The 144,179-nt window shown below is 39.0% G+C and overlaps 2 protein-coding genes across 3 annotated transcripts in view; one reads left to right on the plus strand and one right to left on the minus strand.

Moving 5' to 3' along the window:
- Positions 1 to 11,646: 11,646 nt before the first annotated feature.
- On the plus strand, positions 11,647 to 104,766 carry ca14 (carbonic anhydrase XIV). Its single transcript, XM_039741916.1, has 11 exons — positions 11,647 to 11,824; positions 26,513 to 26,533; positions 37,471 to 37,635; positions 38,031 to 38,173; positions 49,315 to 49,410; positions 76,843 to 76,909; positions 84,023 to 84,180; positions 91,605 to 91,731; positions 94,588 to 94,611; positions 101,811 to 101,895; positions 103,408 to 104,766. The coding sequence occupies exons 1-11, from the start codon at positions 11,731 to 11,733 to the stop codon at positions 103,487 to 103,489; spliced, it is 1,062 nt and encodes a 353-aa protein (XP_039597850.1). The 5' UTR covers positions 11,647 to 11,730; the 3' UTR covers positions 103,490 to 104,766.
- A 10,443-nt stretch (positions 104,767 to 115,209) lies between these two features.
- Positions 115,210 to 144,179, minus strand: part of LOC120538167 (GON-4-like protein) — a 141,189-nt gene continuing 112,219 nt past the window's right edge. For both annotated transcript variants that reach the window (XM_039767611.1, XM_039767606.1), the window contains exons 19-31: positions 143,720 to 143,870; positions 142,031 to 142,147; positions 139,077 to 141,440; positions 137,581 to 137,818; positions 127,882 to 128,063; positions 126,502 to 126,699; positions 125,455 to 125,598; positions 125,090 to 125,350; positions 122,767 to 122,874; positions 122,373 to 122,484; positions 121,778 to 122,267; positions 118,419 to 118,521; positions 115,210 to 116,011 (exon numbers count right to left, since the gene is read on the minus strand). In XM_039767611.1, the coding sequence (XP_039623545.1) occupies positions 115,883 to 116,011; positions 118,419 to 118,521; positions 121,778 to 122,267; positions 122,373 to 122,484; positions 122,767 to 122,874; positions 125,090 to 125,350; positions 125,455 to 125,598; positions 126,502 to 126,699; positions 127,882 to 128,063; positions 137,581 to 137,818; positions 139,077 to 141,440; positions 142,031 to 142,147; positions 143,720 to 143,870 (4,597 nt within the window). In that variant the 3' untranslated portion in view covers positions 115,210 to 115,882. The remainder of the gene's footprint in view (positions 116,012 to 118,418; positions 118,522 to 121,777; positions 122,268 to 122,372; positions 122,485 to 122,766; positions 122,875 to 125,089; positions 125,351 to 125,454; positions 125,599 to 126,501; positions 126,700 to 127,881; positions 128,064 to 137,580; positions 137,819 to 139,076; positions 141,441 to 142,030; positions 142,148 to 143,719; positions 143,871 to 144,179) is intronic.

Here is a 144,179-nt window from a genome sequence, read left to right on the forward strand (position 1 = left end):
TGCATTCACTACACTGTTGGCACGCAGACTTATTCTGATAAACTGGAAGAACCCAAACTCTCCTCTTTTAAGTCAGTGGGAAACTGATGTGTTATATTATTTAAAATTGGAAAAAATCAAATACTCAGTTAGAGGATCTGTGCAGACTTTTTTCAAAACATGGCAGGATCTAATCAGAAATATTTTGAAATGATTTTATAAAGCACAGAGAATTTGTTGATTTAGGTATTTTTAAAAGCCTTAAATTTTACACCGTTTGGCTTGCTCTCTCTCTCAAGGGTGGGGATCGATCTGTTCTTAGCATAATTCTTTTTTTTGTAAAAACTTGATTGCTATGTATTGATTGTAATAAAATTAATAAATAAATAAAAATAAATAAATAAAAAAAAGCAAATAAACTGTCATTAATATTCAAATGAACAGTTTTACTGTAAACGTATCTGCAGTTGAGAAAGAATAAAAAGTGTTTACGGGTCTCTGATGCAGTGGCTTTTCAAATGAATTATTATATTAAAAGTAGACTTTTTAGTTAGCCAATAAAATGTGTCATTCTGCCTGACTTCTCATTACATCCATAATGGCTAACACAATACAACACCCTAGTACTCCAAAAGAATTATTTCAAGCATTGAGGTACATGTGGATAGCAGTTTGTAAAGGCAGATGAGTGTTGTTTTCTTTTTTAACCTCCTTGTAGGTTTTGCTGCTTTAAAGACCTCCTTAGGCTATATACCCAATACAGGTGCCTGGGGAAAATGAGTATGTTCAGGAACACGAGAAAGTGGGCAGAAACAGGGAGAAACGGGATGGGACTTTTATGGGAGCAGGACTGAAAAATCAGTACTGTGCAGACAGACCTCTGGTTTTGGGTACCTCAACAATCTAAAATCAGGTCAGAAAGGTTTGCTTTTTACCATTGTTTCATACAGTTGCAAGAAAAATTTTGCATACCTTTCAGAATTACTTGGATTTCTGCATTAAGTACTCTTACAAATATAATGCAATTTTCACTTTAGTCACAATTGTTGATAGCTACAATCTAATGAAAACACAGAAATAAACATACTGCTACTTTTCAACACTGAACACATTGTTTAGTCATTAACAAACAATTCAATAGAAGCTGAAATATTGATGGTGATGGAACATGAAAACTAAGTAGCGCTGCTGCCTTGCAGTTAGGAGACCCGGGTTCACTTCCAGGGTCCTCCCTACGTGGAGTTTGCATGTTCTCCATGTGTCTGTGTGGTTTCCTCTGGGTACTCCGGTTTCCTCCCACAGCCCAAAGACATGCAGGTTAGGTGCATTGGAAATTCTAAATTGTCCCTAGTGTGTGCTTGGTGTGTGTGTGTGTGTGCGTGCCCTGCAGTGGGCTGGCGCCCTGCCCGGGGTTTGTTTCCTGCCTTGCACCCTGTGTTGGCTGGGATTGGCTCCAGCAGACCCCCGTGGCCCTGTAGTTAGGATATAATGGGTTGGATAATGGATGGATGGATGGATGATTTAAGTACAGATTGCTACTCTCATGGCCAGCTTTAAGTTGCTTGCTCACGAGTGAGGTCAAACATGTCTTTGCTTATATACGTCCAGGAAATGCAATTGATTGACATCTGACATTTGTTCTCTCAGATGACTTTTAAATAAATAACAATATATTAATTATTTCATTTTAATTTTAAATTTTCATAAACAATATAGCGAGTTGGATGGTGGCTGACGTGACTGACTAAACAACAGAAGAATATTTATATGCATTATAACAAGGTGGAATATGTATTTATTTATTGAATAAATTAAATTCAATACTGTTTATTCTTCGAAAGTTTTGAAGTTGTAATTTATGGGTAACTTGTTTAAAGTACAAAACTGAAATATGACTGACACAAGTATTGAGACTCATTACTCAGTACTTAGTTGGAGCTTCTTCGGTATCAGTTTGACAGCCTGAAGCCTTCTTGGGTATGACATGACAAGCTTTGCACATTTGGATTTTGGGATTTTATGGAATTCTTCCCAAGCTCTGTCAGATAAGATGGAGACCATCAGTGGAAAGGTATTTCTAGTCTTTTCAGAGATGTTTGAATGGGTTCAACTCTGGCCTCTGGCTGGGCAACACTAAGCCACTGCTGTGTTGTCCTTACATTGTGCTTAGGGTGTTGGAAGTTGAACCTTTGGCCCAGTGTGAGGTACGGAGTGCCCTAGAGCAAGTTTTCATTAAGAATGTCCCTGTACTATGCTCCATTCAACGTTCCCTCCAGCCCCTCTGATCTTACAGTCCATAACACTGAAAAGCAACCCCACAGCATGTTGCTGCCACTACCATGCTTCATTGTTAGAATGGTATATTGCATGTGAAGTGATGCTGGGTTTTCTCCAGACATACAATTGATATATAGTTTATAGTTTGCATATTTCTGTAATTCTTATGTTTACCAATAAATTGTCCTATTGTGCTTGTTAAAACAATTGTGCTTCAGTTACCTTGATGCAAGTTTATATTTGAAGTGTAGCAAGTTTGAACCATATTAATAAACTATCTTCCAACCCCCATTCCTTGCAAAGTCTGCTACAGAAGGGCCAATTCATGCAATCAAAGTCATTTTCTGCATCCAGCTCTGTAGCTCTGGTCCTTCAGAGTGCCATTAAGAATTATGAAGATTGCATAGTATTGTAAGTACTTTACTGATGTTCTGGTTATTGTAAAGTCTTGCTTTGATTTTGCACTCTGAGTTTGGCTTTCGGATTGGACTTGTTAGTCTTGTATTGCTTTTTTAAGGAAATGTTTTGCCTTTTTTCACTTCTTTTCTTATTTAATAGATTCTTTAAATTTGAAGATTTTTTTTTTCCTCAAGCCAGAGGTTTTATAGTTCTCCTCTCCTCTGAAGGGCACTTTTGAGGAACTGAGTATTTTTAAGCTTTAAAAGCCCATGTGACTTTTTCAGCCTGTGCATGCCTTGTGGCCTCCTTTTTGAGTTTAGGGCATGTCTGCCTGGGGTGATGCCTGTTACTGAGGCAGATAAGCAAAGGACTGGTTTGGTTTAATTTATTCTGAAGCCTATTCACCCTTTTTATAAGTTTTGATGCAGATACATGTTTCCTTTGTGGATGATGACAAACTTGTTTCCTTCCAATGTGTCTCTCTTATTGGGATATATCAGGAAGGGAAACGGTTTGGTCCTTTTAGATGAGGTTATTCTTCGGAGATTTCCAGTGGTCTTTCATGGGCATACTCTAGTAATACATTTCTAGTGTTCTTCCAGGGAAGAGGTGAATAGGCCTTGAGGTATCTGCAGCTCTTAAACTCCCCCTTTTTGGTTTGATCCAATGCTCTACATGGCTGTAATATAAAAAGAAGCACAAGCTGTATCACAAAGTTTAAATTAAGCATGAGTGAGTACTGTTGTTAGAGTTGTGAACATTTTGTAAACATTTTCATAAGCAGTAAGTAAATCAGCTAAGAACAGTTGCTTTACATTCAATTCAAATTCATTTTTAAGCCAGGGAGAATCATGACATAAGCTGCATTTAAAATTGTGTTCTTTCTGGCATTGTAGGTACATCAACATAATTAAAACACAATTTGCAATAAATACTACAACCGGGAAGAACAGCAGACGGTTTTTAGTATTTAAAATAATACTTTAGTTGAGAGCATATCATTTTTCTACGACTTGCGAGCCTGCACATCTATTTAAAAAGCTATTTACAATTTTTAGGATCAAATTTTTTTCATAAATGCTGGACATTCAAAGTATTAATTTTATTTATCATAAAATATTTGTGTTTTCATTAAATATCCTTCCTGTGATCTGATTCAGTATAGCTTATTATTAACCAATCATTAGATCTTTGCTACTAATGATAGAATTTGTTTAGATTCTTTGCTTGTCTGGTTTGGTCTATAAGCAAAATATAACATTTACTTCTTCATATTTAAATATGAAATTGTACTCAGATTTGACTATTTAGATAACTTTCTTATACTTTTTAATACTCTCAGTGAAAACGAATTTAATCGTCTGCGCAAAGGTGGAAAACGAGAGGACGACGCGACCCGAGTCCCCCCCACCCCCGGGAGGTCCGCCGATGTGACGGCTTCGGCGTTGGGCGGCCCTCGGCCCCTTAAGGACTTCCAGGCCGAAAGGGTCCCAGAAAGTTTCTAAGTCCCTGCTTTTTGGCTGACCCCATGTCTGAAACAACAAAAATTTTCTAAGTCCCCTGGATGACCCCCTGTCTGAACCTTCGAAAAATTTCTAAGTCCCTTCGAAATATTTCTAAGTCCCCTGGATGACCCCCTGTTTCCGAACCGACTTCTGCCTGGAAGTCCTGAGGGGCCGAGGCTGGGCCTCTGGTGCCTGGGGGCGAACCGTCGACCCTGGGCGAAATCTGCCTCGGGCCGGTGGCCCTCCCGAGAAAGGGGGTCACCCAAAAAGCAGGCATGAACCTTCGAAAATTTTCTAAGTCCCTGCTCCCGGGGGTGGGATTCGGCGCTGGGCTCTTCCCTCTTCACTCGCCGTTACTGAGGGAATCCTGGTTAGTTTCTTTTCCTCCGCTTAGTAATATGCTTAAATTCAGCGGGTCGTCACGTCTGAGCTGATAATATATGAAGAATCTACATCGATGATCACATCCTGGCCTGTGGAATATATAAATTCTCTCTGTGTTGTCTTCCCCATGTACTCCATTATCCTTCCTAGAATAAATATATGCAGAATAGTTTGATTGGCGACTTGAAATTTGTCTGATATGATTGTGTGCATAACTGTGCTGCTGGTTTCCTTGATTGCAGCTTAGTGCCCAATATTGCTAGGACAGACTGCAGTCCTGTATTATGTTCCTGTATTGGAGTTAGTGGGTTTAGCAAACGGATACTTTGAACAAACAGACTTTACTTCTCCAAAGAGGAAATTTTTTAGATACTGTGAGCCCTTACTAATTCTTTGTTATTTTAACTTTCTTTGTTTAAAAGCTGAGGCTCAATCTAAATCCCGTTTTTCATCTAGGTTAGTGTTATTTGTTTACTGATCTAAGTTGGTCTTGTACCGCAACTTAGAGTGATTCATTTTGCAAATTTCATTCATCCATTTTCAAACACTTGATACTGTTCAGGACCATGTGGCTAGAGTGTGTCTTAGGCAGAACTCATTCACACCATGTCAGTTTACAGTTACCATATAGCCTAATACCTGTATATGTATTTGGGAAGTAGGAGTGAACCAGTGGAGGCATGAAGAAAACAAGAAAATGTCACCATCAGTGGACTGGGTTTTAAACCTAGAACTATGGATATGAAAAGCTCAATCACTAACCAATTTCCCTCTTTGCTACCCATATTTTTTAAAAATAATCTTTTTTACATTTGGTTCAAAAAATAGTGATTGTTAAACCACTTAAGAGTTTTGTGAGACATTTTAATTTTGTGAGACATTTTAAAAACCTCAGTATAGAGTATAGAGTCTTTTTGGAGGCTCTAAGAAACAAATTCATAAGTATCTGATGAAGAAGTTAAAGATTATGTAGGTTTTAAGGTAGCATATGAAAAGGCTATTACAGAAATGGAAAAAAAAAAAAAACAATTTTGGTAGGTAGATTGAGTGCAAACCCAGCACTTTCACTTTTATGTTAAGGAGCTTTGTTCCAGTATTAAGCTTAATAGAATAGTCTTAAGATATTTCACAGAATTTCTTTGTATGCATTTAAGGTTATGTGACCTTTTTGTGGCACCACCCTAGAGTTTTTATTTATTAACAATACTTTTTGTTTACAGGTTATATAGACATAAAACAATATCAACAATATTTTGTAGATCTTTTGGGGTTCTTCCAGATGGATTTAAAGTAGAGAAGGACAAACAAACTGATTGCATTCACTACACTTTTGGCACGCAGACTTATTTTGCTAAACTGGAAGAATCCTAACTCTCCTCTTTTAAGTCAGTGGTAAACCGATGTTTTATACTATTTGAAATTAGAAAAAATCAAATACTCAGTTAGAGGATCTGTACAGAATTTTTTCAAAACATGGCAGGATCTAATCAGTAATATTTTAAAATAAGTTCTTAAAGCAAAGAGGAAGCTATTATTTCTGTATTTCTTTTTCTTCTCCATCCATCTCTATTGGCTTATCAAACTTATCAATTTAGGTATGTTTACAAGCCTTAAGTTTTACTCCGTTGGCCTTGCTCTCTCTCTCTCAGGGGTTGGGGTCAACTTGTTCTCAATCCTACTTTTGTAAAAATTGATTGATTTGTATGGAATGATTGCAATAAAATTAATAAAATTAAAAAATATATATATATTTTGTAGATCTGCGTAGATAATGCAACATGTATGACCTGTGCCTGTCATCTGCTGAGCAGAGTGCAGTTCAGAAACACGTCTTGCCAGTATAACCTTTTATAAATGTTCAAGTATTACATTGTATATTAGAATATGAAAGGAATTTGATGTCGTTGTTGCACTGCTAACCTGTTACTGTACAAATACTTCAGATTTCATTAGTTGCAAGGGTGTACAGGATGCCAAAAAGCAGGTTTCACTCTACAATGTGGATTAGAATGCTAATTTTAATTGTTTTTGGACACATAGTGAATAAATGTTTCTATTGCATAGCCAAAATTGATCTTTTGTGTGGATAATTTCCTAGAAATAGCAAAGAACTAAACAATTAACATTTATATTCTGGGTTTGAACCCCATCCTTGGTCATTGCCTGTGCAGAGATTGCACAGTGTCAATATTTGTGTAGACTATTTTCCAGGCACTTTGCTTTTCCTTCAATATCCTCAAAGGTGTGTATGTTAGGTAAGTTGGCAAATCTAAGCCACTCAAATGTGAGTGACCCCTGCAATGTCCAGGGTGAGCGTCTGCCTTACTGCTGATGGGATAAGCAACCTTGAGGAGGTTTTAGATTTTTATGTTAACTTGCTTAAAATGTATAATGTAACTGCTAAACTTTTATAATAAAGCACTTATTTGGACTAAGAGTACCAGATAAAAAAGTTTACCTGATGGTTATTGACAGGGTAATAGTCAATTTATATGACGAATGGGCATATGAGGACATGACGGCAACCATTAAGAAGGATATTAGGAAGGCTAAAAGACAGATGGAGAGGAATACAGCAAATAAGGTGAAAGCTGACCCAAAGGGATTCTTTCAACATTTAAGTAGTAAAAAGAATAGTAAAGGAGAATTAAAAAATTTAGACAGTGAAATAGCAGATGCTTTCAATAAGCATTTTTCTGAGGTCTTCATAAATAAGGAAGTAGATAACTTCCCAGCAGTAAATGGGACTGACTATTAAGGAGGTACTGATTGATTTAGAAATTGCAGAGGGAGAAGTACTGCTCAGATTAAATAGGCTGAAATTAAACAAATCTTCAGTACCAGGTAATATTTACCTGCAAGTTCTTAAAGAGGTTAACAAGTATATATATATAAAACCTTGACGCATATTTTTAGGAAGTCACTGCACACTGGGGAAATTCCAAAGGACTGGAAAGTGGCAAATATTTTCCATTACGGTATATAAAAAGGGTGACTGGACAGATCCAAGCAACTATAGGACAGTAAGCTTAATGTGCATCATTGGAAAATTAATAGAAGGAATTATTAAGGATAAGATTGAGCAATACATGGCAAGTACAGGAGTTTTTCTGAACAGTCAGCATTGGTTCAGAAGAATAAGGTCATGTTTTACTAACATTCTGGAATTCTATGAGAAAGCAACAAAAGGATATGATCAAAGTGGAGCTTATGATATTATTTATCTGAACTTTCAGAAAGTATTTGATAAGGTGCCACACGAGAGGTTCGGCAACAAACTAAAAGAAGTGGAATTACAGGGTGATGTTTTAAGATGGGTGCATAATTGGCTCAGACATAGTAAGCAGTTGGTGATGGTGCGAGGAACCTTAACAGAATTGGCTGATGTTAAAGGTGGTGTTCCACCGGGGACCGTGCTAGGGCCACTGTTATTTTTAACACCTGTATATATAAATGATTTGGATAGGAATATGAGTAACAAGCTGGTTACGTTTGCAGTTGAGACCAACATAGGTTGTTTGGCTGATAATCTGGAATCCATTAAATCATTACAGAGGTCATTTGGGCAGCATACAGGCTTAGGCAGATTTGTGCCACATGAAACTTAATGTCAGTAAATTTAAAGTATTATGCATAGGAAGTAAAAATGTTTGTTTTTGATACACAATGGGAGGTCTGAATATCGAGAGTACATCTTTTGAGAAGGATTTAGGAGTCGTAGTGGACTCTACACTATCAACTTCCAGACAGCGTTCAGAAGCTATTAAGAAGGCTAACAGAATGTTAGGTTATATAGCACGGTGTGTAGAGTACAAGTCTAGGGAGCTCAAGGTTTATAGTGCACTGTTTTTGCAGTTTTGTTCTCCAGGCTACAAAAAGGAGATAACAGTGCTGGAAAAGGTCCAGAGAAGAGCGACTAGGCTGATTCCAGGGCTACAGGGGATGAATTATGAGGAAAGATTAAAAGAGCTGAGCCTTTACAGTTTAAGCAAAAGAAGATTAAGATGTGACATGATTGATGTACTTAAAATTATGAAGGGAATTAGTACAGTGGATCGAGACTGTTATTTTAAAATGAGTTCATCAAGAGCAAAGGGACACAGTTGGAAACTTGTTATGGGTAAATTTTGCACAAATACTAGGAAGTGTTTCTTTACGCAGAGAACCACAAACACTTGGAATAAGCTACCATGTAGAGTGGTAGACAGTCAGACTTTAGGGACTTTCAATACTAGACCTGATGTTTTTTAGAAGAATTAAGTAGATAGGACTGGCAAGCTTTGTTGGGTTGAATGGCCTGTTCACATCTAGATTGTTCTAATGTTCTGAATAGGAATCTGAACAGCTTTGATTAAAGGGTGAAAGTGACAGTACTTTTTTGGTATCTGATTGCAAACCATATCCCTAAAAAATGTGATTGACTCCTAGAAGCAGTAGCTACACTATGCTTCATTAGCCTTCACAGTGTTTCTTTTTGTGAAAAGAACTACATGGGGGGATACATAGGACGCAACATACAGTAAGTATGTTATCAGGGTTCAGCTATGGAGCGTGCTTGCCTTGCTGATTTATTTGCCATATGTCGGATGCAAAACATATACAGCCTAATATGATGTTGTTTAAAAATGTTTGACTAGAATATTAGATTGAGACAATTCAGAAGCCTGCTTTGGGAACATAGTAAAAGTTGGGTCAGCACAGCTTAGCAACTAGTAGTTAAGGGATCTCTGCTTGGGGACAGATGTAAAGTTGAGCACCCCAGAATTACTGTATTATAAATGAGTCATAAGAAAAGTCAAGGACACTCTGAAAATATTATTTTTTTTATTATAGTTAGTATATTTCTACAGCCTTAGGAAGGTTTTAATGGTTTGGAATCACCATATGTTTTCATCTTATTATTGCTACAAAGGGACTGATTTTCTGTTACAAAAAGGACCTATATGGATAATCAGTTTAGAAATTTCATAGTCTTTCCATTCCTTAACAAGGAAAGACATAATTTTGTTGGCTGCTGTCCTTTACAATGTTATGATTTTCTGGTTTGCTTTTATGTGCAAAGCATATATTACAAGATACTGTATTTATAAATATTTGTAAGTTAAGTGCAAAATTAAAAAAATGAAAGAAGCTTAATTAAAAATAGGAATTTTTTAATTAGCAGATGGTATTATTAATTTGGACTAGCCATGTATTTTACTGCCATTTTTGCTGCAAAGAAACTGATTCTCTATTACAATAAGCATCTATATACAGTAGATACTCCCCTTAGAAACGGCACAGCCTTTCGATTCCTTAACTTAACAACTTAGAATTCTGTGTGCTACTGTTCTTTAGCAAAGTTATGATTTTCTGATTTGCTGTGATGTGCCATGCATAGATTGCAAGATAATTATAAATATCTATAATCAAGTAGAAAAAATATAAAACAAAAAAAGTTAAACAAAGAAGCCTAATTAGAAATTATTTTGGAACTGATAACATCAATTACAATGCACATTTTTTTCTGCTCTACCCTTTGTCTGCATTTCTAATAAACCATAATAAATTCAAAGTCCTCCTTAATCAGGTTTCTGTGGCTTTGTTTGGTTCGTCATTTCTTTTAATCTTGAGCTTGCAGATAAAGAAAACTTTCCATTTATTCAAGTTGCTGCTTCTCCTGATTTTCAGGTTTATTTAATTGCTTTTGGTCTTTAATTTTTGAGCATATGTATCTTTTGAAAAAGCGTAATAGAGCTCTATGCAGAAATCACTGATCATTAAACACTGATTAGCTTATTCTTACAAGAGGTTTATCAGCCTTTCTAGTTCTCCCTGAAAGGCTCAAATCAATTGCTGCTTTTTACATCTAAAGTAGTCATTAAGTGGATTTCTTTATTATCCTAGAGACATTGCTATGTCATTTTTAAGTCTAATAATTCTACAGTTGTGCCCTGTGTTGGCTGGGATTGGCTCCAGCCGACCCCTGTGACCCTGTAGTTAGGATATAGCGGGTTGGATAATGGATGGATGGATGGATAATTCTACAGTATTTAATTTATCGCATTTAGGTACTGAGAACTGCTTGATTTGTGGTGCTTTGAGTGTACTGGTTCATTCACCCATCCATTTTCTAACCAACTTATCCAATTCAGGATTGCAGGGAGCTGGTTCAAGTCCCATTGGGTACAAGGCAGGGACCATAAAATGGGCAGCATTCCAGAGCTGAACACACTCTATGAGAAAATTTAGAGTCGCCAATTAACATTTACTTCTGAATGTGTTGATCTTTAATCAACTTATACGCTTATTTTCAGAAAGTTTATTAAATACTTTTATGAACTCTTGCTACTAGAGTGCCATACCCTGTTGAGACTTTGCTATGAGGGCCCTTTACTTGGCTATAGATTTACTTTAAGTTGAGTGTGATTAGGAGCACCACTTCCAACTGAATTCTTATTGTGTTATATAAAAAAACTGTTCTTGATCTATTTGCAAACTAATGTCTTCTGACATTGTACATTATATCAATTTCTAGATGATACAGATATACAGGTAGTATTAATTTTGAAGTTATCTAAGAGGGCAACCTAAGTTGAATGCATAATTGTAACAGGGATGTTCTCAGAAGCCATTCACATTTTTCCCCTTTGTATCTGTTTGTTTGACCACACAAAGAGTGTGAATCGTGTAATATCAAACCTTGCCTTATTTTCTAAATTGTCAGCATCATCACTCGAAAATTCTGAAAGTCACAGCTTTGTTTTTAACTTAAGTGAAGCCAAATAGGATATAAATCAATATTAATATAAGTGGGATTGTGTGAATATGCCAAAATAAAAAATAATTACTTTTAAGGAGACCCAAATCTTGTTACATTAGATTGTGGAATGCATTAAAATGAAAACACTCATGCCACCTTAATGAGCCTCTGGACCATGGCATTTGTGATGCATGAAACAACAATCTGAATGGACATTCTGGCTATTGTAGCAGGACACTCTGCAGCAGGCGTGGAGTGTTTGTCCAGTTTTGCTGTGAGAAAGAGAGGGAGGGAGAGGGAAAGAAGGGGAGGACATAAGCAAACCAACTCATTTAGACACACTCAGAAACTGCTGTGAGAGCAGGCGGCTATGCATTAGTGCAGCTCCTTAATTGCGCCTGGAACTTTTTTGTATTCTTTCAAATTTTAAAACTGAACAGCAATATGAGATCAAGATTTTTCTTTGATGATGTCCCACCTTCACTGATTTTAGTTTTGTTAATGGACAGCATTACTCAAATACAACCAACCAGCAAAGGTAATAGTTTAAATATCCTTTATATTTCTTATTTTATACAATTTATATTTAAACTACAGTTATGACTATTTAAATTTAGATTTTAATTTTCATTTGTATTATTTAATTTATTATGAAGTTATTGCAAAAATAATATTAAAGCTATGTTCATGTTTAGCCTTTTGTATACATTTTAACTGTTTCTTAGGGTAAGTGCTTTTTGACATTTTATCCTTGGTTTGTTTTATGTGTTCCATAATTATTTTTTTTTTACAAATGGTAGTTTTCTTTAGATTTGTTAAGGATCATGACACTAAACCAAGGGCAGGTGGTTGTGGCAATTTCTTAACGTGATTGAGATCACCGTCTCATATGTAGATGACGGCAGCACATCTAAAACAGATTAATTGCCATATGTTAAAACGTTATTTTTCAAGTTTAACAGAAACTTTTATAAAGTATTTAAACAATTCAATAGTTGTACTTCATATTCAAAATGTAAACTAAAAATTGAAAGAACAATGCAACATTTATTAAAAATGTAACTTTTAATTGTCATTAGAGTGTTTACGCAGAGATATTATTTACACATTGTATTATGTGTGAGTCTGTACTGGAGAAAACAGGTTCAGTAGCAGATGGAGGGAACTTCTAACTCTCTATTAGTTTTCCTAGTGAGGTTAAAGGTTCCACTATTTTGATATCTCATAAATTCATTCCATAACAAGGTAGCCAAGATCATATAAAATGCAGCTGCAAGTGTTAATGAAAGGTGATCAAACCCCCAGAGATAAGATGGGCTTTTGGCCATTTCCCCGGAACTTATCTGAAACATCTGGGCTTCACTGGACTGCGATATATATATATATATATATATATATATATATATATATATATATATATATATATATATATATATATATATATATATATATATATATATATATATATAATTTCCCAGACAGACAATATAAAGAAGTAGGTAGTTTTAATAAACATAATGTGACCATAATAATCATCAGCCTGCCACGCATTGGTGGGTAAACATCATACTTTGTTATGCACTGGTACGACTAATTTTTCCATCCTTACATGAATTTTATGAAGTTTCTTATTTCAATTAAGGCACCCAGTAAGCTGAAGTCTACCCTGGTGGCACTATTTGAAAGACAAGAACCCAGAGTGATGAGGCTACTGCAGATCACAATCACTCTCACCCACGTAGGGTCAGCTCAATAAAGTTTAAATACATCAATTTGTTTGCAGTGAAAAGGAAAGACATATGCATAATCATTTCATTTTCTAGCCTGCTTAATCGAGGCCTGTAGGGGGCAGGGGCTGCCCAGCTAGCATATGGAGCAAAGCAGGAACAAACCCTGAACAGGGTGCCAGTCCATCACAGGGTGAACACACCCACGCACACCCCCACACCAAACACACATTAGGACAAATTTAATATCACAAATTCACCTAACCTTCATGTATTTGGGTGGTGGTAGGAAACCCACACAGAAAGGGGGAGAATATGTAGACACCACACTGGGAGGACCTGGGATGTAAACAATACATAGTCACACCTGCATTTCTGATGCCTAGTGTCTACCCTGACAGCACAGGGATCAAAGTAGGAAGCAGTCTGGGACAGGGTGCCAGTCCAGTGCAGGGCATTCAGATGAGCACACTTACAGTCACTCACACTAGTGCCATTTAACCTAAAATACAACTCTTTTTGATAAGAGAAGTAAGCCCATACAGACAAGGTGGAAAACATGCAAATTCCACCTAAACAATCATTGGGTGAAAGAGACAAATCCTGGATGCTGAATTTTGTGAGGCAGCAGTGCTACCCACTTGCACCACCATGCCACATCATCCATACAATAGCTAGATTTCATTTGAAATTGCTACACACCAAAATAGTATGTCTTCACAATATAACATGTGCATAACTATGATATTTTTAGTTTACCTGTGAAACAGAAACACATAGTGGTGTTACATGAAAGACAGTTTCACAGCATTAATGACACAATATACATGATTTTTTTCAGAAATGCTTGATTTTTATGGCGTTTTATGTTTTGCATTAAAAAAAAAGCTACTTATTCTGGTGATATAACAAATAGAAGGACAGCACTGTAGTGCAGTGGTCTTATTATTTTATAATTCTATATTTTTCTATTCTATTCTATTATTCAATTATAATTCTATATTCTACAGGCTCAAAATAAACATTCCAAGGCAATATTCAGAAATATATGTTACACATCAGAGAAGTTGCTGAATGTATACACATATAAAAATAGCCATTATACTGTGTGGACTATCGAGTTGTGCTTCAGCTATAGGTTATTTGTGACCCAAATTTTGAACTGTTTGTACATGCATTTTTTGTAACTGTATACCGTATATTGAAATCAATAGTTTTAAAATGGATGAATGAATGCATTAAGGCAATAAGATGAACCAGCCTATTCAGCTCTGTAGTTTTCCAGAAGTAACAAGTAGTTGCTTAAGCACCTCAATGCATGCATAAAGGTAAAGAAAATAAAGATCACTTATTTTATTTTTTATTTTTTGTAATCATTTATTAATTGTAAGGACAAAATATCTTCCATAATGTACAGTATGTTCAAGTGGTATGTAAACAGCCAAGTTAGCAGAGCTGTGTCTATTCACATGTACAAACACGCATCACTTACACAAAGCTGTTGGTGCTGCAAACAAGCAACATCTATATATTGATAAAAATGTATATTGTGTATATATACATGTGGATATCTTTTACTTCAAAATTATTCTTTTATAGAAGAATGTGTGTATTATGGCTCTGTTGCCTACTCCAAAGCATTTACTTGAGTGGGTTTATACAATAACACAACAGCACCCTTCATAAAGCATAATAGCTCTTAATAATGACTTAGTACAAAAGGCCTCTGAGAGAGAGGAAACAAAACACTTCATAACTTTGTATTTAGAAAAGCTGCTGAAAAAATCTGAAAAAAGGAAAGCTTTGTGTCACGTGTCTGACTAACCTCTAAATATGTTTGTACACAAATTCTCTTTTTTGTAGATCAGATGATATCCATAAATTACTTACTTTAAATAACAAATCATTTGAGAAAATGCATGCACTGACACATGGAGAACAGAACCCTGTTGTCCATGGAGTACTTACTTAAATACTAGAAGGAATTCTTATTGAAGAACATAAGACTGTTTATAAGATTGTGGATAACTCCAATACAACTTACAGTAGATCATGATGGCGCTGCAATAACTAAAGCTTTCTCACACATATGTGCACTCTTAAGTTTGAATGTATTCTGTGGATTCAAATGTTTTATGGGACAACCCTCTTTAGGCCAAATATTACAAACATGGATGTGGGAAAAGAGATAAAGGAAGAAATTCTGTGACCATTGATGTTTGATCAGTATTATTATTAAATGCTAAAAGCAGTAATAGTTAACAGTTATTAATGAGTCACCGGGAGGTGACTTGATTTTAGGAAAGAACGGCTTTTACAGCATTACTATCATTTGATTGTTCAACACATATTAATTAAAAAAGAGGACATATTCAGGCTTTTTTGGCGTGAAATTTCTGGTTCGGCCATACCAGAATTTTCCTTCATGTACTGTATGTCTTCGAATTTTAACTTACCAAACTACTAATATCTATCCCTCTGCCCCTCTAATGACTAGCGAAGCATGCAAGTCTGCACACTTTTCATGTCACACAATATCAATCAGACAATAGGATGCTGGTACCTTGTCTGCTTCTGTCATCGTTATCATCTGAAAATATAAAGCCGTATAGATTTAAATGTTAAGTAAAGTGCCTAAAATGAAGTGGCAAAACCTCAGGTTTAGAACTGATTATTTTTGAGGTAAAAAATGACAACCTACAATAATATGGAAAGAACAGGCAGACAACAACACTGCATAATTAACACATTTAAACTGCCAGTGCATGTCCAGTAGAAGCACTGACCACTGTGGCCAGGTGTTTTCTAGTCCACCCAAGGCCAGCAAACAATTAAAAGAACTTATTCTGCAGCAGGACTTTGTGCTTGTTTGAAACGGTGCTGCTGAAAAGAGCACACTTAAGGGTTCTTTTTGACTTTTTCAAATTTAACTCATCTTAGCAGTGGGTGAAAATCAAGATGCAGCCTCATCTTTAATGTCAGCATTTCGAATATTGATCTTTTTTTCTTCCTTCAAATTACTCTGTTTTTTTTCCAAGGGACAAAATAGTGCTGGATTTTTTTTACCTGTTTGCTGGCATATCCCAACTGGTCTTGATTAGAAAAAGCAAGATAACCACCCTTCAATACCAGAACAAAAAAATGAATCATATTAAAGTGGGTAATGGCTTTCAAGCCCCATTTCTAAACTAGTAAGTTCAGGTTGCACATCTGCACACACACCCAAGGGTATAGAGAACACTGCAGGGCCAATTGGTCCAGCTACTGAGCTGACACAAAGGCAATTTCACATGTTACAAGAAGCAGTATTGTTCTAGGTAAGTAACATTAAGCAACTGAAAGAAAATTTGAAAGCAAGCGTGTAAGAACATATCTGAGGGCTATTACAAACATTTTAATAGCAAGTTAAATTACAGAGAGGAACTTATTATTCCATTGTACAACATCTGGTGGGGTTGTGCCCCAAGGACCCTTCATGCAGAAAAGCCTCTGGGCATGTTAAACGTTACTTTTGTTTAGTACTTTTATTTGTTGAATACAAGTTACCTTTTCAATACATCCAACATGCAACATGTAATGAGTACACCTGATTTCCTAAGGATTTATACAACAGATCAGTTCTTAAAGGTTAAAACCATTGAAAAGTGATGGGTGTTTTACAATGAATAGCTGCACCAAGGAGGTTACTGAGCATATTCAAAACATAATATCTGTTCCTTACATTTTTCTAAATAAAATCGTATCACTTATGAAGATACTAAAATTTAGGCCCATCAAGTCTAACCTTTGACTTAACAAAACATTCACAACTTGTTTTGTAATAAATATATGTTCAGATTGTTTTTCTCAATAAGTATATTCATTCTAGCTTCTCCCTTCATGCACTAGAGCTTTACTTTCCTCTTTTACTGTAACTTCTGTTGAAGCAGGAGGATTATGGCTTTTTACTGAAAATGAAGAGGAGAAAGCAGTCAGTCTGTATATGCATGTAGTGTAATGTGGACGCCTATTGGTTGTGTTGAGGTTTACATTTTGTTTCTTCTTCTGACATCTTAAAAATGTAAAACTGCTGAGGTTCCTAGTCCTGTTTATTTTAAATATTGTTAATTACAGTTAGTAGGAGTCTATTACAGTCATATATAAATCATTTTACTTTGTCAACATAATTGCTACCTAGTACTATCTGAAACTGACATGTTAGCCCGAGGCATGAATTCCTGGTATAATTTCTTTAGCCCTTTAGAAAACTCTGTGTTTTTCGTATTGGCTATATTTTAACGTGTTTTTGCAGAAAACGTTAAGTCTTATTTGAGAAATAAATATATGAATGCAAGATGCCATTGCTGTAATTGATTTGATATACTGTATTCATAAAGAGATGGAAGTTTTATTTTTGGATAATTCAGGAACAGATCAGGGGTCAATTCAATTACGTCTAAGAAATCAGTAACAAAACCCGAATGACTAAATGAGTTTCTAATTAAAAACAAAACTGGATCAAAATAAAAAATTAGAAAGCCATTCAAAGAAATGACCAGAGAAAGTAACTTTATTAATCTAACAAAAAGGCTTTCCTTTGTAGATAAAGGTCAGCTAGTGATTTGAATTATGGAGCCACTGCAAGGAGCTTTAGATTGGTGTTTTTCGATTTGGCAGTTGCCTTGGTGGTATCTCTGTTAGGGGATTTTTTCCTTTGCATTTCTATTACAGAAACTAGGAGAGTGCACAACTGAAAGAAGAGTAGGAACCAGCACTCAACCTCTGGGAGGAGCAGAGGCCAAAGGACAGTGATAAAGAGTAAGGATGTGAGAAGATGCATGTGGTGGTGTATGGACAAGTCCCGTCATCCACAGTTCAGGATTCAGGACTTGCTAATCCAGCTGTAGAAGTGCCACAGGGTTCTTATGTTTGTCTTAAGTATGCTGTATTTTTCTGTTTCTGTTTAGGCTTAAAAGTGTTGAATTAAAATTTAATTCAATGTAGGCAGAACATCTCTTTAGATATTTTGTAAAGAATGAATAGTCTGCAAGGAGAACATAAAAAATCCATCACTACATCCTTTGTACAACTGTGCCTCCATGCCTGTCTTGGTTTCTCAATTTAAGTCTCTGGTCTCCTAAAATCATGAAATGAGGGCGATTGACACAAATATTGGCTAGGAGAACAATTCCTTTATTATATGTAAATTATAAAAAAATCTGAATTAGCATAAGCTGCCCTAATTTGCAGTGTATGTAAGAAATTTAATGATTTACCTCATAAGATAGAAGTACAGTATACAGTATAATACACAAGAATAGTTTAATTGTATGCTTCAGTTTAAATGTTGTAATTGTAATATTCTCAAAGTTTGTTGTTTTTCACCCTCTGACAGAGGTCCGTAAATGGCTAGATCCCTAGTAAATAATCAAAAATAACATATTTGCAATGACTTATACCCCACATGCTTATGTTTGAAATGTATCATTTTTAACCATCTGAGAGTGGTGTTTAGAGGGCTAGGCCTACCAGTATCACATATCAAAAATATTATCATATTCATGATCAGCAACCTCAAAATAGCATACAGCGACACTCCTCATACCTATATTACCAGTCCCCATTTTTTAAAAAGTTTTGTGAAAAGAAGTAACCTTGACCCCTTGTATCCCATTACGGGTTGAGCATCTGGGATCACATGATCACCTGATCATTTTTGGTGAAGACACCTATTGGTTTACTCTTTATCTTAAGGGTGAAATTTCCTGCACAAAATATGGCCCAAAATGACCTAAAAATTTGTTTTTTTTTTTGGGTCTAGAGGGCCAATAAAGTAGGTAACTCCAAAAAGCATAATGCCTTGCATAACTAGACATCTGCAGTTGAAAGATAAATCATAGTGGAGTTCATACCAGTTAATTATTATGAATGCAATAGATAGTAGCCATGAGTTCATCACAAATACGAGGGAGTCCCCAAAAATAACCAGAATTAAAAAAAATAAATTAATAATTTACACTTACTGAAACTCTAGTCTCCTTCAAAGTACTCTCCATGCGAATGAATGCACTTGTCCCAGTGGTTTTGCCACTGGTGGAAACATTTTTTGAATTGCTTAAGAGGAACATTGTCCAATGCCTGCAACGATTTTTCTTTGACTTCCCTTCATGGTACAAAAATGCTTTCCTTTGAGTTCTTCTTTCATATGAAGGAGCAAGAAAAAGTCACACAGACAAAGATCATGAGAGTAGGGAAGGTGGCAAGAACTCCAAGACACACAAGTCAATTCAGAATTTTTTTCAATAGTCTGATGATGATCTTTGTAAATTACATTGTGAACTTTCGTCATTCCTAATTCTGGAGAGTGAAAAAGTGATATTTCTCCTCGTTTGAAACACGAAAACCACTCATAGACCTGTGTTTTTCTTAAAGCCTCCTCTTTAAAAGCTGTTTCAAGCATCACTACAGTTTCAGCTGCTGTTTTCCTAAAAGAAAACTAAATTTAACGCTGTTCTTTATGATCACACATCACAAAAATCACAGAGCACATTTAATAAGCACCTAGAAAACCCAACATTGAATGCTGTACGAACAGAGCAACACCACTTGGCAGACTGCCACAAAATACTGTACGTATGATACACCTAGCGGAGATATTCACAACTAAGTCTAGATTGTGCTCCAGGTACAGATTCTGGTTGTTTCTGGGCACCCCCTTATATACTATACTCTGACTGTAGAATATCATTTGAGTATTTTTTCTTATTTATTACTGTGTAAGTTATTTGAAATTGTTTGTCTCATAGGTTTGTGATTTAATACAATTCATAATAGTACTCCATGTTCAAGCACAGCTGATTTTGTGTTGCTCAGAATATTTATTTTACATTTTATTTTTTCTTTGACATTGCTGCATAGCATAGTGGGTGATACTGCATAGCAAAATCAAAAATCAAAATCTAATTTTATTTGTTTTTGTCATGTAGTGCAAATTGCAGTGAAATGCTTAGTCACAGAAGTTTAAGAAAAATATAAATCTATACTAATAAAAGGCAAAGCCCTCACTCCCTCACTCACTCACTCACTGACTCATCACTAATTCTCCAACTTCCCGTGTGGGTGGAAGGCTGAAATTTGGCAGGTTCATTCCTTACAGCTTCCTTACAAAAGTTGGGCAGGTTTTATATCGAAATTCTACACGTAATGGTCATAACTGGAAGCAGTTTTTCTCCATTTACTGTAATGGAGATGAGCTTCAACGCTTTTGGGGGCGGAGTTTCGTGTGACATCATCACGCCTCCCACGTAATCACGCAGTAAATAGAAAACCAGGAAGACCTCAAAAAAGCGCTGAAGAAAACATGCATTATATAATTGAGAAGGCAGCAAAACAATAAGAAGCGAGCGAGTGACATATACAACCATATTCATGAGTTCTGCTACTTCGGAAACAAAGCACGATGTAAACCTACACTTTAAATTAAGTTCATAGACAGGCTGCTGCTGGCGTTTGTAATTTAGTGCCTGCCCATATAAGGCCGTCCGTCAGTGGAAATCCAATAGAAACACTGCCGCTAAATATTCACGGGTGAAGGACTGTGCTTATGCAGAGGAAGATGAGATGGTCAGGGTGGTGTTTGACACAAACTCAGCGAAACTGCGAGAGAAAGTTTTAAGTGCCAGGACTAAGGTAACATTAAATACAGCCATGGGCATAGCACGAGATGGCACCAGCACAGCTGGGAAACTTCGATGCATGTACACCGAGTGGCTCACGTGAACTGACGCAGTGCACAGATAAAAAGCAACAGTTCCAAAGAGCGATGAACAAAAACTGAATTACACAATTGAAAAGGCAGCAAAAAATATGAAGCGTCTGATACTTACAAGCATATTCATAAATCCAGCTACTGCGGAAACAAAGCACACGTTGGAAAAAGTCAATGTCCCACTAAAGGAAGACAGTGTAAAAAAAACCCGTGAATGCAGTGTGTCAGGTCTCAGATAAAGAAGAAGACAAGCTGTTTATTGATGCAGTAAGAAACGAATCGATGAATGAAACCTGTCATCTTTACAACGATTGACAAACACGGAATGTAACTTGAACACAACACATCCTACAAATACGAACCTGATTGAAAGAAATAATGATAATCAAATCCTTGATGACAGCAACAGTCAGTAACACTCACAAAACAAATACTGTATATTGACAGTCATGTTACGTTATTTTAAAATGTTCCCTTTTCTTTTTCTAGCTTTTTTAACACACTACTTCTCCGCTGCGATACGTGGGTATATATATATGTATATATATATCCCGATCTACATACTCGAATAATGGATACTTTATTCGCCATCAATGATTGTTTTGGTAAAGCCATACTCAGTGTATTCATTAGATGAACGGTAAAAAAGTAAGAGCGAGGGGAGGATGACTTATTGAGGCATGCAGGCTGTAGTGCGCGTCAACTCTATCTGAATTGCGCGATCACATTTGAAAAAATATATCTTTTTGAGTTCTATTTAGTCCATATAAACTCAAGGGCCGCGGGCCACATCCGGCCCGGTAATTATATCCGCCCGAGATCATTTTATATACTGTATTATTGTTATTAATGGCCCGGGTATATGAAGCGCTGGTAACACAATAAACTACAGATCCCATAATGCAGCGCTTCAGCTGCCTTGCCGAACACTTACCGCGTTAATCAAGTCTACCTTATGATGCTGCAAGTTATTGCGAAGCTAGAGTTATTGCGCACTGAGTTTGCACGCGCTTTGGTGACTTTGAAGAACAAAAAAAGTCCATCTACATGCGGCTCGAACCTTGTGCATGTTTGGTAGCACATATCTGTGTGAGAAGCTCTTCTCAGTGATAAAGACTAACAAAACAGCACACAGGAGTCGCCTCACTGATGAGCACCTGCACTCCATCCTGAGAATCTCCACAACACAGAACCTCACAGCAAACAGAAACGAACTTGTGGCCAAAAAAAGATGCCAGGCGTCCATCTCTAAAATGACATATGAGCAAAGACAACTGAATGATTTGATTTGTTATTGCACGTAAGAGCGGGAGTCAGCCGTTTTAACAAACAGCGTATTGCACTGATACGAAATAGCTGTGTGTGTATATATGTAGATATGTATGTATATGTATATATATGTTTATATATGTGTGTGTGTATGTATGTATATATATGTATTTGTGTGTATATATGTGTGTATGTATGTATGTGTGTGTATATATGTGTGTGTATATATGTAGATATATATATGTATGTATATATGTGTATATGTATAGATATGTATATATATATATGTTTATATATATATATATATATATATATATATGACAACAACACTCATCACTCACAACAGTGACAAAACAATTACATTGACAATCAGGTTACGTTATTTTCAAAATGTTTCCTTTTCTTTTTCATTGCTTCTTTAACACACTACTTCTCCGCTGCGAAGCGCGGGTATTTTGCTAGTATTACATAAAAAAGCCAGCACACATAAAACCTATCATGATATTTGCAGATATTGCAGAGTCTTTAAAATACTTAATACTAGGGGGCTCTGCCTCCTGCTAGCTTTGCTCGCCCACCCCCGTGTTTGGTTTACCGAATATACAATTTAAAGAGATTGTTATTTTCATGGGAATTGTTACATATACATTATTTTACTTTTACTTTAAAAGCATTTGTAAAAACAATACTTGTCCTTTATTTCCGGCCCCGTGCGTGGTTAAATCTCTTTCTCGCAGGATGTATAACGCTGCTCACGTTGTGAAGGGGGGGGTCTGAACGCATGCTAAGGAGAAGCCGTCGGATCATCTGCTGTTTTTCTGCTGCAGGCGAACTGCCTGTTCTGCTTGTCGCATGTCGTTGTTTTAAGAGCTGGGAGCACATGATGCGTGTCCGCCAAAAGCAATCCAACAACTGCTTGGTTAGATGTCCGTGGACTTGTTTTAAATGATGGCTCACTGCCTTGTCTTGCGTGACATTGTAAAAACAATACTTGTCTTTTATTTACGGCCCCAGGCATGGTTAAATCTCTTTCTCGCAGGACGCATAATGCTGCTCGCGTTGTGAAGGGGGGGCAGCTGCTGTCGCGCTGCCTGTCAATCATTTTAAAGCCTGTACAGCTGCTGTCCTTTTTGCTACTTCGTGTCTCTGCTGCTCGCGTTGTGAAGAGGGGGAGTTAGGGTGGCTGAATGCACGCAAGGAGAAGTGGTTGGATCATCTGCTGCGAGCTGCGGTTTTGCTTGTCGCTTGTCATTGTTTTAAGAGCTGGGAGCAAGTTAAAGTGTCTTTCGTGGGACTTCAGATTGCCTTCTGAGAAGATCACATCTCATCTCCCCAGTCTGCCTCCCCAAGATTTTTTTTTATAATAGAGAGATATATCTAAATATATAAATTTTTGCTTGTCTAAGGGTAGCATGTAAAAAAAGCCATAAGATGCCAAAAGTCAGCATAGAAATTACTTCCATAAACACAAATAAAGATGTCTGTGAATTATTCTCACAAGTGGGCAAAAGTGGTGTGAGGCCTTCAAAAGCACCCAGAGAAGCAGGCCTGAATTCCACCTGCCTGCCCAGAAAAGGTGCACAGAGCCTAGTTTCCACTTGAGTGGCTAGTGTTGACCTACATCTGGCCAAAATGCATTTCACCCTCAAGGTTCGAAGAATACATATATTCTATAAAGTTTAAAAACATTCTCAAAATGCCCCACAAGGGCGAAGATCACTGTCAGTGCCTGGCTTATATAACGTGAGGCCAAGTTAAATCTTTATAAAAGCTAGATTTATTGACAGAGTAGGAATATACAGTAAAAAGAACACAGGAGAAGGACTTACCTAAAAGAGAACCCACAGCAAACAAGATCCAAATCAAAATCCTAGAGAGTAATTCAAGAACAAAGCAAAAATTCAACAACTAAAGCAAAACAATCAAAGAAAGTCACAATACTCCTTAGAACTATATAAATCCACTAGAGCACATTAGAATGAAACGCCTAGACTTCATTTCCCAGCATTCCTTTATAGGGCTGGGGCGGTCCTTGTACTGTGATAGATGGATGGCCCTGCCTCTTGGGGATCCACCCACAAAATACAAGGAACATAAGGGAATTGCAAGGCAAACACACTGTAAATACTGTATAATAACGAAATAAATAAAATATAACAGAGTATACATGATTAAATAAATAATACATGTGCAGAACATATTAGAAAAAAAAGAATATAAATAGAAACACTTTAAACATGAGCCCAGCTTTGACCATAACACTCAAACTTAGAAAACTGTATTTTTTTAATTAAATATTTACAAAAATAAAGAGAAGAATACCCAATTAACATTTTTAAATTCTGAGCTATTGGTAGAAAAAGTAATTCTACCATTTCTTAAAAGTACAAAGTAAACTACCGTAGACAGATATATAGACGAAAAGCACTAAAAGATTAGACAGATGCAAAATACACTGAACCGATGGTTAGATGGAGAGATTTCTGAATGTATCTCTAACCAGGATTTAAAAGGATGTATAGATAAAATCACAAATATTTACCCAAGAAGGGAGGACTGTCTACATTGCCTTTGAGGGATTACCTCTTGCATGTGACTGACAATATTCCCACTAACACAGAATGCCTTCTTTGAAGTCATACAAATTGCAATGTAGCTTACCCTTGGAAAGTTAACATTATGCACTTTCTACTATGCTGTAGTATCTACCAGCTGTCTGTTACCACTTAGTGCCATTTCATTAAATAGCAGTGGAGACATGTGTGTGCATGTCAACAATATATCCATCATCCATCCATCCATTTTTCAACCTGCTATATCCTAACTACAGGGTCACGGAGGTCAGCTGGAGCCAATCCCAGCCAACACAGGGTGCAAGGCAAGAAACAAACCCTGGGTAGGGTGCCAGCCCACCGCAGTCAACAATATATGAAAAGTAAAAATAAAAATGTGAAAATTACCATATAAAGTCTTAGATACTGACACTAGCTTGGTTAGTAGCTTCTTTAGACAAAATGACAATATCCATGACACATTTAAAAATGTATTTTTCCCCCATGACAGTAGCATATGTTCATATGATATAAAATGAATTTAATTTATTCTGCACTATTTGTTCAGTTTTTTTCTTTATTCTCTGTACTTCTGTTGCACCCTATGTATTCCACTCTCTTATAAGCTGGAATGTGAAGTAATCAGTGATAATCAGATTTCTACTCACAGGATGGTTCAGCCTCAAGTGAGCGTAAAGTTTTTAGATCAATCCCTTGCCAAATTAAAAAGATTTTAATTGGACTGATCCAATTAATCTTGTTATTCTGATCTTGTTATTCTTTTAATTCTTGTAGTATTAGAGTGATATTATAATACTCCTAGTGTGTGGGTTTTATGTTAAAAAAGAAGGTAAAGTATATAAGTTGTTATATATTTATTGTCATTTTTCAGTATTGGTATGCATGTTTAGGGATGTAAGTATATATTTAGCAGACATAAGCAGTGAAGCATTTGATCTGAAAGGACAGAAACAATTTTGCACTATACTGAGATGTCATCCCTATCTGTAAGCCTCTCAAAAAGTGTAAAAAACAATACCTTAAATGCATTAAGGACTGCAGTGCATGACATCCCTGATCAAACAAACATTATTCGTCATTAAATCATTATACAATAAATACCCTCATAAACATCTGAAGTAAATGGATGTTAGCTTCACACATAATTATAAAAATTAATTCTGAATTCAATCATGAAAAAATTCATGCATTCATAACTCTCCATTACAAGAAATACAGGGTGGTCCATATCTAATTATGCAGATCCAGATCGTCTGGATGACTTTGATTTATGCGGGAGCGATTTCAGTTCGGCGTGAAGACGATTCTTCATGTCATCATTTCACACACTTCTCAATGGTCTGGGATTTTTCAGGTGATTTTCTATGTAATAAACTTAATAAGTTATAGCATATTGAAAAATGCATAATTAGATCTGTTCCACCCTATATTGAAATAAAATAATGTTATATTTAACAACAACATTTACTTCTATAGGACATTTTCATACAAAGGATGTAGCTCAAAGTTCTTTACAAGATGTCAAAAAATAGTTACAAGCAAAGAACAAACTAAATTAGATCAAAATAATAATGAATAAAGGGTATACACAAATAAATAATGCACACTTACATGAGATAGATATACAATTAAGAGAAGCAGAGCCCTTTAATAGAGAACTGTTTTTTCAGCTTCTAAATAACAATACAATGATAAAATCAGATGGCCCTGTGGATAGAAAAAATAAAAAACTCCACTTAAGCTGGAAAAAAATAAAATCTGCAAAAAGACCGCCCAGCCCCGACGTTACATTCTGCCTAGCATACATGTTCTTAAGTCTTTCTTCATAGGTTTCAGTTTGTAAAGACACAATTTTGTATGAAATATCTTGTTCCATTTTTGAATGACGTTTTTTCTCCACTTCTCCTCAGGTTCTCAGTGGAATTACACAGGTAAGCTGTTCCTTTACAAGACACTGAAGTCAAGGTATCATTGATGAGGTGTGACTCTTTTTTATATTGCTTTCCGTCCCCATCTTGTTACCTTTTACCCATCTCCAAATTTATGTGACGCTAGCAAAACTTGTTCACTGTAAAAAGAATGTCTTATCGAATTTGAATATTGTTAAAACAGAGTGTACTGATGCACTAGGATAAAAATAAAAAATCTTTTCTCATTTAGGAGAAGAATACTCGTAGAATCTTAGGATTTATGTTGATTTGTGTCCCAGCTACAGTATACAGCATGCCTAACTCCAAGAAAGATTCTTTTTTCGTGTGTTACGAGCTATAGAGATCTTACAGGACTTCATTTGAGAGTCAGCACAAGAATAGTCATAGATTCAGTATTTTATTTTTTTTATTAAATATTCTAAAGATTACAAGGACAAAAACAAAACTAAAGGAAACAAAACACAAGTCAGCACTAGAATTCTTTTCTTTATATTTTTTTGTTTGGCTTGAAGTTTGAGATAGGGCCTCTCATGAAATGCTTCCTTTGATTAGTCAATCATGCTGATATCACAAACTGTACAGGTGCACAAAATCAACCCAGAAGATATGTCTGGCACAAAATGATTACCTCCTTTTAATAAAACAGAAAATGATTAAAAGATCAAAAGATGAAGTAATAAAAATGTTAGAAATTGGAATCAATTCAAAATCTAAACTTGTGTGATGTGGCCACATTTTTAAGTTTTGGCTTTAATTCTTGATGTGACATTTTGGATTAACAGAAAACCAAAAGAGAAGCTCAAATCTTTAATAACAGGTCTACATTGAAGAAATATTTTGATTTTTCCATGTGATTTTTATATAGTTTTGGGTGCTATATTTGAAAATGAAAACCATTTTTCTCCATCACATAACATTTTTTTCGCAAAACACATTTCTTCACCTGTCAGTGATATCTTTTTATTGTTTTTACATTATAATTAATTAAATATAATTTGTTTTAATAATAATTTAAGCTTAATATTTTCTATTATTGAAATCCATGTTTAAAGAAAAAGTTACTTTTGTAACAGTTATTAACTGCAGTGAGCACTGTTTGTTTATATGTGGGGACCTAAAATTTCTGCATATCTTACGGAGTCAGCAGTCAGGGTATACAAAATTCTAAGGGTTTTCTCTGTGAGTGAGATAGCAGAGCCAAGAGTTAACATTGGGTTCAGTAGGAATGGCCAGCTGGAAAAAAGCTACAGCAAGGTGCCCAAAACATCATCAAAACGTATTCGGTGGATTGTCCAGATAAAATGTTGCTCTCACCATGCTTCATATTAAATTTGGTTTAATGAAGCAGTTTGTCAAAGTCCTACCAAAAGATGGAATCTGTTTTATAAGTTTGTGCTGAAAATTCCTGAGATCGTTTAAGGCTGATTTGAAAGAGGGTTTTTGTTGGATTAGATATTAGAATATTGATTTCTCTTGCAGAATTTGATGAGCAACCTGGAACAAGAGTAATTTCTAAGGTTTTAGGTAACAATAAAGATCCAAATTATAAAGAAATTGTGAAAAATGAGTTGGGTTGCAACATGACTCCCAAAATTGGATTCACATTTGGAAGTTTTCCCTGAAAATCTTGGAGCGGCTAGTGAAGAGCTGGATGAAAGGTTCCATCAGGATATCAAAGACATTAAAAGAATGTACCAGGCATGTTGAGATGTCAGGATGATGGTGGACCACTGTTGGATGATTTGTAGGGATGCACCAGATAAAGTGTACAAACGACAGGCCGTTAAATAAAATACCAAGAAGTGAGAAAAACTAGAGTTATTATATGTATGTCAATGAATATGTATTGTTGTTTTCATTACAGATATTTTTGAAAATAATAAACTGACTAAATATTTTTATAATAAAGTGATTTAGAACAATATTGTATACACAAATAAATTATGTTAACTTGTTCTTTACAATTTTGTACTTTAATGTGACATGATGAAAGCACTCTAATTATATTTTTTATTGTATTCATGAGTACAAATAAAAATTCATTATTATTATTTATTCATTTATTCAATTAATTTTTTATTATTCATTATTTAAACTAATTTTAATGAGTTTAATTTTGCAGCTGAACATTATTTTCATTAGGCTACTGTAAGCTAACTCCACTTTGCTTCAGGCCCTGACTCCTCTTAAATGCTCACCTTCCCCCTTTACTTCTCTGCCTTGGTTTAGGTGGGTGTCTGTTCTACCAAAGGTGAGAAAATTAAAGCTAATTATGTTGTTTAAAGGTGGAGTTGATTTGATTTGATCCGATGAGAACAATTTGGAGACTTATTTGAGAATAGCCTTCCATAAAAAAAGACATGATTTTGCTAAAAACAATGGCAAAATGGGCAAATAAAATTGTAGTGATAAAATGCAAGCAAAAAAAGATTCAGCATACTAGAAAATCATAAAAGTCATAGACATTTCACCTAGAGATTACAAAGCTATACATTTTGACTCACAAATAAGTGACTGGTGAGGTAGTGAGGAGTTTCTAAATATGGTGCTCTATTGACCTAAACAGGCTTAGGTAACCGCAGTATAGTTGTGATTGCCTGGCAACAGCTGGCATGATTGGTAGTAGAGGGTGTGTTAAAAAAAAATGTCAGGAATGAGGCATGATAATTCTCATATTTGTTCAGCAAAGTGGGATGGCCAGTCATAAACAAAGCTAGCAATTAGATCTAATCTTGCTAATATGTGTAGTATTGCCTGAATTCAAGAATATTTATACTTGCGTAAGACATTGAACTTAGTTATGGAAGAATTCAGTGGTGTTTCTGGAATGTTATCTTGGGGAGGGCATCTGGATATGTAGAGAGGGCAAATAAATGCCAGGATCAGTTTAAACTTTATTTTTACTGATTTTACATTGGTTGGGCAGATTTGAGTGGATACTTATAAACTCCCACACACCTGTAGCCACAACTGGAATATTTTGAGATATTAAGATGGAATATTTTCTTTTCATTTTTTTTAATGTCTGAACATATGCCTTTTAATGTTTAAGTATCAATATATTCACATAACTTATTGATGCTTAAACTACAGCAACAAAGCCAGACACTATAAGCCTTTGCATAAAATGTTATGTGCTGTTTAAACTATGCTATAAAAACACATCTGTTCAGAACTATGGGCATTGAGGTTGCTTAGGTAAGCATATACACAGAGGATAATACACAACAAACCCTGCTTAGCCATCAAACTGAATACAGCAATAGACAAAATTATGTAACATACACATGTGGCAATTCATTTAGCCAGGGAAAGTAGTGCATCATTTGGAAAAAGTCCTGATCTGCACGTGGAATAATGGAGTGCTAATCAGTAGTGCTGTGTCAAGTATCTTTTGTCTTTTCAGAATCCCCAGCACAATTCAACAGAAAGACATTAATGTAAACTGAGCCATACTGATGAACAGGGCCCATTCAGTTGGATGTGTGAGTCTGTGGCTCTCATTGTAGCCATCATGTGAGCTGGAAGTAACCCCACTAAGCACTTGATCTGCCACTTGCTTCTCTTTTTATCTCATTCCTGTGCTTTCTGTATAATTACTCTTAGCCTCTTCTCATCTGTCTAGCTGTTTGAATTTATGGTGCAAAGAAATGTTAACTTCATGCAATTGTTTATATCCATTTGGATACAGGTCCAATAAGTGGTAGTTAGACAATTTAAAATAAATGGAAATTCTGATTAATAATAAATTACTTATTTGTAACCAGTCCTTACAGGGAAGTACATGATTAGTAAGACCGCTGTCCACAATGCCACTATGGATATTATATGTTATTGTTTTTGTATTTTTATTTACTGCACATCGAAATTTACTGCATATTAAAATATTCTGTGACACAATATTTTACATTTCATCAACTCAGTGGCAGCTCCTTGTTTGTGTATGATATAATGTCATTAGATTTTATACACGGTGCATTGTGAGGTATATGATTGTTGCCTCCTGAGAGACAAGCATTGAAAGCCTAAAAAGGATGTAGAAAATCCCTCCATACACATTTCTTTACCTAAGCTTTCTGATTAATTAATTTTCAGGTCCCAGTTGAGTTCTTTGTGGTTAGAGTGCCACTGTTAGCTAAACTGGTTTCTATTTGACCTTCGTCTTAATTTCCTACTTACTCATAAAACCTGAAGTTTGGCAGGATGGTACTGTATATCTAGATTAGAAATCTAGATCTTGCATCATCCCAGTCCCAAAGATATCACGTCCTGGTGAGTGGAATAACTTCCGGCCTTGCACTCTGATGTCACATGTGATGAAGACCATGGAGTGGCTGCTGCTTCACCACCTGAGGCCACAGGTCCACCATGCCCTAGACCCTCTGCAGTTCGCATATCAGGAGAAGGTGGGAGCGGAGGATGCCATCATCCATATGCTACACTGATCCCTCTCCCACTTGGACAGAGGCAGTGGTGCAGTAAGAATTATGTTTCTGGACTTCTCTAGCAGCTTCAGCATCATCCAACCTTGGCTCCTTAGGGACAAGCTGACAGAGATGGGAGTAGATTCATACCTGGTGGCATGGATCATGGACTATCTTACCAACAGATCTCAGTATGTGCGTCTCGGGAACTGCAGGTCTGACATTGTGGTCAGCAGCACAGGAGGTCCTGTTCAGCCTATATACATCAGACTTCCAATACGATTCGGAGACCTGCCACGTGCAAAAGTTCGCTGACGACACTGCTATCATGGGCTGCATCAGGAGCGGGCAGGAGGAGGAGTATAGAAACCTAATCAAGGACTTTGTTAAATGGTGCAACTCAAACCACCTACAGACTGAACACCAGCAAAACCAAGGAGCTGGTGGTGGATTTTAGGAGGCCAGGGCCCCTCATGGACCCTGTTATTATCAGAGGCGACTGTGAGCAGAGCATACAGACTTATAAATACCTGGGAGGGCAGCTGGATGATAAACTGGACTGGACTGCCAATACTGATGCTCTGTGCAAGAGAGGACAGAGCTGACTATTCTTCCTTAGAAGGCTGGTGTCCTTCAACATCTGCAATAAGATGTTCTATCAGACGGTTGTGGCAATCGTCCTCTTCCACGTGGTGGTGTGCTGGGGAGGCAGCATAAAGAAGAGGGAAGCCTCACGCCTGGACAAGCTGGTGAGAAAGGCAGGCTCTATTGTAGGCACAGAACTGGACAGTTTGACATCCGTGGCAGAGTGACGGGCGCTGAGCAGGCTCCTGTCAATTATGGAGAATCCAGTGCATCCACTGAACAGGATCATCTCCAGACAGAGGAGCAGCTTCAGCGACAGACTGCTGTCACTGTCCTGCTCCACTGACAGACTGAGGAGATCGTTCCTCCCCCACATTATGCAACTCTTCAGTTTCACCTGGGGGTGATAAACGTTAACACTATACAAGATTATAGACTGTCATACCTGCCTTGTACTCTCTCCTTGCATTTTTTAACTTGCATTGTGTTTTTATTACTCTTTAATTAATATTGTTTTTATCAGTATGCTGCTGCTGGAGTATGTGAATTTCCCCTTGGGCATTAATAAAGTATATCTATTGTCAGGGATGCCAGGGGCTATGACCCGGCCGGGACGCCAGGAGGGACCGGAAGAGGGTCAGAGCCCGGCCTGGATCACGTGGGGTGCGCCTTCCGGGTTGTTTTGGGAGCCACGGGTCAAGGGCTTGGAAGCTCTTCCCTGTAGGGGCCCGTGGCCACCGCCAGGAGGCCCCAATGCCTTGGGATTTGTTTCCCCAGCACTCCTGCCACACCAGGAAGTGCTGGGGGGAAGACTTTGGACGGTGCCCGGGGAGCAGCCGGGAGGACAGCCGACACTTCCGCCACGCTGGGGCGTGGCCAGAAGATTGCCGGGAGCACCTGGGGCTCATCCGGGTCCTTCATAAAAGGGGGCCGTCTCCCGTCATTCAGAGCTGGAGTCGGGTGGAGGTAGGACGAAGCTGTGAAGAGTGGAGGCGGCCCGAAGAAAGGCATTGTGGCCAGGACATTGGGTATTTGGGGGTTTGTGCACGTGACTAGGTCTTTGTGACCATTGTTTGGGGTCTTGGTGACCTATTCTTGTAAATATTATTGTAAATAAACGTGTGGTGGTGTCAAAACAACATGTCCGCCTGTCTGTGCCCGGGTACCGTTCACATCTGGCGTAGTCGGCAGGATGCTCCGCCTGTTACAAGGCGGAGACCTGTACAAAAAAATATTGTTGTGGACGGCCCGGTGCAGCAGGGGACCCCACACGCACCGCGGGGCTGCGTGCACACAGCCCGCTGGGTAAAGAACCCCACGGACCGCCAGGGGTCCGCAGGAGGCCGTTATTCCCTGAAGCGGGCCGGCGTGCATTGGAAGAGTGCAGCGGTCTCCAACGAGCGCGCCGTTGCTGGAGGCGCCCGGGACGGCATGGCGTCCGGAGAGGCCACGCCGAGGACGTTTCCTCGGTATGACGGGACCTGGGAGGTGAGTTCCCTGCCTATCGGCAGCCGGCCCTGGGGGCAGGGCGTGTGTTTTGTTTTCCAGGCAGGGACCTCCAGGATCGCGTCAGTGGCGGGCGATGCTGGTTTTGCGGGCTCCGGCAGCACAGCGGCAGCAGCGCGAGGGCTGCGAAGGAGGACGCTGCAGCTCGAGAGGCGCTGGCAACAGCAAGGCTGCCGGCAAGCACGCCGCCGCCGCAGAAAGGGAGCCAAGATGGCCGCGGACCGGAAGTCCCTCCCCCTGACAGGCACGCGATTGGACGGTGTGTCTTGCGTGCCCGCCGATGACTGTAGGGAGGCGGGACCAGGGAATGTCCATCACGGGCAGGGGGGAGACCCGATTGGGCCGGAGGAGAAGGCCCACAGGAAGTGGCGGCGCCGGAGGCCGACAGTCAGGTAGGCTCAGCGTCGGTTAACTTCCTGTCTTTGCCGGCTGCTTTGGCGGAGCTGGGCGTCCCTTCAGCCCGCCGGGCAGCGCGGTGTTACAGGTGCTATGTGCTCTCCGGGCTGAGGTGCTGGTACTGGAGAGAAGGCGCGCTGGCGCTGAGAACGTTCTTTCGACAGCGGGGGCGCGACGCTGGAATCTCCAGCGGAGAGGTACAGCGGAGACGGTGAGTACAGCCGACTCCGTAAAGCATATGGGAGGGCTGCTGAAAAGGCTGTGAAGACAATGATCAGTTCCGAGTAAGCAGCCCTCCGACAGGAGTGCGGCGCCGCGGACTGCATGCGCGCGAGGGGAGTCCGTGAGGGCGCTGAAGGACACGGGCTGCTAAGTGCCCCGGGTCCTAGCGCCCTCCGCCCCGAGTTGGCTGCGGTCTTGCGCCGCACTATAGGGACGCAGACGGGACAGAGCGCCTTTTATTCCATAAGGAGTCTCAAACCGTCAGGGCGTCCCAGAGTGAAGGGAGGAATAAAGGGCTGGGTGCCGATTCCTCCGATAAGGTGAGAGCGTTGCTGGGTGCACGCGTGTGGCTGGCTGCCCTCTGGGAGAGCAGAGGGAATCCCTGAGGCCGGCGGAGAGAGAGCGGGCGGTGCCGACGACTCCATCGTCGAGAGGGACACGGAAGCCGCGAGAGGGTGCCGATCAGGCAAGTGCGGGGTGCGGTTGAGGGGAACGCTGCCCGTGCGTGGCACGAGCTGGGTGCTTTGGCAGCGGTTCTGCCCCTGTGTTCTCTTTTGTAGGGACGGACCCCGGGCGAGTTGAAGGAACCCCTTCGTGGCGGAGCAGCCCTCTGATGTCGGGCCGCCTGCAGAAGGATCTCTGTCGGTGCGCAGGTGCGCTCGCAGCTGGAGGAGCCAACGGGGGAACGAGTGGCTCAGAACAAAGGGGCGTGGAGGTCCCGGAGGGGGTGCCTACCGAGGAGGCCCCGGGGTGCCGGTAAAAGGGGGGAGCACAACCTGTGCGAGGCACAGGGATGCACCATGGGTTGGTGTCGGGATTGTGTCTCCGCCCCTGTCCCTGCTAGGAGTGCGGGGCCGGACCCCGGCTATCCTCGAGTGGGACCCGTTTCGGAGCTCTGCTGCCCTCGCGGGGACGGGTCGCTCTTACCCACGAGTGGTCTTCGCTGGCTGTGGGGCACTGTCAGGGATGCCAGGGGCTATGACCCGGCGGGACGCCAGGAGGGACGGAAGAGGGTCAGAGCCCGCCTGGATCACGGGGTGCGCCTTCCGGGTTGTTTTGGGAGCCACGGGTCAAGGGCTTGGAAGCTCTTCCCTGTAGGGGCCCGTGGCCACCGCCAGGAGGCGCCCAATGCCTTGGGGATTTGTTTCCCCAGCACTCCTGCCACACCAGGAAGTGCTGGGGAAGACTGGGCGGTGCCGGGGAGCAGCCGGGAGGACAGCCGACACTTCCGCCACGCTGGGGCGTGGCCAGAAGATTGCCGGGAGCACCTGGGGCTCATCCGGGTCCTTCATAAAAGGGGGCCGTCTCCCGTCATTCAGAGCTGGAGTCGGGTGGAGGTAGGACGAAGCTGTGAAGAGTGGAGGCGGCCCGAAGAAAGGCATTGTGGCCAGGACATTGGGTATTTGGGGGTTTGTGCACGTGACTAGGTCTTTGTGACCATTGTTTGGGGTCTTGGTGACCTATTCTTGTAAATATTATTGTAAATAAACGTGTGGTGGTGTCAAAACAACATGTCCGCCTGTCTGTGCCCGGGTACCGTTCACACTATCTAGTAGGCATCTGCTAAGAAAGGACATTTCGATATTTAGGGTGTCGAGGATGCCAGGGGCCACAACCTGGCCGGGACGCCTGGATAGTCCCCGACGTGGACACTGTTACTCCTCGGCCACGAGAGGGCAGCCGCCCGGGCCTATTTGGGGGCCACAAGGAATAACCTGGGACACTCGTGACAGGACGTGGCCACTGCCAGGGGGCGCCCGGACAGTGAGGGAATCCTGGATGGCAGCACTTCCGCCACACCAGGAGGTGCTGCCGGAGATAATTCCAAGAAGACCCGGAATGCTTCCACGTGCTTTCCTGAGACTTCTGTCACACCAGGAAGTGACATCAAGGGGAGCACCTGGGGCTCATCCGGGTCATGATATAAGGGGCCGCCTCCTTCCAGACATTGAGCCAGAGTTGGGAGGAAGGAGACGATGCTTGTGAGGAGGAGGAAGGAGGTCGAGAGAGAAAAGAGAAAGAAAAGAAGAAGAAAGGAAAGAGTTGGTGAGAGAAGAAGAAAGGAAAGAGTTGGTGAGAGAAGGCATTGTGGTGCAGTGAAGAAAATAAATAAAGGAGTGTGTTTTGTACATCCTGGTGTCGGTCTGTCTGTGTCTGGGGGTGCATTTGCCACAAGGGATAAAACAATAGAAAAACTAAATACCCCCAAATTTTAAAAGTGCTTTGATTGATTTCATTTAAAATTTGGTTATGTTATAGAAAAATGAAAGTTGTTCTTTTTAACTTGTCGATACATTTTTTGTTTGTCAGTATTTCTGAATGTTATGCTAACACCAATGCCAATGAAGGTTGCAGCAGAAGTGATTGACAGGCCATGTGATAGGAGCACTAAACAAAAGGGTGGAAGGACAACTGAAGAAGCAGGGGTGTTCTGGACAGTAAAAAGGAGCATGGTCATATTTGCCATGTACAGTAAAGTAAGAAATAAAAGCGAAGCTCAAACAGATAGAATTGGTGGTGGAAGTGCCATCCTCTTATCCAAAACAAAAGGGGACCGACAGCATAAGTTTAAACTTAACAGGTCCCTACAAGGTATTCTATTGAAATACACTTTAGTATAGGCAGACTTTGAAAAGGAGCCCCCAACCCTGCACTCCAAAATCATTTACATTTAGTGAAATTGTTTAAGAAGCCTGCAAAACATAGTACTAGCAGTTATTTTCTTCCTCTTCAACCACTGGAGCAAACAAAAGTAAAAACATTCAATTCATTGCACGTGCTGCCTAAATGTGCAGCCTGTAAACGTCATTGATGTTTGTAATAATTTTTTTTTTTTTTGCAATAAGTTAGAATAAACAAGTAATACTTGTATGAACAACATAAAGTGAAAACCGTAAACATCTGGTAATGACAATAATATACACTCAAATTTTACATTATTCCTACTGATTACCAATTTCAATTAAACAATACACTTTCCTGTAAAATTGTGCTTTTCAATGACCATAAAAAAGCCAAGTCACAAAAGCATAAATTGCTCTAATGCAGGAATGTTTTACTTCTGTGTAATTGTATACAGCATGTTCAAGAGTAAGCAGCTTGAGTGACCTAAGAATAATAGTATTATTACTTATTATTTGACTGATGCCTTTATCCAAGTTGACTTAAAAACATCTGAGATACATTTGGGTGCATGCATTTTGGTTTCCATTCAGAGCACTTGACTTACTTGCAGGGTGTGAAGTCCTAGGTCCATAGCAATAACCACTACAACACATTGCCTGCCAATAATATTAGCCCATGGTTTAAACAAAAATACAATTATTGTATACAGAAAAGTACTTAGTACTTCTGGTACAGTACATTCAATTAATTGACTGCACTATAACTGAGGTCCATAGACTTATGAAATTTTCTAGGTTATACTAATATTGTTATAAATATGAAATGTCATTTTTCTACCAACTACCTTCCGACTGAACTTGTTTATTTGCTTGTTTATGTGAACATTGTCACTCTAATATATATAATATACATTTGTATTACTTTAAACTGATGATCTCCCTGGTGCCTTTCTGCACATCCTACATTCTATCACACTTCTTTCAGCCATTCTTCTCAGGTAATTTTCTGTCATTAATTTGTTTACACTTTTTCCAATTTTTTATTCTGTTGTCATTTAACCTCTCCTTCCTTTAGTCCTTCATTATTGAATTAATTCTGTACACCTATCTGCGCATTAAAACTTAATTGTGGCACTTTTCTTTCCCTATTACTTTCCTGATTTACGATCAAATGGACAAGACCACTGGGCTGAAATGTATCCAGATTGTGGTAGGAACGCCCAATCGCCCATTAACATCGAGACACACTCTACTAAGTACGACCCTTCATTGCAACCAATTAAACCACTTGGCTATGACAGCAAACTAGGAGAGTATTTCAACCTCAGCAATAATGGACACACAGGTTAGTAAGGATGGTACAGAAATGTTCAGGCTTCTACCTTTTTTGAAACAAGTTACAATGGATCAATTTAAACATAATGGGTACACAAGGAGCTCATTTATTTTCATACTATACCTTTATACCTCATGAAGGCTTCTAAACTTCATTTATATCTTTGTCTTGACAACCTTCACCTATTTTTCCTGTTTTAAAAGTAATTGCTAACTAGTTTATGAAAACTTGATTATTATATTTTCTTAACTTGAAATTAAAATGTAATATTTATTATCAGCCATGCAACATATAAAGAAGAGGATCTGAAAGAATACCAACACATATCAATGAATAAAAGATTTGAAAATGTTTAGGCAAGTCTTTTTTTTTTATTGCCTTTTCCTTGTTCTGCTGTCTTTCAGTGGTAATGTCCTTACCTAACTACATGTCTCTGGAAGGCCTTCCCAAGAAGTACACTGCAGTCCAGTTACACTTGCACTGGGGAGGCAGAGGTACACAGGAGGGATCAGAACACCAACTTAACGGGAAGGCCTATTTAGCAGAGGTGAGCCTGTTTCATAGATCAGCCGAATTTGCATAAGTTGGTAACATGCTCTTTGTAGTTATGTATAATTACTTATTATGACAAAGTACTGGTAAGTAAAGCAATCAAACTGGAGGAAAAAACAAAATCGGTGTCAGTTCCAGACCAAAAGACTGCCCAGCGGCCCACTGTGCATTCGGCCAAACATATTTTTTTTTTTAAGCATTGCTTAGAGGATCTGCTTTTGTTCATACATAACATGTGGCTGTACCATCACGGGAAATTTTTTTCAGAAACCAGTGACTTTTTAGAAACTCTGGAACTTTTGTAGCATTCCCACCATAGGAACACAGGCCATTTGTAGTTCCTGGTACTTTTTGTAGCTCCTACTCCAGGGTGTGTATTATGGTGAGTGGGGCTCAGGCCATTAATGGTGCTGATTGGGTCACCAAAAGCACAGGTTTAATCTTACAAATCTGTTACTAGTTTGAATTTCGGAAAGTTTTGCACTGCATTACTCTGCTTTGCACATCACATATTTTTCATAAAGGTTACTGTTCTTGCATGGTTGTCTATTCAAATGGTGGCCTGCGGGCCAAATGCGGCCCAGAAGCGACCTCCAAGTGGCCCATCCCATGGTCCCGCCAGGGCTCCAGACTGCAACTAAAATGATAGCAAATGCAACCAAAAATAGGTTTAACGATTATCATTTCTACTTGGGCTATACTATATTCTACTTTAAACTATTATATTATGACAGATGCAAAAGGTCATTTTTAACTCTTGAGCGTACTGTATGTGCCATTAACATATGTGTAGGTACAGGCTCCCCTTACATATCCCTGAGCCGCATAAAGGCTGGTTTATATCCTGCGCTGAATGTGAGGGAGTCACGGCAAAAATGACGTCAGACGTGGACGCGCACGCTAAAATATTTGTTGTTAAGTTGGTCTTAAACATTTGCTCAGGTAGTTCTTTTTTTTTTTTCTTTCTGGGAAAGGCATTGTTGTCTAACTCAATTTCAACCTGTGTCATACCACTGATGAATGAAATAGTTTAAGTTCTATGAAAAAATCCCTTGCCTGTGATGATCACCCCTTTAAACTGGGGGATAATCTCATATTTCAAAGGGGAAACAAAATGTAATCGCTAATACTGTGCACTTTTTTTATATTCTTACGTACTTTGAGATGTGCCTGTGTCAGATGTAAGCAAATTTAAAAGGAACACAATGAATAAACATTACTTTTTTTTATATACATTAATTTGTGTTCATTTAAAATTTGTCATTACCTGCTGATTACTGGCCGCAGAAAATGTCTGGTCCAGATACATTTCTTGGATTGAAAATCTGGCCCAACTCAATTTGTAATTGAATAGCCCTGGTGGTGGGAATGCATCAAATGAAAGTGTTAAGGGACCATATGTGATCCAGGGCCTACATCATACTGGAATTAATTTGTTCCTAAAAACAGAGTCCCGTGGTGTGAAAGAGCTTAGACTTCACAGTCAAAGGCTTAGCTGGATCAGTGAGCTAGATTGCTCTTCAGAGATTTACAGTGACAACTAGAAGAATGCCAGCTCAGGATACGAGTACTAGAGTCAATCTTAGTTAACCTTGCTGTGAAACAAGCAGGTCCATACCATATACTGCCAATTAACCTAACACATCATTGGGGATAGGAGAAGAAAATCCGAATATTCAAAGACAAAAATCACTTCATTTGGGCACACCTGCCCTTTCCATGTAACTGATTGCTGTGACAGTAAAAGTATCATATGTGTAGACAGTGTTATACAAACCAGGCAGGCAAGTTCCAAAAGCTTGTGTGCCTAATTTAATGGGGGAACAAATAAGAATAAAGAGTTATGAAGATTTCAATGTAGCTTGGTAATGCATACCAGATAAAAAGACACTGGTGTGTTGTTATGAACAGTAATATGATATTTTCACTGGGGTTAATGTCAATGGGAAACTCCTATTTTCAATGGGAATCCTATAGTGAAGAGCTGACCATCGACAAAAGGATGAGACAACTTGTACAGAGTAGCAGACAGGTTACTTGAGGAAACTTAACATCAGTGCAAAGATTCTAAATACAAATCAAAATGCAGAACTCCTCATACCTTGTCACCAGCCAAGTTTAGTTATTTCATACATCTATCATTTAGTTATCCAGATCAGGGTTCAGTTTAATGCAGTTTACTTCTGTACAGTGTCCGTAACTGAGTTCAGAGTTATGTGCTGTAGCAAGTTCACAAGTAAATAAAAAATATTACAAACTACATACTATTTACACATTAAAATAGAATTTAAACACAAGTTAATATGATCTTTGAGATATAACCAAAATTGAAAAAGGAGTAAATGGAAAAAAAAAATCAGTTAGTAGCATCCCTGGGGAAAATAAACCTCTTGTTGGAGAGAAGGAGGAGCAATGTCATAGACGGAGTTCAACAGTGTCACGGTCTTGTGCATTCTACAATACTGTATAAGTTTGTGCAGGGGAGTCTAGTAAGAAGACAAACTTTCATTTTGGGTATTGCTCTTCGATACTAAGGTTCCCAGATGTCTTTCCAATGGGAAGGAAAACCTTTTAGCAGTAGAGCAATAGCACCAAGTGCAACTGCAGGATACCAAGAAGAGAAACAAAATAGAGGAGGGTTAGCAATGGTTCATAATTATTGTTATACTTGTTTTTTGTATATATTACTAACAGAGAGTTTCAATAATAGCAGGTAATCAGCAGCTCTAATCAGGGTATGTTAGGCTAAATTAATTAAGTCTTCAACCTGGATTTAAAGGCCCTAGACTGAAATCAGTTTGATAAATATGAACTAAGCCATGCAAGGACAAAGCCTGAGAGCCCAAAGTAATAGAATGGCTAATGGTTTTAAAGTCTATGCTTAAATTTAATAATAACATCTGGAGAAGATATTAAAATGGCCTTGTTCTTCCTGTCAGAACACAGTACACAGTAGATTCTGTTTTCTAATTTTTTATATCTTTTCAGGCCTGCAGGTGGCAAAATGTTGTCTATAAATTGTTTGTGCCTGAGATGGAATCAGAGATGAATATGGCTGGTAGAAATTAACAAAGCACAGTATGGGAGATTTTTGAATGCATTTATTACAAGCACATTGTTGTTGGAGCAGGATATGTTGTGTGCTGTAGATATTTAGAGTAAAAACCCTCACACCTTGATATTCACCTAAAGTTCATTACAAATTGGCCCATTCTGTGCAATAAAAAGAAAAGAAAAAAGTGGCAACAGTCATTTTTTCAGCACAAATGACATAGAAAATATTTTTAAAATTATAAAATTGTGTACAATTGTTCATATTCAGTACCTGGATTTGATTATGCTTGTTTTTATCAGACATAAACAAAACCAAATAGTAAACTGTGTTGTGTAGTGTAGTAAGCTTGCACCAACATTAAATTTGCATTATATCCAAACCTATTAAGTGTACAGTTCTGTCTGATTGTGCCACAAAAACTAAACTCTATAGTAGCTCTTTAAATTTACCATAATTACTAAAACTAATATATATAAAAATAAAATAGAAATGTCTTTGTAACATAAAAACTAAACTAAAACTAAAAATACACGATGAAGGAAAACTAAAACTAAACTGAATTTCCAAGTAAGATCAGAAAAAATCTAGAAATAAAAACTAATATAAAAAGGCAAAACTATAATAACCTTGCTCCTGGGTCAGGTGTTAAAAGAAAGCCCTCCACTTGGCATACAGAGTCAGAGTCAGAAGAGAGGAGGGACAACACTCGCCTGGAAGGAGTAGATTAGAAAGGAAAGAAAAGAAAGGAAGAAAAAGGGCTTGGATTGGATTGTGCTGTTGGTACACTTTGTTATTAATAGAAGTACTGGATTTGAACCCAGTCTGTGTGTAACTGTATCTGGGGTTCAGGGCTCATTGAAACCCCCTACAGACCACACTATGTACTGTATTTTAGTCTAGGGGGTTAATCTTTTTTCTTGGGATACCACTTCCGGGAATTGAAATGTTTCAAAGTACTACCATATTTGCGGCCTTAAGTTGTTAAGTCCTGTACTCTTAACTAAAAGTAATATTTATTTACCATAACCACAAACCACCACCACCACCACACGGCACCTGTTTTTTTTTTAAATCAAATTATAACAGATAGCTTTTTTGTGTGTTTTTTAGAAAGAAGACAGAATTAACGCAAAGTCAATATGAAAGCTGAGCAATGCTTAATGGCATAGAGGGTTCCTTATGTCAGGTTCTAGTTTAAATAACATTTACTGCAGTTCTGCTTCTGCTTTCAGTCTATTTCTATATTTAGTTTTAAGAAGGGACAAAGGTTACTGAACACTGGCAGACCCAATGTGAGCCGTGGAAAACTTTGAATTGGCATGACTGGTGGACAATGAAGAGGAGAACAAAACTTGTTGGAAAAGACAGCACTTTTCAGGAATGGTCCTTTTTCTCCCACTTTTTTCTTTTATTTTGTTTTTTGTGTTCCATCATGTACCAACTATGGGACATGTACCACACATTGAGAGCCACTACTCGAATTCATTTTGTCAAGCACAGGAGCAAATTCATTGTATGGGGGTTAAAATGTTTTTTTTTTTTTTTTAATCACACTCTGGCACAATTAGTCCCTTAATAGTAAATTATTATGATATCTAATATTAGTAAAAGTTACAACAAACTTAATGCTATTCTAATTTCACACCATAACTCTGTCATGTTCTTCTTTATTCAATAAACGTGGAAACTGACTACCATTCATTTGAACTCCAAAGAAGGAAGACAAATGGTACATTGAGGCTGACATCAGAGGGCATTACTTAACCAACGTTGTGGGCATCTCACCAAGTGGGCACTACAGTATTACATTCACACTCATTTTATGTGGAGGGACCATGCCTCCCAAAATCCCTCGCATTTATGGGTCATCAATAAACTTGGAAAGGTATAGATGGATCACGAGATGGTAAAGGTTTTAACTTTTTTCTTTTGAAGTGCCATTGTCAGCCAGAAAGTCTAATTTAATTTCAATGTCAGAAATCTTGGCACCTTTAACTGCTCGATTGACATGGTTTGGAATTCTAACATTTTGCAATATGGAATTGTTAGTTATACAGTATGTACCTTCTTAGTGTCAGCCTAAATAGATGTGCTTCTGAGTGCTGAGGGACTAAAGTTTGGCTTCTTGGACCTCCATCTCATGTTACCCTCTCACCATCTGGTCTCACTGGCACTGCTGATTTTGGACTTTGCACTGACTACAGAGAGGACCGCAAGAGACTGAAGCTAAATCAGAAATGGACAAATTATTTAAACAAACCAAATCAATCCAATTTTTAGTTTGCCTAACAACTACCTGGTCTTAGATGCTCCTCCAAAGAGTGTATTTTTCCCAGTTAACTATACATTTTTGGCAAGTGAAGCTATCTGTACTGTCATCAGGAAAACCTAAGATGTACATACAGTGGGATGTACAATGTAAAAGTACGCCTTTGACAGGCAGAGATCAAGATTGAACTTAGGTTTAGTGTCGAGTTCATCTTGGCCAGTTTGGTTACGTTTAAAAAATGCAACTCTTGCTATGGAGTAATGTTGAATGGCGGTGATGCACTTGTGCAGAGGATTTCATCACTGACTATGCCCTGCTAGTTTCCTACCTAGTTGGGTTTTGCTCCAACAGGTTTTTTTTTTTCTCCGCTTGATTTAGTTTTTTGCTCCTGTTAAGTTATCTGATAATATCCTCAGCTACTATTAAATGCTCTGTAATTCCCAACTGAGCCATAGCCTATCCTGTCAGGACTGTGTGCAAAACAGGAACAGGGTGCCAGTCCTTAAACTCTCATGCACACAACCTCCCTGGGGCAGCTTAGAGTTACTGTTTAGGCTAGCATGCACATATTTGGAATGTGGTAGGAAAAAGCAGTACTCAGTAAAATAGCCATGCAATGGATTTGAATCTAAAACTGTTAGGCAGTAGTGCAATCCATTGTAATACTGATTTTTATGTGATTGACAAAGTTCATGGTTCATCAAGTGAAGAGCAACTGTAATTCTCAATTTTGTAATCTGTAGTTTCTAATTGTAATTTTGAAAATCTCTGTTACGTTAGGCATGCAGAGTGGCTTCTGGTAGCTATGTGCAGAAGTCACTCAATATGGCAAATCTTGCAATTGAAATATTAGACACCCAATGAGAACTGCGGTAAGCCTTCAAAGCAAAAGAATTAAAAACAGAGTTTTAATATGATTTCATGTTAAATGCGGTATCACAAGTAGGCAACTAATTCAGCATAATGACAGGATTACTTACACAGGTTCCTGACAGGATTTATTTTTTATTGCTGGGGGAAAAAGTACTATATACTGTAGCAGTACCTTTTATCCTGTTGCCTGCTTTTCACTCCCCTTTATCTTCTTTTTTCTCAGCTTAGGAAATGAGTGAGCTGAAATCCAGAATGTGCTGACTGAGCAGAGGCTCACATGCACTTGGCAATGTTTTAGTGCAGCATCTCATGAGCCAGCAGAAAAATGAGACAGCCATCAGATCATGGAGGCAGGATTAGACAGGCTTGGAGGTACAACATTCCTCTGAAAAGAAAACATAAGCTCTGTATTACATCCATCCATTTTCTAACCCGCTGAATCCGAATACAGGGGTCTGCCGGAGCCAATCCCAGCTAACACAGGGCACAAGGCGGGAATCAATCCAGGGCGGGGTGCCAACCCACCGCAGGACACACACAAACACACCCACACACCAAGCACACACCAGGGCCAATTTAGAATCGCCAATCCACCTAGCCTGCATGTCTTTGGACTGTGGGAGGAAACCGGAGCGCCCGGAGGAAACCCACGCAGACACGGGGAGAACATGCAAACTCCACGCAGGGAGGACCCGGGAAGTGAACCCGGGTCTCCTAACTGCGAGGCAGCAGCGCTACCACTGCGCCACCGTGCTGCCCGCTCTGTATTACAGTAGAATTTCATTCAAACAGAAAGTTCATTCCAATTGTAAGTGAAGGTCTTCAAATCCAACTAATTCACTGGGACTGAATGGCTATTTACAGTCAAATTTATTGTCATGTATACAGCCTACAATTAAAGTGTTACATACTTGTCTGACCCTTGGGGGTTTCAGCAGAAGAAACATCCGATGCAAAGGTCCAAAGAAACACTGAGATATGAATATTTAAGCAAATAACATTTTTTTCATCGTGGCTAGGTTGTTTGTTCACAAATAGTTACTTTTCACTTTAAAATGATTCATCTTGACCATGTGAAACCACAATAAAAACAAAGACAAAATGTGTAAGTATCATTAGCAACCCAGAAACACCTAAAACCCCCCAAAGGGCATGAATGCCTTTAAAGGCGATTACTACTCCTTTATCAAGTGTAAGCCTTTATACTTATCTGTTCATTCAAACTCAATAATTGTGTTCATGCCGATTAAAGTCGTCTTTGTGTGACTATTTTTAACATCATCCAAATTCTCACCCTGACATCTGCATAGATCATCATTTCCGCCTAGTGCAGATGTTCAAGTGACACTCAACAAGGCGTCACACCACACCCTGGCCTAATGAAGTCTGAAGATATTCTCCTACCTTTGTCTTTTTCCACAAATAAAATCCATGCTGCTTTATTTATTTTAAGCCACGTCATTTTCTGAAGCACCTCTTCACATTATAGAAGGATCATATAAAGCCCTCTTTGAAAACAGATTCATAACTTTGAATGGATGTACTTTACAGACTTTTTATATCATTCAATAGTCCAATACTAGTCAAAAAATGACTCGTTAATGGGGCTAAAGTACTGCATATGTATGTTTTATTTACCTTGAAAATACATTTGAGGTAATCCAGTGAAAATAATTCATACGTTAGTAAGCAGACTAAGGACTGATCAAAGAACTGTTTCAGAGTTAGCAGCCTAGCAATCTGGAAGATTCAGGGTTTACCTTTGTTCTACTTACTATTCTTGATGTATTCACAACGTAAAAGTAGGCACTACAAGATTTTGTAAAGATATAATGTATATGAACAATGCATCAAGGATATTTGGTGATGATTAAGGTGTTGCTATTGGTGCAGAAGAAGGTTACTGTTAAGACCATAGGAAAAAAATACAGGACAATTGTATAAAAAAATAAAGACAAATGTAACAAAAGTAAGTTTGAAAATGTATGCATATTGCAGCATTCAGGTACGTTCACTGACTAAGTTAACTAAGAGGAATGTTGGAGCTTTTCACATCTTTATTTACTTCATCCAAGAGTCGGTTATCATATTTTTGTTAATTAAATATTTCTGCAATAATGAATCATATTCAAAAGTAACACTGATAATAAGAAGCTATTACATGTGTTAGTAGACGCCATTAAATACGGGCTTTTTAATAGCACATTACAGCAGAGTTAGAAATGGAGCAGAAATAGGCTTGTGGTGGCTCAGTGGCTTTCACACACAGCAGATTTCATTTCAAGTGACGTGAAAATGGCATCAGTTGATGTGTGTTAGTGATGGAGTGTCTGTGACTAATTGTTCATTTTTTTTAAACATAACATTATTGAAAGTATATTATTAATACATATTTGAAAGTAACAAAACAAAATAACCACTGCTAACATAAAATCAGTGTCAATGTTACCCAAGGAACAGAGAAAAGGGACTGGAATAAGTTCCTCATGTAGCTGTTAATATTAGATTAAAGACAGTAATTCTTTAAATTTATATAGATAAGAAAATGGAAAAGAACGGACTAATTTTGCAATAGGAATACAGAAGGTAACGTTTGTTTCACAGATTTTAGTTTAGGTCAGAAAATTCATGGAAGCAAAAGTGGTTCTGGGGGTCAAGATAAACCATAACGCACACTCAGCCTGGTGTACATATATATGGCTAAGTAACTCGCATGGCACAAACCGCAGTCCTGTCTATTAGCAGCCAGCGAGGTCCTTGTTGCATGCCCAGCAGCTCCGATCAGTTTTACTAAATTATATGTAATTAGTTTAAACACTACTTAGTTACAAGTTGATAATGTCAGTTCTTTACAAAAATATTGTACAGATATATCATCCATCCCGCTACATCCTAACTGCAGGGTCACGAGGGTCTGCTGGAACCAATCCCAGCCAACACAGGGTGCAAGGCAGGAAACAAACCCTGGGCAGGGCACACACACACCCACACACCAAGCACACACTGGGGACAATTTAGAATCGCCAATGCACCTAACCTTCATGTCTTTGGACTGTGGGAGGAAACACATGCAGACACGGGAAGAACATGCAAACACCATGCAGGGAGGACTCGGGAAGCGAACCCAGGTATCCTAACTGCGAGGCAGCAGCACTACCCACTGCGCCACCGTGCCGCCCTGCTTAAACTCTTCTTCCAACATTCCACTTTCTTAACAAATCCACTGTATTTAGGCCTGCAGTGCCGCCTGCAGATATATCAGTTCAACATAATTACTTTCAAATCACACTTATTTCTAGAGATGTTACTTTTTTTTTGTACTTTACCTAGCAGCAGAGTGGTGCTGCTATGTGAACTGCTTGTGTGGCTTATGTGGACTAACACAGGGAATTTACACAAAATATACAAAGTTCAAGCAGCCACTCTCAATTTTAAAACTGAACCAGTAAACTAATTCTTAGCTGAATTCACAAAGAATATTTCTCAGTTTTTAAAATAGATGAGTTCACAGATTTGCGAATGGAAGGTTCTGAAATTTCAAATCTTTGTATACAGCCATGTGTTAGAGATATCTGAAGGAAAATTGAACTGTCTTGATAAATTTCCTTGAAGAACAAATGTGCCACATTTCAACAAAACTGCTGAAAAGGGGGCAGAGTTTTTACATGCATAGACAGACAGACAGACAGACAGACAGACTTCGCTATCACAATAGTTGCTTTCCGCATTGTATGTGAACACACCTAAAATGAAAGTGTCAAGGCAAGGTATTGAAACTGAAAATTTTAGTGGAAGTCAAAAGGTGAAACAGTTTAAAGCTTCTAAGCACCTGGGCAGTTGCATTACAGAAGACAGATGAGGTGAAATGTGGTTATATGTGAAAGTGGCAGAGAAGGAAAGAACACCCAGCACTGACTGAAATCATTTAAGATTATGGTGTCGGGTTCAGCATTTTTGTGGTTGTAAGACACAGATGTGAGGATATTGAAAAATATACAGTATATTATACTGTAAATAGTGATGTGAGGAGCAATTGTAAAAGTCAGAAAAATAAGAAGGTAATGTGCTTCAATTTATGAATAAAGACAGGAGTCATTGAACTAGACCAGAGAGGGAGATTTGGATGAAGGAGGAAAGTAAAGAGACACAGAGAGTGTATTTGATTGAAATGTTACCACACAGATCAGGAAAGTACAAAGGAACAAAACCATGAGAAGATCATAGAGCTCCCTGTAATGAAGAGTAGCAACAACAACAACATTTATTTAAATAGCACATTTTCATACAAATAATGGAGCTCAAAGTGCTTAGTAGTAATATGCTAGTGCATCCAGTTTTATAGCTGTGTTAAAATTTACAAAATATATATTATACATTGCTGTTATTTTGTCTTTTATTTGTGCTTTTTATTTATTGCGCATTAGTGCTATAAACTTTATACTGTTTGTTTTAGAGTATAATAAAAAAAATATTTCAATTGAAATCTTCATTTTCATTTATTCTAACACAATATTTAGAACTCTGCATGAAACACTGGAGATTTAAATATAAGTGTTGTAAAACGAATAAGACCAAGCACAAAGCGTTTTGTTTTTTGTCCTCCTTTGTGTGTTTTTAGGTAACTGAAATCATGTTGAGAGGGCATTTTGGGGCTATAGCTTTGCCATATATAGTGGCATTTATTCAAATATTTATTGAGATTACAGCATTGTCATAACTGAATTTAAACACACTCCTAAATATCACTTTTCTTGAATGTTTATTGCATACCTTAATTTGATTTTTTTCTGCCAACTTGAACCCAGATTCCCCGTGGGCTGGTTTCGCAGAGTAATAACAGTAGTATCTAAGTGTGTGGATTCTTACAGAATGCTCAGCATCTAAACTATTCAAAGTCATAAAGCATTATTTTAAAAAGTAATCTCTTTATTTCCCTTAGCTTCACGTTGTGCACTTTAATTCAGAGTCATATCCCAGTTTCACAGTGGCAAAGGAGAAAGCAGATGGTCTTGCTGTTTTAGGCATCCTGATTGAGGTGAGTATTGCTGGTGGTCAGTTGACTTATGTTTGATCCCATATCCCCTTTTATAATGTTGATACGGTGAGGCAAACTGGATCAGGTTAAAGCAGGAAAACAGCAAACATTCACACCAGGACCCATTCATTGTTCAACACTGCGTTATCTGTGTTACACAGGCTATGAAATTCTGTTTGATTGCTGAAGCCATTCAAGTAGAGTAGGGTTCATTTGTCAGCTCACTTTTGTATGTAAGTGTCCAGAAAAAGCATTTATACTCAGAGATCAACCATATTCTTTTGATGTTACTTATTTTAACAGATTACATAAATGATTCTGTAAACGTCAAGGCTATTTATGTTTCCTAATTTTTGAACCTCATAGTGGCAAATGGCTTTGAGTTCCATGTCTGGTTGCTGTATATATGGAGTTGTCATTGTTAAGGGCACCAACAGTATCTCTAAGGATTTAGCCAGGAGCTGAAAGATTGTGGTAATAAGATGAAGGTCTGAGCCTGGAAGACATTCAGAACAGGACAACCAAATTAAATGATAAGGAAAATGCAAAAGTCAGAGAGAACTGTTGAAGCCAAAACCAGAAGCCTAGCGTTAGGGTTAAGGTTGGAAAGGATGCTAACTAATGCTATATATTTTCCTTATTTGGATCTAGCACAGCGGGATTGTAAACTCATTGCGCACAGCCAAATTAATGCTGGGAAAGCCCAAATGATGTTATAATTGCGGCTTGATGACACCCGATGAGTACAGTAGCCAAAAATAACTTCTCAGAAGTAAAAATGAATATAAACATGACAGAACACTTCAGTCATGTCTTTCCAGTGTTTGCCTGAGTTTTTCAACAGGTACTCCAGTTTTCTTCCCCACCACCCAAAGATGTGAGATAGATTGATTGGTAGATATTAACCCCATGCGAGTAGGCTTATGTGCGTGAGGGGGCCCTTGAATTGAACGGAATTGATTTAAGTGGGATTGTAAATATGGCTTCTTTCGGTTTACTAGTTGAAAGTGTATTGTTCTGCAAGTCACTAAACATATAATTCATTTGTAATATCTTTATTAGATTAATAAATTTAGCTCATATTTAAAAAATGCAGTATTTACTTTGGTTACTTGGTAAACCCTTTTATAAATATTCCTCTCAAAACTAAATCTTTACTAGCATTTTCTAAATAGTGTTATCCTTTCTCAGTGAACTGTTATTCATATCACTTTTCATTAACTTCAGAACACAAGTTACATTGGTAAATATGTACTAAATAAACTGCTCAAAAAATTAAAGGAACACTTTGAAAATACATCAGATCTCAATGGGAAAAAGAAATCCTCCTGGATATCTATACTGATATAGACTGGGTAATGTGTTAGTAACGAAAGGATGCCACATCGTTTGATGGAAATGAAAATGATCAACCTACAGAGCCCTGAATTCAAAGACGCCCCAAAAATCAGAGTGAAAAAATTATGTGTCAGGCTAGTCCATTTTGCCAAAATTTAATTGCAGCAACTCAAAATTGTACGCAGCACTTTGTATGGCCCCTGTGTTCTTGTATACATGCCTGACAACATCGGTGCATGCTTCTAATGAGATGACAGATGGTGTTGTGGGGGATCTCCTTCCAGATCTGGACCAGGGCATCACTGAGCTCCTGGACAGTCTGAGGTGCAACCTGGTGGCATTGGATGGACCAAACATAATGTCCCAGAGGTGTTCTATTGGATTTAGGTCAGGAAAGTGGGGTGGCCAGTCAATGGTATCAATTCCTTCATCCTCCAGGAACTGCCTGCATACTCTCACCACATGAGGCCAGGAATTGTCGAGCACCAGGAGCCACTGTACCAGCATAGGGTCTGACAATGGGTCCAAGGATTTCATCTTGATACCTAATGGCAGCCAAGGTGCCTTTGTCAAGCCTGTAGCGGTCTGTGTGACCCTCCATGGATATGCCTCCCCAGACAATCATTAACCCACCACCAAACTGCTCATGCTGAATGATGTTACAGGCAGCATAATGTTCTCCATGGCTTCTCCAGACCCTTTCACTTCTGTCACGTGCTCAGGGTGAACCTGCTTTCATCTGTAAAAAGCACAGGGCACCAGTGGTGCATCTGCCAATTCTGGTATTCTATGGCGAATGCCAATTGAGCTGCATGCTGCTGGGCAGTGAGCTCAGGGCCCATTAGAGGACATGGGGCCCTTGGGTCACCCTCATGAAGTCTTTCTGGTTGTTTGGTCAGAGACATTCACACCAGTGGCCTGGTGGAGGTCATTTTGTAGGGCTCTGGCAGTGCTCATCCTGTTCTTCCTTGCCCAAAGGAGCAGATACTGGTCTTGCTGATGGGTTATGGACCTTCTATGGCCCTCTCCAGCTCTCCTAGAGTAACTGCTTGTCTCCTAGAATCTCCTCCATGCCCTTGAGACTGTGCAGGGAGACACAGCAAACCTTCTGGCAATGACACGTATTGATGTGCCATCCTGGGGAAGTTGGACTACCTGTGCAACCTCTGTAGGGTCCAGGTATCGCCTCATGCTACCAGTAGTGACACTGACTGTAGCCAAATGCAAAACTAGTGAAGAAACAGTCAGAAAAGATGAGGAGGGAAAAATGTCAGTGGCCTCCACCTGTTAAACCATTCCTGTTTTGGGGGTCATCTCATTGTTGCCCCTCTAGTGCATCTGTTGTTAATTTCATTAACACCACAGCAGCTGAAACTGATTAACAACCCCCTCTGCTACTTAACTGACCAGATTAATATCCCATAAGTTTCATTGACTTTATGCTATACTCTGATTAAAAAGTGTTCCTTTAATTCTTTTGAGCAGTATATATAAACTGTACAAGATAAATTTCTTATTATTACTTCCACTCCACCATCTAGTTCCCCCTTATCCAGAGTTCAATGTATCAGATAACCAGATTTGTTTTTTTATTTTCTGGGTGCCTCCACATCCAATAAATGTGTTCTAAGTGTGAGGTGCACAATGAACAGGTATGTACACAGTGCATTTTGGACATTCATGCCCTAGAAAAATCTCATGACTAGAATACTGTGAATATTTGTGAATTTCCCCTTGGGATTAATAAAGTTATCTATCTATCTATCTATCTATCTACTTTTGAGAATGGTTTAATTATGGAAATTCTGAATTTCTCCCAAAAGCCATGCATTGTAGAATATTCTAGGTTACATAGGCTAAACATTTTTTTTGCTCCACTTAAACGCTGTCATATAAAGGTTTGGGGCAGCCACCCGTATAATCTGGTATCCTGGCTGCAAAAGTAATGTTGTAGCAAATACAGCACTGATGTGCACAAAACCAAGTCCAAAACAGAACTGAGGGACTAGGGAAAAGGTGCAGGTTTTTAAAGGGGAAGACAGGAAGTGAGATCATATGGATCGGGCTCATGGTCTTCAGCCACTGGTTCAAGTCCGGATGTGACATCACAGGGGCCGGGGCCGGCAAGGTCTTCTTCCATAGGCTCAGTCCCGGAAGTGACGTCAAAAGAGCCAGGTGGGATCTCCTATGAATGGTCTACAGGAAAGGGAGAAAAAGAGTCAGTGCACTCTGCCACATCCCGGCATGCCTCGGAACTGCCCTTACTCAAGCCCTTTAGCTGCCTCCCATGCGCACGTGTGTGACAACGCAGAATCAGATGACATAATCTGTATTGTCTCTTTTCACTGATCTTGGTTAGTTCCCTTGTTTACAATTACCTTTAATTGTTTTCTTGTGTCTTTGAGTTTTGTTTTCTTAATTTAATAAGATGGAGGTCTATAATGAGCCAATTCCTTAAAGTGCTGTGAAAACCTGTAAGGTAGTCACTTGAGTGAGACCTAGGGGCTGGCTTTGGTCACATTTGCTAATAGTGACATTTTGGCTTATTGGTGACCCCTTCTCTTTCAGAGTAGGTATCTTACAATTCTAAAAATAATTCTTTTAAGTGATAATCTCGATTTTGTTTTTTTGCCCTTAGTTTTGGTACTCAATTATGCTTCTCTCTCTCAATGGTCTTAAGGATTCAACTTAGTTTTTAAGTTTGGTTTTGTTCATTTACATTGAAAATGTTTGAGTTACTGCATCTTGTTCTTCCATTTATTTATATTTTATCCTGTTTGTTTAAGGTTTGTTTCTATTTTTTGTTTCCTAAATGTATTAAATTTGCTTACTTATCTATTAACATATTTGCATGAATGCCTACTTATTCTTACAATTGTTTAAAAATGTATATTGTGTAGTTATTTCTTAATAAATATTAAATATAAATTAATGGTGTGTTCTTTGGAAGGGTTTTGCATTTTTAGCCCTACATTTAAAGAATTATTCACAACAATGCATAGCGCAAAACAGATAGGTACAGTATGTAAATTTCAGAATTTTAAATTTGAAAGAATATCTATTGTAGCTGCATTTTCTCAGAGTTACCAAAGTTCAGCAGCTCTAACTCCAAAAATGGGATTCAACAAAAGCCTGGCACGCAGAAATGATTCCACAGACAAAATATCTTCTTTTTTAAAAGTTTAGTTAAGTTTCAAAACAAAACAGTTCACACAAAAAAGAAGATTAAAATAGCAAAAAGAGAAAAAATTAATGAACACTGTATCTCAGTTGTAGCAAGAAAGTTCTATTTCTTACTAACTTACAGGGGGAAAAGACTACACCATTGTCTATGACTATGAAAGGAATTTATATTCTATTCAAATTAAGCAAAACACTAATATGAGTTTAACGGAAAGCTTTAAACTTTCTAAGATTGGCTGTTACGTTTCCGGCCCCTAAAGGGCAATGCAAGAGCGGAGACAATTATTATACTTTACTTCGATATGAGTCAATTAACTTTACTTTTACATTAACTATTGTTTTCAAATCATTAGCATGGTTACGTCTTGCCTGAAGAAGGGGCCTGAGTTGCCTCGATAGCTTGCATATTGTAATCTTTTTAGTTAGCCAATAAAAGGTGTCATTTTGCTTGGCTTTTCTCTACATTCATAATGGCTAATACGCTACAACACCCTAGTACTAAAATCATTAGCAATAATACTGCAAACAAACATTTAAAAAAATTCTTATTTCAAACACTGGCTGTTTCTTGAAGCAGGCACAGTTTATTCACAGGTCTGTCCAGTGTGCTGGTTTTGGTCTGCACACAAACTCTTCTGTCTGCACTGTTGGCATCTGGCATTGTCTTGATGACTCGATCCATTACCCAGGAATAGCGAGGTGTAGCTTTATCTACAATTAAAACAACGTCCCCTGGTTCAAAATTTCTTCTTGGTGCAAGCCATTTTTGACGTACTTGATATACTGGCAAATACTCTTTAGTCCATCTTTTCCAAAACAAATCAGCCATGTATTGAATTTGCTTCCAGCGTCTTCGAGAGTATTTTTCAGTTGATCTGGTCTTTTTGGCCACTCACGTTCGAGCTTCAATAAGACCTTCAATGGACCTTGTGACCATGTGATGCTGTTGAGAAAGTTTTCTATGCTTAGCCCTCTGGATGCTTGATCAGCTGGATTAAAGGCAGATGTGACATACCTCCATTGTGAAGGTTGTGAATGAGCTCTGATCACGGAGATTCTGTTGGCAACAAAGGTCTTGAATCGAGTGCTTTCATTTGAAATGTACAGTATTTTAGCACTGTGGGGCTGTCAGTCCAAAATGTAGACTCTTGTAAGGGCATTTGAAGCTCACTTTTTAGCATTTTGTTCATTTTGACTGCCACAATGGCTGCTGTCAGCTCCAATCTTGGGATCGTGACCTGCTTCAGTGGTGCAACTCTTGATTTGCCCATCAGGAATGAACAATGCTTTTCTCCTTCTTTGTTGGTTAAGACAAGGCAAGTGACAGTGCCATATCCTTCTTGACTGGCATCTGCAAAATGGTGCATTTGTGCTGACTTTATGGTTCCAAACCAGGCAGATTTGATGCATTTGTTCACTTTATAGTCCACCAGTAACTGTAAATCATCCATCCATTTTTTCCATTTCTGAATGTGTTGGACAAATTTCTTTTTATATAAATCTCTTAAAATAAGCTTTGCTGGCAGTAAGGCGGGTGCTAGAAAACCAAGTGGAACATAAACTGAGCTAACAACAGACAGAATACCACGCCTTGTAGCAGACTTACTTTATAACTTAATGTGAAATTTTAAACTGTCCATTTCTGTACTCCACTGGATGCCAGGGGCATGTTCTATGGGAAGGAGACTGTGACTCAAATCTATGTCCTTTTGTCACTTAGTCAAATGAAATCCACCTTTGAGGAATAGAGCTTGGAGGTCCTCTGCCAGCTTTACTGCTTGTTCTTCTGTAGCCGACTTTTAGCAGTCATCCACATAGAAATTATTGAGAATGGTGTTAACAGCTTCTTCAGAAAATGTATCTCTGGCATCTTCTATTCTACGCAAAGCATAAGAAATACAACTGGGTGAAGAAGCAGCACCAAAAAGATGTACTGTCATTTTGAATTCTTCCAGGTCTTTACTTAGATTACCTTCAGGCCACCACAGAAAGCGTAAAAGATCAGTGTCTTTGTCTGGTCCTTTAACTTGATAGAACATTGACTTAATGTCTGCCATTAATGCTACTGGCTCCTTTCTGAATCTTGGAAGGACGCCAATGAGTTATGTTAGTTAGGTCGGGGCCTTTTAATAATTGTTCATTAAGTGAAGACCCCTGGTAGGTGGCTGTGCAATCAAAGACCACTCGAATCTTGTTTTTTCTTCGGATGATACACACCGTGATGTGGGATGTACCTCACTCTGCCTTCATTGCAATTCAAATTTTCTTTGGGTGCTTTGACAGCGTAACTCTTGTCAATAATGTCTTTCATGAAAGCTTTATAGTCTTTGTGGAAACCTGAATTTTTGCTCAGATTTCTTTTGAGTCCAATAGCACGCTGTTCAGCAATACAGCGATTGTTCTGCATTTTAAGTGTTTCATCCTTCAAAGGCAAATGTAAACAATAGTGACCACCTACCAGTCTTGCAGATTCTGAAGCTATGCGCATGAACTTGATGTCTTCCTGCGACATTTCCTCTTTCTCTTCACAGCTGCGCTCTGGAAAATCTGTGTTATACTGTTGCAGCAAAATATCCTCAATTTCTGTTTTTGACACACGATTGATTGAATGTTTGGGCAGCTTACCAGTTTGTTTTTTGAGGTCAAGAATCTCTTTGCATGGCCCACCAACCACCCATCCAAGTGCAGTCTTCATAGCATGAGGTCCACCTCCTTGGCTAGGTATGATTCGTGACTGCTCGAAGAGTTCTGGTTAGTTGATTCCTGTTAAAAGATCAACTTCAGAGTCAATATGAGATAGACATACCTCCTTAAGATATGTGCACTTATCGATATCTTCTTGTAGTGGAATACTTTCTCTGTTCACTGGAATGGAGACCCGTGTAAAGACCTTTGGCAAATCAATATAGTCATCATAACTGAGACCACAGACTTGCAAATCTGATAAGACAAAACATTGGTTTAGCTTTTTTGAATCATCATCATCATAATTACTCATAGTTTTGATGAATACTTGTGTTCTCCTCCCTTGAAGGTTTAATTGTCTCTGGAGCTTTTCAGTGCAAATTGTTACTGTACTGCTAAGGTCTATAAAGGCGTATGTTTCTACATACCTTTCACTTTTCTTAGATTTTACCTTAACAGGAACGACATACAGTGCACACTTTTCACAGGCCCCAGTAAAGGCACACCTTCCAGACTCTGTTTCCCTATCAGTAGATGTTGCCACACTGGCTAAAGCTGTAGGTGTTGCTCCAACATCTTTTTTGATATGCAAGATATCTAAATGCTGAAAAGAACATGTCTGACATTTAATTCTTTCTTTACAGTTCTTACCAAGGTGTCCCTGTTTGAGACAACGAAAGCATAAACCTTTAGATTTTAAAAAGTCAATTCTTTCTTGATGTGGCAGTTCTTTGATTTTACTACACTTAGCAAGGGTATGCTGACCATTGCAGAATAAGCAAGGCTTTTTAAATGCACAGGCATCATTAACAGTCTTTTTGATAGAGGTTTCTCAAGTCCCCTTTTCAGCAGCATCAGAAATACTTGTAGTGAAGATACTTCCTGATCTCTGGCCACTCTTCAGAGGAAACCCATCCTTGTCGATCTTTCCTTTTTTCACTTTACAAGTGTAGTCTTGTGAAACGGCACTGTGCATAGGGTGTAACAGCCTTTCAGCTTCACGACGCAAAAAGTTAATTAGTTCGGGTATGCCTGATCTCTTTTTATTTTCTTGAAGCTCGTAAGCATACCTCATCCATTCGTTTCTTAAAGAAAATGGAAGTTTCTTAAGCACAGCACGCACATTATGACTGTTATTGAATTCTTCACCATTCCCTATGTCGTTCATAGTGTTCGTACAGATTGAGAGGAAGTTAGCGTAATCTCTCAGAGCCTCCCCATCGTTTTGTTTTATCTCTGGCCATTTCAATGCTTTATCGAGATATGCGTCTGCTACGAATAACTCACTACCATAATATCTTTCAAGCAACCTTCTGGCTTCTAAGTAGCCTGCTTCTGGTGACATTCGTGAACGGCCTTTAATCATATCATGTGGAGAACCTCCGGTATACTGGATCAGAGTCCAACTTATCTTGGGGGTTCTCTAATACATCTCCTACGGCATGATCGAAGGCTCAGATAAAATCTGTATAAGCCAATGGGTCACCTAAAAATAAAGGGACCTGTCTGTGTGGTACTTCACCATGCGGTGCAGGAGGTGATGGAGCTAAGCTATCTTTTGTTTGGTTAACGATTTATCCATTTCAGTGATTGCTTCCTGACATTCGTCTTCATGTTTCTGACGTTGTGCTTGATTCTGAATGATTACGTCAAGAAGATCATGCTTGTAAGTCTGTGAATGTGCCCCTGCAGCAGACTCGAGTTCATCCAGCCTTTGAAGGATTCTGTTGAGCATCGATTGTTCAATCACAACTGTCGCAGGAGATGCTGCAGCGCTTAGCTGGGACGACAAGCCACATTTATTATCGATAGCAAAATACCCGCGCTTCGCAGCGGAGAAGTAGTGTGTTAAAGAAATAATGAAAAAGAAAAGGAAACATCTTGAAAATAACGTTACATGATCGTCAATGTAACTGTTTTGTCACTGTTATGAGTATTGCTATCATATATATATATATATATATATATATATATATATATATATATATATATATATATATATATATATATATATATATACATAAACATACATACATACACACACACATTATATATACAGTATATATATCTACAGTGGTGTGAAAAACTATTTTCCCCCTTCCTGATTTCTTATTCTTTTGCATGTTTGTCACACAAAATGTTTCTGATCATCAAACACATTTAACCATTAGTCAAATATAACACAAGTAAACACAAAATGCAGTTTTTAAATGATGTTTTTATTATTTAGGGAGAAAAAAATCCAAACCTACATGGCCCTGTGTGAAAAAGTAATTGCCCCTTGTTAAAAATAACCTAACTGTGGTGTATCACACCTGAGTTCAATTTCCATAGCCACCCACAGGCCTGATTACTGCCACACCTGTTTCAATCAAGAAATCACTTAAATAGGAGCTGCCTGACACAGAGAAGTTGACCAAAAGCACCTCAAAAGCTAGACATCATGCCAAGATCCAAAGAAATTCAGGAACAAATGAGAACAGAAGTAATTGAGATCTATCAGTCTGGTAAAGGTTATAAAGCCATTTCTAAAGCTTTGGGACTCCAGCGAACCACAGTGAGAGCCATTATCCACAAATGGCAAAAACATGGAACAGTGGTGAAACTTCCCAGGAGTGGCCGGCCGACCAAAATTACCCCAAGAGCACAGAGACGACTCATCCAAAAGGTCACAAAAGACCCCAGGACAACGTCTAAAGAACTGCAGGCCTCACTTGCCTCAATTAAGGTCAGTGTTCACGACTCCACCATAAGAAAGAGACTGGGCAAAAACGGCCTGCATGGCAGATTTCCAAGACGCAAACCACTGTTAAGCAAAAAAACATTAGGGCTCGTCTCAATTTTGCTAAGAAACATCTCAATGATTGCCAAGACTTTTGGGAAAATATCTTGTGGACTGATGAGACAAAAGTTGAACTTTTTGGAAGGCAAATGTCCCGTTACATCTGGCATAAAAGGAACACAGCATTTCAGAAAAAGAACATCATACCAACAGTAAAATATGGCGGTGGTAGTGTGATGGTCTGGGGTTGTTTTGCTGCTTCAGGACCTGGAAGGCTTGCTGTGATAGATGGAACCATGAATTCTACTGTCTACCAAAAGTCCTGAAGGAGAATGTCCGCCATCTGTTCGTCAACTCAAGCTGAAGCGATCTTGGGTGCTGCAACAGGACAATGACCCAAAACACACCAGCAAATCCACCTCTGAATGGCTGAAGAAAACAAAATGAAGACGTTGGAGTGGCCTACTCAAAGTCCTGACCTGAATCCAATTGAGATGCTATGGCATGACCTTAAAAAGGCGGTTCATGCTAGAAAACCCTCAAATAAAGCTGAATTACAACAATTCTGCAAAGATGAGTGGGCCAAAATTCCTCCAGAGCGCTGTAAAAGACTCATTGCAAGTTATCGCAAACGCTTGATTGCAGTTATTGCTGCTAAGGGTGGCCCAACCAGTTATTAGGTTCAGGGGCAATTACTTTTTCACACAGGGCAATGTAGGTTTGGATTTTTTTCTCCCTAAATAATAAAAACCATCATTTAAAAACTGCATTTTGTGTTTACTTGTGTTATATTTGACTAATGGTTAAATGTGTTTGATGATCAGAAACATTTTGTGTGACAAACATGCAAAAGAATAAGAAATCAGGAAGGGGGCAAATAGTTTTTCACACCACTGTATATCTATATATATATCTATATCTATATCTCTCTCTATATATATATATATACACATACATACTGTACATACATGCACACACACACACCCACATTTTATATATATATATATATATATATATATATATCTGTATATCTATATATCTATATATATACACACACACATTATATCTATATCTATATCTATATATAGCAAAATACCCACACTTCGCAGCAGCAAAGTACTGCCTTAAAAGTTTTATTAAGAAGAAAATTAAACCTTTTTAAACTGAGGGAAAATATGCCAATAATTATTTGTTAAGGATCTCTTTGTATACCACATTGTCAGTTCAGCCCTCCGGTTGTAATATGACCAAGCTGTGCGCTGAGCTTACTCTTAAGCATGCAATGTACAGTTGGCCTTGTGAACAGTAATGTTGTTTCAAATCTCACAGCTTGGATTGCTGCTGTCATAGTCGGTTTGAGTTTCATGGTTTGTTTCAATTACGACAGTATTTGCAGGACTTGTGTAGAAGTGACATTCAGCATCTGTCAAGCGTTGTAAGCACACAACCGGTTTCATCGATAACTTCACATCCAGCTTTTGAGAGTTGAAACATTCATAAACATCAAAGTGTCCACTACTGAAATCGTCACCTGTGAGTCTAAGATATTTAAGAGGCATTGGCGGTTGTCAAAAGGTGTAAAATATTTGGCCATTTCAGTACACTTGAAAGCGACAACCGAACAATTCAGCAGCAGCCATCAACTCACATGCAGAACCATAGGTGAAGGGCTTAAGCATTTCACTCTTATAGTGCTCCTGTGTAGTATAATTATCTCCTGTACCGTCATCAGTCCACACCTTGAACCTGTCCCAGTCATTCAATACATAAGACACAAAGTTCCTCCGGATATCAAGAGTGAGCCTGATATGGCCGTGCAATATGTAACACAGAGAATGGAAAAGGTAGGTGCCATCTCTGGGCATGGAAACCACTCGGTAAGTGACAGTTCTTTGATCGATGGTGATCACCTTGATAGACATGTTAATGCGGGTACGGTTGGAATGATAAAGGAAATGGGTACCTGAACAATGTAAAGTAAGTCTAAAATACCTACACAATAACTATAATCGTAATAAATGAACAATAAAACAGCGGAGAAGCCGTGGATTAAATAAAAAGGCTGTAGTTATCAGCAGGGAGACGTGAATCCCGTGGCGAAGCAAGGAAGGGAATGTAGATACTAGAGCGACGGACGGCCTTATATAGGCAGGCAGCCAACAATGTGGGAGGCGTTGGGATGGGGGACCCAACGCCTCACACGGTGACCGAGCTGCAAGCTGTGGACGTATATATGTACGTAAGTAGGATTCAGTTAGCGTTGGGAACCCACGTACCAAATTTCTTGAAGATGGGCCCATAAGTAACAAAGACTGTTGAAAAGTTCAATATGGCGGCCGACAGTGGCATCATACCACCGAAATAAGTACGTACATCGGTTTCGGTTAGCGCAGGGAAGCCGCCTACCAAATTTCGTGAAGATGGGGCCATAAATAAGAAAGTTCAACATGGCGGAAGTTGTTGACCGTTATGACCGTTATGCGTAGAATTTCGAAATGAAACCTGCTTAACTTTTGTAAGTAAGCTGTAAGGAATGAGCCTGTCAAATTTCAGCCTTCTACCTACACGGGAAGTTGGAGAATTAGAGACGTTGGAAAGTTCAATATGGCGGCTGACAGTGGCATCATATCACTGAAATAAGTAAGTACATCGGTTTCGGTGAGCGCAGGGAAACCGCCTACCAAATTTTGTGAAGATGGGGCCATAAATAAGAAAGTTCAACATGGCGGACGTTGTTGACCGTTATGCGTAGAATTTCGAAATGAAACCTGCCCAACTTTTGTAAGTAAGCTGTAAGGAATGAGCCTGCCAAATTTCAGCCTTCTACCTACACGGGAAGTTGGAGAATTAGTGATGAGTGAGTGAGTGAGTGAGTCAGTGAGGGCTTTGCCTTTTATTAGTATAGATTGCGCGCTTTAGCTGAGAAGTTTGCGGGACTCTGGTTTCTGAGCGGTTTCGTTCTTGCAATTGCATCTCTTCGAACTGATTAACTAGCTGTTCGTCAGATAAGTGTGCTAAAAGACTATCTTTCAGCCAGGTCGCTGTACCTTCGATACATTTATTCCAGTTCTTAGAGCTTTCTGCGAATGCCATTTTCTGTTTTTTAATTGCGCCTTCTTTACTTAGCTCTGATATTAGACATTTATTCAGCTCCTCAACTTGACTGTGCATCTCAGGAACGATTCCAAGCTTCTGCGCTACTTCAATGCGGTTTTCTGGAATGTCTTTAAGGCTTTCTATTTCAGCCATAAGCTTGAAAAGTTGATATTTCCTTTCCGTTATGTGACCTTTAAGATCCCTAATCTAATTCTCTGGCTTTGAGTCCGTACTCAGGTCACTCTCAGCAAATTCACTTGAGCTCTGTTTAGACATCGCCATGTTCACAATAAGCGTGGGTCTCCTGACAGCGCATTTCCAGACTAACTGCTTCGTCACAGTCGGGATGCTCCAACAAAACAGATAACTTCCTTACAGCGAGGCTCCCATGACTCAGGCAAAAATACAAGCGATCTTCCTCAATGCCTTATATTATATCGCAGTCTCTTAAATCTCAAGTGCAGGTACGCCGAACTTGCTTTCATTTACGATCATGCAAAGATAGAAGATAAGAGGACAGTACCTCGCTCCGTTCTTTTTCTTCCGTTGACGAGTTCTGGAGCACAAGCGTCCTCAGTCCTCAGATGGTAGTTTCCAAATTCAAGTTCAACGCCTTCAGATGGCAAGTTTTCTGACGAAAATGTAGCTGCGTTTTCCCAAAATTACCAAAGTTCAGCAGCTCTAACTCAAAAAATGGGGATTTCAACAAAAGCCTGATGCGCAGAAATGATTCCACAGACAAAATATCTTCGTTTTTAAAAGTTTAGTTAAGTTTCAAAATAAAACAGTACGCACAAAAAAGATTAAAATAGCAAAAAGAGAAAAAATGGATGTTAAGAAAAGTTCAGTTCTAAGCTTAATCTTGTTACATCTCAAATCGTTACTATTTACTTAACATTTCTGAACCATTTCAAAACGGTCAGAAAACTGTATGCTTATCCCATCTCTGAGTAGAAAACAGGTCTTTTAAGTCCCTGAGTACTGGGACCTCTTCTAAATACAACAACTGAGCTTATTATCACACTGTATCTCAGTTGTAGCAAGAAAGTTCTATTTCTTACTAACTTACACGGGGAAAAGACTACACCATTGTCTATGACTATGAAAGGAATTTATATTCTATTGAAATTAAGCAAAACACTTTTTGAGTTTAACTGAAAGATTTTAACTTTCTAAGATTGGCTGTTATATCTATACTTTAATTAAAAATGATCTCTTGCCTGAAAAATTACAGAATAATGATTTCATTCATTGTACTATAATTTATGAAATTAGTTCAAACAACTGTAATTACCGATAAAACAAATTTCTTTAGTTGACAAAATAACATGTAACAATGAAAAACAACCTTGCCAACTGTTAGTGTTCATATGTAGCCAATCAAACATAAGTATTGAACACAAATACTTACTAACACTCAGTTGTGTAATTTCACCAATGAATTAATAACCTTTCATAGAAATTCAGAACCAGCACAATGAAGAAAAAAATCCACAAACACTATTAAATCACTAAAAGTACTGTATTTATAAGCACAAAACCAAAAAAAGCAAAAAGTAAATAAAAACCACAGCTCAAAACAATTGTGGAACACAATTTGACTTAAGAAAGACAGTAACAAGTACCTAAATGTCAAAATATGATCATTTGTTTAACAGATAAACCAGCTTCAACAATCTCACAGAATCAACTGTCAAGAAAGCATACTGAAATGTTGTCAGTCAATCAAAATGGTGAAGTAAATTCTAGAAAATACATAGCGCTGGGTAAAAAAAGTAGACACAAATTTGATGCCCATAAAAACGTCAGTGCTACGAGGCAATACGCTTTTATTATACCAGATGCATCACAATAATCCATACTAAACATTGGAAGTATACTGTATACGAACTATAGTTAGTTATTTTGTTAAGGGCATTGATGAGTACTAATATGCTAGCCTTTTGTAAAGCACCAAACGTAAAGCATAAAAAAATCGGGATTGTCCTCCACTCAACTTTCCTTATACCTGTTCAGGTAAAGTAGATACCACTTCTGATGTCTGATTATAATGAAACTTCATATCTATGTGTTTCAATCACTTATCTTTGTTTATAATGCAAGTTTATATGGCAAAGAACTACTTCCGGTAATCCAAGCAAACTGAAATTTCAAATCTGATTCTTTTTTGTGGTCGTTAATATACTTCTTCTAGTCACCTGATCAAATGTTATATCTAACGATAAGTAATCATCATACAAAAATGTCAATATTTTATGTCTATTTATATAATGGTAGTAATGCATGTGTAATAATGTCGATACCTGTTAAAAAATCATTTCCGATTATCTAATTAAGGTGAAATTCTATATCTATGTGTTTCTTACCCTAACTAACGACGATATATAATTTCAATTATTTTCTCTTCTTATAATGCAATTTCACATGAAAAGTTACTATATAAAATTTCAGTGAATTGTTTCTTTAAACTATGTACCAGTGTATTTGAAAAACTGTGAAATGTGTTCAGGTAAAGTACCACTTCAGTTTGACATACAGTATGTTGCCCAAAAGCTCATAGAAAACTAACATTTTGATACAACACCCATATGATCAATTTCATGTATCTTGCTCAAAGCTTTCTCAGGTTATCGTGTTTTCATTCATGCGCACAGACATAATTGCAAAAATAGTCAAAACGTGCTCAGGAGCGCAAGAAATGAGGAGATTCATCAGAATCTCAAGGTTGAATTTTTTCGTGATTACTATACTTTCTCTATACTACGTACTGTATATGAGAAAGTAAAAACATGAAAGCCTTAGATAAACCGATTAAAAGAAAGAACTAACTAATATTTATCTAAAGTCCTGGAGCTCATTTGAGCAAAATGTAGGGGAATGCCTGTAATACTGACACAGGAAAAAAATTGGGATAATTCTGAATATTTCCATGTCTGTCAGTATTGATAAAATCTCCCCCAAAATTAAAGTGTACAGTCATTTAGGTAAATAATAAATACTGTGAAGAAGTATCATTTATATGAAAGTAACAAGGGCAGAACACTGGTAATCATGTGAAATTTGTCAGAAAGCATCTGGTGATCCAGAAAATGTCAGCAGAAATGCGCTATGGATGGAGTTTTCAAAATTGCAATTATATTAGCTAAACAGGTTATACAGTATTTAGCCCAATGAAAGCTTTATGATGCGTTAAGTATAAGGGTTGCTGCCAGCGTGTCTAGATTTCATTGTTCCTTCCATGCTGCTCCATCTGCTCTCATCCTCTACCTCCACAGTCTGCAATTCAGCCCACAGGCTACACATTACCACTCACTTGGAGTCAGAGGCAACACCCATTGCCTTCCAAGTCTGTGAGCAGAACCATGGCTGATGGTTAAGGAGGCTCGACAGTAGCCAAGTGCACCTTCTAATTACTTGTATGTACAGTAAGTGCTTTCTATCCGCAGCCTGCCTTCCACACAGATTCCTTTCATGGCCCTGTGTCAATTGCAATGATTCTGCTATTTGCTGTTTCTTTTATACAGCTTCTACCTTTTGATCATTTGTGTTTTAGTTTCTAAAGATATTGCTTTGAGTTTTAGTGACATACTGTGCAAATGATATTTTATTACTATATAAAAATACCTACAATACACATGAAATACGTAAGCACTCATGTATAATAACTTAATGTTGTACAATATCAAAGACAAACAACATTTCTTCCAGGTAGGGAGGCTGCGCAGTGTCTTCCACGGTGCTCTAGTGCTGGAGTGTTGAACTCCGGGCCTGGAGTTCATTCTAACTCTTTTCCTAATCAGTGACCAGTTTTCACTGCTAATGAGCTTCTTTTAATAGAATTGAATTTTAATCGCCTTATTTTTAAGGATTCAGTCCTCTGAATGTATTCCTTTCTTGATTAAATGACAGCTAAACAGAAATGAGCCAACAGATGACCAGCTAAACTGAGATTTCAAACTCCAGCCAGTTTCAATCCAACTAATCTCTTAATGAGAAGTTAATTCTTGCTGTTAATTAAACCTGTTATTTAATTCCATGGCTTGTTCCTGCTCTCACTCTGCCATAGCAGACATTTCCAATTTCTAAGAACACCGTCAAAATGTTTTGGTGACCTGATAGATCAACCTTACCAATACCATTGCCTTTGTTTATTTTGAGATATTGTGTGATGGGCACAGGTGAGCTGGTCATGTGGCGGCTTGTGTTCTGTCTCATTATTGTTTGGCTGCTAATTAAGGAAAAAGAGACAACTAAGGGGCCTGAGTCAAGTTAACTTAAAACTAAGGCAAAAGAAGTTAATTAGCAGCAAAAACGGCTCACTAATGAAGAAGATGGTTAGAATGAAAACCTGCAGCCATTGCGGCCCTCCAGGACTGGAGTTCGTCTCCCGTGCTCTAGTGGACAGGTGCTTGAACTAGCACATGTACCATAGCTCAGGTTTTGCCAACTTTGTTATAAAGTAGGTTTTTCCAAGTATTTATTAACCAAGGTATTAATGTATAGTGTTTTCCAAAGAGGTGGCGTGGTATTATTTAGAAATGTTGCAACTCAGAGTACTGCTCTAATAGATGTCAGATTCTTGGTAAGTGCTGAACCTCTGGATTATGATTGTACTGTATTTAGAACAAGAATAGGCCATTCAACCCAACAAAGCCCACCCATCCTATCCAGCTAACTCCTCCAAAATAACTTCAAGTTGAATTTTAAAGGTTCCCACCACACTTTTGTTAATTTTTCCTATGTGTCTATGGTACTATATGTGAAGAAAAACCTACAAACATTTGGGCAAAATTTACCTTTAACAAATATCTAGCTGTTTCCCCGTATTCTTGTTGAAAAACTTATTTTAAAGTAACAGGTTGGATCCACTATAATAATTCCTTTCATAATTTCAAAAATCTTATCACGTTTTAATCTCCATTTGCTTAACTTGGAAAGATTCAACTTCTTTAATTTTATTTTATACAGCAGCTTGTAGATATTGGTGTACATAGTATAATATGTAAAGAACAGGTAATGCAGGATCTTCTTTCCAAAACTAGACAAGCAGAAGTGGGTTCAAGTCTCAGAGTACGGATGTCCTCTGCCCATCAAGAAGTGAAAATTAGGTACACAAAATCTCTGTGCTTAAAGATAATTTAAACAAAAGAATGTTCTTTTCTATGAATGCTTAGGAATTCAGGTGCAATGTTGAGCATTTTCTTTACTTGTTTTGTAACAACTGACTTACACAGTACCGTAAAGAATAATTTCTGAATATATTCATAAGAATTGCTTATGAATGCTTTGAAATCACTTCAGTTTTTTTTTTCATCTGGGTGTTATTTTTCATTTTTGACACTTTACTAAGGCGGCACAATGGTGCAGCGGTAGCACTGTTGGCTTGCAGTTAGGAGACCTGGGTTCGCTTCCCAGGTCCTCCCTGCGTGGAGTTTGCATGTTCTCCCCGTGTCTGCGTAGGTTTCCTCCCACCGTCCAAAGACATGCAGTTCAGGCGCATTGGCGATCCTAAATTGTGCTTGGTGTGTGCGTGTGCCCTGTGTTGGCTGCGATTGGCTCCAGCAGACCGCCGTGACCCTGCAGTTAGGATATAGCGGGTTGGATAATGGATGGACTCTTTACTATGGATCTATCTAGTCTTCTATAAACCTCTATCAGAGCGTGAAAAATGACACATTTCTATTACAATGGAAAATATTTAGACTTTAAACGTTTAAATGAAGCACACATATTAATATTTCAAAAATCTGACCCAACTTGTTCATTATGTACAGTACTTCTGCTTCATAAAGTAAATCATTACATTTCTTATGAAAACCCCAAATTAGGGCGATTTACACTAATTCAGACTCCTTAAATTTTAATAGTCAACCGGAATGTATTAAGCACAAAGATTAAAATGTATATTTTACCTCAATTCCTTTTTTTTTCTAGTGGATTCCAGTTTATATAATCAAGCCTTTCTTTGAACAAAACAAAAAAACTACACATAACTGTAACTACAATATGTTTCATCTCTTTAGGACCGAAAAGGCCATCAGCAAAAATGTTCCTTCAGAGAAAGAAACACAGAGGGAGTCTTGTCTAAATAATATTACCCCGAACTAAGCAAGCATCTGGTAATGCACAGCAGGTGACATCAACAGTATAGAAGTCAGTGGGTGCATTTCTGGAGTATCAGAAATTAGGATAACATCAGTGTTAGTGTATGCTTCTTTTTGAGTAAAAACGTTCCCAGTAAACAAACTCGCAAATGCAATTAGAACTTGGATTTTTGTCTTAAAATTTTGAGCTTGACGACAAATCAGTTACAATTTTGGTAATAACTGCTGATTCAGTTCATTTCTGGATCCTGTTCATTAAAAATCTTTGTGGTCACATTATGAGTCAGGGATGAATCCTTGTATAATGCATCATACTATAAATATAAAGGGATACATTTTTGTTCAAGTTCATCCTTTAAAATTTCCAGAATATGAGGTTGATTACAGACATCAATAGTCACTGGCTTGATTACAGAAGCAAAAAGAATTGTTGATAGACTCCATTTATGATGGACGCCTTATCCCAAATATAAAAAATCTGATATTGTTTGTACCGACCAAAATGATTAGATTTTAATTGGTTTATTCACATGGGATATATTGAGTGCAAACCCAAACTTACATCCATCCATCCATTATCCAACCCATTATATCCTAACTACAGGGTCACGGGGGTCTGCTGGAGCCAATCCCAGCCAACATAGGGCACAAGGCAGGAAGCTAACCCTGGGCCCACCACAGCCCAAACTTACATTAGAGAATCAATAAATGATCCCTTTCAACCCTGAGAAATGTCTCTTCTGCATCTAGCAGTGGCAATACTATACCTTGAGGGTTTCATATGTAAACGATGTATATATTATGTTAAACATAAATCATAATTTATGTGCCTTATGCTACCTGGGGTAGGCTGTTAGCCCCCTTGTGACCCTGGTGTGGACTAAGCAGGTTAAAAAATGACATGATATAAATCATAAATTAGATAGAGATTAATTATCTTCATGTGAAACAATGACATGCAGTGCTTTCTCTATTTTTATTTATCCATCCATCCATCCATCCATCTATCCATCCTCTTCCACTTATCCGAGGTCGGGTTGTGGGGGTAGCAGCTTAAGCAGAGAAGCCCAGACTTTCCTCTACCCGGCCACTTCTTCCAGCTCTTCCGGGAGAATCCCAAGGCATTCCCAGGCCAGCCGGGAGACATAGTCCCTCCAGCGTGTCCTGGGTCTTCCCCGGGCCTCCTCCCGTTGGACGTGCCCGAACACCTCACCAGGGAGGCGTCCAGGAGGCATCCTGATCAGATGCCCGAGCCACCTCATCTGACTCCTCTCGATGTGGAGGAGCAGCGGCTCTACTCTGAGCCCCTCCCGGATGACTGAGCTTCTCACCCTATCTTTAAGGGAAAGCCCAGACACCCTGCGGAGGAAACTCATTTCAGCCGCTTGTATTCGCGATCTCGTTCTTTCGGTCACTACCCATAGCTCATGACCATAGGTGAGGGTAGGAACGTAGATCGACTGGTAAATTGAGAGCTTTGCCTTACGGCTCAGCTCCTTTTTCACCACGACAGACCGATGCAGAGCCCACATCACTGCGGATGCCGCACCGATCCGCCTGTCGATCTCACGCTCCATTCTTCCCTCACTCGTGAACAAGACCCCGAGATACTTGAACTCCTCCACTTGGGGCAGGATCTCTCCCCCAACCCTGAGAGGGCACTCCACCCTTTTCCGGCTGAGGACCATGCTCTCGGATTTGGAGGTGCTGATTCTCATCCCAGCCGCTTCACACTCAGCTGCGAACCGATCCAGAGAGAGCTGAAGATCACGGCCTGATAAAGCAAACAGGACAACATCATCTGCAAAAGCAGTGACCCAATCCTGAGTCCACCAAACCGACCCCTTCAACACCCTGGCTGCCTAGAAATTCTGTCCATAAAAGTTATGAACAGAATCGGTGACAAAGGGCAGCCCTGGCGGAGTCCAACTCTCACTGGAAACGGGCTCGACTTACTGCCGCAATGCGGACCAAGCTCTGACACGGTTGTACAGGGACCGAACAGCTCTTATCAGGGGTCCGTACCCCATACTCCCGAGCACCCCACAGGATTCCCGAGGGACACGGTCAACGCCTTTTCCAAGTCCACAAAACACATGTAGACTGGTTGGGCAAACTCCCATGCACCCTCCAGGATCTGCTAAGGGTGTAGAGCTGGTCCACTGTTCGCGACCAGGACTAAAACCACACTGTTCCTCCTGAATCCGAGGTTCGACTATCCGATGGACCCTCCTCTCCAGAACCCCCGAATAGACTTTTCCAGGGAGGCTGAGGAGTGTGATCCCTCTATAGTTGGAACACACCCTCCGGTCCCCTTTTAAAGAGGGGACCACCACCCGGTCTGCCAATCCAGAGGCACTGTCCCGATGTCCATGCGATGTTGCAGAGACGTGTCAACCAAGACAGTCCTACAACATCCAGAGCCTTAAGGAACTCCGGTCGTATCTCATCCACCCCGGGGCCCTGCCACCAAGGAGTTTTTTGACCACCTCGGTGACTTCAGTCCCAGAGATGGGAGAGCCCACCTCAGAGTCCCCAGGCTCTGCTTCCTCATTGGAAGGCATGTTAGTGGGATTGAGGAGGTCTTGAAGTACTCCCCCACCGACCCACAACGCCCGAAGTCGAGGTCAGCAGGCACCATCCCACCATATCGGTGTTGACACTGCACTGCTTCCCTCCTGAGACCGGACGGTGGACCAGAATCTCCTCAAGCCGTCCAAAGTCGTTCTCCATGGCCTCTCCAAACTCCTCCCATGCCCGAAGTTTTGCCTCAGCAACAACGAAGCCGCGCTTCGCTTGGCCTGCCGGTACCTATCAGCTGCCTCCAGAGACCCACAGGACAAAAAGTCCTATAGGACTCCTTCTTCAGCTTGGCGGCATCCCTCACCGCCGGTGTCCACCAACGGTTTTGGGGATTGCCACCGCGACAGGCACCGACCACCTTACGGCCACAGTTCCGGTCAGCCGCCTCAACAATAGAGGCACGGAACATGGCCCATTCAGACTCAATGTCCCCCACCTCCCTCGGGACGTGGTCGAAGTTCTGCCGAAGGTGGGAGTTGAAGCTACTTCTGACAGGGGACTCTGCCAGCCGTTCCCAGCAGACCCTCACAACATGTTTGGGCCTACCAGGTCTGACCGGCATCTTCCCCACCATCGAAGCCAACTCACCACCAGGTGGTGATCATTTGACAGCTCCGCCCCTCTCTTCACCCGAGTGTCCAAGACATATGGCGCAAGTCCGACGACACGACCACAAAGTCGATCATCGAACTGAGGCCTAGGGTGTCCTGGTGCTAAGTGCACATATGAACACCCTTATGCTTGAACATGGTGTTTGTTATGGACAATCCGTGACGAGCACAGAAGTCAAATAACAAAACACCGCTTGGGTTCAGATCGGTATTTTATCGGATTTTTATTTAAAAATACTTTTTTCAGGACTTTCCCCATTGTTACTTTAAAGGGAGGCAGGTCTGTTTCTTTTACAGTAGGACTTTTGTTTTCTTAATATTGACTGACAGAGATCCATATTTTAGGTGGGTTTTCCTTTTCTCTTACTGGAACATAAGTAGCATTAATGTGATAATCTGGGAAAAATATTTTATACATACCTACAGTATCTGAACCTGTAGCTTTTGCAGTACTCTAATGCCAGTTAATATTTCAGATCGTATTAAAGGTTTATCCAGTCTGTTTAATCAGGATGTCCTAAGCTGCAATATGCAGTGCTGTGTAAAAGTATATGCCTCTTCCTCCAATCTTCTGTTTTTTCATATTTCAGACAAAGAATGGCCTATGATATTTGTATAAAGTGCATTATTAGACAAAGAAAACAAAAGTGAACACAAAATACATTTATCAAATCACTTTCCATATATCATGAGCAAAGTTATCCAACCCCGCTATTACCAATATGAAACTTCCACAGTTTCAGAACTTGGTTGCAGCAGTTTTAGCAATATCAATTGCATCTGAGCATTTCTTATAATTTGATTTCAGTCTTTTATATTACTGTTGAGGAATTTTAGGCCACTTGCCTCTGTAGAACTACTTTAATTCAGTTACACTAGAAGTTTTGTGAGTGTGAACTGCTCATTTCAGGTCCTGCCAAAAGGGTCTCTGTTGTGTTCAAGTCAGGACGTTTACTAGGTTAGCCCAAAAGCTTAACTTTGTTTCTCATGAACCAATTACCTCATAGACTTGCCTTTATTTTTTGGGTCATATGCTGCTTCAAGTCACCAACAAACAATATTCTGGTAAGGTTGCAGAATTCATGATTCTTTCAATAATGGCAAGTCATGAAACAGCAAAGAATCTCCACACCATTACACTACCATCTCCATGTTTTATTGTTGTCATGTGCTTACTGTCAGATGCTGTATTAGCTTTATGCCAAACTGAGTGTTGCCAAGTCCAACTGAGCATTGCCAGGTCTGGAGTTTTTCCCACCCAATTGAGCTATTTTTGATCGCTATCCACAGGTTGCTGTTTATTGGGCTACTTTTTAAAAGCAATATGCCATTTTAGGATATTTTCCAACCCTCCTCCACCACATTTCTACCCTGTTTTTCATCCATCTAGCAATTTTTCCTCTTCTATTCACACTTATACATGTTCTTTATCATTGTAAGATCTCAAAGAGGGACTAAGCACATTGTGTAATGGTTTATACCCATTCTATTACTCTGAAATTTCTCTGAGGGAGACCTAACCACCCCCAGAACCCCAGGTGTTGATGGTACTACCTAACCCTCTGACTTTAGACATAGTACCCCACTTTCTGGTGTGTCATTTTGTCCTCCTCAGGTATTAACCTATTTTTTTGGGTAAAATTGCCATTTTTAACTTGTATTTGGGATACATTTTTTTAAGAACCTTGCAACCCTGATCTGTCCATAGAACATTATTCCAAAAGGCTTGGAGATCATCCAGGAGTTGATTTACATTTGGGTGGCAGAGATTTCTACCTTGCTACTCTCCCACAATAAACTTTTATTATGCAAGCATGACCACTGACCTTACCCGAGGTTAGGGAGTACTGCAGTTATTTGAATGTTCTCCTGAGACATCCATTACTGTGTCTTTGGGATAATTTTCAAAGGCCATCCTTTCCTTTGAAGATGTCACTACTCTTCAAAATGTTTTTTGGACATAATGGCTGTCATTGTGGTGTGGAGTTCCAGATCATTAGAGATAGCTTTGTAACCCTTTCCTAATTGGTAGGTTCCAACAACTTTTTCTATCTTGTCTGGACTTTCCTTTGATTAAGGCATGGTGTTCTAGAAATCTTGAGATGATTACTTTACTCTTGTGGTAAGGTCAAATTATGGTTTATGATTCTAGTATTGGTTCAACAGGACTGGCTGTGTTCAGTCAGCTGAGTCTAATAATCAATTCACTTTGGTCAGCTACTTGAGTGAGTACCTTAGCAGGGAATTACCTTTTCACACAGTCAATACAGGTACTGGACAATTTTACGACTTATAAAACAGAAATTTAGAAATGTTGTTATTTATTTACTTTGGCTCCCTTTATAATATCTAATATTACTAGGGGATTTTGTCCCCTGCTCGCTTCGCTCGCCAACTCCCGTGCCTGTGCCATGCGCTAGCCTCTTTGTGGTTCTGCTGCTCGCGTATGGGGATGTGAATGTACAATTTACTATTTTACATTACAGCGAGTAATTAACCATATTAAAAAATAGTAAAACGTAATAATTTGAAAGTAAATTGTGTTTCACGTTGCGTTAGAGTTATTCATTGCGTAATACAATTTTGTTCTGTGTGGCTTTGAAATTAACACGCAAAAACATTTTAACCTTACACTTTTACTGTAAACAATTTTTTGAATTAAATATCATCAATACTGCATTGAATTGTGCTTCTCTGTTTGGCAACGTATAACTGCCCGTGACTGAATTTTGTTTCTTTCTCTCTATTAAATAAAACAACTTTTTCGAATGTTTGGCTCTGAGATTTGTAAGTTGCCTATGCAAAAGCTATTCTAATGGGAAACTGTTAACATTTTAATACGAATGGCATATCAAGATCTCCTTTGTTGTCTAATGTTATCCACGGAAGATGTACTATATTACCGTTCTTGGATACATCCTTCTTTCTACAGTAATTCTTGTGGTGGAAGACCGGATGGTGTTAACAGTAGATATTCTTTGGGATATTGTAAGCTGATGTTTTCATCTACCAAACGATCACCACCAACTGTATCAGCATAGTCTATTGATATGCATTTAACCAATTTGCCGTGTAACCGATCAACATTTTTGCCCTTAATTCGTTTGACTTCATCGTTTCTCGGTGTTAGGATTGCCCGTGTACTCATTTGTTCTGTTTATAACCCTTTGTGATGAAATTCTTCAATAAGATTTGGACATAATATGTCTCCTTTAATTGGAAACTTAAAGTGAGGAAAACGTTAATATTTATAAGAACTGAGAGAGCAAGAACTGTGTCTGTCAAAAGCATTCACATGAATGAGAGGTGAGAGTACCGCATGCATGGTTGAATATGGTTGAGAGGAGGGTGCGTCTTGAAAACATCTCATGGCCAAAGTCTCAACTTGTGGGACTTGAAAAAAATCTTCCAAAAAGTCTTGTCGTGTCACAGGATTTTTTTTATATAACAGAGAGACATTTTGTCCCAAGATGGTGTCTATACATTACCAACTGACTCCTGCAAAGAAACACCACAGCAACAAGGAAGCGTTCTTAGATGCAACGACATCATTAACAAAGAGACAAAAATACCATTGATATTAAATAAAAAAAGGTTTCTGCAAAACCAAGTTTGTCAAAAAGTAATTTCAGAATTAAGCAAAGTGAATTTAATTCACAGAAGATACTGACAAACTCCAATCACACGGCAACAAGGCATGGAATTTGAACCTAGAATGCCAGACCTATGAAGATGCAATGGTACCACCGTGCCAACCTAAAGTCATTTACAGTAGTATTCCCTAAAAGTCTCTTCTATTTGAGTCCATTGAGGTACTGATTTCTGTAATACCACTGCAGATTTCTTTCTTTTGTGATTGATGAGCTAACATCTTACTAGTTGTTTAACCATGTTCACAATATGAGTTGTGTGATTTATGTAATAATTGATGAGTTTCTCTTGTGCTTAGAAGATTGAACTTTGGTGCACTAATGTCTTTTTGGAGACATCTGAGGTATGCAATTTAACACACGTCTCTTAACTAGATGATGACATGATTAACTTATAAATGTGTTCTTTTGGTTTACAGCATCCCGCTTATGTACAAAACATGATCATTTTCTTCCTTATAAAATGATTCAAATGCTTCCTAAAAAAGTTAAGCAGAAGTCTTTAGAGTGGAGTTTGTTTCTCTTAAAAGATCACTTTGTAAGGATAAATTCTTATCATCTGTCTGCATTAACAAAATTAATTGCCAGCTGCTCAATAAATGAAACGAACTGGTTATTGAAAGCTCTAAGGTATGTAGCACATGGTCAGATATTACAATGCCATAATAGTTGCATTATTTGACCATGAAGTAGTCAATTTGTGAATAGTTGTTTGAGAGAAAAAAAATGTAGTTTTGCCTTGAGGTACAGAAACAGATAAAAAATATTTTTTAAATTTAGTATTATGGAAAAAATTGTAGAAAATGATATCACTGAGGATCATTGATTTAAAGCACAGTCAAAATCTCTTACCAGTATAAGTAAGAGAGAAGTTAGATGTAAAAACAATGGGATTATTCATGGTAATATTGCTCACCTTTCTTAACTTTGTAGTTCCTACGTCCTATGGTTGTAGGCTGTAACAAAGAATAGCACCTAAAATTCAGTATATGGAATCACTTATAAATTTTAATAGTAGGATAGAGAAGGCAAGTAATATAAAAACAAAATTGGGAGGCAGTGAGAATGAATCAGAAAATAGGACAAAAGGTAAATCAAAACAGAAACCTGATTAACAGAAGTGAGAGTTGGCATTCTGGAATATTAGACATGAACATCAAGTCTGAAACATGAAACATCCAAGGAATTAATCAGACACATTCCCTAAGTAGCGCCAGTAACTCTGTAACGTCCAATGTGACATGTATCACACGACTGGCATGACATGTTGGGCAGAGGGGTAAATAACTTGCACTATGCAGGCTTTTTGAAAAGCAATCAGGTGAATATGACTTAAGATGTAGCATGACAGCCCTTACTTGCACAAGACCAAAACTCAGACTGCTGCTTTTCTGTTGCAGGAAGGGGAGAATGCCAATCCGGCTTATGAGCACATTCTGAAAAACCTAATTTATATACAGCACTCAGGTAAGAGCCTAAGCAAAAGCACAGCATAAGCCTTAAGGACATTGTGGCTCACAAAATAAAGCGGTAACACTTTAGATTAGAATACTCTCTATAATCCATCTGTTCGTCACATACTGTTACTTAACAAAACATTTAATAACATAAGGATTCTTAATAAAACTTACAAAGTGTCAACAAAGTGATTATCTTTGTGTGATGTGGCATACAAAAGTAACTTCACTTTGGTGGCTTAAGTAGATGAGAATGTGTCTCTCAATAGTGCATACTTCAGTGTACGGCTGTGAATTCTTAAATAATGTTTAATAAGATCAAGTGAAGCCCTCATGTTCGTAATTCATTTTACCAGCATATCACAGGCTCTTAATAATATGCCACAGTACACAGAAATGAAAAACCATTTTAGTGATGATTTGTGTTTTTAATATTATTAAGACCAAAAGAAGCCTTTGTTAAGGTCTTGGTACAGAACAGTATGTGTCTGTAGATGCATTATAAGTGGTACCTAATGTAACATCAATAGAGCTTCACCACTGTTTAGGAAATTGAAAACTCACACTGCATGGTAGCATAGCAATACGCTGCAATAAACCACAAATTTGAACCTGAATCAGGTGCCAATATTATGTTGTTTGCTTGGTCTCCATCTTTTTGCAGTTTATTTTCTGACAGACCTGGTTTGCGTTCAAGTCAAAAGGTGCATTGTTAAACTGATCGCCACCTCTGACTTGCCTTGCCAGCAAAACCTCAGTATTACTAAAATAAACACAAAAATTAAGCATGTTTGCAAAACTGGAATCTACCATTTATGTGCACTCTGAATGTGAATGAGGCCAGGCAGGTCAGGTTTAGAACTATACAATCGAATCTTGTTACGCTTGGTGCCGCGTCCCTTGCACCTTCTGTCGTCACAATGGGGTGGGCCTTTGAGTTATTTATTTATTTTTTGTCAGTGGCTCTTGTATTGTATTCTCTTGTGAATCTCACTTCTGTGAAGTGTGGTCGCTGAAGTCGGGAACGACAAAGAAACAGACACCAATATAAAATAAAAAGCAATTTCTTTATTCTTGGTGAGTTAGAGAGACTGCAGCCCCCAGCCGCCGTCACAGTCAGAAAGCTAGAACAACTATTATGTGTGTTTATGTATATTTTGTACCCTGGTCCTGGGGTTACATTATTTTCAAGCCACTGTATGCTGCAATACTGTCTGTGGACGGTAGCACAATAAAGCCACATCCTTTCTCAGTTTCTTTACATTTAGTTTTTTTATGCTACACTGTCTTATATTCTTCCCTGATTAAAGCTTTCCAGCAGTGTTGTATAGTAACAAAGCAAAATTACTTGGGTATGTTTTGAGAATATTTCTTTACTTGAGTATGCTATTTTATCTCCACTTCACTGCCTTTTCACTCACAAATGGCTCCTTTTGCTTCAGTGGTAGCGCCACTGCCTTGCAGTAGGGATACCAGGGTTCATATCTCAGGTCCTCCCTGCGTGAAGTATGCACGATCTTTCTGTGTCTGCAGGGGTTTCCTCCCACAAACACATGCAGGGTAGGTGAATTGGAAATGCTAAATTAGTGTGTGTGCGTTTGACTGGTGAAAACGGAAGTTTGTATTTCAAGGCAAGGCTTATTTACTGTTGAGTGCAGTGTCAACTAAAATAAATAAATGAATGAAATAAGAACACAAATAAATAAACAACAAAAACATATTTCATGACACATTTATTTATTTTACATATCATTTTGTTATTATAGATTTATTGCCACATTTCACAATGCATTTATTCATTTGTGTACTTATTAATTTCATTTTGTTCTGAGATTGTCCTCCACAATGAGTGTCTAAGCCACTGAATTACAACACAATAATTTAGACATCTTCCCGTGTCACTGCTGCAAGTACAGTCACACTTTATCAAGTGTAATACAACTTACCTGTACACACAATAAAAAGGTAGTCTGAATTATTTTAGGCTTGTAAAATGTTTTTGACTATACATAAAACAAGGACAGATCTTACATTTACTTGTGCTTTTGATACTTAAGTACACTTAATGGCAGATAATTTAATACTTCTACTCTGTTTTCTCATGGGCATATTTTACTTACGTCACTTACCAAAATGGTTACTCTACTTTACTCACGTATGGCTGTTGGCTACTTCATACAACTGCTGTTCAATAAGCTTTGACTCTTCCGTTGTTTTCAAGATTGATAGTTGAATTACTTGTAATATCTTGATATCTTGTCAAATATCTTTATTGTGCTCCTTTCAGCTAATTTTGAGAATTCTGAAGAAAAAAAAAAGGTTCTATTAGATCACAATGGTGCCTTTCACAGAAAAGAGATGCATAATTATGAAATCATTCTATCCATCCATCCATCCATCCATTTTCCAACCCGCTGAATCCGAACACAGGGTCACAGGGGTCTGCTGGAGCCAATCCCAGCCAACACAGGGCACAAGGCAGGAACCAATCCCGGGCAGGGTGCCAACCCACCACAGAATTAGTCATTCTATTCAGATTCATTTATAATGAGTTATAAAATGTTTCACCTTGTTCAGGATTGGTGTCTATTGTGCACCTTTTCTAACTGGAATAACCTCTGGCTTCCTTCAGTCTTGGATTGGGATAAAGAGGGTCAGGAAATCAATGTATAGATTAAATAATATATATATAAAAAAATATGTTTTAAAAACCACGCTTATATTAAGTTAAAAAGTGTGATGTACTAAAAAGTAAAAAATACGCCTCTCGTACATCGCACTTTTTAACTAAATATAAGCGTGGTTTTTAAAACGTATTTTTTTTATATATATATATACAGTATATTATTTTCAACTTTGTAGTCTTGGGTTTGTTTTTAGTATAATTTTGTAATCAATATTTTAACACTTCCTTTAATATTTCTATCCTTTACTAGCGCCATCTATTGGTGAAATCTTTAACTAGTCTTCATATTAAAATTTCATTTCTTAATTAGCATGGATCATTTGATTAATTAGTGAAATTGATTATTGATTCACGTATTGTCATCAGAAGTGTGTAAAATGTCAAGTCATTTGGACAATAGGAAGTGGGTTAAAGATCAGTTACAAGATTTGTACCAGACAACAAACAGGTGAAGTTAAAAGAAGCGTGGTAATAAAAACAGAGAAAAAACATTTGCTTTCACTTTACCAGATATTAATTTTATGTAGAGTAAAATAAACTAAATAAACACAATTAGTTTTCATACTGTAACACAGTAAAATGTCCAAAATACCAAACAGCGGCTGAATTTTTCAGAGACATCTTGCAGTCAAGGATATACTATGACTGAAATCAACAGAATGAAAATCAATTAATACAATACGTTTACATATTTTATGAATTATTTAATTTGAATTGTAAATTTGGATTAGACCATTTTAAACGTATTAAAGAATTCAACTGCATAACTTAATTTTATTCAATTTAGAACAAATTCAGCTTAATCGATATACTCCTGACCCCTAGCTTCCTATGACTGAGGAGCAGAAGAAGAACAAACACGGATTTTGGATGATGGCATTTAAACATTGAATATGTCTGCTTTTACCACAGTCATCTTGTAACGTTTCTTGTGCCCTTAGTGTATTTTTAAAGTGTTCTACTTTTGTGATTTACTTTATTTTCCTCTTGTTCTGATCTTCAGTGTTACGAATCTTTGCCTGGTTTAGGACTCTGTGCAATTGCCCTTTAGGATTTTGTTCCTGTAGTTCTCTGCCTGCTCTTGTATGACATTCTGCCTATTTTTTTTGATATCCCTTATAAATGACAGACTTTTACTGTCTTGGTGTCACGCTTGTTTGGACTTCACATTGTCCTGTACTGCACCTGAACCAGAAGCAACTCCACACTGCAGTCCTGTAAGAGCCAATGGGCTGTGCTACACACACTGCAGGCTCCATGGGTACCACTCCTCGGTGTGTGCCTAACACCATCACAATATCTAAACAGCTCTAAAACAGCCGTAGCTTACTGGAGTAGCGCTTTCAATTAGCCAGGCCTACAGTTTTTATGATATTGAATCAATTTTGAAAAATGCCATCTATTAGAACAAACTGCTTTAGAAGAATGTATTATTGAACATTGTGTATTTGAAAATATGCAACACTTCCAAACCAGTTTTATGAACCATACCGTACATTTCACAAAAGACAGAAGTGGGATTATTGCCATGAAAATTCTAGTCGGCCCATACCAGAATTTTTCTGAAATATGTAGACTTGTGTAAGTAAGTTAATTGATTACCTAACCTAATAAAGTCTGTCCCTGTTTTGTTAATGTCTGGTGAATCATGCAAATCATTTCAAATCACAAAAAAATATCAAATAAGCAGTGAGATGCTGGTGCCTGGTCTGTCTTAATTGCTATCAGATTATTGCGATACCCTCTGATGTTGTCACCATCTCACAAAATACAGACATATAGATTTAAACGTTAAGTGAGAGCCTCCAAAACACCTACTGCTTGGGAAAATCTGTTGACCATTAACATAGAAAGAGCACACGGACTACACACACCGCGCAGTTCAGACTGTACACTACAAGTCATATAGCAGTGATGATTATCATGCAGCCAGGTCTTAGACAGTCAGTCTGGGACCATCAAACAATTGAAAAATGCAGGATTCTGCTCTTCTTTGAAACAGAGGCATCACACTGCGAGAAAGTGGAAGGAGCACATGCAGGCTTCCTTTGTGTTTTTTCTAATGTAGCCTGACCCTCGTCAGCAGTGCATGGAAATTAAGATATCAAGAATAATTTCTGATAAGTGATGCATTCCTGATGCTGATGTACTTTTTTTTTTTTAATTTCTGTGGTCTCCTTTAAGGTTGCATATGGTACTGGACTTCGCGTACCTCTTCACTGACTTGTACTGGATGGCCTTAACTAGAAAAAGCTTAAACCAGAAGTGAATGTGTCTTGTTAAAAAAAAACAGCAGCAGAAAAAGGTGACCCTCATTTTAATAGAGGCGATGGACTTCAATGCCCCATTGCTTAGCTGGAAAGTACAGGTTGCACATGCACATACACACCCAAGGGTTCAGAGGACACCACACCGATCTGTACAGCCCCCCAGCTAGTAACAGCTCTGCAAGAAGACAATTTCACATAATACAAGAAGCAAAAAATTGCTTAAGAAGACAAAGTTGAGGGTTGTTATAAACATTTTAATTTAATACGTTACATTACTAAAATAAAATCATATTGCTTATTTTGCATGATGTGCCTCACTTGCCCTTGATGCAGTAATTGTGTTAACTTGTATCTGCAGTCACGGCAGCTTAATTAGTTTCCAAGAAATCAGTCAGTCAGTCAGTCATTTTCCAACCCACTATATCCTAACTACAGGGTCTTGGGGGTCTGCTGGAGCCAATCCCAGCCAACACAGGGCACAAGGCAGGAAACAAACCTCAGGCAGGGCACCAACCCACTGCAGGGCACACACACACACAAGGGACAATTTAGAATCTCCAGTCCACCTACCCTGCATGTCTTTGGACTGTGGGAGGAAACTGGAGCACCCGGAAGGAATCCCACACAGACACGTGGAGAACATGCAAAAAAAAAAAACTGAAGTGACATTCATAAGCAATTCTTATGAACATAATTAGAAATGATTCATTATGGTACTGTGTAATTGTGAACCCCACAATTGATACCCTTATATGAATCCCTTTCTGTGTTGCCTTAATGATAATCTCCGAGTTATGTAAATCCATCCATTAATCCAGTTTCAGAATCAAAGTCGCTCAGCCTGTCCCAGAAGCATCAAGCACAAGAGCAGAGTCCACCCTGGGTGGGGTGTCAGTTCATCATTGGGTGCACTCACATACTGTACACACCCAAGGGCACACAGACTTGGCCAATTTAGATCAGCCAATCAATACAACATTAGCACCTGCAGGAACACCCACACAAATGGGACAGGGCTGGAATTCTCACCGAGGATTCTGGAGCTGTGAAGCAGTGCTCTGCACCACTGGGCTGTCAATGTCAATGTCAATTTATTTATGTAGCACATTTAAAACAACATAGTAATGCTGCGGCCAAAGTACTTTACAATAATAGAATAAAAGAAAAAACAAAAACAATAAAACATAAATAGTAATAAAATATATGAACATAAAATAAGATAGATAAAAATAAATAGAAATAATGTTATATGATCACAAAGAGGAAACCATCAGTATTACTGAAGGTCACTGAATGCAAGTGAAAAGAAGTGAGCTTTTACTCTCGTTTTGAACAGTTCAATTGTAGACGACTCCTTTATGTGATGAGGTAAAGAGTTCCACTGGCGAGGAGCAGCAGCTGCAAAGGCCTTGTCCCCCTTAGTTTTACCCTTGGTATGATGGACAACAAGAGACAACTGACCGGAAGATCTAAGCACTCTAGATGGCTGGTGTAAAGCACACAGTTCAGATAAATAGACAGGAGCAAGCCCATGTAAAGTTTTAAAAACTAGCAGCAAGATTTTAAAATCAATTCGAAAACTGACAGGCAGCCAGTGTAAAGAAGCTAAAATAGGAGAAACAGAGTCAGACTTCCTTGCCCCAACCAGAAAGCGAGCAGCAGGATTTTGGACAAGCTGTAACCTGCGTATCAGAGATTTGCTAATCCCAGAATACACCGAGTTGCAGTAATCAAGGCGAGAAAAGATAAAAGCATGAGTAGCTTTCTCAAGATCTTTAGAAGATAAAAAGGCTTGATCTTACCTAATAGACGAAGTTGGAAAAAGCAACTCTTGACTACAGAATTTACTTGTTTCAAAAAAGAGGGGTTACTGTCAAAGATAACACCAAGATTGCGGACTTGAGGTTTGGCTGCCCCATGAATTAGGATTCCTGTGCTAAAGGGAGAAGGGGGGCTCACTGAGATTTTATAATCTACCTCTCTAGTAACAAGAGGATGCACAAATATTGTCCTTTTGATTCTAATGCAGCTACGGTGCATGTTTTTTGTAGTGTAGCAAAAAATGTTTTTCTTTTATTGCCCTTTTAGCTTGGGTTCACCATACTGTGTCAGGTAGCAAGAAAAAGCAGTAACAGTTTTGTTTTGTTAAACTTTGTTTTTTCTGCAGGTGACTATGTGTCTCTTCACTCCTTTGATGTTCATGAGCTGCTCCCTAAGCAGATGGACAAATACTTTCGTTACAATGGATCTCTCACAACACCTCCATGTTCCCAAACTGTGCTGTGGACCGTCTTCGCTCAGAGTGTGCAGCTGTCTAGGCAGCAGGTAGCTGGGCTTTGTTTTGTATACAATGTATAATTTGCAAGAAATTATAAAAAGTATTTTTCCCAGCATTTTCCTACACCTCTGTTGTGGTGGGAATCCTGTGTGGAGGTTATAATAAGGAAAAGGGACACAACAGCCAGGTTTTTAAACCAATGAACAATTCCCAGTGGCTACATGCAACAAGATGGTTGGTGGTGGCGGCGTCAGGCCTTTTAGTAACACTGCAGGGTGGTCAGCAACCTCTAGTAGGCAGACAAGGAATGGCAGCTTTGCCTGTGTGAGAATAAATGAACATTTACCAACATATACTATTTTGGGGGTCTAAATTTCCTGGAGAGAGGGTTGCTTGTTTTTACCACTTTCTTAAATAAGGCCCGATCCAGCTGTTAACAGACATCTCAGTTAATGAATTAGTTTTCTCACCTTCCAGTAATGTTAAAGGATAGCTCTGGCATTTTTCAAATCAAAGTTATTACTTCACAAACATGGTACAATATATATGCACTTGCCACGCAAAATTGTGTTCAACAGTTTAGCACTGTGGCGGATGCCCCTTCAACACTGGATCTGGGGGAGCAGCCATGGGATGCAGTCAACGTCCCCCGAAACACTTGGTGGCAGCCCCCCTGGGTTGCATCGGGGCCCATAGCATCCTGGGTGGGCTCAGTGGCCACCACCAGGGGGAGCTGCAAGGCTTCCTGAGTCCATATGGGCGGCAATGCAGCCACACCTGGAAGTGCAGCCTAATTGAGGTTAATTACCACCTGAAGCACTTCTGGGTGGAGTATAAAGGGAGCCTGCAGCCACTACTCGGGGCGCCAGAGTCGGGAGGAGGAGGACGAAGCTGTCCTGGGAGGAGTGGAGGAAAGAAGAGTGGAAGTATTGGGTGAATCTGTGTTTGGGGACTGTGTAGGGCCAGTGGGACACGGGGAAGAAAATAAAGACTTTTTTTTATTTAGCCTGTTCCTCTGGTGTAAGTCTGCGTCGGGTCGGCGCCAATATAGTGTCTTTATCACAGCACCTTTTATAAACTAAAAGAGAAATCTTGTCCACACTATTGCTTTACAATGGAGATATGGGTCATGGAGGAAAACTTTAAAAACTTGCCGGATACATCCATTTTTCAAGCCAAATCAGTTGTTGAGTATTCATCTGGAACTTGTGATTACATATGTTGTAAAATTTTATGCAATTTTATACATATCATTTTTGAACACAAAAAACACCGCCTGTGCGTGATAGCTCAGCTCTCAGTCCCCCTCTATGTGGTTTCCTCCTGACAGACCAAATCACAGTAATGTTTTCATGTAACGTGGTTGGTTTTGTTTTGATTTACTTCTGTATTTACGTGAGAATTCACAGAAGTGAATAGAAAATGTACCCTTACCCTGAGAAAAACATGCAATAAAATGAGTATTTCCAGATCCCTTTTGCTGCATCAGAAACACGGAAGGCACAGATTAACACTCGACAATTGTCTGGTCTTGAAAAATGGCTGTATTTGGTAAGTTTTAAGCTTTTCCTCTGTGCCCCATAACCACCACCGTAAAGCACCAGTGTGGAAAAGATTGTTCTTTTTAAATATATAGAAAGTGCTTAACGTTTGAACACAGCTTTGCCTGGCAAAATCTACTTGAAAAGAAACACCAAACTCAGCTTTCACATCGACATCTTTTTTAACGGTCTGTGTACTTTTTTGGTATTTGAAACTTCGTTTTAGAAGCAAAAACTAAAAAACCAAAAATGAAAGGAATTTTCAGATTTAGATTTTTGATTAAAGAATAAAATGAGGGAAAATAAGACATTTTTTTAATTCCATGGTAACAAATAGCAGCCATAAACTTAAAATTGCACACACTTTTCTGGATTTATTTGTGATTCAAATAATGAAAGTGTAATAGCTGAAAAACAACAAAAAGACGCATTTTCGTTGTCTGAAACCGGAAGTACTTCTTCTTCTGCGTGATTTTTGACAACACGTGTGAACAGTGCTCCTCACAACACATGGATCGAAGGCCTTGAAGTTACACTCCATGGCATCAGCAGAGGATGGACCATTACGTTGTTTTTTGGAACAGTAAAAGAGCGACACTCCGGGACGAGGACATGACTGCAGAAAAACATTGCATCTTTCAGGTAAAAATACAAGCTTTGCTTCATTGATGTACTCATTTTCGATGACAGGCCTTGTTTTGCCAGTCATGATCATGGTCCAGTCTACACACCAGTGACCAGCGTTTGCTGCAAGTGGCGCATTACCTGACCTGGCCTACAAAAACATCTGGTTCAGACAAAATAAATAAAGGCCGTTTTCTCATTCTCATTTCTTGCATTTTTCTTTTCTGATGTGTGAAAGAACAAAAGGAAAAAAGTAATTGTTTTGCGTTTTTCATTTTTCCCTTTTAAGCTGAAAATCAAATAAGTGTTTCTTTTTCTTTTTTAAATGACATCTGAAACGAAATTTCAAATACCAAAAAGTACATGGACTTTTAACTTAAGTCACATTAACTTGTGACTTATTTTTTCACTTTAATTTCATACATGATGTAACTGCTCAATATTTGTAAATTAAAATGTATTACTTCAGTTTCCACTTTAGAAATAATGGTTTGCAATTATTGTTGCCATAGTCAAAGTCTATGTACATTTGTCTGGTTAATTGCAGTTTACCTACTTCTTAGAAAGGTGCTATATACTATAAAACAAAGGTTCCTTGTTTCTATGTTTTGGTTCATTGCTCATTTTTCATTAAAATAACACTGAGCCTCCAAATCATCTCATTTAGGCAAAATGTCTCCATACAACATACAGCATGTTTTGTTTTTCTGAAATGCCTGTGGTCCCCTGGTTTGATGGAGTAACAATTTAAAGAAAACAAAAGAATAAATATAACAATCAAAAATAAGCACTTTGAAGGTCTCAAGCGCCGCCAGTGCAATGCACCCTAATTAACAGCCAGAAAAGGCGACTCACATAGAAATTCGGAGCTCTTGTGGCTCTCCAGGACGCTGAATTAATCCTGACACACAAGGCCTAGGCCATGCTCATGTTTTCTTCAGCTTTTAAGCACTGCAGACTCTCCAATCTTATTAGCGGCATCCCGTGCATGGATTAGGAATGTGTATTGCTTAACGGTACTTTTAATTGGAGTTTTTTGGTCAGATTTCATTCAGCTTATGCTCCTTCAGTTTTGTGGACGTGTACTGCTAAATCCTGGCATTCTTCTTGAAATAGAAAGCTTGTGTTCTTTACTAAAGGAGTCCAATTAAATTCCAAGACGCTAACTGTGGCAGTGAAAGTTCCTGCAGAAACGTAACATTTCTCTCAGAGCTGCAGAGGGTAAATTATTAGGTCATTCCACTTATCAGAGAATATTGGAATATAAAGCACAATTTGGTTTTACTATTAAAATTAAAATCCTGAACAAAAATGATAATTTTTAAATCCTCTAGTCCGCTTCATTACCACAAACTTTCAATTGTATTGATCAAATCAAGTCTAGATGGTTTACACTTCAAAAGGTGAAGTCCAATTCACTAAGATCTAAGAGCTGCCGTTTCTGTCCTTTATTCTTTTAAATCTGGTCAGGCCACTCAATTTGTAACTATTGTTTCCAGTCTTTATGTGGAAGACTCCACAACATGGTTTATTATTATCTCTCTCTTATAAAAAAAAATCCTGGAAAGGAAAAGTAGAGCGACGAGACGTGATCTTCTCAGAAGTTCTTGGAAGACACTTAAAAGACCCACGAGATGCAAACAATATCAAATAAGAGAGCACAGCCAGCAAACACTCAGTCGCGTAAAGGCACGTAGCACACACAGACCCTGTGCTCTCAGCACATATACATCGTATAAGGACAATACGTTCTAGATAAAACGTCCACGACTAAGCAAAGAAGAAACAGCAGCACAGAAAAAACAGACCCAAAAGTGTTGGATAGAAAAGGCAGATAAGGGATTATGAAAGCAGTGGAATTTGAAAGGTTCAAACAAACGATGGCACAAGACACATGCAGAGAAAGGTACAGAATATGAAAGCAGTAAAATTTGAAAGCATTGTAGCGTTCCAGCCAGGTTGAAGCCTTTTTTGTTTTAAGTGACTGTTAGGTCTGATTGAGGGAGGGAGGAGTACAGCACGGAAGACTGACAGCAGCGCGACAGCAGATGCTCCGACGGCACCTCCTTAGCATGCGTTGAGCCGCCGCCGCCCCCCCTTGACAACGCGAGCAGCATTAAGCATCCTGAGAAAGAGATTTAACCACGCCTGGGGCCGGAAATAAAGAACAAGTATTGTTTTTACAACGACATGCGAGACAAGGCAGTGTGACATCATTTAAAACAAGTCCATGAACATCAAACCTACCAGTTGTTGGATTGCTGTTGGCAGACACGCTTCATGTGCTCCCAGCTCTTAAAACAATGACAAAAGAAAAGCAAAACACGCAGCTCGCCAGCAGCAAAAAGCCTGCAGATGATCAGACTGCTTCTCCTTAGCATGCGTTCAGCCAACCTAACCCTCGCCCCCCCCTTTCACAACGCGAGCAACAGAGATGTGAAGCGGCAAAAGGACAGCTGCTGTACAGGCTTTGAAATGATCGGGCAGCGAGACAAGCAGAACAGGCAGCTCACCAGCAGCAGAAAGACAGCAGATGATCCGACGGCATCTCCTTAGCGTGCGTTCAGCCGCAACCCCTTCACAACACGAGCAGCGTTATACGTCCTGTGAGAAAGAGATGTAGCTACGCCCAGGGCTGGAAATAAAGTATTGTTTTTACAAAAGTTTTAAAATAAAAGTGAAAATAATGCATATATAACAATTCCCATGAAACTAACAATCTCTTTAAATTGTATATCCAGTAAACCAAACCCGGGGGTGGGCGATCGAAGCATGTTATTTTTATTATTATTGCAACACATTGGTTTAGCATTCCTTCACTGTTGGGCTGCATGATAAATCAGACTGTAGACACTCCTGAAGGATTTCTCCAGAAATGTGTGCTTGTTTTGGTCCCCGTACAGAGAAGCATCCTCATAGTACAGCTCTGCTAGCACCACAGTGTTTCCCTTTCATCACATGCTGTACATCACTCAGCATTTCTTGGTTGTACCATACACATGTACATGCACCATGTTGTCTTTTTTCCTTGTCCTCGAACCATCTGTGCAGTTCCTTTAGAGCCACAAAAGCAACCCCAATGTCCTCTTTGACTTGAGCGCTCTAAACAGTTCCACAAATCCTTAAGGGCTTCTCGATTTCTTTCCAATGGACTTCTCTGTGTTTCTGAAGACATTCTCATAGCCTTTTATATCTGGACTCTTCTTTTGATGATGTTTTTGTTCAGGGTGGTGGGATTTTACTGCTGTGGGTGAATATACACCTTTTCTGGGCATAGGAACTCCATTCATTTAATTGTGTGTGAAGAATATTTACATGTATCCTAGCAAGAGTGTGAGGATTTATAGAACAGATTCATTTTCAATATGTAATAAAATTAGTACGGTCTATTGAGTGATGCCTTCACGTTCTGGCTGTAGTGCATTTATTGTTGAAGAATGATATAAAAAGAAGAGAAAGAGAAATACATCAATATTCCAATGCAGTGTGAGTCGTGGTGTCCATTTTACACCTAACAAATTTACTAATCCATAAATGACACATTGCAGTGCACTCTTTTCAAGGCAGTGCTCTGAAGACATCTGGTGGCCAGCAGCTTTCATGGACAGCTTTCATTTCAAGACAAAAATATTTGATTCTGTCCTTGTACACAGTGAAGGCCAGCATGACATCGTGATCAGCATGCTGCAAACATGCATTTTAACAGAACCCCTCTAACTGTAAGCGATGAAGTCAATACAGTAAATTACTGGACACGGTCTGTGACTGACTGCACAATGAGGGACTGAGAGACAACACAGACGGGAGGGCTGAATTAAGCTATTACTCCACGGCATCTCATCAAAGTACAGCAGATGATCTTTTATCCGCATTTAAAATGAAGTGCAGTTCCATTATTAAGTTAATTTCAGAGAATTTGCTTTCCTGATATTGCTGACTTATATAAAACTAAAATAAAAGGGCATATCAAAATGTGTTAGTTGTTTCAGATTGACTGTAGAAGGAATTGTAGTTATTTCAAAATCAAATATATACTATATAGGTACAATAAAAAGAGAGTTACAGTAGAGCGAGGTGTTTAAATGCATGTCAAGATGGTTAGAATTGCCTACTGTGCCTGATCCAGGGTTGTAACTTACTGCCCAATTCATTTAGCAGACCTGATAGGCTTTATAGTGGAAAAGATTTTCTCAATATTGACAAATCTTCTTCCACCTAAAAAAAAAGTCTTTATTTTATATGGCACCTTCCTATGATAAAGACCAGTTTAACTCTTTACAAGCACAGATTTATATTCTTTTTTGTTCTATTGTTTTACGATTTAACTACATAATTTCAGGTACGGCTTTTCTTCCTTGTTTTGCCACCTCATGTTTTTGAGCTTCACTTTGTGTCTGTAAACATCAGTGAATTTAAGCGTTTATTTTTCGCACCAAATTGATTCCCTATGTTAGTCGTGACAAATGAGCTGGGTTTTAGATGGACAGATTGATCTTGTAAGGCACACTTCTCACTGTGTATTAAAAACAAATACAAATAGTAAGGTCGAGAGTTCAGTCACAGTGTGACGTTTACTGGTTCTCCTCAAGTTTGTTGTTGTTTTTCCCTCTGCACACCGGTACCCTCTCACATGTTGAAGGCTGTATAGGCTGGGTAGACCAGAGTGGACCCCTTGGATTGATTGTGGCCCCATAGCAATATCTGTATATTTGAATAGAGGATTGGGAGAATTGAACGAAGCCACATGAAAACACCTTATGTCTATCCATCCATCCATTATCCAACCCGCTATATCCTAACTACAGGGTCACGGGGGTCTCCATCCACCCATCAGTCCGTTATCCAACCCGCTATATCCTAACTACAGGGTCACGGGGGTCTCCATCCACCCATCCGTCCATTATCCAACCCGCTATATCCTAACTACAGGGTCACGGGGGTCTCCATCCACCCATCCGTCCGTTATCCAACCTGCTATATCCTAACTGCAGGGTCACGGGGGTCTGCTGGAGCCAATCCCAGCCAACACAGGGCGCAAGGCAGGAAACAAACCCCAGGCAGGGCACCAGCCCACCGCAGATGTCTATCCAAATACTCCTAAATCTGTACACTTTTCCTGAGCTAGCTGTTGAATAAATGTTAGTGTACAGTATAGTATATATTTACAGTGGCTTCTTTAGTCCTGTGATGTGCTCCCATGCTGCAGGCTAATTTCCATATTTTAAATAAATGAACAGCTTCATTTGTGAAGGAAGTCTGGCCTCTGCTGACTGTGTTGTCTTACCTTGTGTTCTTCTTCCTCACAGATGGAGGTGTTACAGAGCTCCCTATACTCCTCTGAAGAAGGTATACTGCCGGCCGTTCCTTTGGTAGACAATTTTCGGATGCCCCAGCCTTTAAACGGGAGGACTGTGTTTGTGTCCTTTACAGAGGGTAAGGCTGCAAAATGCAATCGACTATGCCACTCATGAGCCAAGCTCTAGCACAACAGTCCATTTCCACGCTGTAACTTAGCACGGTTTGAACTTGTCAGCTTTATTAGCAGCAGGGTGGTCTGGGTAGCCTCAGATTAACAACATGAATTCAATACTGTCACTATGCGCTTCAATCCAGTAAATATGTTACTCAATTTCAGATAAAGGGAGAGGATTATATAAAATGACAAAAATAAATAATTTAAATGTTTAAAATATAAAATGAAAAAAAAGAATTTAAGTGTTTAAAACATAAAATGACTAAAACAAATAATTTAAGTGATTCAAATGGTGGTTTGAATGCTGCATAGTGACACTGTCTGCCACATCCACACACAGAACCACTCAATCCATGAAATGTCACAGCTGCTTGTAAACGTCACACATACGAGAGAAAAATAAAAACTGCATACATTTCCTAGCTTCTTTCAACTGATTTGGCCACATAAACCAGTACAAACTGTGACACTCTCCAAGTTACTGAAATAAGGGAAAGCCATTCATTCTGAGATTAATGTACAACTGCAGCCAGTGACAGAAACAAACATTTTGGGTAGCAGGGTGCTACAATTGATGCCAAGCCAAGGAAAGTAGCAGGGCAAAAAATACACTGGCATGAATGTGAATGACTGTGCCGTGTGCAACTGAATGATAATAACGGTTCAAGATTACATCAGCAGTTCATCTCAGTAACATGAAAAAAATGGAAATACTCTTCTGGTGGGTAGTGCTGTTGTGCCATATATGTGCCACATAGAACCGACAGGTTTGTTGCTTTCCCACAATTCCAAGGTTTAACCTCTTGAAGAGATTTTCATCACTCAAGGACAACTGGGTCTGCGAGCTCCCAAGATTCAATAGTCTCCTTTCGTGTCCATCCCTATAAATTAGATACGCTCTTTAAGCAGATTTAGATCTGGGTCAGTGGACCCCTACATGACAATCCTCTTTGGGACCAAAGACACAAGGGTAGAAGTGAAGCTGCTCAGACGATGGATGGGTATTACTTTTATATCTCAGTCATTTACAAAAATTAAAGAAGCAGCTGCCCCAGCAGTGGCCACTGTACAACCATCTTTAGGGGAGCCTTATGAAAAGTGTTTGGAATGCTTTTATATTGTGCATGTACTGTGACTTTAATACTTTTGTTGTTTCCTCAAACTCTCTATAACTTTAGTGAAATGTGCCCCCCCACCCACCCATTTAAACCTGCTTACACACCTGTAATGCATAACAGACGCTCCTTCTGCTTTGTATTACCCGCTGTCACTGATTTGTCAGTTAACACTTATTATGGTGGCTCTGTGATGGACCGCTGCCCTTTCCTGGTCTGTCTCTCATCGTTTGCTCTGTGCCCTCTGATGCCCACAAACCAGCTAGTGTCTTGATGTGAGCGAAAACATAAACATCCACTTTGGGTTGTCATTTTACTTCTTCCTTATTTCATATAATGAGGAAGTATTGATTTTATGAAGAAAAAATCTTTTTTTGGGTTTTCATCAGTTTTGGAAAGGTGGGCACCCATGGGTCTGTGCTACAAGTTTTGTGGACACTGTTTAACACGAGAATGAATGAGACAGTCCTTAAGATTTGAGGAAGAAGTTGTGATTGTTAATTGTAAGCCCCGATTAAGTTTTGGATTCCAATTATTCAAGTTTGAATTTTTCTTCTGTTGGTGACAACAACAGGTAACCCACTGCTCAGAAGCTCACAAATGTTGGTGCTCTTTTAGGAATTTAATGAATACTGAGTCCAATCCAAAGCTTGAGTTCAAAATTTTCAAATGGTGTAGTTACAGCAGCTAAACTGTAATTACAAAGCAACCCTGATTATGCTGTCAGTAAACGACCAGGATGTTGATCTGTGACAGGGACAAACCAAAAGTTAATACAAAATTCATGTAATCACAGGTGGACTTCATAAATTAACTCTTCAAATTTAGGCTAAAGTCCAAAATTTCATAATTTCAGTTACGCAATATGAATAAACCTTTCAGACAGAGATTCTTTTGAAGTGGATTAAAATTAGAAAGCAAACTTTGGTGGTACGGTATATTTTGATGAATTCACACTGTATCAATAGACCCTGTCTGGCATGTGCAGGGCACCTCAGATTTTTATTATTACCGATATTATTCTGCAGCCGCTTATTACCAACATACTTTTCAACTCTTTAAGAAATTTGTATTTAAGATTATTTAGCTCTTCTTATGAAATCTTGTAAAGTAAATTTGCTTACCACATTAGTAGGATTTTTGTTTGCTAAATAAAAGCAAAACTCCCGTTTCACATTTCTCTACAGTATCCACAATAAAACTGCTGTTCTTGCCTCCCTACTAACTCTCTGTGATTATCTTTGCTTCTAATTATATGTCGGTTCTTTGTTTTTGTAACTAAAGGGTAGCACATTGGCTCGGCTTCCCCACAGCTTCAGGAGATTTCCTCCTCTCCATCACTGCCTGTGTGGTGTCTGCTTTTTCTCCAGCTCTGTGTAGGCTTTCTTTTTTCTAATTTGGTTTCCTGAAACATCCCACTGACACAAGTCTTCCATTAATTGTCAAACCTCTGAGAATGAGTGCATCCTCCTGTGGCCTGGAATCCCATCTTGGGTGGGTTCATTTCTTGTGTCCAGTTCTACCAGGATAGCCACAGGCCCCAGTGACACTTATAATAACGTGTCCAGAAAATGAATGAATGTGAAGTGATATGAAACAGAGTGAAGAATAAAATACCCTGTTCTGTGAAACATCTCATGCAAACATCTAGAAAATGAAATCAAAGGAATAACCAAAATGTTCTCATTGTATCCATTGCAGATGCTGCTGCTGTTTTCTCACCTGGTAAGCACTCTTTGTTGTTTTATTTGGAAGAAATGATCAAAGATGGGTTTCTTGCTTTTCAGTCTAAAAAGTGGCAGTACTTTTTTCAAGTCAGTGCTGACTCATGATGTAAATGTGTATAGTGTCGCTCAGCCATTCCAAACATGTCCAGCCAAGATTGGTGTTTACAAGTCCCAGACCGGCCAGTGGAGGGGGTAGCTGGATTTGTCTTGCTTTTTCCAGTCATCTCATAGTCACTATCAGTGTATAAAAGCTGTTAACGCTTCTGATTCACAGTTCTGAGTTGAAATCCTGGCCAGGCCACTGACTGTTTGGATTTCCTTTAGGATATGCAGGCAAGGTTGACTCAGGTCAGGTTGGGGAGCATGGAGTGGTACAGCTCATCGCTGCACCCACTACACAACGAAACAGCTTGGGATCCCAGTTTGCAGCCCCCAAGGCAGACATGCAGTCCAGTCCCACTCCCAAAACCCCATCTCTCAAAAGACCGGCCGTCCAGGAAATGACCATCTATCTGCTGCAGTGATGTGTTACTTGTGTGTCCCCTTGGCCTGGTCCAAATGTGCAGGTCCTCAACAGTAAGGATCCTGCGAGCTGGATCACCCTTGGGGAATCACAGCACATGGCCATAGTGCCTTAATTGACGCTCCCTCACAATGTAGGTAATGTGACTCATTTAGAACTCCATGAGCAACCGCTCATTCGACACAAACTCAAACTAACAGTACCCACAGATTCTTTGAAGAGACACAATACCAAAGGAGTCCAGTCTTCATCTCAGGATATCATCCATGTCTCGCAAACATATAGCAAGACAGGAAGCACCAGGGGACTCATGTATAAAATGGTGCATATGCACAAAAATGTTGTGTACTCCCGTTTCCACGCTCAAATCGCGATGTATAAAACCTAAACTTGCCGTAAAGCCGCACACATTTTCATGGTAGCTCATACCCTGGCGTATGCAAGTTCTGCGCTTGGTTTTGCAGACTGGCGGCACCCAGCGTCAAAGCAGTGCTACTGTTCCTTTGTGGTTTCCCTTTCTTTTTTAGATCCACATCCCTGACGCGGCTCTATAAATACACTGAAATTAACTGCATATTGTTAATTAGTTTAATGCATCTGATTGTAATTAACCTGCAACAGTATAATGGTCCACAGAATGATCAAACTATTCTAAATTCAATAGCTGCTTTAGCGTTGTTATTCTCACTGCACCTTCTTCTTCTTTCAGCTGCTCGTGTTAAGGGTTACTACATCAGATCATCTTTTTCCATATTACTCTCACTGCACCACTCGGAGTATCACAGTGGGGAATCACAGCAGCAGCTGATTGGAAAGAGAATTATCAGTATACAGCACACACTGCATCAGCCATGTTGTCTATTTGAACTGCTGTCATCCGACAAACGCTTCAGAGCCTTTCCTGTACGAACCTTGCGGTTCAGAAAGAGTTTCATCCCAAGAGCTCTAAATGCACTCTATCAGTCCATCAAGTGCCCCTTGTAGAACTGTTTGTACTTATAAGTACAATCACCTCACTGTAAACTTATGATAGTTATAATATTGCACAACCTGAGTCACTTTATAAAGCGCATATTTACATATGATGATGATATAATTTTTAAGATGAAATGCAGCAAAATATGTTTATTATATTATACAGATAAATCTAACTTCATTTAAATAATCTATATTGTTAATAGTTAAACATGTGAGGACACGGTGCCGCAGCGCTAGCAAGGAGCTGGCGCTCCATTCACAGATTGTTCCTGTCTCGCGCTGTATTCTTGCTGGTGCTGACGTGACACTGGGAGAATAGATGGATGCAATAATTAAACACGTACTACAAAGATATTTCAATGTTCCTTAAAAGTTTTGAAGAATCTGCGTTCTAAGCTTACAGATGGCTTAACGTCTATTAAAGAGCTGATTGTGTGGTGATTGGGTATTTGGAGAAAGAAAAGTAAGGACAGGAATTGGGAAAGAGACAGTACTGCTACAATAAAGTATTTCATCGACGGTCATGCACGGCGCAGCAAGCATCTTGCGTGAGGCATGAACAATCACTGCGCCACCGTGTTCTCATGTTTAATAACATGATTTAACTCCTATCATCGTGAAAATGATATCAAGTATACATCTCGGTGTTTTAATTATTCAGAGAGCTGTAATATCACAAATGTAATGGATTCTGTGTCCTGTTGGAGGAAGAGAAAGCCCGTTTAAGAAGCACATAGCGATTCACACACAGAGCACATAGAAGATCAAATACAAAACAAAGCATTTAACGTGCTACTTTAGTTACGATGGGATCTGAGAAACTAGTAAATTAAACGATTTTAAGATGAAGTGTATGATGTTCTACTTTAATGACAAAATAAACTACGTGATTAAAGTGGAAATTCCGAGACTAAAGTTGACATTTCGTGCTTTTTTCCCCACTGTGTGCCTATTTTTTTTTTCTATGTACCCTAATAAGCTTTCATATGCCACTCAGACGGTGGGCTATGACTCGCCTTTTCACGGCGACTTTGATATCTGACAACTTCTTTTTTATTTTGGGCACTGTGCAACTTTGTGAACTTGATCTTTTGAGTTTCTCCGACACTCTGTCACTTGATCAGCTTCCTTTTGTTGTTTATATCACTGTTTACACCAACAAACAGTGTGTTTTTCCTTGCCTCCACTTGGTATTCGCTGAAATTCTTTTAATTTCCTCCCGCGCTTTTGCCATTGCCTTTTCACAGAACGCTGAGCTTAAGGGCTATTTATATTGATTTGCATATTCAAAGAGGCGTAATTCTGGGAGGAGTTTGGGAGTGGCGGCAGGCGCGAGCACGTGCGTTACTTTTCATGCTGACCGGGATTTATGGAGCGGAAGAACGTGGAAGTTGGCATACGCACAGATTAATGCATCTGGATTTTTTTGTGTGTACGAACATTTCTGCTTTTGTCCTTATGCACGGCGTTATGCATAAGGCCCCAGGACTGTAAAGACTTGGACCTTCGTCCTTTTGCAAAGGTATCGAGAGTGGCGCACACACCCCTTTCCAGTGACCTCATGAAACGCCCCCTCCCCTCCGATGCTCTCCCAATCCAACTACTAACTTCATAGGAAGAGTCACTAGAGACATGAATTTTAAAGACCAGGAAAATAAACCTCTCGACAAGGTGGACACATTCTCCGCAGACAGACACACTGCTGATGGCTGTGCCCAAGAGGACGTTAAAGGCCTGGATATTGTATTTTATCCATGACACTCGCAAGCTCAGACACTAAGACTCCTCACTAAGTCTTTCGAAAGCCCCAATCAGAGCCTCCATTAACTCTCCGAATGTCACAGCATTGTCGACAAAGTCCAGATCAGTGAGTCTCTCTTCATTAACAGATGCCCTACAGCTGCTGGACTCCACGACCCTGCCTAACACCCAGTCCATGCAAGCACTGAACAGAGTAGGAGCAAGAACACACCGCTGACGAACCCTAGAATCAACTGGGAAAACTCAGAGGTTCTGTATCCACTCTGCATAGCACTCACAGTACCAGTGTACAGGTCAGCCATGAAATCCAGCAACTTTGAAGAGATCCTGTGAAGTCTTAGGATGTCCCACAGGGCACCTTGATCAACTGAGTCAAACGCTCTACGTGAGTCGACAAAGGCTATGCCTTCATTAGAACCCTTAGTGCCAGGATGCGGTCGATGGTTGGCTTCTTAGGTGTAAAAACAGGCTACTCCAGTCACTTGTAGGTGAGCAAATGATAATGGATCCTATTGAAGACAACCCTAGTAAGGACCTTACCTGGCACCAAGAGCAGTGTTATCCCCCTGTACTTGCTGCAATCCAGGTGATCACTCTTCCCTTTCCAGATAGGGACACGCCCTGTTTTCCAGTCAGTTGGGATGATGCCCACCTCCCAAATGGAAGCAAAGATTGCTTGCAATACCAGGAGGATAGCTTTACCACCAGCTTGGAGAAGTTTTCCCCGGATACCACAGATCCCTGTAGCCTTCCCTAACTTCAGCTGGTTCTCCAACTGTGTAATCTCAATAAGATTGGTTGGTTCAGAGCTAATTGGAGGATCAGCCTCAAGAACCATGGACATAGAGATATCCAATGTCCAAGCAAGAGGATCAGCTTTAAACAGCTGCTCAAAGTAGCCAGCCCTGCGGGTCACAACTGTAGTGTCATCCATAAAGACTGTTCCATCAGCTGCCCTGACTGCGACTCTCCAAGGTATACATTCGAATGTGCCACTTGCTCACAGATTCCTCTAACAAATGCCTCTTTATCTTCCCTCAGAGCCCTATCAGTTGTCCTTCTCAATTCCCGGTACAAACAGGAGTTGTCATCAAGTCATGCACTGCAACTCCTCACAATGATATCCAGGATGCCCTGTGAGATGAAACACCTCTTTCTGGGAACACCGGTAACACAAACACAACCCTCAGCAACCTTCAGGGTCTTATGACAGAAAGACTCCCACATCACATTAAGATCAGCAGTAGCACCCAACTCTGTACGTTCCTCACACAAACTGTGTGCAAACTCATTAGAAACAGCCTAATCTTGAAGTCTGGCCAAGTCCAGGTTCATTTTCCTTGTTGGTGGTAACCTTCTGGATCTAAGCAGGATCTTCAGACTAGCAACAAGTCTGTGATCAGAATTCCCAAACTGGGCACTTATGTGCTTTTGTAACAGCCTCCAGGGTCTGCCCAGAAGGATGTGATTAACCTCCTTCACTCCACCACCAGTACAGTATTGGAGTACCAAATCCAACGATGTGGGTCGGGGCACTGGAACCAGGATCCAGTGATCCACAGCCCTTTTTGCAAAGTCAGGGAACATTCACCATATTTGCCAGACCCAAACAATGCTCAGGGCCAGCCCTGTCAGTGCCAGAGGTTGCACTGAAGTCACCCATGACCAGTGGAGTGTCACCTCACAGGCACCCATCAACCACCAAGCAAAGTTGTGAATAAAATGTCTCCCTCACATAGACATAATTTACCATGGTTGGAGCATACACTGAGACAACAGACAAGGCACTCAGAGAGTGCCGTAATCCAAGTCTCATAATGTGCTTGTTAAAAGGAGTGACATTGGACACCATTGGACTCCGATCCACCACAGCAACAGCAACTCCCCGAGTATGACAGCCATGAGAGAGACCAGACCCATCTACAGCAATCTGGCCAGTCCCAGGTCTGCGCACCTCAGACACTGCCATGACTGAAATGCGGAGTTTATGAAGCTCCTCCGACAGCAGAGGAAGACGATCATCATTCCATACAGACAAGACATTCCATGTGCCTACCCTGATGGGCTGCTCAAATTGGGACCTGAGTGCTGCCGTGTAGTGGGCAATGCCTCAGCACCACACCAGTTGTAATCCCCAACAAGCCTGAACCCACTGGCTCTCTGATCGTTTTGACTCTTTGGGGATGAGGCTCCTGAGGGCTTTCCCCCATCCCCTTCATAATGTGAGCAGCTTTCTTATGGGCTACTCCTTTGGAGAGCAGAAATAATTCCTGTCTGTCATCTCAGAGCTGCGCGGTTGCCAATCCTGCCACCAATTCCCATGATTCCTCTACAAGTTGGAGGACTGCTTTCAAGGCCAGATACATTTTAACATCATAGCTTGACTGGCAACAGTAAATTCAATGTGTAGGAGACATCTGGGTCTATGTGTGCTAGTGCTGGATAGATGCCTGTATCAACGCAGGGGTTAGTGTAACTCACCAAGATCATTTATGGATTGATCAACTATAGCAACTAAAGCTGAATGCACACACCATATAGACCATGTCCATGTAATCACCTATTATTAGAGAGCTGATCACTCCTGTACTCCACGTGGGAAATCACTAGCTTTATGTGGCACCCCACCCAACACAGTTCCTAACTTAATGTCTGATATTACATGCATATCCTCTGCCACCCAGCAACTCTGTACTGGAATAAGCCAGAATGTAAATATGGCTGAATCTGTTAGTTATTTATGTAACATGTGACATCAGAATTACACAGTAGGTACAGTTCACTCTGACCATGCTATGGCCTCTGGGTGCTGATTATATGGAGTTCAGATTTCTTTACAAAGTCCCAAGCAGCCAGTAAGGCTGGCTAACAAAGCTAAGCTGTCCCAGTATGCATGTGTGTAGCCTGAGGTGTGTCTAGTGAACTCCTATTCATTCATCAGCGTTCTTCATACTTATGAAAAACTGGCCAGTCTGCCAAGCACTCCAGCCAAAACTAAAATAAAAAGGTGCTCAGCAAGTTTAATTTACTGTGAATATGACAAGGTAGGATGATGGCGAGTCTCTCTGAAACATTTTGGTTACTTACACCTACCAAAATGTACCATATAATGAAGGCTCTTTCCCTTTTGTTAATGTGGATAATTACGGTAAATAGAAATGGGAAAGGCAAACTATTCCTAATAAAGAATGTGTCTATTTTATACCTATTTGGGTTTTTTTTCATATTATGACTCAGTCCGCCCATTCATTTAGTTTTGGTCCACAATATAATTAAATTCTTAGTTTGTGATGTTTTTTTTGTTAAGTTATGTGAGACATTCCTCATCCTGATGACATCAGGATGGTATCTGAAATATAATGTGTAAATGCACAAGATAAAATAGTTTCCTATGAAAAGTCATTGAAAATACAGTAGAATGGTAAAATGAAGATTCTGTCCATTCCAAAACAGACAAGAAAACCCAATAATCTTGTCATATTTTAAGACCTTCATTACATACAGCGGAAACCTGCCCACCCTGACATCCTCCTTGGACTTGCATACCTTTTCCATGCTTGTTAGTGCAGTGATGCCAATGGAACTGCTAACACAGTGACAACTACTGGGACAAAAGCGATTTAATATCCTGCAAATTCAGCAAGGCTATAATGGCATTCAGACTAATTGAATAATTAAATATTTAATCATCACCCCACTCTCTATTATTACATTTTTGATACAAACGCTAAAATTATGTTATTGGCTTGGGATGTCATCCTTTAAGCTATACTGCAGAAATAGATTAAGAGGTTATTATGTAGAATTTTTAAAGTGTTACATTTCTTACAAAGCCAATCAGGGACATCAATTAAGAAATTTTGCTTATTGATCACACAATGTAAACTTAACCCATAAATCAACTGTTGCTTTGTTTTATTTTCTCTCTTGCGCAGGGGAGATTATTGCAGTTATCAGCGGCGTCCTTCTTGTGTCCCTGGGGATTATGTTCTTAATTCACTTCATTATTAAAAACTCACGGTATGTAACAAAAATGTTTAATTTTTGTTTGAGAGGAGAAATGTTGTGAAAGTTAAGAGATCGATCAGAATTTCATGTAAAAAATAAATGACACCTAAGAAAGTCTTTGTCACTGTTACTATTTAAAATGTAATATATTGGCATTGAAAGAATTGCTGAAACAAGTACTAATGGACAATTAGCTAAAATAGACATGTGGCTGACAATGGCAGATGCAGAAAATTTGCAGCTGCAAATGAGACAGCAGGAACAGTTCATGATTAGCTTGGTGCCTGGACATTTGCTTTATTGCTAGCATTCCCCCTTGTCTAGGTTTGCTCTTCACATGGAGTCTCATTCATTGCCTTTCTGTTGCCAGCTCTTCAAGTTGGGATCTGCCAGTTTCAGGTTAAAACTGATAACATTTGGACTGTTTTTTGTTTAGAGAACGCCATCATTGTCACATTGTAGGTCCCCTTCCTACCTTTGATGTCTACAGTCTAAGTGAACCTTCTCTATGTATTTTCCTATACTTAAGATGTTGACATCCAAACCTTTAACAATACATTCGTCCCCCACATAGTGACTCCCACATCATTTAGTTACTGCCAACGTAGTCTAAATCTGCCGGCCAGTCACACAAGAGGTTCTGCTGAGGCCGCCAAGCCTGATGGCTGTCTTACAGGAGACAAACAAGTTTTGTTCTCCGTATTAACAGTTTAAAGTTGTATTGTTTGAGGATGGCAGGGCATCCTACAGTGCACAAAGGCCATTAATTCTGACAGAATGTGCTATATCATGCAGTTGCTTATGGCACTATGAAGCAGGCGACTGACAGAGTGCAACCTCATGAGAATTCGAGAAATCGGAGGCCTACAGTGAATCAAGAGGAACACTCTTCTCTTGTTTTGCTCTAATAAGAGCTTTAAGTATAAACGGTTGTTTGCTTATTCTGCAGTAAATGATTTGGTGTACCTATAACTGATGAAACAACTTGGAACAGTTTTTAACAACTGACTGACTGCATACATTTTCTCTACTACCACCTGAGCTTAGAGATATTGAATCATTTTCACTTTTCAAATCTAAACTTAAAACTCACTTGTTTAAGACTGCTTTTTACAATCGCTCTGCCTGATTTGAACTTGTGTATTTTACTTTTGTTTATAATCTGTGTTTTGTCTATTGTTCGGTGTCCTTGAGTATTTAGAAAGGCGCCTACAAATAAATAAAATGTATTATTAGTATAAATGAACATTTCCAAAACTAAGAAACGCAGATTCTGTGAAAACAGTTGGGACATTTAACTAGATACTTGGCTCTTTATGTCCTCACCTTATGCTGCTCTACCTGCACTGATCATTTGGGGTACCATCTGTTGGTTTTCATTGGTAAATGCAGCCTAAGTGAGAAAAGGATCAGAAGAAATACAAAACTGATGTAGTTATCACCTCCCAGAAATGTCTTTGAGTTGAAGAAAACACATAAATAATGCTTCCAGTTCACATTATTGTGTTGTTTACTCTCACTTAGGTTACAGAACAACAAAGGGCCCAAAGAAGAGGAGTACATACCTGCACCATGCTCAAGTGGAGAGGCACATCAACAACCCTGACCTTCATGTCCAGATACCTGCTGAGCATCACATAAGCTGTTCCAAGGACAGAATATCAGTTAGTTCCCACAATTCAACAAATGCTCCTACAGACCTATACATGACATTCAATTGGACTGGCATCTCCACAAATCCTGAAAGAAAGCTTAAGTGCAGCCTACCTTCACATTGAATATAAATATACAGAATATTGAGAAGCAAACTTCAGACATCTGTTGGTCATCTTCATGTCTTAAAAAGTGGTTGAGATTCCACAGCACAAATTTTATAATACGATGTTTTCAACTGATCTTAGACAGGGTTGGTTTGTTCTTTAAATTGCAAGCAAGGTTAGAAATGAAATACTTTTGTTTTATATGGTGCCTTTCTACAGCAAATGCCAAACAACGTACTTTACATTTTCATTAAAATACACTTTTTTCATCTGTTTTTCTTATGGTTGGCCAGCAGATTGGTCACTCTGTGATTTAAAATGAAGAATGTGAGCCATGAGGCAACCCCTCATGTGAACAGCTAAATGACGTACAACCAATGAACCAGGTGTCTCATTTCAGACCCCCAACCCATTAAGCAAAATCCAACACCATAGCCTCTCATTGCAATATACGGTGGATTCTGACATATTCTTACTTTCTGCACACTTTGTGTTGCGGATTTCATTTCAAATGGAGAGATTTGTCATTTTTTGTCAAGCTTTACTCAATAACCTATAATGACAAACAGAAAACATTTTCAGAAAGGTCTTCAAATTCATTAACAGTAAGTATTCAAGTGCCCTTAATTCAGGACCTTGTAGAAGCCCTGCTGGCAGGAATTACAGCTTCGAGTCTTCTTGGATAAGTATCTACAAGGTTTGCACTCCTGAACTTGGACAGTAGATCCCGTTCTTCCTGGTAGAATTCTCTTAAGCTCCGTTAGACTTGATGGGAAGTATCTGTAAATTTCCCTTTCCATGTCTCTACCACAGATGTTCTATGAGGTTTAAGTCCGGGCTTTCGCCAAGCCACCCAAGGATAGTTGGGAGACTTGCCTCAAAGCCACACCAGTGTTGTCTTCTCTGTATGCGTAGGGTCATCGACGCACAGAAACATGAACCGTCTCCTCAGCCTGAGGTCCCCTGCACTCTGAAGCAGGTTTTCTTTAAGGACCTCTTTGTATTTCACTGCAATCATCCTCTCTTCAACTCTGACCCGTCTCCCTCCCTGTCCATGCTGCTGAGAAGCATCCCCATTGCATGATGTTGCCACTACCATGTTTCACTGTTGGGATGGTATTAGACAGGTGATTGGCAGTGCCTGGTCTTTGCCAGATATAGTGCTTGGAGTTCTGCCAAAACAGTTCATCAGACCAGAGAATCGTTTCCCTCATCCTCTCAGAGTTCTTTAAACTGTCATATGCTTTTTAATTAAGAAAGGCTTACTACTAGTCACTCTATCATAAATGTTACTGAGATGGTCCTCCTGTCTCAGTAGAGGACTTCTGAAGCTCTGTTACAGTGGATCACCTTCTGTCCATTGCCCTTCTTACCCAGTTTTGCAGCCAGCTCTAGAATTAGTCCCGGCAGCTCCAGACTTCTTTGATTTCACATTTTGAGACCACTGGGCTCCTTGGAACACTTGAAGCGTTCAAAATGGTTTTGTTCCCTTACCCTGATCTAAGCCTCATAACAATTTAATGGTGGAGGTCTATAGAGAGCTCCTTGGACTTCACGGCTTTGTTTTTTCTCCTGACATGCAGTGTGAATTGTGGGACCTGCGAAACACAGGTGTGTGATGGCCAATCATATCAAATCAAATCTCCACAGGTGGACATCCAATCAAGTTCTAGAAACATCTCAAGGATAATACAGACAAACAGGAAGTATTTAACCACAGCTTGTAAGTATTCAGCAAAGGAGGTTTTCAGTTTTAATACATTTACAAACCTTTCTGAAAACGTTTTCTCTTTTCCATTAGGTTATTGAGCATAAACTGATGGGCACAAATTTCAAATGTGTCAATTTAATATTAAATCTACAATACGAGAAAGTTTGCAGAAAGTGAAGAGGTTTGAATACTTTCTGAAACCACTGTAGGCTAACAACAAACTGACACTTTTTTAGCTCAAAACTGATAATGGATTATTTGAAAATATTTGGAAAAAATATCAAAAGGCTGGGAAAAAACAAAAAACCAAACAGGTTCTTTGCTTTAAGTTGAAGCTTTTAATTACATTTCTTATTTAAACAGGAGTTTCTGCACTTGGTCTGCAGATTGGGAATTGCAACATATTGTAAGATTTACCTTCCTAAAGGTGTAGCAAAAATGTCTTCTTTTAGCTTGCAGTTGTGTTGGTTGTCGTTTATTTTGGTTTGTGACCGATCAGGAACTCCTGTAAAAAATGGAAAACTCTCTAATAATCACACAGCTACTGCATAGTAGTTATATTTAATTAAAGAAACACTGCACTCAAAATTAACATTTTTTTAATATGTTACTTAAATTAAGTAGTTTGTAGTGAAGGCTGAGAAAAAAAATGTTGATTTCATGCAGAATGAGAGATAACAGTTTGAGGTATAACAGACCATAATGGGAGTCCATTCTGTGTGACAGCAAACGATATGAAAAACCTCCACGGAAAAAGATCCTCATGTTGCCATAATGCATAATCCACAAGTCTCTTACTGAGTCAAATGCTTAAAACGTGAAAAATGCATTCATTTTTTGCTAAAATATTATAAATACTTGCTTCCAGAAAAATTACCATAAAATCTAAACAGAAAAAACACGTTTTTATTTCTTTTTATCCCCACAGATGTTTTTCACACCATTTGTCGAAGGATAGAATGGGTAGCCCTTTGTGATCGTTTATATCTTTAATTTGATTCTTTCCATTCCACCGTGGCGTGCAAAAGTACTGAATCCCCTTTTGTCATCATTTTCTGCATGACAAAAGATTTGTACACATTTATCCATTTGGTATTTTAAAGTGACATCTAATGCTGTAAGAATACAAGTCAAAATAAAGATATACATACAAAAACTCCAAAGTTAGTATTTGCATAAGTATTTAAACCTCGGTGCTTTGGAAACTCCAGTTTTATACAAATGGCAAATTAATCACAAACTACACAATGGTGACAGTCACTTGACCATAAAGAAACATAATTAGGTACTACTTGTGAGTCCTTTATATGTCTCTGGATAGAAAAAGCACTCCTGGTAAGGTCCATTGTATTTTTCAGTGTAAAAATGAAGAGAAAAGAACATTCAGCTGATGTGAGAAACACACTAGTCATTGAAATGGCTACATAAAATCTCAAAGAGTTTGAATGTCATGTTGAGGACTGTTGGATCCATCATCAGAAAGTGGAAGGTTCATCACAGCACAGGCCGCCCCTCATAACTAAACATCAGAACGAAATGTCGACTAGTGATAGAGGCTACTAAAAACCCAATCATTACTTTCAGAAGTCTGCAATGCTCTTTCGCTGAAACTGGAGTGAAAAGTGAATGGGTCCACAATTTCAAGAGCTCTCCAAAAAACAGGCTCCACATAAGAGCACGTATGGAATTTGCTACAAAGCATGAGAAAGACCCAGTTAAGATGTAGGAGATGATGTTTGGCCAGAATTTAAAGAGGTATGTGTGGTGTAAAACTAACACTTGCCCATGCCTCATATCTACAGTGAAATATGGTGGTGGCGGCATCATGATATGAGGATGCTTTTATGTGCTGGTACTGGGCATCTTGTCAGAGCTGAAGGGACAATGGGTGGATACAGACATCACACAATATTGCAGAAGAACTTGTCCCAGTCTGCTATGAACCTACAGTTCAGGAGAAGATTCATCTTTCAACATGACAATGACCCGAAACATAAGGCCAAAGTGACACTGGAATGGTTAAAAAACACATGCACCTTCTGGCCAAGTCTTAACCCTACTGAGAAAGTGTGCCACTATTTGAAAACTGCTGTCCGGAGGCGCCATCCCACCAGCCTAAAGGACCTCTTGTGAAATAAAGGTGTTATATAAGTGCCCGATCTGTCACAGATTCACACTGAGGCACATATAAAAGGGACAGAAATCTTTTATTTTTTCTTCACCTGTAGGGCACGTCTTCCCCGTGAACCCCACAGGTATAACACGGTCTCAAATCACCTTAATATCTACACAGCAATCCTTCCGCTGACACCACCACTTCTCACAGGTAACCTCGTCCTCTTCCTCCCGATTCTGGTGGTTGCTGGCTCCTTTTATGGCCCTCCCAGAAGTGCTCCTGGTGCTTACTCACCTGTTCCCAATCGCACTCCCGGGTGGGGCCGATAATTAGAGCAGCTGGGCTCAACGATCTCTGCCACACCCCCGGTGGCAATCCCAGGTCCCCACAGGGTTGGAGAGAACTCTATCTCCCATGAAACCCTGCAGGAAACTGAGGCATCATCATCAACCAGGGAGGCTGCCACCAAGCATCCCGGGGGAGGTACTAAGGAGTCCATGGCTGCTCCCCCAGAACATAAGCAGAAGGGGCGTCCTGGCTGTCCATTACACTCTATAAACTCTGCAAAGAGGAATGGGAAAGAATCACTCCTGATCAATGTGCACAACCGGTACACAGTTACCCCACAAGAATTACGGCTGTTACTGCAGCAAAAGGGTTCTCCACTAAATATGAATTTGTGGGGCTTGAATATTTATGCAAACACTAACTTCTACAGTTAAATATCTACAGAAAATGGTTTATTTTGACTTCAGAAATGTATTATTACAGCATAAGAGTACAAATTAAAAATACTGAATCGATGAATATATGGAGAAATCTTTTTATCGTACAAAAAATTAAGATAACTTCCAAGAATGCTTTGAATACGTTTGCACACAAGTGTACATGAAAACATGAGATGTAAAATTTTTCTTGGCCATCAATACAAACTACAAGGGGTAAGTAACATATAAAAATATAATATAGAATTTTTGGGTGGAGTATTCCTTCAAAAATGACAAAAAAATTGTCTAATTAAATTTAGGAATTCGGTTATGATAATTCAGTCGAAGCAAACACCATCATCTCTTTTGTATAAGAAGGCTTGTTTCACAAAGTCTGAAGTCCTTTTGTCTGCCCCATTTTTCCTTAAAGACATCCATTTTGCTTCCTGCCTCCATCATTCCACGGAAACACCCAAAACCTCAAAGTCACTCAAGTCTGGACTTCGAACCTCACTGGTCGACTATCACCTAAACATTTAAACTCTGCCATTTCACAAGTTACTTTGTCAGTCCTTCACAGTTTAATTCTAAGGTGTAACTACACTAGCAGGTCACTCCGAGTTTGGCACCTCCATGGATTTCACTGAAAATTAAATTCATTCATTGTTTCTCTTCTTTTCAAACCACCTTCATTTATTTACTGTATAAGTGCATGGACAGGACATTTTTGGGTTACAAGGTAGGAAACAGCCTTTAATGGAGCGCAAGTGTATTACAGAGCAAACATATGGTAGGGCTGAGCTATACGGGCTGGGCCGGTTTATGATTTTACTCAATTTTTATTTATCTGGAAAAAAAAAAATCAAAAAAAGAAACTGCATTCAAAATTAGTTTTGATTTAACCAACAAAATGCTTTAGAATATCCCACTTATTGTGTGTCGTCTTCTTTGTGTAAAATGTAGAGGAGAGTGGCTTTCAAACGTTCCCTGAACGCTGCTCAGTCACTGCTCTCTGCTTGTAGTTGTTAGCTTGGGTAAAGTGCAAATGATTCAATTCTTAATGGGGATCAATGGAGTGTAAAGCCAAGGTAACAAAGCATAACAAAAAAAAATAAAATAAAAAGTGCCCCTTGGAAAAAAAAAAAACATCTTGTACCCCCCCCACCCCAATAGAAACATTTTGCCTCTAAACAAAAGAAACCCCTCTAAAGACCATCTCTGGAGCAGCATTGGGAGGTTTGATTTGTGGCACTTCGACTATCCGAGTCTTGGGACACAACGTTGCTATTGTTGCCAGTTTTTAAGCGGGTGTTTCTGGGGTGCCGGTAGCTGCACATCTCACAGAGCTACGTACTTCTCCCACTCAGCTGTGCTCCTCTGATGGAGATGCCGGAATGAGTTGTTTGTCCTGCTGCCTTTAGCTGCCACAGTCTTTATTATGGACAATGTCTAACACTGCGTAAACGACCCATATCTATGGAGATGATGGCCATTTTAGACACAATCTCTTCATTTATTAATGCATATGCTGCCATCTTTTATTGTGTTTCTGTGTGAGGGGAATGGAGTGCTATAATTACCCAGTGAATCAAGATTTTCCTTTTTACATATTGCCTTAACTCATATACTCAAAATTATCAGTTTATCACCCAGCTTTAACTTATGCACGTTTCAGTTACTCGACTGGGCCATTTTGGAGTCACGAATTAGCCTAATCTGCATTTGTGTCAGATGTGGGAGCCACAAGAGATAACCTCTCATGGACATGAAGCCAGGTCTCTGAGGCTGAGACAGCAGCACTCACCACTGTGTCAGCCCCTAATGGTGCACCAGTGGTTCAACACAAACTTGAGATGTGCCTACTTATACACCCCTTTGCAAAAATATCACTTATTGCAGTCCACCATTATATCACATCCTGGTTGACTGTGGGACCAGTCAGCAAGTCTCCCACTTACCAGCAGACTAGGCCCATGTAGCTGAAGTAGATTGCTAGGGAGAGCTGGACTGTCGCTTTGATGTGATATGAGATCTGCATTTATTGTTAAACTGTAAGACTGGCCTCGGGACTACAAACTAAATAAAGACGTATGTATATACCTATGTATTTGATGCTTTTATTTTAAGCTAACTATATAAAATACACCTTGGCATTTGCTTCCATGAGTAACATGTTCTACTCTGACAAGTTTAGGAAACAAAATCTGTTGAGTGTTGTACAAAAAGGGCTACCTGGAGACTTAACCAGATATTCAGAATGCACAAAAGCATTAACAAATTTGATCAAGCACATTTATTTCAATTAATAATCAATCACAAACTCGGACACAACCATGGAAATTTAGTGCCTTAAAGATGATTTCCAGGAAGCAGTTCTTCACAGAAATGCCGTCAAGAATGCAGAACAAGCTACAAAGTGATGGAGTTGAAGCAGAAGCCTTAGTAACCTTTAAGATATTACAATGACACTCGCGGTAAATGGCCAATAACGTGGTACACTTCCCAGTTTGCAGCTGGAGAAGATAACAGCTGTTGAAATGATAGCACCTCGGCTAAAAAGAAGGAGTGAGAAGTGGCCGTTCATCCCGACAAATTCCAATAGGGTTTTCCCAAAAAGACTGATGTTGATTGGACATGAAATTATTACTTAATACAAGCTAGGCATACAATTATTCTTTGCATTCTCATTGTTTCTGGTGTTGTTATTCTGCCACCATTGTGGCCTGGTACGGTAAGCGGAACAAACTTTCCAAAGTGCATTTCCCAGCCAGAACTGAACCGGATCCATTTATTTTCAGTAGCAATCCACTCCCTGTTGGTCACAGGCCAACTATAAATTTATACTTTCTTTTTAAAGTTTTACAGTAAATCTCTCTCGGGTCAAAAAATATAAACTGCACGCTTTTTAAGAAATGCTAGTGTGACATTTGCTCCTAAACAGCCTTACATGATGTTCTAATTTCAAGTTGATATCCAGCTAACAAAAAGAAAAGCAAATGAATGTTGAAAGGTGAAAGCGAACCTAAAGTGTAAGTTAATGGGATGTTTACAAACAGACAGCAAATATGACAGAATCAGGAAAAATAATATATATACCGTATACACTCACGTACAAGTTGGGTCTTGGAACCAGAAAAGTCAAACATATAACCCGACCCCGACTTATACACCCATTCCAAAATGCGAAACTTATTTTATTTTACTTTTTTTTTCATCTTCTTGCTTCCTCCAATCTCACATCAGTTTCTCAGACATATTGAATTTTGTTGCGGCAGTGCAGTTACCAATTTCTTTCGCCACTTCAAAGACGTTTAATTTAAAACCAGCTTCATATTTTCTTCTGATCGAATGCTCCATGGCAGATAAGGGATGCTTTTACGATAAACGTGTATGAGGGTGTGAAAACAAAAAACACAAATCGGTGTTTTATAGTTATATGTGGTCAAGTAGGCACAATAGAGAGAGAGAGGTTAGGAGCACACGCTGATACAGCGCATTGCCGCACTGGCATAGAAAAAAAAGGCAGTGTGCTCCATGGTTACTCTCTCAGGTGGGTGTTAGCATATCTTAATCTCTTGGACCAATAGCGTGAGTTTTCTGCATTTGACTTATATGACCGACATTATAAAATACCAGAGATTATACAACGGTAACTGAAGCAATAACCAGTATCTCAGAACACGATAAAGGGGGCTTTGAAAATGTATGGAGAAGACTATGGTATTAAATACAGAATGGGAATGAAACAGAGTATAAGACCACCAAACACTGTCTTAGTTCAGCAGGTGGAAAAGTACAAGCAACTTGAGCTGAGAGTCTGAAATGGTCGTTCATCTCCCTGCTTTATTGTTTGTGATGCACAGTAAATCGTGCGTGTCGTTCAAGCCCAGTCAGGTTACTGTCCTACCTGTGCCAAGTGCTCACCTCTTGTTATGCACTCATCCGTTCCCTTCTGTTGGATGTCAGACTTCAGCAGGGGTGACTGCACTACTACCTGGGTAGAGAAAGGGAAGACACTTGTGGCATTAAACGTAGACAGAACCAGGAAACTAAAAACAAGGCTGTCCCCCAAAAAAGCCACTTTGTTATTAAATATAGACAAGGTACAAATTGGATGAAAACCCAAGAGGGCTGATCAGAAATAAAATCACAAGAGCAAAAACAGGAATTAAAAGGCTGTCAAAGCAAGTGTCAAGAGAAAAACAAAAACTGAGTGAAGCAGAGGCCAGGAGCCCAAATAATACAAAATAAGCCTCAATAAGTAGCAGGCATGGTCAGCGGTAGGTGGGACATACAAACTAAGAACATCCTTTGGTACGGTTCTAGCTTTCAGATCTGATTCCAGAGCGAACATTGTCTGTGCTGGAGCTATTACACGTTCTCTTTGAACACAGAAAAGATTCACACAGTTCAAAGGAATCCTCTTTTCTCAACCCAAACGGTAGTAGAGCTAAGAATAATACAAATGAAAAATATTTTGTCGTCTTTGGGAGCTGGCAAAGATTTAAACAGAAAATGAAGGTGTAAAATATAAAACATGCTTGATTTTGTTATGTCAAATAAAAACGTACATTGATCTAATCACACTTCTAAATTGACAAATGACAAACCTTCCTTTTCAAATTCAACAGGAGAAAATGCGACGGTACATGTCCAACTACTTACTTATTTTCCTCCAAGTTCTATGACAAGCTTTTGGATAGAAAAAAACACATTTATTAGAATTTAAAATAGGGCCTCAGTCTTTGAAAGCACAAAAAGTAAGTCATGGAATACAACAATCAAACATTCTATTACGTATCACACATGTCCTGTACACATCTGAACTTCAGGAAGTCTACGTCAACTGGAAAGTTTACATTGGAAACGTGCCTCAGGCTTTGGTTCTCATGTTAAAGTTGAGCAGGAATGGCTGCTGGTGTACCCAGTCTGTGACTGCACTTAAAGCATGCGGAATATGGGTCAGTGTTATATGGGTTGGGCACGGTGGCACTGACCAGAAAGCAAGAGACAGAGCTGGAGGTGGCAGAGGTAAAGATGCTAAGATTTGTATTGGGTGTGATGAGGATGGATAGGATTAGAAATGTGTACATTAAAGGGTCAGCTCAAGTTGGATGGTTGGGAGACAAACTCAGAGAGGCGAGATTGCGTTGGTTTCCTCCATTTTTTTTCCCTACAAGGGTTTTTTTTTTTTGGGAGTTTTTCCTTATCTTCTCAGAGAGTCAAGGCTGGGGGGCTGTCAAGAGTCAGGGCCTGTTAAAGCCCATTGCGGCACTTCTTGTGTGATTTTAGGCTATACAAAAATAAATTGAAATGTATTGTTTGGACGTGTGCAGAGGAGAGATGCTGGGTATATTGGGAGAAGGTTGCTAAGGATAGAGCTGCCAGGGAAGAGGAAAAGAGGAAGAAGGCCTAAGAGAAGGTTTAGGGATGTGGTGGGAGAGGACATGCAGGTGATGGGTGTAACAGAACAAGATGCGGAGGACAGAAAGATAAGGAAGAAGATGATCTGCTGTGGCGACCCCTAACGGGAGCAGCCGAAAGAAGAAGAAGATGGTGCAGAGATAAGCAGTCCTGGGCAACAACTGCAAAATCACTCATGGCTGATACACCTGAGTGACGAAGACGATAGCTGAATGGGGTGATACTCAGTTGCCTCTCACAACTGAAGAATTTCTGTCACATCTATCGAACTGAACATACTCCTGGCGGCTCTGTCGCACTGTGTGAGTTGTTAGACCATGTTCTCTGAACAAAATCACACAAAACACAATTTAGATGTATACAGGTAACTGGCACAACAAACCCACTGAAAGCAGTTCTTTTATGCCCTGCTATGTTTAACATGTTTTTCTTCTGTGAAGGGGGACAAATCAAGGAACACAATGTCAATGAGCAGGGTCCAATCAGAGAAGAGACACGTGAAAAGCACAAACGGAGCACGATGGAGTCAGCATTTTCACCCACGGAGTAATCAGAGAGTGATGGGGTCAGCGTTTCAGCCATCCACACTTAAATGCCATGCTTTCAGTTGAGTAAAAACTGAGACAAATGCAATGAGAAATATGTAACTATGGACAGGGCCTTGAACAGTGCATGAACACAAAACGGCATAAAGCAGCAATCACAAGAATAGAACGGTCACTGTAATCTTGCATTGATCACATTTAAATACACCAGCGATGCTTCTTCATTGTAATGAGCCATGTAACACACCAATACATGAACCCTGAACTGGATAAGCAGGTATGGGAAACAGAAGAATGAATGAATTCACCTTTATTTCTACAATTTCTTTTAAGGAAGAAACCTTACTTTCCCACCCTTGTTTTTTCTTCCATGCGTATTTACCTACATGAGCCCAGGTAGGGTTCTAAACATTGGCAGCTACTGGAGTGGCAGGAAATACTCCAGCTCTCCAGTCCATCATTGCAAGCATCATGGAAAGAACAACTATTTGCTTTGTTACTTTCTACTACTATCTTTAATGGAAAAGTCTGAAGGTGACAACTCAAATATCATTGAAAGAGCTCATTTTTAAAGGCTATATGAGGGGAAAAAACTATTTAGAAAAGCAACAGGGCTCCTGCACTCTAATTGCAAGAAATTCTGATGTTGTGAACTTTTTAAAAATGGCAAATTAGAAAACTTTTTCACTTTTAGTAACAAATGGAAAGCAATAGCATACACAGTACCTTAAGCGAGGAGTGGGGTAAAAACCTTGATCACCATATTGCAGTTTTGTTGTTGCATTTTTTAAGAATTTCAAAACACAATTTACTGACAGCTGTAGAAGCAACACATGTCACTGTGGAAAAGATAAGCATGTCAATGACTAAAACAGAAGTGACCAAACTGACACCAATGAATGACAAAGCAATGAAAATCCATGTGCAGTCAGAAAGAGCTGTGCCATCATTGACATGAATTCTCTACTGTAAAGAACTCCATCAGTTGAAGCTGTTTTAAGGTAATACACCACTTTACTGAAGCCAACTAAACAGATCAGTAAGAAAACTATTATTTATAGATGTTTTATTAAAAAATTCAACAAAACTAAACACTGTACATTGGTTAAGAGTTACTAAACATAAAAACACATTCATACTGTACAAAACGTCTTTTTTTCTTTCTTGCCACGACTTGAACACTCACACTTTTAGCTCTAAAATCATCCAGTGTAGCCAGCACTGCCCCCCGTGTGAGCTCTTAAATTATCCTGTACAGTGTGCTTTGACGTTAAGGCTGCACAGTTGAGCCTGCATATGTTCTGCAGTCTGTTTTCAATAAATAAATGAAATATGCCCGACACAACTTTGAATAATTAAAGTTCAGTCCTGTCCCGAGAAGCATCAAGTAACTCCTCTATCTCTCATTCATGAGAGACTTCAAGAAACCCAGGCCAGCTGGATTTGAAGAAAAGAAAAAAAAAGCAACACAAAAACAGCCACGACAAAGTGCAGTTGACCAAACAGTCACAGATTCCCTTACACAGTCCAAAATTTAAAAGAATGGAAGGAGTCTCTTAGCTCTGGAGAAATTCATGACCAGAAATTGAGCTGGTAGATTGCCCTTCATCTCAACCCTTACTCAATCATGCTCTCGAGGAATCCAAGAGTCTGGGGTCTTATTTATATGAATTGACTGTGTTATTAATACAAGGTTCATTCAAGATTCGCTAATTGCTCTGCTGGTAGCACTGCCATCAGTCTAACTCTTCATCTGTGGCAGACAGCTGCTCTGTGGTACTGGTGCCCTCATCCTCATCATCAGAGCTATACTGTTGTGACGCCGTGTGGAAGAGACGCATTAGCTCCTGAAACCTTTGAGACACCTAAAGGGAGTGAAGAAGAGGACAGTTAGCCAGTAAGTCACGTAGGAGTCTCTATCAAGAGGGAAGTCATACACTCACCTTTGTTCATAAATCAAACATACAGTATGCTTGCTCCTACACAATTACTGACACTGATGAATATAAAATAGACCTTAAGAGTATAATCAAAACCTCACAGTACTTCCTGAAAGTGGTAACACATCTAAATGTTTCTTCTTTATGCATCAAGCTGGCAGTGATGCTTCTGGAACAGACTCCACATATTTACACAAACTGATCCATGAGCTATGCTGGTACACCAAGACCGTGAGCACATTTCAATAGTACTGGCATAAAATTGAACTACTGTGATAACCATGTTGTGGTGGAGTGTAAAAAAAAAGTAGTATCGAGCGCATAGGCTAATAAATATTGTGTGTCATTATTTATAAAATTAACTTTACACTTGTTTAATTTTTAAATTGCAAGGAAGCTCTGTTGGCCAATCATTGCTTGGGGACATTTATGATGGGCCAGATCAATATAATGGACTCAAGCAAAAACAAAGATCTATAATTCAAGGAATGACAATTGGGATGGACAGAATAAGGCACCAATGAGAAGACCCTGATTTTGTAACTGGTACTGACTTTAATCCAACCAAAAAATTTTCCACCTTTCTTCATAAACTAGTTAGATTCATCCCATGCGGGGGATATTTTCTGGGCACTCTTACTGAACATCCTTGGGATTCTCTCAAGGCACCCTTTCTAGGATTTCTTAAATCTACAAAATGACCCTTTGAAACCGGCTCTGTGAAACTAAAAACAATTGTGTTCTCTTTGTGGACCTGAAAGCTGAGATACAGTTTGGCAAGCCAAAGCTGAGTGCCAGTAGTTGGAGTCTGCTGAGAAGCAGCCATTACTTCAAGAAGGGAACTTCATTAGTTAAACTCTTGGTTGTCTGTCTAGTCAGTCTTGAGTCTCGTCTTATATGCCAACATATATACTGTATGCAGCTATCATATTTCTGTAATCCTTGTGTTTATCAATAAATTGTATTATTCAGTTCCTTAAAACAAGCGTGCTTGAGTTACATTGACCACCTCCTTCAAAGAAAGGTAAGGTAAATAAAGCAGGAGCCTTATTTAGTCAATTACTGGCATTGCCAAAGGCAAAACTGAACACTGATCAACCAAGTTAAATCTTCCCTCCTTCCCACATTATTATGACATTTCCTGAGTGGTCAAGTTAAAATTCACCTTCATCAATCTACTTATAACCCAATGGTCTCCAACTTTCGTCCTGAAGCACTACTGTGGCTCAAGGTTTTCATTCTATGAGCCGACCCACCCATGAAGAAAGGTTAATATGGAGGGCAGGTTTGTGCACCCATTGGTCCAGTTATGCTGAAATACAGTAGGAATTGGATGAACTAAGGATGTCGCCTGTATTTACTGGTCCAAAGGTATATCAAAGAAGCTGATTACGACAAGATAATGACAGAGGTAATAAAGAAGTTCTCTCTCACTCTCTCTGCCATTCTCCATCTGGAAAAGACATCTCTCTCAGTGGCCACATTTAGACAGGCTGCATGGCCCAACAGAGATGATGACCTGAAGAGAGTCGACCAGACGTGTACTGACTCAAAACAATCAAGTGAAATTACATGTTTATATGGTGGCCAAAACTAGATGGTTTGCCAACAATCACGGTTGAACTTTGTTTGGGTATATTACCCATAATACATAAATGTGTAGCTCTTTCTGCTGCCTGTTCTTTTACTCTGTCTAACTGCCTGGTGTTACAGATGTGAAAGAAAAGGAGGAGGAAGTGCTGAACTACAGTAGCTGACAGTGTGGTACGAGAATGAGACTTCTGGTAAAGTCTACATAATAAAAAGTATAAAACGGAAAATGGGCTCACATAGGATAGTGCAGTGAACTCAACTTAGACCTTTTCGTTCTGTTTTTTAATAAATACTCTTTGTGTGAAAATAATACTGTATATCTGTCTCAATTTTAGAATTAAGGGCACAAGGTAAAGGATATTCCACCATAGGTGGAAGAAGGTGAATAAAATGGGGAAAAAGATGACAAGTGTGTATGTTAAAACTGGTTCACAATTTCTAAATATTTTCATATTACCAACAAAAAGTAATGTGTAGCAAAACAGGTTGCTGTGTTGGAAATAATCTGAACAGCAGCACTTTGTATTTTTGAAGAATGCTTGTATCATTTACAACTTTCATTTTCTGGTTTATTATTTGCACCTAAATCTTTACCACCGAGACCTGTAATTGTCAAAATACAATATGGAAGTACACTGTGCAGAATTTGACCTTAGTTTTGGGTTTTTCAACATACTGTTGTATTAAAAATTGTGCTAAAAAACTAAAGTTCTCTGTGAACCAAAATTCAGCTTCAAACCTCAGTTGACGTCTTATTGCCAAGCTGCTCAGATATTGACTGGAATGACTGCTGATTGGCCCCCAGCTGCTGGCAGTTGGTCAGGATGACTCGATCAGCTTCCCTGCAGCAAAGAGGAATATTAAATGAATATTCTAGCAGAAGATGAGGAACTGGAGAATTTTATTCTCACTTTACAATTACAATTTTTGTGATGATCTTTCAAAGAAGAAAATCCAGTTCAAAACATTAAACTTCCATTACTGTAATATAATCAAATGTGAAAAAGTCAAAGTTGTATATGCATGTCATAGTTTTATATTTAAAGGATAAGTTTGGTATTTTTCAAATTACAGTTATTTATTCATAATCATAGTATATATTAGATTGCTACATGAAATTAGGCTCTAAACTGAGGGTATTTTATAAATAAAAAAAAAAAAATATATACCCCACTCTTATATTTTACAATGAAGTTTGTGTGTACTGGGGTCCCATTGTAAAGAAAATCTTACCTAATATGTCCATTTTTCAAGCTAAAAATGTTATGGTGTATTTGTCACTGTCTTGACGTTACACATATTGTATACTAGCAAAATACCCGCGCTTCGCAGCGGCGAAGTACTGCCTTAACATTTTTATTAAGAATGAAAATTAAACCTTTTTAAACTGATGGAAAATATACCAATAATTATTTGTTAAGAATCTCCTTGTAAACCACATTTTCAGTTCAGCCCTCCGGTTGTAATATGACCAAGCTGTGCGTTGAGCTTACTCTTAAGCATGCAACATACAGTTGGCCATGTGAACAGTAATGTTGTTTCAAATCTCACAGCTTGGACTGCTGCTGTCATAATCGGTTTGAGTTTCATGGTTTGTTGCAATTACGACAGTATTTGCAGGACTTGTGTTGAAGTGACATTCGGCATCTGTCAAGCGTTGTAAGTATACAACCGGTTTCATCGATAACTTCACATCCAGCTTTTGAGAGTTTAAACATTCATAAACATCAAAATGTCCACTACTGAAATCGTCACCTGTGAGTCTAAGATGTTTAAGAGGCATTGACGGTTGTCGAAAGGTATAAAATATTTGGCCATTTTGGTACACTTGAAAGCGACAACCGAACAATTCAGCGGCAGCCATCAACTCACATGCAGAACCATAGGTGAAGGGCTTAAGCATTTCACTCTTCTAGTGCTCCTGTGTAGTATAATTATCTCCTGTACCGTCATCAATCCACACCTTGAACCTGTCACAGTCATTCAATACATAAGACACAATGTTCCTCCGGATATCAAGAGTGAGCCTGATATGGCCGTGCAATATGTCACAAAGAGAATGGAAAAGGTAGGTGCCATCTCCGGGCATGGAAACCACTCGGTAAGTGACAGTTCTTTGATCGATGGTGATCACCTCCATAGACATGTTAATGTGGGTACAGTTGGAACGATAAAGGAAATGGGTACCTGAACAATGTAAAGTAAGTCTAAAATACCTACACAATAACTATAATCGTAATAAACGAACAATGAAACAGAGGAGAAGCCGTGGATTAAATAAAAAGGCTGTTGTTATCAGCAGGGAGACGTGAATCCCGTGCCGAAGCAAGGAAGGGAATGTAAAGACTGGAGCAACGGACGGCCTTATATGGGCAGGCAGCCAACAACGTGGGAGGCGTTGGGATCAGGGACCCAACGCCGCTTCACACGGTGACTGAGCTGCAGGCTATGGACGTATATACTGTATGTACGTAAGTAGGATTCAGTTAGCGTTGGGAACCCGCGTACCAAATTTCTTGAAGATGGTCCCATAAGTAACAAAGACCGTTGAAAAGTTCAATATGGCGGGCCGACAGTGGCATCATACCACCGAAATAAGTACGTACATTGGTTTCGGTTAGCGCAGGGAAGCCACGTACCAAATTTCGTGAAGATGGGGCCATAAAGAAGAAAGTTCAACATGGCGGACGTTGTCGACCGTTATGACCGTTACGCATAGAATTTCTAAATTAAACTTGCTTAACTTTTGTAAGAAAGCTGTAAGGAATGAGCCTGCCAAATTTCAGCCTTCTACCTACACGGGAAGTTGGAGAATTAGTGATGAGTCAGTCAGGGAGTGAGTAAGTAAGTAAGTGAGTGAGTGAGTGAGTCAGTGAGGGCTTTGCTTTTTATTAGTATAGATTGCATAACAGTGTATCCATGTTGTTTTAAGAAGGTAAAAAAAAAATGCTTTTGTGAAATTCAGCCATTTTAAATGTAGACTGACTGTGTGCTTCACTTCATCAAACACCCCAATTTCATCTTCCTCCACTGCACCAGTCAGCTCCCCGTACGAGCATTCACATTAGAAAGTCACTGGCAAGTGACATTATTGAATGGTGATGCTCAGATATGAACTGCTGTCTCTGTTCGGTAGACAACTAGACAATAATAACCGAAAATATGTCAAACTTACGATCGCTTATATTCTTTCATTATAGGAGAACTTATTTCTTTATTGTGCTGCCAATGCCATGCATGCAATCAAGTGACAAGAAATGAGCAGACGTTATAGGCATGCATCCGTCCCATCCATCTATCTATCTATCTATCCATCTAGCTTCCTAACCTGCTTGAGCTACTTTACAAATTAAAAGTCCCAAAAATTATTCAAACTAGGGGGCTCCACTTGCTCACCCACCCCCGGGTTTGGTTAACCAGATATACAATTTAAAGAGATTGTTATTTTCATGGGAATTGTTACATTATTTTCACTTTTACTTTCAAACTTTAGTAAAAACAATATTTGGAATTAACTTTTCTTCAAGATCACATTGAATTTTGATTGTAAATACAGATTGATTAGTATCCGTGTTCGTGAATTTATACAAAAATATTGTCCTCAGTTCTGTTATTATGATATCCTTCGCAGGAGTGACTCACTATGCAGTAAAAAAATCAGTAACTGATTTATGGAGCTTTAAGCTACTCTATCACCTGCTCTGCCGGTTTTGGTTTCTTGTTTTTATCATGCATGCACATTTAAGGGTTGGGCTGTCATAACTCCAACCCATCACAGCAGCTGCAAGTAGTCAAATGAGCAAGAAGCATATAAATAATGCCAAGAATTTCTGAGAAAATGTATCATTTACAACAGTTTAGTTTTGATGCCTCAGAAACGCGTAAGGAACATTTTCTTATGTCCAAAACTTTGCTACTTCAAAGTAGACATATTCTGTAAGTTTTAAGGCTTTTCAGTTTATAATGCAGTTTCATGTAGCAAACTAATATTTACCATGATTGTGAAAAAATAACTTTGACTTGAAAGATTCCAAGCTTACCCTTTAATCATACGCCATTCATAACATATGCGGTGTGATTTGCATGTGATTCACCAACCTTGTCCAAAGGATGACTTTTTCTCCCGTGGCACTGACAGTAATGTTCTTGGCACAGACAGTAGTGTCCACACTGGTACGGGAATACGCCGAAGGACTTTGTGACTGAGAGGGGTTCTTCTCTACTTCTGGATCTCCTGACGTACCCTGGTTTTGCAAAGATGAATTACACAAGTCAAGGTGGCCTCCATGGAAGGCTGGGTCTTTACAAGCATCAGAAGCAGGACCCAAGCTTTGAACAGGCTCAGAATTGGAACACAAGTCAGATGGCAGCCTCTCTTCACAGTCTGTTCTTTTACTTAGTGTTTGTTCAACTGAAAAGTCTTCACTGTTCATGGTATTAGTAGCCTGAGCTTCTGCATCAGTTTGTGTTGCAAAAGGCTGAGGAATTAGGCTCAGGTTGTCAAGTTTCTCTTCTTCATTTACTTCTTTTTCAGAAACACCAAGAGGATTCTCATGTGTTTGTTGCTCCGCCTCCTGGGTGCAAATATCTAAAAAATTCAATTGTGTAATTGATAACAAAGTAAAATGAACAATGAAGACTAAAACAAAATAGTGAGTATTCCCTGCCCAGCAGAGATAAGTTGCCAACCTACCTCCATCCGTTAAATCCATTTGTTTATCACAGATTTTGGCTTCTAGCCGTGGGCTCAGGGGTCCACTGGGGCTGTCAGTACTGACCTCTGCTAGCTCTTTGTTTCTTAAACCCTTGACACAATAGGAAAATTAAATGACATGAAAAATTACTGACATGACACATGTTAACCGATACACACGGACTCTCCATTTTCGAATTATCTGTAATAATGTATAGAATACATAATAAAACAAAAAATGTACAAAGGATAGCCATAATTAATGGTTTACATAGTGTTCATTATTAACTTTACAGAAATGTCAAAACTTACTTGCTTTTCTAACATCACTAAATGAAATTAAATTTAACAAGAATTCCAATTTGCATATTCCACAAAGGTACAGCAGCCTTACTTTGCCAGGATGGCACCGTGGGCATGTTTTCCTTCTATGTCGACGCAGCTTTCCTTCCTGACCAAGCTCATGACAAATGCAGTCCTTTACCTCTGACCAGTCACCATCCTGCAAAGAAAGCATTCAAGTTGAGCTCCACTTGTCGATAACGCCAGGACCACTGAAAGGCCTGAACGGTGAATGCACAATACTGAGGACTGTAGCCTAACAAAGTACAGATTGTATTTTGGGTGTTTTTGCACTTTTAATTGTTTCCTCTTTTCTCAAATATCTTAAAATTATGAATTCTGAAAAAAATGGTAAAATGTAAAAATGAGACTTATTTACAATGAAGGAAAGTCAATCAATATAATTCAGCACTTGAAAGACGCTGTTAATTGAATCAATTTTGATGGGATTAAAGTTAGGACTAATCTAGTATGAGAGGGAATTTCTGGCGTTTTATTATGTTCCTAATTTGAATGTGATACATTTTTGTAGTATCTTTTGAACAATTTTTAATGAGTTTACATTTGAACAAAGATATTTCTACCATGTAGCTTATCTACCTGCACTTATGTAAACTGTTTCAGCAATATTATTTATGAACGATTTATAATACTCATGCTAAGATGTTGTAGAAAAAATACATTTTTTTCATTCACAACATAGTGGATTTCCAAATTCCTTTGAAGATTAGATGCAGACTATTGGACTCTGATTTGCTTTCTATGTGTTATGCATTAAATGGTTTTCTCCCCAGAACAAATACTAAAGATTCAGATTAGCAGACATACTTGTTAATGGCAATATGACCCTCATCTGACATTGGAAAAGCCTGAATTCACTGCGGCATAGACACACAACAAAGTGTTAAAAGTGACATATACTGGATTGCTGACCCATGTTAACCTGAATGTGTCTTGTCATTGAACCCCCAACTTTGAATAGCTTGGTCAGATGAGATCTTGTGACTAAGTGAGCTCACTCCTGCATGCTGAATTCTGGATTCATTCTAAACGTAATGTACTTGTGGCAAGAGTTGGTACCTTGATAAAAAACCTATTTACAAATGGGCACTACTGCAATGAATAGATTCACCTGATCAACAATGTTTACGTGTCTTGCAGATCTTGAATGTTGTTCTGCTTACGTCATTGAGCCAAGTGTTTGGTATAAAAACGAGCCTACGTTCATATGCTACCGGCATCAACTGATTTTAATAATAACCTGTATGAATAATCCTTGAACTAATTAATTTTTTTTCTAGTCCTCCTATTAGCATTATGGGGAAAGAAGACTTTCCCAAACCTTTAAATGTCAAAGATTTGTATTCCTTAACTCACTACCACTGTAACATCCCAGCTGAAAACAGAGGAAGCTGGTTGAGTTGCTGGCTGCCTCCCTCTATCCTTGACAAGGTCTGAAGAGTTGTGTGGTCTAACATGTCTCTTTAAGCACAATAGTTATAGCCTACTCCTAATTTATTAAAGTAAATACTGACTGATATTTGTATAGGTCCTATTACTCTCCATTGGCTCTACTTAACAATGGTCCGTTCACAAGTAGAAGACTGCAGTTGACTAGATGTTATTTTCAATTTTTGCAATGAATGTATCACTACCATGAAAAAAAAAAACACAATTGTTTTTTCAAATAAAAAACATGACAGTACATTAATATGTCTCATTGAAAACCACTTGAAATGAGAGTTTTGCCTGAACACATATGATACATTGCTAGCCATTTAGCTATTTAAAAATCATTTTCTCCTAACATGATTTTGCCACTTACTATGTGGTCAATTAGATAGAAAGAGCATATACAACCAAGTGAAACACCTTTAATCAGAATATATTAAATTTTTTTACAAAGTTTTTCTTTTTTTTCTTTTAATCGATGGGATTGGTTGAACACCTCAGCAGTGATTTTCCAAGAATAAATGTTAGGTTTGCTGACTCTCTGAGTCTTTTTCAAGTTTAATTTAAATCCAGCTGGAGAGGTGAACTAGCTTGCTTCTTTTACTTATGCAATGTATGATTATCCATACTATTAGGAATGCACTAATAAATGCCATACATTGATCATATGTCTAAAATAAAAACTGTTTTTGACATATACAATTGTTCAGAAAGGTATATACACTGCTTGCCTGCATTTTTCATGGAACCCATTACTAGAAATTATTCACACTACCAGATCATTATTTGAAAAAATGCTGCAGTAAGTTAAATTTCATATTTTAGCAATGAAGCAACAACATCTATCCTTTAGCTGAATTTAGTAATTAAAACAAGACATTTACACTACTCTGGATTTGCATTTAGAAAAAGATAAGCAATGCCTTGTCATTGTTTGTGGATCCAAGATCTTTCCTCCTCTTGCTTCGTGGCCCTGAGATCTTAACAGGCTCTTCCTCCTCTTCTAAATCTGGGAGTGTAACCTCCTCAAAACCATCAAACTCGTACTCTTTGTCTTCAGTCCAGGTGACTTCTTCAAACTGCGAAGGACTTGAGGGTGGAGGGTGTAGATGGTCAAAAAAGAGAGAGAATTCTTCTTGCAGGTGATCATGGCCCTTCAATAGCTGCCACATTTGTAATTTAAGCTAAGGCAAAACATAAGGCAGGTAGTTAGTTAAACAAAATAAGGGAATGTTAACCAGGGGAACAATCAGTATATAAAAAAAAAATGTTGGAAAAATTTGCTCACCTCTTCAATATCAGCTGCCCCAAGATCGGGACCACTTTGTAAAACTCGCACTATCTTCTGATAGTGGGAGGGGTTCTCCCCAAAACAGATCTCCAGCTGACGAAGAAACTTGCGGCTTCGCTCAAAAGCCTGTTGCTCTGCAAACTAAGTCATAGTTGATTAGCTGTTAAAAAAAATCACTGTACGCCAAATATTGTTTATAATGTCTTGAATTCCATAAGTTCCAATTTAGACAAAAAAGATGATGAATTAAATCTAAAGTTAGCTTCAACATTCACATATAAAAATCAATTATCAGCTATAGTAGACTGTAGAGATCCTTAAAATTTCAGCAAAAAGTCTATAATCCCTTCCACAGTGTAAAGCATCTCAAAGATCTAACCAGAAAAAAACACAAGTCCTTGAATAACTTTTGCTAGATAGTCAAAAAGTTAATGTCATCACCAACACTACACCAAAAAAAGCTCAGTAACAGACCAAACTCACATTTGATTAAAAATTTTTGCCAAACAGAAATTTAAATCATATAGGCTATCAAAACTAGACGCATTTTGTACAGTTTAAGAAAATTATATAATACTAGCTCATGTAGTAGAGCAAAATTGCTAGAAACCTTTACTTGCAGTTAACAGATGATAAACATTTATCCAAACTTTTAAGAATAGGCGATATCATATGATAATTCTGATATCACAGAAATGTTTCAATTCATCCACATTTAAATACCTGTATCCAGAACAGGGTTGCAGTGAGCCAGTGCCCATGCACAGAGTACAAGGCAGAAAGCAAACCAGAAGAGGCATCAGTCAAATTCAGGGTACACACGCCAACACTCCCTCATGTTGCCCACTTTGGGGTGTTTGTATAATTTAAATGGAGGTGTCCATTTCCGTTTCACAGGCAGCTTTTTCATAGGCTAATCTACTGTAGGCTGAGGAGTGTTGTTTGTATATTTGCACATTTTTTTTATTATTACACTTTGCTTTAATGAAAGTTTGAGGCCACAAAGGTAATAAAATGATAACAAAGGAGAATGAAAATGCTTACCAGTCCACACTCTAATGCTTGTTCTGGCAGTAAAAAGGCTGCAAAGTCACGGAGAAGTTCAGGGAAGTCTTGAAGAACTTCACCCAACTGGCCATACAAGTCCACAGCTGTGTGGGGCTCTTTACTTGTTTCAAATTCATACAGTACCTGTAAGAACTCTTCCATCTTGCCAGGGATATTACGAAGAGAATCCCGAACCTGTTGAAACATAGAGTAAGAACAGCTTGCTAAAAGTCAGATTAATTCTATTTTATGCAGCATGATAATGTTAGCCCTAATTCCTCACATTAAAAGCACCCTAGTTGAACAGAGCTGTCTGCGTGGAGTTTGCACGTTCTACCAGCTTCAATGTGTCAATCATCTCTCACTGCAAAAACCATAGTAAAGGTTGACTGGCAACATAAAACTCGCCTTGAATGAGGTGGACTGCAAGCGGCTCAGGATTGGTTTCTGTTTTTAACACGATAAATGAAAATAAATTAAATGTTTGATCATGAAGGATTTATAAATTAATAATTATTTTCATCATCATTGTTCCAATCACTCACAAAAGGCTAATTCAATGCTGCCTTTTCAGTAAGAGAAGAAAGCCACTTGCCATAATAATACAAAACTGTTTTCAGCCTGGACAGCTTGCAAATACTGCATGTTAGTAAAAACAAATATACAGAAATGTTCATAATATCAATTATTGTAGAAATCATCTCAATGTATGCTATTTCAAAAGCTTAATTCATTCATCTTCAGAATGCACTCATTCCAAAAATGCAATGTCAAATGTAAGACCCGACTTTAGACCAGACATCAGGTTACTGCATGGCAAACTTTTACTAACTCATTCAGGACAAGCTTAGAGGTGGCAATCAACTAACAGCAGGTTGATGGAAGAAACAAGAGCACCAAGAGAACCCTATATGAACATAGGAAGAATGTGTAAATAACTTAAGAGGCAGCACTTGCACTTGATTTGAACCTTAAACTGTTAAATGTATGGTATCAAAACTAAACACTGCATAACAATGGCAATTAAAAATGATTCAGTTTGTTACAAATGTGTTATTTCTTTCATCATGCACAACATCTTTTATTAATGGCAGCTATTTCTCTAAAAATATTTAACCAATATGAACTACCTAGAGTAGACTTTCATCAAGCACAAATTACTTGTAGATTTAGTTCACAAAAACAAACTCTATACATAAATTGAGTTAACAGTTTGCTTTCCAATAAAAGTAAATTAAATGTAAGTGTTTTAAGGTGCTTGGTTTTGCATTCAGCATATAAAATAAGGAATCAGAAATATCTGTGAACAAACGTGTGATACATAAGAAATAGGATAAGGCCCGTTTTCCTGATAACACTGTAGCAATGCATGCTCACCCTGTTAAGATAGGTCTGTGCAAAAGCCAAATCTTTATGATCTCTTAAGGGATCTTTTTCCAGTATATCCTCATCATACAAAAGTAACAGCTTGGAGGCATCTTTGCTAGCTCGTACACGTCTTCTCCTTCGGCGAGAGTTGGAGGGAGCCCTGCCTCTTCCCGCACACCTTCCACTTTCACCTGGAAAAGGAAGAAAAGAAAATCAAATGAGCATATAACAAAAAAAAAGTTTCAAAGATTTAAAGATAAAAATAATTGATAATTCTGAATTAAATATATATATATATATATATTTTTTTTTAATAAGATCTTGGAGGCGACATTCACCTTGATACCATATATTCGTCTTTGTACAACACAAGGCACCAGAGGCTTACTGAAAGTTTGTTTCTGTTGCAACTTTGTGGTAAAATATAATTAAATATAAAAATATTTGGCCCCATTTATATTTCAGTAAAAAGATTGGTGAAAGCATGTGTTTATTGATAGAAACTGAACTTATTTTCTGCCTAAAGCCATTAATATTTATCATTGGAAAACATCAAAATGAAATGACATTCATTATAATCCTTCACGATTCTGTGGGAAGCATATTATTGCTTTACTCTGCTTCACTGTTTGCTGTGGCTATCTACTGTATTAGCTCACAAGCAGTATTGTTCTTGTACGTACCCCATTTCACTTTCAAAGTTAACTACTGCAGCAGTTGGCAGACAAACGTCTTATGTGGAGCTGCGGAAAGTACAAACACATGTGACCATTGCATGAGGTGTAACCAAATGTTTTGGATTTGACTTTGTTCATATGCATTGTGGTGAGATATCTTTAATCCTATCTTCCCAAGCATGTTGATGCCAAAATTGCTGCCACATTCTATGTTTTTATTACAGATTGGTTCAGTTTATCAAGAGACTTTGATTCTCACAAAAATGTACATAATCCATACCATATTTCTGCAAGTGTTGTGACACTATGGAGAATTTTTTTTTTATTATTATAAAGTACAGCCCCTATCTCCTCACCAATAGACTGCTTTATAAATCGATACAATTTTTCTGGCTTTGTTTATTTGGTTGTACATTTCAAAACATTTCAATTTTCACATGACATTGGCGAGTCTCGCATTTCCAAAGACACAACACTCGTCTGTGAGGTAGGTCACAGATGGGAGATTTCTAGTGAAGGCGCTGTTACTATATACTTGGCAACACGTTTATCAGCTTTATTATAGATTAAACAGACATATAAATATGATTCATATGTATGATATAACAATTACATAAAAGCAGAAATGATGAGCTTCTCAACAATATATGACACTTGCACATGCATTTAGTAATACACGAGGGAGGGATTTGGTATCTTGTTATGCCTAGCGAATAATCATTTTGTGTTGTGCCTATGGACAAATGGAATGGGTTTCCGCTGTAGTGTATATTTATGACAGACGTCCATATGATGTATGGTGTAAAGCTCTAATCTAAAAGAAAGGGACAATGTCACAGGAGGTAGATAAACACTGATAAATAAAAATAGCACATCCTCATAGTCATTTTTAGTTCAGTTTAGTTTTAGGTTTTGTTTTTCTTTTGTTTCCATTAATTCCACATTTCTTACACACTTATCAACTTATGGTGTTCCCTAACACTGTATAAGGCCACTTCAGTTAGACTCAAAGACACTCAATGCAGTTATCATTGACAATGGCTTTAGGAATTGACTTGATGCATTTAACCAATAAATTCTGGTAATCCATGGGCTCAGACTATGATTAACAAAAAGACAACAAATGATGAGAAGCAATATTATTTTGTTAAGTCAAAAGACAGCAATGTGACTTTTAACAAATTATTATGCTGGCTTAAAATTTGTATGTACAAACAGGTCAGTAGAAAATTATGCAACATTTTATTTGTGTTCTGAAATGTTTTCCTTTTCCACCGCAGCATGCCACATATTGAAGTATTTACCTAATACAAACTGAACCAACAGAAGCATGCTTCGAACTCAATAAAACACACACACACAGGCATTAATTAACAAAAGCATTTCTTTTTGTAATCCTGTTGTAATCTTATTGTTTTAAATTGTATTTCTGTGTTTACGGGATTCCTCGAGATGTTAAAGTGTGCAATGTCAATTATACTCTATGAAACAATGTTTTATTGTTTGACAGTGTGGTATATGGCCGGCAGTTCATCCCGGCCAATACTCCCAGGCCGCCAGATAGAGCCCTCCCTGCAGCGTGGAGGTGTCCTGAATGCCAGCAGGGAATCATGGACAATGGAATTTTTCTTCCCAGCCCAGCTGGATACTGTGGGGGCCGCCAGGGGACGCTGCAGGGAGGCCCAGGGATTTGTACTTTCCATATAGCCCGGAAGTAATTCACCATCACGGGAACGGAAGAGATGATATACTTCCGGGCTGAAGAAAAGAGGAGTTTTGATCTGACCCGGAAGTGCTAAGAATCACATGGACTGGAGGATCAGAAGCACTTCCGGGTCAAGGACTTTAAAAAGGACGGTGGGAGATCCCAGCGTTGGGCCGAGTTGGGAGGAAGGGTGACTGAGCTGCTGGGAGGTGTGGAGGATTAGATTATTGTTTATTGAGAATTGTATTGATATATTATAGTATAGTGGAGGTGCATTGTGCACTTTATTGTATAAATAAAACAATTATTTGAACTTTTATCTGGTGTCTGGTCTGAGGGTTCAAGGGGACGACAGCACCCCCTATCTGTCACAACAGCTAGACTGCAGTTAAAAAATAGGGCAGCTGCATCATTATAGTACAATTTCAATCAATGGCAAAGCAGGGTACATGGGAAGAATTCCGCAGAGATGTATAGGAGAAATACAGAGCAAATCAGGAAAATCAAGTGTTAGGTGCAAGGAGAAAGTTGAAAGAGGAAAGTTAAAAGGAGGGATTTGTGGAAAGAAGAGGATGAGAAGAAGGAGGAAGTGAGAATATGGTAAGTAGAGGTCAAAATAAATAGAGATGGCAAAATGGAAAGGTATGACTGTACTACTCTTCAACTTATGGAGATAGCAGGAAGGAAGTAGAGCAGTGGATATGGTTGCTCTTATAGTATAGAAGGTACTGGGTATCAGTGCTGGAGGAAAGGGGAAAAGTAAAATAACTGTAGTACATAACATTGGGAACTGAGCCATACATTCATCATCAATAGTGTATAAAAATGTACCAACAGAGTGCACAGGATGGTCAAGAAACATGAACACAGTTTGGAACAAGTACAATTTGATGTTGTAGGAAGCACACAGGATGGACGGGCGTCCTGACCAGCAGTCAGGAAGATCCTTTACCTGGACAGGAGGCCCTGAGGGAACGTAAAGGCACCCTGGTTGGATTTAACACCTTCCCTCGCAATGAAAGATGAAGACAAGGAAGGACTGTCCCCGGAGAATGTTCATTTCCCCCAGGCACTAGATGGCAGCAGACCTCCCTATCGGTGCCCATTCAGGAACCAGCACGGAATACCGGGAGTTGTAGTCTGGCAGCACAGCCCTGCTGGGGTCCGGTGGTGCAGCAGAGAGATGAGGTCCATAAAATATGGGACTTTTATATGACCCAGAAGTACTCCATTGGGCAGGTGCCCTGACACAGGAAGTACTCCCGGGTCATTAATAAAAGGGTTCGCACTCCCTTAGCCAGGCAAGTCGGAGCAGGGAGGAAGTAAAGCAACACTTGACTGGAGGAGGGTAGTGCGGTGGTGAGAAGAAGGTATTGTGGACAGAAAAATCTGTGTTTGTGTGACAGATCCATCTTTTATTTGAACCCGGGACTCTTAGTGTGTTCGTGTTCAGGGTTTGGGTTCGCTGACAGCCCAGTTCTTTCACACTGTCATACCAGGTGAAAATGTACACGACCATCAGAGGTGTAAAATAACGAAGTACAACTACTTTGTTATTACAGTAATCCCTCCACGATTGCGGGGGTAGCGTTCCAGAACCCCCCGCGATAGATGAAAATCCGCGAAGTAGAAACCATATGTTTGTATGGTTATTTTTATATATTTTAAGCCCTTATAAACTCTCCCACACTGTTAACATTATTAGAGCCCTCAAGACATGAAATAACACCATTTAGTCAAAAGTTTAAACTGTGCTCCATGACAAGACAGAGATGACAGTTCTTTCTCACAATTAAAAGAATGCAAATATATCTTCTCTTCAAAGGAATGCGTGTCAGGAGCAGAGAATGTCAGAGAGAGAGAGAGAGAGAGCCAAAGCACCACGATAAAGCGGCATTTTTTAGAGGAGCTTCGGTACCCCCTAGGGGAAACAGCCTCTGTGCAAACAGCCCCTCTGCTCACACCCCCTCCGTCAGGCGCAGAGAATGTCAGAGAAAGTGAGAGAGACCGAGAAAAGCAAACAATCTAGCACCGCACGGGAAGCATATCATATATCATTGAGGAGTTTTAGTTAATATGTAATACGTGTTCTGATTGGGTAGCTTCTAAGCCATCCGCCAATAGCGTCCCTTGTATGAAATCAACTGGGCAAACAAACTGAGGAAGCATGTACCATAAATGAAAAGACCCATTGTCCGCAGAAATCCGCAAACCAGCGAAAAATCCATGATATATATTTAGATATGCTTACATTTAAAATCTGCGATGGAGTGAAGCCGCGAAAGTCGAAGCGCGATATAGCGAGGGATTACTGTATACGTAAGTACAATTTTCAGCTATCTGTACTTTAATTGAGTAAATTTCATTCAGGGGTACTTTTACTCCACTATATATTTTTGTTAAATAGCATACTTTTTACTTAATTTTCCAGCAAGTCCCTGTTACTTGTTAACACAGACCAAATAATTATTAATTCATACAGGAGACCTATCAGATCTGTGTTGTTAAATTAGGTTATACTTCAACATTGTTCTGGCACAGCCAACATCTGCCTACATCATTCAAAAATAAAAATGCCATAGCGCCTTACACTGCTTATTCATTCCCATGCTTCCCACCCACTGTTTAGACATGAAAACTGAATGTGCCTTTTCCCCAAGTTCATATTTGAACATTATGTTCAAATTTGTAAAATGCAAAAGTGACTAATAAATAATACAGTGTCTAATGTGCCTGCAAGCAGTGAAAGAAATTTTTGCCTTCAAGAAATATCCTTCAAATTAAAGAGCCATGTTGAGGCAAATGATTTTTCCTGACCCAAAAAGTGGCATCTTTCTAATCTAGTGCAAAAAAAAAAAAAAACATTTTATGGGTACAAGTAAAATCCTGAGACCACAAGTTATACATTTTAAAAACAATATAGTAGTCAGGGGAGTGTTCTGTGCCTGGACACAAAGGTTTTGCTGTCCTTTTAATAATAAGAGTAATAAAAATTATGTTAGTTTTTTTTTTTTTAAAACTGACTGTAGAGTTAAATGAAATAACAAAACAGTGATACATTTGTAGCATATCTTAGTAATTATGTTCAATGTGGACGGTAGCTCTGTATTTCAATTTCCTGCATGTGTGTAAAGTGATACAGTGTGATAAAATACAAACAGTGTCATAAAACAAACTGAGTTTAAACTACTGTATTTACGTGTGTACCACGCGCACATTTTTTCCTGAAAATTGGCATTAGAAAATCAGGTGCGAGTCATACATGAGGAAATGTAATTCTATAAAGTTTACTTCTTCTGCTTGTTTTCTCTCTCTCTCGCTTGCTCGCGCTCTCTCTCTGTCTCCCTCGCTTGCTTGCTTGCTCGCGCACTCACTCGATAACGCTCTCTCTCAACGCTTCCTATACAAGAACACCATGAGCTGTACATGGGGCAAAACTTTTTCGCGATTTTCTTTGTAAAAATTAGGGTGTGCGTCTTACACAAGAGCGCGTGGTACACAAGTAAAATTGATAACTTTATCAATTACATTCACCAAGCCATTTCGATTAACAAAACTTCAAAAAACTTATTGCACACACATAAGGCTTACCTATCAATGAAAGAACAAGAAATAAATTTTGTGGCTACACGATATTATACTGTGTAGGCTATAAAACATTCTGATCTTGTTCCCACACGATAATAACTTGTGCAAATATACATAATCTTGTTTACACAATAATGTGACCACAACATACAATGTTACGAAAACCCAATAGTGCCACATAGAAAATAAAAATGACTGCATTTAAACAAGAAAATGTGTTTAAACCTGATAGTAATGCAATGAAAAATAAACTGTTATATTGTCTACACCCTGCTACATAATCATTATGTACTCAAGTACTGCTGATAACTTTAAATTGAATACCGAATAGAATGCATTTCATTAAATTCCTGCCTAGTACCAATTGACAGTTTACAAATCCTAAAACTTTTATGTCACAGTAGAAATGCATTCTCTTCAATTTCTAAAATCTTTCAGCATTTTCACATCCAGAAAGGAAGAAAGTTGTGCTGACTATTGGTTTTAATCAATAGCATTCATCCAATGGGCACTGCTGTTTGAAAATAAAACATTCAACAGTGGAAGAATTTTATTTAGCCCTAGACAAAAATAGTGGTATGGCTGGAATTATGAAAATCTGCTGCTACTTAAGCTAAACATAAACTTTTACAGTTTATTAAGTGTAGAATATGTTTTAGAAGCTTCTGACTCAGTTATGTACTAATCAAAAAAATAATTTTTAATTATTATAAAGTGTGCTTTTATTTTTTGTTCTTGAGTACATCTGAAAGAACAATTTTTTTACTTTTACTTGTTACTTCAGTGAAAGCAAAAATTTGACAAAGTACTTTTACTCAAGTATCATTTTATAACTCTGATGACCATATACTGTATATAATATATAATTTTGCTTATGTCACCTATCCTTACTGCCACCTGTACCTCATTAGCATCCCACTAAGTGTAATCATACTCCTAATCTTACCTGTCGTTAACCAATTTCCTGAAACTGTGGAGCAATGCAGTGTTGTAGATCGCCTTATACAGAAGCTTTGTAGCTTTTGTAGAGAACTCTTTTTTCTTTAACTGTCTGATTTTAATACCATAAAAATTCTGATTTGCCTTGGTAATCCCATTTGTGTCCTACTATACTTACAGATTAATGTACCAGGTTATTAATACTGTAACCTGCTCCAGCTGTCTGTTTAAACATTATCTTGTCTACTTTCTCTTAGTAGAATCGTAATCTTTTCTGCAGTAGTCTCAGTCTCTGTTCTTTCTGACTCTTATTTTCACACTGTTACACATTCCTATATCCTCCTCTGACTCTCTGACATCAGATCTATGTCTTTTGCAAAGGGCAGGGCTTGTAGGTGGATAAGCTGAATTCTCTAGTTTTCCTAAATTTGCAAAAATCTCAAGTAAACTTTTTTCACGTTGTCATTATGGGGTGTTGTGTGTAGAATTTTGAGGAAAAAAATGAATTTAATACATTTTGGAATAAGGCTGTAACATAATAAAATGTGGAAAAAGTGATGAGCTGTGAATACTTTCCGGATGCACTGTATGTATTCCAAGATGTGCAAAAACATTACAAGGCACAAACAGCATACCCAACAAATGTATAAAAAATATGTGTGAGTACATGAATGTGATTCACTATATGCACCAGTATTTCAGTATAGCTGTACTCAAATCATATATATATATATATTTTTTAAAGGAACCTGTAATGGGGATTAAAAATGGGAGATTTTCAGTTTATCTGAGTGAAATATAGCTTTTTAAGTGATTAAAGTCAGCTATACTAAAGAGCTCATTGGGAAAACAAGCATTGCTTTTAATTGTCTGATTTAAACAGGCTTTTAGAAAAAGGTCTGGAGAAAACTGACAGGTGGGCAATGACATCATACTCTCGGGGATAGCCAAGAGAGAGGGGAGCAGATGCAAAAGGAGAGGCTGAATGTAAGTATTTGAAGGACCAATCATCATCATCTTTCTTCTTCCTCTTCATCTTTTCCCACTTCTATGTGGGGTCAATGTGCTTGATCAACCTTCTCCATACAGCTCAATCCTGCACCTCCTCGACAATCAAACCCTTTTCCTTCACATCTTATTTTATCTCTATCCACCCACTTTCGCTTTGGCCCCCCTCACTTTCTTTTTTTCCCTGTATTTCCATTCCCATCAGTCTTTTGCTGACATATTCATCGTCTCTCCTCATCACATGTCCATAGCACTTCAACCTACTTTCCTATAATTACTTAGATACCTCTCCTACTTTTGTTGTACCTCAGATTCTCTCATTTCTATTTCTGTCCTTTTTTGTAACACACATCCATCTCAATATTGTCATTTCTGACACATCTAACTTTTTCTTCCGTGCTCCCTTTACAGGCCATGTCTCAGTTCCATACATCATTGCAGGTCTTACCAATGTCTTAAAAACCATATGTTTAACATCTGCCTTAATTCTTTAATCACACAATATTCCTGATACCTTCTTTCAATTGTTCCATCAACTCTGCACTCTATCCAGATTTCCATCTCTGGCTACCACTGATCCTAGATATTTAAATGTATCCAACTTTTTCAATAGCTTTCCCAGCAGGTCAACTTCTGTGAGAGAAGTAGAAGCTTTAAAAGACATTTTGGGGCGAAGTTTGAGACCTCAGTAGAAAAGGGGTCTTTTAGATTTACTCTTCTTTTGAACCAACGGCTAAACAAATTGACAAGGATAAATAATAGGGTTTTAAACGAGTGTTGAACACTGGGATGAAAATAAGCATGCTAATACAGAGAATTATGAGAAATATGCTAATGCAAAACCAAAAGTTAATAAGTATTCTTAAACTCAGGTATATTTACCAATTTGTGTATGCCTGTAAGAAGATGTGCAATAGGGCCTTTTGGGGACATTGCTGTTTAATTTAAACATCAAAATTAACTTAAAATAACTTCAGGTTGGCAGGTAGCAAAAACTTAAGAAAATTCTCAGTCGTCCTTTTGTTAATGATATAGCCACCAAGCCACAGTATAAAATATGCTATACAGTTTTTGAGACAGGCAGATGAAACAGAGGGTGATGACAACGTAGTATTAATATGAAGGAGGGTGGGGGTGTTTGTAGGCAGTCATGAAGTTGCACTGAACCATCATGCTGTCCAAGATTGAAAGCACAGTGCCTTTCACAAACAATTTAACAGCATAAAACAGCACCTCATACATGGCAAAATAAGCCCACTGTTTATTTTCCACCTTCTTTATCAATCTTCACAGTTGCACTGCCAAATGCCTTGTTGTATCAGCAGGTAATGGAACACCTATTCCACACCATGCAACTTCAACCTGTGTGTTACTTTCGCGACAATAAAAAATGTAATGTCCTTATGTGCAGAACCATGGTAAAAATGATACATGGAAATTTCTCCTGGTTGACAATTTCTAACAGTGTACCCACGCACCACAAGGTTGCAGAATGAAAGGGTGAGAGCAGAGGAAAAAGAGGAAACACCAATGAGGACAGTTGAGGAGTGGCAGTTATACTAATCGGACCATGTAATACCAAAATGAGTGGACAGATTAGAAAGACAAGGCCAGAAGAATATAGGAGCCAAGGAAGACTCGGGACCACTTACAGTGACAATATGATGGAATTAGGAATAGAAAATAATAAGTGGGGGAGACAACTCAAGTCTTGCATGCACTTAACTTTGCAATGCTAAAAGGTTGGAGGAAGAAGGTAGTGATACACTGTTTGTTAAGGAATTTCCTAACCTCTGCCACGACCTGCTCCTTTTGCACTGCTTTCAGGGGGCCCCACGCCTCTAGGAATCTCCCCATTAGGCCCTTCAACAGCTCCACCTTCACCAGACTCCTCCTCTCCCTTCTGACCTCCCTCCTCTTCTTCTTCAGAGTTCTCCTCTTGAGAGTTTTGTGAATTTTCTTCTTCAGAGTCTACTTCTCGACTGAGACGACGCTCTGAAGCCAGCCAAGTGAGTTTTTCCATTGTCTCCTGAAAAACAGTCAGCAGTAGAATCTCTCATTAGCTTCAGTGTTTCTAAAATAGCAGACTACACTTTGAAGATCGAAATAAGGCATTATGGCACAGATCTATAAAAATTACTTTGTTTTCAACATATACAGTAATCCCTCCTTGATCGCGGCGGTTGCGCTCCAGAACCCCCCGTGATAGGTGAAAATCCGCGAAGTAGAACCCATATGTTTGTATGGTTATTTTTATATATTTAAGCCCTTAGAAACTCTCCCACACTGTTTATAAATATTCTCCGCACAGTTATACAGTAAACCCTTGTTTATAGCGGTTAATCTGCTCCAGACAGATAAATGAATTTCCACGAAGTAGGATTCTTTATTTATAAATCTTTATTTATAAATATTTTCGCAGTTAGAGCATAGAAAACCTGTTTATGACTTTCTAAATACATTTTTTAACATTATTAGAGCCCTCTAGACATGAAATAACACCCTTTAGTCGAATGTTTAAATTGTGCTCCATGACAAGACAGAGATGACAGTTCTTTCTCACAATTAAAAGAATGCAAACATATCTTCTCTTCAAAGGAGTGTCTGCATCAGGAGCAGAGAATGTCAGAGAGAGAGAAAAGTAAACAAAAATCAATAGGGCTGTTGGGCTTTTAAGTAAACAAAGCACCGCGATAAAGCCGCTGCAATGAAGGGATCAATGTGAAGGTAGTCTTTTCAGCATTTTTTAGAGGAGCGTCTGTATCTTCTAAGCAAACAGCCCCTCTGCTCACACCCCCTCGTCAGGAGCAGAGAATGTCAGAGACAGAGGCAGAGAAAAGCAAACAATCAAAAATCAATACGGGCTGTTAGAGCTTTGAAATGTGCGAAGCATCGCACAGGAAGCATATCGTATATCATTGAGGAGTTTTATTTAATATGTAATACGTGCTCTGATTGGGTAGCTTCTCAGCCATCCGCCAATAGTGTCCCTTGTATGAAATCAATTGGGCAAACAAATTGAGGAAGCGTGTACCATAAATTAAAAGACCCATTGTCCGCAGAAATCCGCGAACCAGCGAAAAATCTGTGATATATATTTAGACATGCTTACATTTAAAATCCGCGATGGAGTGAAACCGCGAAAGTGGAAGCGTGATAAGGCGAGGGATCACTGTAATCCTATTTTTTTTGTCTGACTTATCCTGTGCTAATTCCAAACATCTGTTCTAAACTTTATGTGCATGACTTACTACATTAGATGTAATGACAGTAATTAGTTTATATACCTGAAGCTCTGGCACTGACAAGACTGATTCTTCTGAAGCAGTGGACAACACTTCCTCTTCATCCTCATCCTGAGTAAAGTCATCAAAATCTTCTTCCTCTTCTTCCTCCATTGGACCGGCTGAATTGTGCTGCCTTTCTTTTCTTTCAGTTTCTAGCTGTGCATCATTACCCATTTCATTTTTCTGTGATGCTTCTTGTCCTTCTGTTTTTTTAGAATTACCTGGAGAATTCTTAGAGGAGGTTCCTAACTCACCTTCCTCTTTTCCTGTTTTCTTGTTTCCTTCTACGTGATCATTTTTAGATGAATTCTCCACACAATTTCTATCAGACATGGCAAAAATGTCCTTTTTTCCTTCCACTTTGATACCCTTTCCAGCCTGGTGCATTGCTTTCCCAGGTTCAAGAATTGCTACTTCTCCTAGTTTGCACTGGGATTTTTTTGAAGATATTTTGAATTCTGTCCTGTAAGTGCTTTCAAGTTGAGTTCCGCTTTCAATGTTGTCATCTTCAAGTATGTTGTTCTCCTCTGTCTTTTTCTGTGTGGATCTCTTGTCCATTAATTGCTCGACTGCATTGGCTTGGCCCTCAACAATACTGCTGGGGCTATTTGAAGATTCTGACAGAGTTAACATGGATGGTTCATGATTTGATCTTATAGACCAGCCTTCCTCTTTACCATCTGGCTCTTCACCACCTGCCTCTTCTTCCTGTTTTTTCTCTTCCTCTATTACATCATTCCCAGAAAAAGCAACTGAATGGTTGCAGGTTACAGAGATAACCTGCAAAGGACTCTTTGATGTCAAGGAGTTACTTTTGGTTATCACGTCAGGTTTGTGTGATGATATATTACGAAGTTCATGATCCTTATGGGTTTCCTGGGTTTGGAAAGACATATCTTGAGATGCTTTGCTCTTATTGACAGAGCCATCAAACTGACATGTTGTACCCCTGCCAACATCTGACAAAATATCCCCTTTGTTACCTGGAGAAGGTGCCTTCACTTTGATTTCTTTAGACAAAGATGAACTTTCATTTGTGTCCATGCTTGTTCTGTTGTCTTTCATAGAACTAGAATGTATGGGGCTACCAGCAATAATTTTTGAATTAGACTTCTGAAAGCCATTTTCAGAGTTTACTGAAAACTGTTCAAACTCATCAAATCCAGCACCTGAATAAATTACATTGTTTGCAGAACTGCAAATTAAGGGAGGTTTGTCAGTAGATTTTTCAGCTGGTGGATCATGAGAAACTAATTGTCGAAGTTGAGTAAGAGGGCCACTGGGATCAGTTGCTGGATCTACCAGATTTTCAGCATTTTTGGTCTCTGAGGTTGGGTTCAAAGGTTTAATCTCTAGGGGAGAAGCAGGGCAGCCAATTGTAGACATCAGAGAGGCAGTCACTGGTGTTGCTAAAGAAGTGGTCATTACTGGAAAATGAGCATTGTTGAGGAAGACTGCTGGTTGGATAATGCTGCAGATCCCACCAGTCTGGCCATTTGGGTTTGATCCATTAACACCTGAACCAGAGGCATTTCCTAGGGACAAAAGTTTTACTTGTCCCACTGGTGGAATTGCCAGCTGCCCCCCTGTGGGGATAGCAAGTAACAGCTGGTGTCCAGTGGCTGCAGGTTGAGGTAAGGGAGCAGGTTGCAAAGGTAACACTTTCTGTGTCAAAATCATTGGGGTATCTGTAACCTGTGCATTCTTGCGGCCCTTGGATGATGTATTTTGATTAAACACTGGTCTGGAAATTGCAATTTTGGAAGACGATAGAGTATGACTGCTACTTAAACCAATGGTGTTGCTTTGCTGAACATGGAGGGTACCAGAACTAGTCAGACTTGCTGATACTTCCTTACTCTTAGGCAGGGAAGTAACAGACTTTAACTGTCCTTCTTCAGTAGGCCAGGCCACAGAAAAGAGGTTATTAGAAACTGGTAAAGCCGGAAGTAAACATTTTGAAGGCTCTCTGGAGTCCATTTCTGCTTTAATCACTGAATTTGCTTGCTTTGGTGCTATATCTGTGACTAATGTAAAATTCAGAGTTTGCGCAAGGGCAGGTATTTTCTCAGAAGTACAACTTGGTGCCAGATGGATAAATGTTGGTGTCTGTAGAGAGATGTTCATAGGCACTGATGCAACAGGCTTTTTTGCAAATGAACGCCAACGAAACCTGAAAGGCTTGAGTACAACTGATTTCAGAATCAGAGTAACATCTTCTGGTAGTTCAGGAGGGTATAGTACTCCAGATGGGAAGATAATAGGAGGAGGAGGAGGTATATCAACTAGACCAGGCAGTCCTTGAGCTTCTAATTGCACCTGAGTATAGTCCATAACTGCTTCATAAATATATGGAAGACTTCTCTGTAAAACAGGAAATAATGCATTTACACTGGAAGCACTTATGTCTTCACAAGATTAAAATATTGACAAGAGGATTGTTTGGCATATAAATTACCTTAGACTGACAAATATAAAAATAAGCACAAACTTCATCTGCCTTACCCAAAAAGTAAACTTGTAACTCAAAGATCATAATAAAAATAATTTAAAGTACTTAAAATGCTTGAAGGATAGAATTTGTACAGATATTGATTTCGATCTAGGTCTGGTATATCTCATAACAAACAACTCAATGAAACTGTAACTGTCAGTGACAAACTTTGACATTTCAAATCTGAAGGAAATGAGTTAGTAAAAAATGAATACATATTTTCTAGTGTTGCTTTTTTTTTTAAGGATGAGAATGACAGATTAGACTATTTGTATAAGAAAATATTTGTTCAACTTAAATAAATACATAGGGCAAAAAAACAGACTGTTGCATTTAATCGAAGCAATAAATAGTGAAATCTTATATGATATTCAAAGAAGCCTGCACTTGTATAGTCTCAAAAAAATTAGCTGCTATAATGGTAATTCCACTTCACAAAGGAACCAAATGTTTCTCATACCCGAAGCCAAAATGGCAGGATGCTCTCTTCCCTTTCCACAGGGGGCTTTGCCTGCCAAGGGAAAACAATCAGGCAAGGTTTTGGTAAAGGACGGACTGCTTTGAACATCTGGTAGAACTTTTAAGAAAACAGAGGGAAAAAAAAATAACAATAATTAAAAAAATTAATTAAATCAATGAATATAGCAATATGCTTACATATACTGCTCAAAAACTTAAAGGAACACTTTATAATCAGAGTATAGCATCAAGTCAATGACACTTGTGGGATATTGATCTGGTCAGTTAAGTAGCAGAGGGGGTTGCTAATCAGTTTCAGCTGCCTTGGTGTTAATGAAATTAACAACAGGTGCATTAGAGGGGCAACAATGAGACGACCCCCAAAACAGGAATGGTTTAACAGGTGGAGGCCACTGACATTTTTCCTTCCTCATTTTTTCTGTTTTTTCACTAGTTTAATTTGGCTACGGTCAGTGTCACTACTAATAGCATGAGGCGATACCTGGACCTTACAGAGGTTGCAGAGGTAGCCCAACTTTTCCAGGATGGAACATCAATACGTGCCATTGCCAGAAAGTTTGCTGTGTGTCCCAGCGCAGTCTGATTTGCATGGAGGAGATTCCAGGAGACAGACAGTTACTCTAGGAGAGCTGGACAGGGCCATAGAGGAGTGGTATCTGCTCCTTTGGGCAAGGAGGAACAAGATGAGCACTGCCAGAGCCCTACAAAATGACCTCCGGCAGGCCACTGGTATGAATGTCTCTGACCAAACAATCAGAAACAGATTTCATGACGGTGGCCTGAGAGCCCTATGTCCTCTAGTGGGCCCTGTGCTCACTACCTGGCACCATGAAGCTCGACGTTCATTTGCCATAGAATACCAGAATTAGCAGGTCCACCACTGGCACCCTGTGCTTTTCAGATGAGAGCAGGTTCACCCTGAGCACATGTGACAGACTTTTAAGAATGTTACGCTGCCTGTTGGGTCAGTGATGGTCGGGGGAGGCATATCCATGGAGGGACACACAGACCACAGGCTAGACAACGGCACCTTGACTGCCATTAGGTATCGGGATGAAATCCTTGGATCCATTGTCAGACCCTATGATGGTGCAGTTGGTCCTGGGTTCCTCCTAGTGCATGACAATGCCCAGCCTCATGTGGCGAGAGTATGCAGGCAGTTCCTGGAGGATGAAGGCATTGATACCATTGACTGGCCCCAACGCCCGCCTGACGTAAATCCAATAAAACACCTCTGGGACATTGTTTCTGTCCATCCGACGCTGCCAGGTTGCACTTCAGACTGTCTAGGAGCTCAGTGATGCCTTGGTCCAGATCTGTAAGGAGATCCCACAGGACACCATCTGTTGTCTCATTAGGAGCATACTCCGATGTTGTCAGGCATGCATACAAGCCTGAGGGGGCCATACAAACTATTGAGTACGATTCTGATTGCTGCAATGAAATTTCGGTAAACTGGACTAGCCTGCCGCATCATTTTTTTCACTTTGATTTTCTGGGTGTCTTTCAATTCAGCCCTCTGTAGGTTGATAATTTTCATTTCCATCAAACAATGTGGCATCCTTTCATTCCAAACATATTACCCAGTCCATGTGTTTTCAAAGTGTTCCTTTAATTTTTTTGAGCAGTTTATAAAACATTCAAAAACAGCAACTTTAAAAACACTTGCCTTAATGTCATTTTCTGGTGCCCGTGGTCTGCTCATTTTTTGAATCCGAAACTTAAGTTGTTTGGCTGTCTTGCCAGGCAAAAGGTATTTACTGATAAGTTGGCGAGCATTTTGTGTCTCAGAAAAGTGTTTCAACCCTAAGGCCAACAGACTAAAAAGAAAACAACCAAAAGAGAAAGACAAAGAAAACACTGCAGGATGAGGTACGTACAGTGAATACTGCATATAGTATACAAATAGGAATCTTTCACTTTATCACCAAATAAAAATAAATAGTACAGTGCTTTGAATTTAGCTAAATAAATATGAATATTTTAGGAAACACAACAAAAAGTCATCTCTTCCTAAGAAATCAGCAAAACATGCAGCCAGAAAATTGTTAGTCATTCAACTAACCTTGAAAAATCCAAACAATGGCCAATTTTTCTATTCTTGAAGTAGCAAATAATGTCACTGCATG

Source organism: Polypterus senegalus, chromosome 1, assembly GCF_016835505.1.
Source record: "Polypterus senegalus isolate Bchr_013 chromosome 1, ASM1683550v1, whole genome shotgun sequence".
NCBI lineage: Eukaryota > Metazoa > Chordata > Cladistia > Polypteriformes > Polypteridae > Polypterus > Polypterus senegalus.

Excerpts from the sequence above, each read along its gene's own strand:
- ca14 (XM_039741916.1), top strand. The coding sequence starts at position 11,731 with ATGAGATCAAGATTTTTCTTTGATGATGTCCCACCTTCACTGATTTTA. Across the intron at positions 11,825-26,512 it reads AATACAACCAACCAGCAAAG|GTTCTCAGTGGAATTACACA; the intron begins GTAATAGTTTAA and ends ACTTCTCCTCAG. Across the intron at positions 76,910-84,022 it reads AATTTATATACAGCACTCAG|GTGACTATGTGTCTCTTCAC; the intron begins GTAAGAGCCTAA and ends TTTTTTCTGCAG.